The sequence below is a fragment of the Perca fluviatilis genome, chromosome 21 (genome assembly GCF_010015445.1).
Source record: "Perca fluviatilis chromosome 21, GENO_Pfluv_1.0, whole genome shotgun sequence".
Classification (NCBI taxonomy): domain Eukaryota; kingdom Metazoa; phylum Chordata; class Actinopteri; order Perciformes; family Percidae; genus Perca; species Perca fluviatilis.
Genome location: NC_053132.1, coordinates 26,391,172 through 26,535,350, shown reverse-complemented (window position 1 = coordinate 26,535,350; position 144,179 = coordinate 26,391,172). Strand labels below are relative to the sequence as shown.

The 144,179-nt window shown below is 41.8% G+C and overlaps 1 protein-coding gene and 1 long non-coding RNA gene across 2 annotated transcripts; both read right to left on the bottom strand.

The window, feature by feature from the left end:
- Positions 1–23,760: 23,760 nt before the first annotated feature.
- Positions 23,761–102,150, bottom strand: LOC120551734 (glucagon-like peptide 2 receptor). The gene is made up of 13 exons (XM_039789275.1): positions 101,616–102,150; positions 86,747–86,843; positions 83,564–83,668; positions 45,973–46,094; positions 43,743–43,849; positions 42,323–42,479; positions 29,830–29,989; positions 29,631–29,691; positions 29,473–29,539; positions 29,143–29,231; positions 28,682–28,820; positions 28,551–28,592; positions 23,761–26,151 (listed from the first exon to the last, which is right to left on the bottom strand). The coding sequence occupies exons 1-13, from the start codon at positions 101,709–101,711 to the stop codon at positions 25,783–25,785; spliced, it is 1,611 nt and encodes a 536-aa protein (XP_039645209.1). The 5' UTR covers positions 101,712–102,150; the 3' UTR covers positions 23,761–25,782.
- On the bottom strand, positions 75,093–75,620 carry LOC120551737. Its single transcript, XR_005637912.1, has 2 exons — positions 75,500–75,620; positions 75,093–75,302 (listed from the first exon to the last, which is right to left on the bottom strand). It is a non-coding gene; the product is annotated as an uncharacterized LOC120551737 (long non-coding RNA).
- Positions 102,151–144,179: the final 42,029 nt, after the last annotated feature.

Below are 144,179 nucleotides of genomic sequence, written 5' to 3'. Positions count from 1 at the left end.
GTGTTAGAATGGCCAAGTCAAAGTCCAGACCTGAATCCAATCGAGAATCTGTGGAAAGAACTGAAAACTGCTGTTCACAAACGCTCTCCATCCAACCTCACTGAGCTCGAGCTGTTTTGCAAGGAGGAATGGGCAAAAATGTCAGTCTCTCGATGTGCAAAACTGATAGAGACATACCCCAAGCAACTTACAGCTGTAATCGCAGCAAAAGGTGGCGCTACAAAGTATTAACTTAAGGGGGCTGAATAATTTTGCACGCCCAATATTTCAGTTTTTTATTTGTTTAAAAGGTTTGAAATATCCAATAAATTTCGTTCCACTTCATGATTGTGTCCCACTTGTTGTTGATTCTTCACAAAAAATTACAGTTTTATATCTTTATGTTTGAGGCCTGAAATGTGGCAAAAGGTCGAAAAGTTCAAGGGGGCCGAATACTTTCGCAAGGCACTGTATACACTAGCAGAGTGCATCAATGCTGGAAAGCTCTGTAAGGGGTTGAAGAGTGAGAGACTAAGGTGTGAATGGGGGGGCAATACAAAATAAAATGAAAAATGTTGGTGTTTGTCAAAATTATGCTGCATTTACTCACAGGTTTCTGGAAGAAGATGCAGAAGAAGGGGGGAAAAAAAGGACAACGAAATCCTCCTTGCATGGACCAGGTCAGTGTTGGTTTCTAACGTGGCAGACTTTACATTGGTTTGCAAGGTTCCAAATTACTAATGTCATTATCTTTCATAGGTCTGTTGTAAACCATTTGTGGTTTGCCTGTGCAACCAGTAAGGGGGACGTTGAGGTAAAACATTTGTTTGTAATTTGATTCTTTTTAGGAAAAGTAATTTTGGTAGACTTATTGATTCAATTTCAATTCAATTCAATTCAATTTTATTTATAGTATCAAAGATAATAATCGTATTTTCATACAGGCGCTGAAAGGCCGGTGGAAGTCCATTCAACACCATGTGTGTAATGAGCATGAGTGGACAGGTGATGACGGAGAACGCCATCGGTGTGACCATGCTCCTCTAACACCCCAGGAGCAAAAGATGCGCATGTGGATGAACAAGGACTTAGTGGCATTTCAAGACCTGTCATCGCTGGTCCTTGACAAAAGGCTTCTGAGAGACATGGAGAAGATGGCCCTGTTCAAACATACTGGTGAGATTAGTTTCCCTTGTACACTTGATTATTTTCACGAATACTAATGATCATGTTTTAATTTGTTATATCCCTTCTCCCTTTCTCTTTATATAATTGCACACAGGGCCGCTGGAAGTCTATCACAGCGCACTTTTGAAATACCTCCCCAAACACCAGGCATTCTCATTCCAGGGAATGAGGGAGAGGTGTCACCTAGCCATCCTGGAGCACAACGAGAGCATTGTGAAGAGGAAGCAGGCCAAAACCAACACAGGTGTGTTATCATGTGTTGTCAGAGTAGTATAATGTCCAAATTCAGAATGTTCAAAGCTAAGGGAACGATCATACAGAACAGTGAGCAGTGCAGTGCAACTTTTTGTTGTTTTGTATTGGCAGGAAGTGTTTTGTGTGCTGCTTATGAGCACATAATGGAATAAAGTCTTGCAAAGTGAATTCATAGTTCAGATATTTAATTATATTAAACATAATATTATATTACTACTCTTATATTACCATACTGCACATAGCTGTACATGTCTGTCTATATGGTTCATACTGAATATCCATATTTATTGTTTTTGTTAAAATATATTCTGTTAATACACTGCATACATCTACATCTATATTATTCTTACTACTATTATGTTATTACTGCTACTACATCACACATATCTGTACATGTTGTTCATACATGGTTCATATTACATAGGCATATTTATTATGCTTTTGCAAGGTAAATGCTAATACACTGCACATATTTCTGTTACTCTAAAACACCTTCTCTAAACCAACAGTATACTACTGTCTACACTGCACTACATTTTTTGCACTTCTGGTTGGACACAAACTGCATTTTGTTTTTTTTTGTACTTGTACTCTGCACAATGACTATGAAGTTGAATCTAATCCATCTAATTTCTTGTCCTTTACAGGACAAGCACGGTTCAAGCAAGTGTTCTGCAAGCGATCAAAGCAGTGGGTCTTGAAGAAAATCTTCACACCACACACCACCCAGTTTATTGACACACTCATCCTGAAGGTCATGGACAGAAGACGCAACCCAAACATTGTGTTCAAGGTGCCAACCTCCTCACTTGCCCTGCCACAGCCTGTGCTGCCACCAAACATTGCACCAGTGCCTAAACCAGCAAAAGCAGCTGCCACGACTTCCTTCAAAAGCCGCTTCTGAGACCGACACTTTCCGATGGCACCTTCTAACAGCACCTCTTCCTTGAGCCCTATAGCAGTCTAATCAGATTCTGCCACCACTATGTATGTATGTATGTGTGTGTGTATATAGAGATAGATAGATAGATAGATAGATAGATAGAGAGATAGAGAGATAGATAGATAGAGAGAGAGAGAGAGAGAGAGAGAGAGAGGGATTTTGCTTGCTTTGTTTTTATATTGTGCACATATTATGTTTATATTAGACGCATCTCCTTGTTTATTATTCCTTTGTGAATAATAAAAAAATACATGTCTTCATCTTCACCTGTACTCTTTTGTACACCAAAGTTATACCTTATACACTTTGTGGAAGAGGCTGAATGGTTATTGTCACTGTGATTTAGCTGTCATTACTTATTGTACACGCTCTACCTGGATTATTTGCCTTGTTGGAATTCATTTGGGTTTAAAGGAAAGCCAAATGTTATGTATATTACACAATTTAGACTTGAACTTTAAAAAGAAAATGCAAGGCATGACCATGTCATAAGAGTAGCTTAGTAGCTATTTCGCTAGGCGAAAGAATACTATAATGGAGCAACACTAACGTTTTAAACTTTTAATTAAAAAACATAATATGATCAATTTCACACTCATAGCTCATCCAGAGCTTCAATAGTTTCTTTATAGCCACAGTATTGTCCGTCAGGAGCTGGATATCTCCGTCTGATGTCCTGAACAACACAGGCAGGCAAAACAAGACAATAGCCTTTTCCCAATCTCTCGCCTTGCAGGACCCATTCCACGAAGTGACGGTAGGCTGTTAGGCGATATTGTTCAAAACAGTAAGCCACACAACGTTAGCAATGCAAGCTACTTGCACATATAGTAGACTAGCATAGATGTAAATATAACAGCAATAGCTCAGCTGACTGACGTGAAAAACAAACAAAATACTCACTTTATACTCAGGCGTCCGTTTCTCCCTGCGGGCTTTGGTTGGCGTTTCCAATTCACTTTCGGGATCTTGAAATAAGTTTCCAGGACTCCCCTGTCCATGTGTGGACCAAAGCTAGGGTGCTCTGTTACACATGCTGGCGGTGCCGTTTCATCAGCAGATTCAGCTATTTCTTCAAGAAGAAAATGGCATCGCTGAAATTCGCGATAGCAACAGGACTCTCTGTCTGTGTCCATTGGCGCACAGCGAGAACACTGACACCACCAATCCGCCCCAGCTCGAGTCTGCCCGGGATCTTCCTCAATACGGCCAGGCAAGTCTCGCTCCTCTGCTACAGCAGCTGCTCCCGCAGCCTCTTGTTCCTCTATCATCCGCAACTGTTCCTCGCTGTAATTCGACTCGTACAGGTAGCCACGAGCAAGAGATTCGCATCTACTACTCTGCTTTCTCCACAAGAGCAAGAGCGGGGTAGCTTAGCTACAGGATGGCTGACACTGTTTACAATCTGGGAGGGAGGTCCCCATACTGGATATGGGTCCCACCCATTGGTCCCACCCCCTATGGGCGGGCTGGAAAAAATGCGGAAGTAGTTCCTACTACTGCTGTAGTCTATAGCCTCTGGGCAAAAAAGCCTCAGATGACGCAAAAATCGTCATTTTGCGTCATCTGAGGCTTTTTTCCAATACAGATATCTCCCCTCTCAGGGGGACATGAGGGAGGGAAGCATGGTCATTCAAAAATACTACCAGGTTTCTACTGATACAAAGCTTAATGCTAATCGGTGAAGTTTCCCTTTAACCCCTTAACGTTCCAACGGCCCGTGGGCGGGCCATCGGCGTCTTTTTAACACGTGATGCTATGTATACAACTCCTATTTTTAAGTAGTTACTCATGCAACACATCTTTGGAAAGCTACAACTCTTGTGATTTCACTGATACAAACTATTTCAAGACACGATAACAACAGCAGGTACAATCATCGCCTATGTCTGAGTAACAAACAACTACAAAATTGAGGTAACTCACCTTTGAAGCCTCATTGTAATCCACAGATCCATAATATTCTAACAAAAATGGTCTTGTTACATTGACAAAGGTCCAGACGATCAAATCCAGTAAACAATTTAGTCCAAATATATTATGACATTAAAATATATCCACGGACAGCTGTTTTTAAATTTCAAATTTTGCGGCAGTTATTTAATATTTTACTGTATTTCCTGGAGTAAATCTTGTTTGCATATATTTTTTTGCCGGTATCTACTATCAAAATGGCCCCTGCACTCTGACCTTTCGATTGACACCTCACTTGAACCAATAGGACCTTCCTGGTCTCGTCTACAGCCTAGAATAGCCAACGAGTGCCTGCGGTGAAAGAAGGTGCACGCCCTTTTATTTTGTGCCAATCGCAACCGGTTGTGCCGATGACTGACGTTTTGTATAGCCAATGAACTTTTTAATATGGAAAACTGATGCTTTCGCGGGTAGTACAGTTTTATATATGTCAATGAGTACAATCCTAAACATTATCTGTGTAGTGCAAACACCGGCAAAAACACGCCACCTCACCACTTTCTGCATCCTAAACCAAAACAAACGAGAAGTTGAGAATGGCGAAAATTAGCAAGTCAAGAAGATATGGGATATACCCTCCAAGAAGCAGTGGAGGAATGTACTCGGCAACGTGAAAGCGACAAGTCAGAGGAGGAAATGTCTGAGAAAGACAGTGAAATGTCTTGCATCGACTCCGTGGCAGAGGACATGTTCCTAGAGGGAGGAGACATTACTCTCGACAAGTGAGTATTTTACGTATATAACGTTACTGTATATTTAGACAGGCTGTGACCTGGAGCTCACCGTCTGCTTCAGTTTGACTGTTGAAGAGTGTTTAGATGATTTCAATGTTTACTAATTTAGAGAATGGATAGTTCGCTAAGCTAACCTTAGCTTGCTAATTTCACCAAGCTATCATGCTAACGTTACACTAAATGAGCCAGACAAAGTTGTCTCTCATCTAAAGGCAACCCTGCTCTCTACTCTGCTCGCTGAGAGCTCCACAGCTAATGTTACACATTTATGTTGCACCACATTTACTGCAAGAAGTGTTGCAAAAGAAAACGTTTGAGTAAATACTGCATTACAAGTTTGCAGCTGTTATTGTATTTATGTAAATATCTATGGTAATATCTACACATTTGTTAATATTTTTCGGTGGCTTCGCATTCAGAACATTAGTTGTAATTACTGTTATTTCTTTATTTTCACATTATAGGAAATGTGATGTAGATATGGATTGGGAGCCAGCTACATCTGCACCAGTGAGCAAGTGGCCACATGGAGTGGAGCAGCAGGACAGTTCCAGACATCACACCACCACAGCCCACCTTCAGACCCAGAAATGTCCCAGGACCCCCAGCTCATGCATTACTACGCTACGTAGCCCTACAGTTGTTTCAACTCTTTTTTTACCAACTCTGTTTTGAAGACAATACTTCAAAAACACCAACAACTGTGGCTCAACACACCATTCAACACTCTATCCCATGGATTGATCTGACATTGCAGGACATGTTTGCATTCATGTCTAATTGTTTACATGGGTGTAGTCAAATGCTTTTCTTTCACTGATTACTGGCGTGGGGGTCATCTTTATAGCTTTCCGTTCCCGAGACTGTTAATGACTGGTAAAAAGTTCCTCAGGATCTCCCAGGATCTCCCAGTCCCTTCACCTCAGCAGCTCTGTGATGCTGCTAATGATGAAAGGAGAGGCACAGGAGCCACCGACCGTCTTGGTAAGATAAAGCCGCTCTACGAGGAGATGAGGGACTCCTGCAGAAGAAACTATCACCCTGGCCAGGAAATCGCCATTGATGAGCGAATGGTTGCCTCAAAAGCCTGCACTGGTCTGAAACAGTATATGAAAAACAAGCCTGTTCGCTGGGGTTATAAACTCTTTGTTCTGGCAGACTCCAGGAACAGTTATACATGGGACGTTTTTGTTTATGAGCGCAGAGAGAGGGAGAGATGGTGTTGTCTCATGTCATGTCTCATGTCATGTTAACAAATTTAACACATCAGCAGAGGTGCTCATTTTCCATACAGGTTTATTTAGTGGCTTGACGGTTAACAGTGAAATATGGATTTGATTTGCTGGGTTCCTGCAATTTATAGATATATATGTGTATGTAGATATGTAAAAAGTTATATAGTAGTACCCGGAATACTTTTTCAGCATAGCACTTGTTTTACTTTGTTGACCATTTTTACCAACGGTTCCTTTATGGGTCTTCAAATGTCCTTTGTGCTTTGTCACTTGCGATTTTTACAATCTCTGGCATGTTGCCAATAACCTGTAAATATATGTGGATTTAGATGTGTAAATAGTTATATAGTAATGCTTTTTTGCACTACTTTTTCACCATAGCACTTATTTGACATTTTTTACCAAAAGGTCATTTTTGTTTCTTCAAACGTTCTTTGTGCTTTGTCTCATGTAGCAGATAACCTGTACATACATAATTGTAAATATGTGTATTTAGATATGTTAATAGCTGTAAATATTTTGTTTATACACTTTTATACACTACTTTTGCACCTTACCACTTGTTTTGACTTTTTTTACACACAAAGTTACAAAACTGCAATTTATTGTGTTTATGCTTCTGTTACTCTTTGTCAGAAATACTGACAGTGATTCTGGATATGAGAAAGGATAGCTCTTAATGTAACCTTTCAATAGAGCCCTGAATGATAACTGTAATGTCAAATGTTCATGGGTAGCAGTCTTTTTAGTCTAGGTATGTGACCATCATTACCAAGGGTCCTTTTAGGGTCACCAAAATGGCCGTTTTCGTAAACGCCTATCTCATTTTATGAGATATTGATATGAAATTTCAACTGGGACTATGTAAGCCTTCTTGCTATAGCCCCATTGTGTTTTCAGACTAATAGATCCCAGCAAAAGTCATCTACAGGCATTTTTCTATAAAAAATAATGCAGACGGACATAAAAAAAATATTTTCCAGTATATTCAAACTTCTATTACTCAAAGCCAATAGCACTTACAGTAATTCTAACTGTTGGGAAAGAAGCCTCAGATTGTTACCTTTCAAATGAAACCATAAACATGCATGTAGAACAAATGGTTAAAGAACAGCTTCCAATTTACTATGGGTATGCCTTGGATAGGCGTTTTTGGCTAATTTTACAGGAGTGTTAATTAAACAACTACAGACCAATCTCCAAACTGTGTGTCCTGGTCAAGGTTCTAGAATCCCTTGTCAGTGATCAGTTAAAGAATTTTTTTAATAGTCAGAATATTTTATCTGACTTCCAATCTGGTTTTAGAAAAGGGCATAGTACAACATCAGCAGCTCTTAAGGTTTTAAACGATTTTATTGAAGCTACGGACAACAAGCAGCATTGTGCAGCCCTTTTTATTGACCTTTCGAAGGCATTTGATACAGTGGACCACACAGTACTTAAACAGAGACTGTATAGGGCTGGGCTTTGTGAACAAACTGTTGGCTGGTTTGTTAACTACCTTACAGACAGAACTCAGTGTGTGCAGGAGGTGGGTAGCACTTCTCGCTACCTAAAAATAACAAAAGGTGTGCCTCAGGGGTCAGTCCTGGGGCCACTGTTATTCATCCTCTACATCAATAATATTGATCATAATGTGTCTAACGTAAAATTTCATTTTTATGCTGATGACACTAATGTATTGCTCAGCACACACCGCAGACCAGGGCCTCTCTCAGCTACAACTTGCTTTCAACACGCTTCAACATAATCTCTATGATTTAAAACTTGTTTTAAATGCAGATAAAACTAAAGTCGTGCTTTTGTCAAATTCAAAATTTAAATCAAATCTGCCTTCAATCCTCACTTCTCATGGTACAAAAATTGAATGTGTATCTAAGTACAGATATCTTGGTATTTTAATTGATGAATCTAATTCTTTTACCCTTCATATTGAGCAGCTAGCTAAAAGATTAAAACTTAAATTAGGGTTTTATTTCAGAATCAAATCCTGCCTCTCGTTCGAATCTAGAAAGAGACTGGTCAATGCCACTTTTATGTCTGTACTTGACTTTGGTGATGTTTTATACATGCATGCTTCGTCTAAAAGTTTACATGCACTGGACACTGTACGCCATGGAGCTCTGAGGTTCATCACTGGTATGAAAGCCCTCACTCGCCACTGTGAATTATATGAACGTGTTGGATGGCCTTCTTTATCAACACGGAGACTTCAACACTGGCATACTCTCATATACAAGGCTATTTTAGGTCTCCTTCCATCCTACCTTCTGACCTATATCAATGTAAACAGTACCGGGACTTACAATCTTCGTTCTCAGGATCTTTTCATCTGTTCCAAAGGTTAGAACTGAGCTGGGGAAAAAGGCCTTTAAGTTTGCTGCTCCCTCTACATGGAACAAGTTACAGAAATCCATGAAACTTACTGAACTAGTCTCATTGGTCGCTTTTAAGAGGATGTTGTTTGACTTGGAGGCAGCCACATCTGGCTGTAGATTTTTTACCTGATATGTTTAGGATTCTGGTTGACTTTGAGGGATTTGCTGTTTCAGTTGTTTTATGTTCTTAGTGGTTTTGTGTATTTTGTATTTGCATGTACTGTATGTGTGGTTGTACTGCTGCCTGCCTTGGCCAGGTCACTCTTGAAAAAGAGATTTTTAATCTCAACGAGTTTCTTCCTGGTTAAATAAAGGTTAATAAAAATAAATAAATAAATATTGATTTTCACAACTAAGAAAATTCACTTCTTTCATTTCACTTTTAACAAGTGGCTTAGTTCAGTGTTTAAATCCAACCGTTACACCCCCACGCCAGTAGGGGAAGACCGTGCCTCTGCTCTCAGGTGACCGATTCAAGTCATGTCCTCCTGACTTCCGTTTGATACACAGACCAAGAAGATTGCTTCGCCAAACGATCTCACGAAAAAGTAAGTGAAATACGTTACAGTTTCATGATGTTATGGTTGTAATGCAATGGTTTGGGGTTTAACCGTAAGCCCTTTCCCTCGTAGTGCTTTGTTATATTCCGATTTTGATCAGGTTGACCAAAAAAGGTTTTGAACAACTCACTTTAGCAGTTGTTTTTCCCCTCGTCGCCATCTTGCCAGTCAAGCAGTGAGTTCTTCAAAACGTTTTCTTTTCGGTAAACTCTTTGTGCACAAACCATGTTCTCAATGCTCGAGTTCATGTGTAAATCCCCTGGTGAGACTTTGTGCAAAGTTTCATGTTGTGTCGAGCCTTCTTAGTGTTTTACATATAGTGATTTTGATGCGATAAAAGTAGCCCCTAGTTCTCCCATTCAAAAGGCCATTTGACCCGAAGGCGTAATTACGCGACGTCACTAGTAACGTGAACATCATCGAAAAGCAGGGTGTTGGGGGAATCACTTTGTAGGATACACGTAGGGTACAGATTTGACCATTGGCAAATTATCAAAGATGTTTATCAATATTAATAAAGTTATGAATATGGTTATTAATAACTTTATCAAATCGACAAACAATCCAAACGGGGCACCACACTGCAAGTCAGGGACCAATAATCAAACTCTGGAACAGTCTCATTTCTGTGAAAATCCTTTAAAAGGAAACAAAGGAAGGGGTGATTTCGAGCACGGAGGGGTGATTTCGAGCACGGACCTGTTCGACCAGCAATTATTACAATAAGTACACAAATAATCACAAGCAACTGCTATTTAAAGGGATACTTCACCGATTTAGCATTCAGCTTTGTATCAGTAGAAACCCGATAGTATTTCTGAATGACCGTGCCTCCCTCCCTCATGTCCCCCTGAGACGAGAGATTTCTGCATTTGGGGCCTGGAAAAAATCTTCCGATGACGTAAAATGACGATTTTTGCGTCATTGGAAGATTTTTGGGCCAGAGGCAAAGGACTACAGCCAGTAGTAGGATCTACTTCCGTATGTTTTCAACAGCGCCCACAGGGGTTGGACTGCCGAAGTCTGGCCGAGGTATTCCGAATGAAAACAACTGTCAGCCATCTTGAATCTTCGCTAAACAGGCTTTCGGTTTTCAGCAGAAAACATTTACAACAATTATCTGCATTCAAACTACCGGACGTGTGTACCACCGGGATACATCGGTACAGATCGGAGAATATGGAGGAAACGTTATTACAGACGCAATACTCGGCACACTACGTGAGCTTCGCCTGCACGGAGACCAGCGGTGTCGCTCAAATCCTCATCGGCTAGATGGAAAGCTAACGCTAGCTGTCCACCTGTCCCAGCCATCCTGCTTGCAAGTGTCTGCTCATTAAACAACAAGCTGGACTACATCCTCCTTCAACGAAACTCCTGCTGTGTTTTTGTTGTTGTGGAAACATGCCTGAACAACAGTGTACCGGAACCGGGACTATCCAGCTACCAGGCTGCTCTCGCTGGCCCGTGGAGGTGGGCTGTGTTAAACGGACTGGTGTAGAAATAAAATCCAACTAGCTCCTGCTAACTGTTGGTGGAGCTTGTGACTGTTAAATGCCGACCATTCGACATTCCACGCTAATTCATGGCTGTGTTTATGCTCGGTGTTTACAGCCCACCAAGCGCTAATGCTAGTATGCGTTAGCTGAACTTTACGGAGCCTATAAAGTGTGTACTAAATGTAGCCTGTTTCGTATGTCGTTTTTATATAATGCCGTTTTTATATATGTTAAATGTGTAACACCACTTGAGTCACGATGAAACGTTGTTTCGTGTATATGGTTGAAATGACAATAAAACACGCTTGAGTTGAGTTGAATGCCTCTGTCAGTCTGTCAAGCGGTAGGCATGGCTTGGGAGTGGACTCAAAGCAACGAAGCAGGTGCATTCTGGGATTTGGTGTTTTTCATCCATATAAGACCAAAACACATTTTCTGGCTTTTCTCGGCCTAGAAGGCACCAATTTCAATTTTTTTTCACATTTCTACTACATAAGTGACCCAATTTAAAGATATATTCAGCTTTCCAGCGGTGAAATATTCCTTTAAGTATAATAAGATTTATTGACGTCACAATTATCAGTAGCTAATCAATTATCCTTCAATAATAAACTTATATACCTTTTTCAGTATCACAACCCAAAACAAAGCAAAAACAAAACAGCATGTGTCATGGACACGTGTGTGTGTGTGTGTGTGTGTGTGTGTGTGTGTGTGTGTGTGTGTGTGTGTGTGTGTGTGTGTGTGAGAGTGAGTGAGTGAAAGAGGAGGGGCGGTGTCGAAATGTAGTCTAACACAAAAACTACCAAAAATGGCTACTCCTGTGAGCTGTACAAAACTATTTAGCCTCAAGTGGGCAGTAGTGGTGCTGGGTGCACGAGGGGGGGTTGAACAGGTCGAGGGGGTTGCTAGGCAACGTGCACGCTTAACCCAGCCCTGGTCATGTGTTTTAGCTCTGTACAAACGTGAGCCGACCCCACGTGGTTAAGCTAGCAGCGTTAGCTCGGGAGCTACGTGGCTAGCTTGTGTCCGTGTGTGTGTGTGTGTGTGTGTGTGTGTGTGTGTGTTATGTGTGTGTGTTGGTAAAAGGAAAAAGAGTAAAGGAGGAAAACACTCTGATCTTAGTTATCGATAATGGCCAGCTCAGTGGCTAACAGCTGATTTCCGCGATTATCTCGCAGACAGTAACTAAACTCCGTGAATGGAGTGATTTAGCAGGTAGCGCTTACGGTTTTACCCAGCTACTTAACACAACATAATCAACAGTATCGTGATCAATTATACATTCACAGAAACAGATTAATAACTACGTATAGGCCAGTACATAATTAAAATCACAGATCACATTAATGGCAACAAGTGGTAGCGAACCCTTTGCTCATTAATAAACAAACCAAACACACTAGTTCTAACGTCTGCCCAGAACTGTGTAAGCCTCTTACTGTATATGTGTTGTTTGTAGTTAATCTCTCACCAGAGTTTAACGATCCGTTTCGTCCAGAGCAGTGGACGATCAAGGTCGATGATCCAGGTCGACGATGCAAGAAGAACGGAACGTAGTCCTTTTCTTGAATCCGGGCTGATTAAACCCGCTGCAGATTTTGAGGAGATATTGGGTCAGTATCCCCTCGGATCTCTTGTATATCAGAAAGATATAAAATGTCCCAGCTCAATCTCGACCAGCGAGGTGACGCTGGTTAAGCTAGTCCGGACTACTGCGCCTCCTGTCAGTAAACTGAGTTACCGTGGAAAAGCGAAGAGACACAAACGCCGACAGCTTTTATCCTTCCTCCACCTCCTAGTGGCGGGGTGGTGCATTCAAAGGCCAATGGGAAAAGCGCAACCTTGTCACAGGTGTGAAGCAGTTCTTTGTCTCACCACCAGTCTGCCTTGTCCCTCGTGTTGAATGTAGAATCTCCATTTTGGCGACTCTGCTTCCAAGTGGCAGCTTGTAGGAGTTTGGTGAAACTGGCTTTGGGATTCACATGTAGGCCAAGATCCTTTGTCTTGCCTTCCCTGTGTCCTTTGTCTCTGCAGTCAGCTCAATCTGAGCCATTTTTTGTTAAAAATCAATGTTTAACCCCCTGCCTGGTCCCAACTACTTTTTTTTCTCTTTTTCATGAAACCGCAGTTTTTGCAAGTTCCCGCAAAATTTTTGCAAGCTCCCGCAATTTCATCACAAAAAACAAATTTTTCTGGAAGGACTGTTTAGCACACAGCTGTTAGCCTTCTGGTATCGACATATATGGAAAGCCGGTATCGACATATACTGTGGCTGTGGTATTTCTCTGCCTTTAGAAGATGGGCATGAGTTGTGTTTGGGGAAAATATTCAACACTCAATATTGCCCGGGGAAAACCTTCAAACGTGTATATTAAAATATAATAAAATAATTAAAAAATAATTAAAAACGGCATGTACTGTTGCTGTTTTTTTTAAAGGGAGCAAACAGATCCTTCTTTTTCAGAGGGGCCCCTGTCGAAAATGTGTTACAAGGCTTAAAACTGGGTCAGTGGGGGCAGTGTTCGGGGTCCTGGCAGATTCCCTTCCTCCCTCTATCTTTAGGCTTCAAAAAGCAGCCTCCCAGTTGCAGCGGCTGTCTCCCTCTCCAGCTTATTGCTTGCAGTCGTTTGCTGACGCGCTTCATGGGGCTCCTGTTGAGCACAGACGTCATGTCGGCTAACAGCCAGAAGAGACACCTTTGACAGCCCTCCCCCTCTATTTCTCTCTGAGCTCAGTGAGACCTATTGTGGGGGGGTAACCAGGGACCTCCGACAGATCTCTTGTCCTGCCAGCGGCCTCTGCTCTGGTGACCGCCGCTGTGCACAGGAGATTTTTGCACGGTGGCCTTTCCAGGTGTGTCAGGGGCTGTAAAGGGTTGTGGATATCTGAACCTTGGCCAACACTCAAGGTTGTGGCATGAGACCAGGAGGCCTCAGGCCCTGACTTAAAGCTGTGCAAGGGCGCTGTAAGCTGCGCAGTAAAGCGTAGTGACCCGCACATTAGGCGTGTAAGCAGCACAATAAATCTGCGCAATAAGCTGCATAATGACTTGTGCAATAGCCTAGTATTATGCTGCGCAACGAGCCACATTATAAGCCGCGTGATGAATGATCTCCTGTGATGAGGTCTCTCACCTTTTCATAAACCTGGTGATGACCCTCATTCTGTACAGGTTATGTGGACAGGGATGTCCACCTCCTTGGCTAAGAGCAGCCATACTGGGGGTGGAGTCTGCAGGCTGGGCTATTTCTTGGTCCCTGAGTGGACCAGCGAATGTAGTCCTATTCTGGATCTCAAGGGGCTCAAGCAAGTACCTTCACCCCCTGGGACGCAAGATGTTGACGGCAATCCATCACGACAGGTGTTTGGTGTGCCGCCATCTGGATGTTGAGTCTCAGGTTCTGCCTTTCACTGGCTCCCTGGACCTCACCGCTGTATGGAGGCAGTTATTGCACTCATAGGCAGCGAGGGCTCAGGATCCTTGGTCATCTCAATAGTTGGCTGATTGAGGGCCTCGAAGGGATGATGCCGCTTTGCCAGTTACAGCCGCATTCTCAGGTTTTCTGGTGGCTAACCGGACTATGGTTGGTCTCGTAGAGGCATGGAGCCTTCTGCTGGTGGCTGACTTTGAAGCTTAGCAAAGAAGTGCGCTGCGACCAGTGGTTTACCACCAGCTGGTCTCCACAGATGTGCCCCGGCAGGTCAGGGTGCTGTCCACAAAGGCCGCGGGGTCAGCGGCTGTTGGTACAGCTTCTAGGTGACTCAGCATATCTCTGCCCTGGAGCTGGATCTGTTCACCTAGCACTCTGCCAGATCTTGCCCTGGTCATTGTCCATTGTCTTTGTCAGGATCAACAGCACAGTGGTGGTAGCCAATGTGCAAACTGGCAACCAGGCTGTAGCTGTGGGCACATCCCCTCTTCTGCTCGCTCATAGCGGTGCATATGCCGGACTGATAACTCAGCAGCAGACATCGTGTTGTGAGCAAGGTTATAATCGTTAATGAAAACGAACGAAATAACGAAAACTTGGTGGGAAAAAACATTGTCATTAACTGAATTAAAAATAAAAACGAGGCATTACAAAAAAACGATAACTAAACTAAAACTGTAAAGTCTGTTTGCAAAACTAAAATAAAATAAAATTATCAAGTAAATGTCTTTAGTTTTCATCTTTGTCAATGTCTTTCATAGAGAAAATAACTTTATATCTTTCCGAACATGACATTTCTCGTAGACATGTATAGTTTCCGACTGGGAACCCAGAAATTCCAACATTCCACGTAAAATTGAACACAACATATCTGTGCCCCTCGCCTGGCATCGTGGCGGTACTGAAAGTCGGAAGAAAGCGTCAGTGTCCTATTTGATTATGACTGTGTCAGATAAAAGCAAGTGCCTTGCAGTGGAAGGTGGTAAAATATGTGGACAATTTATTAAAGGGAAAACCCCCACGAATTTGAAAGTACATTTGAGAAGCGCACACAAGGAGGCTAACCTAGCTTACCTTAACAAGGTAAAGGAGAACGCAAAGCCCCCCTTTCCCCGATAACCGCAGGACAGAGAACACTACAGGCGTGCTTTCACCGGCGACCCGATAGTTGCTGGTTAGTAAATACGCACGAACACCAAAAGCGGGAGGAAGCGTGGGTTAATATGTGTATTGATACTGGGATGTCTACACAACTGTGAGTTGATTGACTTCAAAAAGTTTGCACCTGTTCATGTAGGCTTATGTCTTCTTTAGTCTGTTGGCTATTTAGTTTTTTTCCTGGCACACGTCACTTACACATTTTGCACTTACTGCGGCGTCTTGTGTAGACTGTTTATATATTTATGACCATATGTAGGCTACATTTTATGTACTGGTGTTATTGTTGAATACATTGTGATACATATTTCTAAAATTGTATGATGTTTTTGTTGAGTTACACAATTACACAAACCTTTTCTGACCTTTCTGAATCCCCCGACAAATAACCCATATTACAAAAAAAAGACTAAAACTAACACTAAAACTAATAAAAACTAAACTAAAACTAAGCATTTTCAAAAAATAAAAACTGAACTAAACTAGCAAACCCGCTTTAAAAACTAATTAAATCTAAACTGAATTTGAATAATGAAAAATGCAAAACTATAATAACCTTGGTTGTGAGGGGGACTGCACCCATGGGAGTTGAGTGGGACACCCTTGGGTGTCCCTTCAGATAGGGACAAGAGGACAGACGGTGTCTACTCTTCTTCTCCCTAGGAATGTCAGTCCGCCCCTGGGTTAGGACGCTCTGGCATGCAAGTAAAGTAAGGTGCCCTGGTGACTCACCTGGTTGAGCGTGCACCCTGTGTACTCAGTAACTGCCCCAGTGGCCCAGCTTCGATTCTTGTTCAGGTTTCTATGCTTCCACTTATGGCCCCAGGGTCTGCTTTACACCTCTCCTCCTTCCACCTGTCCTTCTTCCGCTCTCCTCCAGCGTCTTGTGTAAGTTCACCAGGGGGTTCCCTACTCAACAGCGTGGCCTCCTGTTGTTTCTGCTGACCCAGCTGGAGGCAGAAAAGTTGGTTGCAATCCTGCAAGGAATTTTGGCAGTGGTCTAGGCAGTGTGTGTTTGTGCTTCCACACTGCATGAGCATGACTGCTCCCTGATTTCCTGGTTTCTAAGAGGCTTCCTAAGGCTAAGATCTGGTTAATGGTTCATAGTGTTCTTTTAGAACAGTTCATTATAACTTGTTTTTCCACTATCTGGGCTCGGGCAGCACTGTCTCCTCACGGGGTGTCTTAACGAGTTCCCCGTACATATGGAATATGTAACCGTGGAGAGATAGTCTCGATACGATAGAGGCCGCTTAGTTACATTGTAACCTTGGTTCTCTGAGTGAAGAGACTATCTGTCCAGCTGTAGGCCACTCGGAGACGGTTCCGATCAAACTATCAGTGATTCCATAGGTCTATCCCACCAATAATAGCGTGGGAGTTTTCTACTCAAAGAACCATGTAATATTGTACTTTAAAAGAAAAACTATAATTTTGGTGATATACATTATTGATAACATAACACAGTGATAACATTGTCATATTCTTTTCGAAAAATATTCACATCCTTATCCTGAACAATGTCTACATAACTATAAAGATATAAATGGACTTGTTTCTGGACAATACATGCTGGTTGTTCCATATTATGCAGTGTGGAGAAAAATTACAATGGTAAGCACTCATCCAAGTTTCAAGAGCTTCTTTATGAAACTTGGCAAGCTTGAGAGACACTTTATTATACTTATTATTACAAGATAACACCACCAAATTGATCAAATAATAAATTAAGGATATAAATGTTGGGGACCAAGAAGCTGGTTAAACAGTGATTTGGCTCCGATTGAGTTGACTGCAGAGACACAGAAGAGGCAGGACAAAGGATCTTGGCCTACATGTGAATTCCAAAGCCAGTTTCACGAAACTCCTATAGGCTGCTACTTGGAAGCACTTCGCAAGATGGAGAAAGTGCATTTAACACGTGTGGGACAAGGCAGACTGGTGGTGAGACAAAGAACTGCTTCACACCTGTGACCAGGTTGGAGTTTTCCCATTGGCTGTCGGGTCTTTGAATGCACCACCCCGCCACTAGGAGGCGGGGGAACGATAAAAGCGTTCGGCGTTTGTGCTTTCTTCGCTTTTCCACCGTGACTCACGTCGCAATAGGAAGCACTCTAGTCCGGACTAGTAAGCTAGAAAACCAGCATCATCTCGCTGGTCGAGTTTCGAGCTGGGACAAACTTTATATCGGCCTGATATACAAAGGGGATCCGAGGGAATACTTTGTCGAAGTATTCCTTCATCTGCAGCAGGCTTAATCAGCCTGGATTGAAGAAAAGGACTACGTTCTTTTTCTTGTGTGGTCGACCTGGAGTACGTTCGTCCTTTGCTCCGGACGAAACGGACCGTTAAACCCTGGCAAGCGGTTTAACTGACAAACAACGCATATACAGTAAGGCTTACACAGTTCTGGGCAGATAATAGAACTAGTGCGTTTTGTTTTGTTACTAATGAGCAAAAGGGTTCGCTACCACTTGTTGCCATTAATGTGATCTGATTTAATCATGTACTGGTCCATATGTGATTATTAATCTGTCTGTGAATATATAACTGATCATTATATCGTTTGATTCTGGTTGTGTTAAGTAGCTGGGTATAACTGTAATCGCTACCTGCTAATTCATTCCTTTCATGGAATTTAGTTACTGTCTGCGATAGAATCGCGAAAATCAGCTGCTAGCTACTGGAGTGGTTATAGTGAAGTTTCCCTCAGCAAAACCAAAAGTCTCAGTCTGTAGGACAGTGGCTTAGGGGAACTAGGTCATTATCAATATCTTAAGATCAGAAGTGCCTCTTTTCTTTACTCTCCTTCTCTTTCGCATCACTTACAAACACAACCGACACACAACCACACAACACAGGCTAGCAGCGCAATTACCAAGCTAACGCTGTAGCTTCACACGTGGGATCTCCCTACGTTCGTACAGAGCTAAAACAGGGACTAGCTACCAGATCGGCTAAGCGTGCCCGTTGCCTAGCAACCCCCCCGGCTTCTTCAGCCCTCTCCGCGCATGCAGCACCACTACCGCCCTCTTGGGGCTAAATAGTTTTGTGCAGCTCACAGGAGTAGCCATCTTTGGAGTTGTTTTGGTGTTTAGAACTACACTCCGACACCGCCCCCTCCTTTGTCACTCACCCTCTCTCACACACACTCACACACACACAGACACAGACGTGTCCATGACACATGCTGCTTTGTTTTTGCTTTGTTTTTGGTTGTGATATTATAAAAAGGTATATGAGTTTATTATTGAAGGATTATTGTTTAGCTACTGATAATTGTGAAGTTAATAAATCTTATTATACTTAATTAGCAGTTGCTTGTGATTATTTGTGTACTTGTTGTAATAATTGCTGGTCGATCAGGTCCGTTGCTTGGATTCACCCCTTCCTTTATTTCCTTTTTAAAGGATTACCACAGAAATGAGACTGTTCCACAGTTTGATTATTGGTCCCTGACTAGCAGGGTGGTGCCCCGTTTTGATTGTTTGTCGATTTGATAAAGTTATTAATAACCATATTCATAACTTTATTAATATTGATAAAACATCTTTGATAATTTGCCAATGATCAAATCTGTACCCTACGAGAATCCTACATAAAACTATTGACAATTATTTTTAGACAACTACTGCTTAATACAGTTAAGGGATGCACTGATATGAACATTTTGGCCAATACCGATATTTACAGATGTTGTTATGATCTATATCAGTGTTTCTCAACGGGGGCGGTACAGCCCCCCCAGGGGGCGTTCAGAAGATGATGGGGGGCGTTGGAAGCAATATTTTGGAAAGGGGGGCGTTGAGGTGCCCTTTGGGGGTGTTTGTTTGAAAGCTAGTTTAAACCAAAGATTCACAATAACAATACATGTTTACACTTTAAACTACTAAAAAATCAGTGGTCTGCAACATTAAAACCTGCCAGTTTACAGCACTACGACTGGACGAGACGGGTATCGTAACTCTTCTTCTCTTCTGTGCTTCGGTCAGCTTTGTTTGGCGCAGCTCCGTGCTGCCTTCATGGAAACGGGATGTCAGAGCATCATCTTAAATGAGCTCTGTACTACGTGAAGCTACGTTCTGTTGTATTCTTTCATATATATCTATGGTATTCTTTAACCCCCCCAATGTAGCACAAGTAGACTTTATATTTCACAGTAACAGTTTTTTGTCAGATCATTTATAGAACACGTTTCCTACTGCACCTGAAGGCAGCTTCATTTCACGGAGAAAGAGAGAAAGAAAAGAGACGAGCGAGAGGTATCGACTGTGCTTTGTTGTTTGGAAAACATTTAGCTGTTCCATACACTCCCGGGCAGTTCAGGGCTTGTGCTTGGTGTTTTAAAACTTTCTTGTGGAAGCGATAGAGGCAGTGATGTTACTGTTTACTGTACAGGATTCTCACACCTCCACAAAACGCAGCGCGATGTGGGGTTGCGTTTCTCCAAACGTTTTCTTCTGCTATTTACTCACAAGACAGGCGATAGCAAACCTATACTCTTCTAAGCATCAAAAAATGTCTCTCACTAACTTTCAAAGATTGTAAACTTATTTCCATTCGGCAGTAGGTGTTGTTCTTCAAGTCGTTTGTCATCACCAAAATACTTTTCTGTGTGTGTAAGAACGTGTGGCGCGAGAAATCCAGAACCTGGCAGACTGAAATAACACTCAAGGCTTTTACGATGCCATAAAAGCATTGTACGGCCCCAGGAAGCGGGCCATTGCCCCAGTCTGATCAGCTGACGGGTCCATGCACTTCAAGGCCAGCCACAAGATTCTTGCCCGTTGGGCAAATTATTTTGAGAGTCTCTTCAACCACATTAACCCTGTCGACCCACATATTCTGGATAATCTCCCAGACCTACCACCAATCACGCACTTGGACACCCCACCACTTTACTCAGAACTCCGGCAAGCTATTGCCGGGATGAAGAGCAACAAAAGAGCTGGACCCGATGGAATCCCTGCAGAGGTTTTCAAACATGGAGGATACACCCTCACACATCGCCTGCACCTCCTGATTCAAAACATCTGGGAACATGGGACCCTCCCACAGGACTGGAAGGATGCTAACATCGTGGTCATTTACAAACAGAAAGGAGACAGAGCAGTCTGCTGCAACAGCCCTGGGATATCTCTCCTCTCCGTCGCAGGGAAAGTCCTGGCCAAGATCATGCTCAGCAGACTGGTTGAGCACATCTCGGTAGCTGTGCTTCCGGAAGACCAGATCCACGACAGACATGGTTTTTGTCTTGAGGCACCTGCAGGAGAAGAGCCGAGAACATCACAAAGACCTTTACGTAGCCTTCATCGACCTCAGCAAAGCTTTTGACACCATCAACCGTGAGCTGCTCTGGAAACACCTCTCCAAACTTGGGGTACCACCCAAGTTTCTCCGCATCCTACAGCAGTTGCATGACGGGATGCAAGCCAGAGTGCTCACGGGAGAACTCCAGTCAGAGATTTTCGAAGTAAACGTTGGGGTGAAGCAAGGCTATGTCTTGGCTCCAGTGTTCTTTAACATCCTCCTCTCTGCCATCACCTGCCTATCCACTGTGTCATAGGACATGAAGACGGTGTCCTAGTGGAATACCGACTTGACGGAAGCCTTTTCAACATCTGTCGGCTCCAGGCCCACACAAAGACAAAGACCCGCCAAATCTGTGAGCTTCAGTATGCTGATGACTGTGCTGTCTTAGCTCACAGCCCGGACTCTATGCAGCACGCCCATAACACAATATCCAGTCTGTACCAATCCTTAGGCCTACAGGTCAACATTCAAAAATCCGAGGTCATGTCCCATCTCACTATCCCCGCCCCCACACCGCCCAGTTTTCACATAAATGGTGTTCCACTTAAAACAGTGGACCACTTCACTTACCTCGGCTCCACTTTGTCCTCATGCTGCTCCCTTGACACAGAAATACACACTCTGATAAATAAAGCCTCATCATCTTTTGGACGCCTACGCAGCAGGGTTTTTGAAAAACGTAACCTGGAGATCAGGTGGCTGTTTACAACGCGGTATGTCTCTCCACTCTGCTTTATGGGGCAGAGTCTTGGACCCCATACCGCCAGCACATCACCAACCTAGAGGCCTTCCATATCCGCTGCCTACAGAAGATCCTCAGCTTGTCCTGGGAAGATCGAATCCCCCATACAGACATCCTCAGCAACACTAACTCAATCTGTATGGAAGCAGCGGTGGCCAAAAAACATCTGCGCTGGATAGGGCACACCATACGCATGCCTGAACACCGCCTGCCCCGTCAATTCCTCTACAGTCAACTAATGGGTGCTAATGCTAAGCGCTCCGCTGGAGGGCAAAAGCGGCACTTTAAGGACTACACCAGGGACCTCCTAAAGCGAGCGAACATCCCTCTCATGCAGCTTGAATTTCTGGCACTCGACAGATCAGCCTGGCAGGTCACCTGTGCCACTGCAGTCTCTCAAATGCACCAAACCAGCCAAGACCGACGATCCGAGAGGCGCATCAAGAGACACCAGTGGGCGGCTGGTACCCCCCTGGCATCCATCTGCCCATGCTCCATCTGCGGACGAGTGTGTGGCTCAAGGATTGGACTCTACGCCCACGAGAAGTGGCACCAGCGGCAATGTCGCTGAACCTAATACCTAATTATAGTTTGAATGTTACATATCTAGTCATTCTGATTGGCTGCTGTTATTTAATTTGAATGTCAAATGGTTGCATTTGCATTAAAAATCTGTAAATATATATAATTTCTATTCACATGGCTTTTGTGATACCGGAGAAACTAATACATGTGTTGTTTGTCATTCAATGATTTGACTTTTTGATTATTTTTTATAACAATAGTAACAACAATAATAGGCCTATATTAGGGCATAATCATTAATATTCGGAGCAATTAGCCTACATAATATTTGATGGGGGGCGTTAGGGACCTGGATAATGGATAGGGGGGCGCTGGCACAAAAAAGGTTGAGAACCACTGATCTATATAAAAAGTTTCTATGATAGTTTTTTGTACATACTGAAAAACACAAGCAATGTAAATTTGGAAAATTAATGTCTTTGTTTATTTAAAACAATATATCCTGTTTAGGTTTTATGACTAATAAGGGTTTTCTAATAACTAGATAATTAGAAGAATTTCTAATAACTGATAACTAAAGCAAAACTTGAAGGACCAGCTTGTCAATAAAATGAGAACTAAAATGTAATTAATCATATGTTCATGTGTTGTAACTCTAGAGCATGCAATAATGGTTGCAGATGAGTGGCCTGGATTTTTGAAAGAAAAAATAATCGTGTGCATGTGTGTCCATTGGCCCAATCCCAAAGTCCGGACTCACAGACTCACGGACTTTGGTGCGCGTTCTCGCGAAATTCGTAAGGGCTTAGGGTTGTCCCAATGTGGAATTTCAAAGGGCGTGAGGGTTTGAGTACACACTTACCGAGCCCTTTCCGTGAGTCTGCATCGATGCAGACTTCAACAAAGGGAATTACCCACAGTTCAAAGCGTTGTGACGTTTACCGCGGAGACGATAGGGAAATCCGGAAATTACGAAGGTAAACAATAGCACGACACACGACCACGGAACGGACCAACCTGTTGTCCAGCTTGTAAAACAAGAGTTTGGAATCAGGTAGCCGTCTCCTGTGCCTTGGCCGTGTGGAAAGCAACAAACTTAAAATGAGAATTCCCAAACCGGCATGTGTCAGCAACATCTTTGTTATTAAACGTCGCCAAGGTAACATGTGATCTCGTGAAGTGCTGTCCCGATCCCATTTCTACCTATCTGAACCCATGTGGCCTCACACACTTACTCACTTAGTACCTGAGATCAATTAAGTCTGTGAGTCTTTAGTCCTTAGTCCTCAGGGCTCACTTTGGGATTGGGCCAATGTCTTTCTAATATCTCCAGAACCATTCATCCTATCTCCAAACAGGTTAGTTTTGAACTGGCACTGCACTAGTTTAAACAAATTATCAATGCTGTCATTTTTCTGAGAAACAGATGTGTCCCTTTCAACCAGAGAGGGCAGAGGAACACTGCTTTTCAGCCTGCTGTTAAGTTACTTTAATTTGAAAGCAAATCTAGTAAGACTTAATAAGGCTTTTTTAGAAACATTATTAGCATTCAGACTCCAGAGAATGCAATTTGATTTCACCCAGGTGGAAAATCTAGGGCTATTCGCATTAGTAAATTTAGCATATTTATCTAAATAAATATGTAGATGGTAATGGAATATATCTGTTACAAGAGATCTCATTACATTGGGGAGTAGCCAAAATAGGTTTTCAAGTAATTTCATCTGGCCAGTGGTTATTGTAAACCTATATAGAGAAGAGAAGTTTAGCTGCTGTTAATCTGTCAGGTCCATATAAAATAGGATGAGAATAAAAACACAACACTAACAGTTTAACTGTTGTTTAATTTGTGCACATACATTGTTGTGAAGTCTCACATGTACAAATGGTTTCATGGTTTTACCTGGACAACAATACCATTGATCCATTTTAAGCCTCATAAGAATAGAAAACTGTAAAACTTTCTGCACATAGAGCCTTTGCATTATTTATAGTCAGACAAGAAATACATTGTATTTAATGCACATTTCAATGTAAATGTACCATATGGATATTTCTAACTTGTTACATGTTAAATAAAACACAAATACGTGAAAAACGCTTTACACTGCTGTTGCATTTGTATGAGGTTCACTGTAAGGTGTGCTGTGCGTTTGAATAAAAACATGCTTACAATTGTATGTAATTCATTGTATGTTTATGCTGTAACTATAGAGCACTCATAATAAATAACTGCTACAGATAAGTGGCCTGGACGTTTAAAAGAAGAAAAAAAAACATTAAAACATTCATAGCGGTGTCCGGTTAGCTCAGTTGGTAGAGCTTATGCAGAGGTTTATTCCTTGACACAGAAGGTCCAGGGTTTAAGTCCGACCTGTGAAGGGTTTCATGCATGTCTTCCCCCTCTCTCTCAGCTTTCCTCTCTAACAAAGGTAGAAATGCCCCCCAAAAAAAGTCAGATTCTTTGTACAGTACAGTAACAATGCATTTATTCCTTCGTCTCAATAGTCTGGTTTCTGTTCAAATGTAATTCATGTACTACATGTTGTAAAATACATTAAATAAATTTTGTTTTATTCAAGTGACCCAGTGGCCAGTGTTCTAGAGAAACACAGGAGCCGATTGACTTCTGGATACATAAAGGTTCGGGAGACTTTGATGACTTATACACAAGCATTTATTGATCTCGATCGAGTAGAAATTAAGGAAGAAGAAGGAAGGTGCATTTCAATGGCCCAAGCATGGTATCGTATATCTAGGTATCTTATTGACTCCCCAGTTAAAGACCTAGTTAAGGTTAATTTGGATCCATTATTGAATTGGTTTGTGCTCCCAAGCTGAATTACCTTATCCAACCCCCCTCCTCTCCATATTTTATGACAGGGGAATGATGATGACAGGATACCAAAGACATTTCTATGGGGAAAACATTTCTATGGGGAAAAAAAACAGACTACATTTTAATAAATTACAAAGACCAATTTATAGAGGTTTGGGTTTACCAAAGCTGTTGTATTACTACTATGCTTTTAACTTAAGGCATCTGGCCCACTGGTCACTTCCTCCTGAGAGAACCCCACCCTGGTATTGTATTGAGCAATCTGTTCTTGCACCATTATTGCCCTTACAAAGTCTGTCTGTCAAACTGTATTGTGAGACAGCTTGCTAAAACTAGTTCTTTAAGTTGTATGTGTGTAAACTACAAGGAGCAGCTTTGTTCTTATAATCTAATAATATGCCCTCATATTCCCTAAAAAATTTGCTATCAAAGCTTTAGTGCAGCAACTATTCTATATTAATGAATGTCCGTTACATTCAAGTCATTGCCAAATAAGATGATACAAAGCTAATTAAGCTCCACAAAAGTATGGCTATGTTAACAAAATGCAGCATGCTCGAGTGATGCATTTTTCGTCACCGATGAGAAAGGACAACAGCAGCTTTGAGCTTTGGAGACAAATAGGACACAAAATTACAAGATAATAACATCGTCTGAAGAGTTCATCATGTTTTTTTAATCCTCCGTGTCCTTGATTTGACGGGATAAACGCTACTAATAACTGCATGGAGGAGGATTGGGGGTGGTGTGCGATCACCTAAGGCTTTCGTCATGTGGATGCTCCGACAGTGTTTTTGTCATTACTTAGAATTCCTTATGGGGGCGACAGAATTTATGCACTATAGCTTTAATCAAATTTCCACAAACCAACTAACACAAACCTGGGGCTTTTGGGGCAGTTGCCACCTTTGCTGGTAATCCATCTCCGAATTTTTTTTTGTCTTAATTACTATTTAAGTATACCCCAATGTTTGTCAGTAACACTTTCCATGTTAGTTGATAACAGTACCAACAAGCTACAGGAGATCAGAACTCGCTTTCCTCCAGAATCTCCTCCATGGTTTCCCCGAGAGTCATATCTCCATCACTACTGGACAGGCTCTTCCTGGTGAGAAAGTCAAGCCCTGTTGTGTCACAGCCCTTCAACCCCTGACCTTTAACCTCTCCTAGTCCAAGCCCCACGTGTTGTCCATGAACAGCCACCTGAAGCAAGTGCGGATGTGTTGTGGAGGTGCCACCCTCATCGTAGGAGTCACTCTGTGGAGAGCGCTGTGGGCGGTGTCCTCGAGTGCACTTCCACATGCGCTTGAGGGGCACACCCCGAAAACAGCTCCTGACCTGGAAGTGGTTGGTGAACAGGAAAAGCTGCCAGCGCTTCTTCAGTTCAGCTTGAACCTAAATTTCAGTATAAATAAAAGTGTCACCAGTTATACCACTACATAAAAGCCCTATTTGCACGGGACTAGTATTACCTAGGGACCTCTTGTAATTTGTAATAAATGCAGAGGTCATCTGTGATCTTAATCCACTGCGAATTTGCCATGTCTGCGCTGCTACGTTGGAGTTTACCCCAGTGGACGAGAGGGTCGCCTCCCTACGTCTACGGGTTGTGGGGGGGAAAACTCTGACTGTTGTTTGTGCATATGCACCAAACAAGGGCTCGGAGTATTCGGCCTTCTTGGAGACCGTGAATAGAGTCCTGCATGGGGCTCCAGTGGGGGGACTCCATAGTTCTGCTGGGGGACTTCAACACACATGTGGGTAATGATGGAGAGACATGGAGAGGCGTGATTGGGAGGAACAGCCTCCCTGATCTGAACCCGAGTGGTTGTGCGTTGTTGGACTTCTGTGCTAGTCATGGATTGTCCATAACGAACACCATGTTCGAACATAGGGAAGCTCATAAGTGTACTTGGTACCAGAGCAGGCCAAAGGTCAGTGATCGATTTTATAATCGTTTCATCTGATCTGAGGCCGTATGTTTTGGACACTCGGGTGAAGAGAGGGGCAGAGCTGTCAACTGATCACCATCTGGTGGTGAGTTGGGTCAGGGGGTGGGGGAAGACTGGACAGACCTGGTTAGCCCCAACGTCTGGAGGAGGCCCCTGTCTGACGGACTTTCAACTCACACCTCCGGCGGAGCTTTTCGTGCATCCCTGTGGAGGCTGGGGGCATTGAACCCGAGTGGACAATGTTCAAAGTTTCCATTGTTGAAGCTGCGGTGGGGAGTCTTAGGTGCCTCAAGGGGTGGTAACCCTGGTGGACACCGGTGGTCAGGGAAGGAGTCTTTCTGGGATATGTTATCCCAGAGAATTCTGGAGGCAGTTGCAGGGTACCAAAGGGCCCGAAAGGCTGCAGCCTCTGCCGTGAAAGAGGCAAAGCAGCGGGTGTGGGAGAAGTTCGGAGAAGACATGGAGAAGGACTTTCGGTTGGCACCAAGGGCCTCAGGGCCATCCAATTTCTGTATGACCAAAACAAGAGCTGCGTCCGGGTTCTCGGCAGTAAGTCGGATTCGTTTCAGGTGAGGTTTGGCCTCCGCCAATCCTGTTTGTAATATTTATGGACAGAATATCAAGGCGTAGTCGGGGTGGGGAGGGGTTGCAGTTCGGTGGGCTGGGGATCTCATTGCTGCTCTTTGCAGATGATGTGGTCCTGATGGCATCATCGGCCTGTGACTTTCAGCACTCACTGGATCGGTTTGCAGCAGAGTGTGAAGCGGCTGGGATGAGGATCAGAGCTGAGCCATAAGACAAAGCTCTCGATCTACCGGTCAGTTTTCGTTCCTACCCTCACCTAAGGTCTTGAAGGCTGAGTCATGACCGAAAGAATGAGATCCAGGGTACAAGGGGCTGAAATGGGTTTTCTCAGGAGGGTGGCTGGTGTCTCCCTTAGAGATAGGGTGAGAAGCTCAGTCATCTGTGAGGAGCCAGTTGAGGTGGTTCGGGCATCTGGTAAGGATGCCCCCTGGGCGCCTCCCTAGGGAGGTGTTCCAGGCACGTCCAGCTGGGAGGAGGCCTCGGGGAAGACCCAGGACTAGGTTGAGGGATTATATCTCCAACCTGGCTTGGGAACGCCTCGGGATCCCCCAGTCGGAGCTGGTTAATGTGGCTCGGGAAAGGGAAGTTTGGGGTCCCCTGCTGGAGCTGCTGGAGCTGCTGACCCCGCGACCCGACCCCGGATAACCGGACAAAGATGGATGGATGGATGGATGGAGCATTGACATTATATGTTGGGTCAATAAATTTGCACAGGATTAAGATCACATACAACCAGAGTTTACCAGGTAATACTAATCCTGTACAAATAGAGCTTAAGTGTATACTGTAGGCATACGACTGGACAACATGGCCACCTAATGACTTTAGTCCAATATTTACTCTTCAACCCTTGGCTAAAATGTTGCTAAAATAACAAATGCTCACTACTAGCTGAAAACAGCTGCTGGCTGCTTTGGTATCCACCACCTCAGGAGAAAAATATCTCAATATTTAGCTGCTACTGTATATGCTCCACTATGTTCACTAACTTGTCTCTTTCCCATTTGGTGCTGGTCAGGCAGCATACAGTTTGTTTATAGGAACGTTTTTGCCAAAAGCAACTGTTTGCTGCTGCTGGAAGTTAGGTTTATTGAACCATTGTTAATATATAGAATATTAATTAGTGCAGCTTTAAAGTCTTAAACCAACAAATAACAATAAATAATTTATTTACCTTGTTCCTAGGCTTCCAGTTCATTATATCCATTATTATGTTCCTAAAACTTAAAAATCTGAGTATAAACAGAATACATTTACCTCACCATTAGCAAAACAGTACAGCACAGCAACCAAGAATCCCTGAAAAATGTTACACATATATATTATGGTTAATGTTTGTTTAGAACAAAATGACTTGATATGTATGTAATCAACATCACAAGTGTTACCTGAAATGAGCTGAGGGTAAGGTTAATGAAGTTCCTGGCGTAGCGACTGCTGCCCTCCACACATTCATCTATCAGCACAGTGAAGACCACTTCATGGATTCCCAGCAGAGGAATGAGTACCAGTGTTGCTCTGGCCAAGCTGAAGGGCATAAACAAAAACATACAGTGGTGCATAATTATAGACTGTTAGGGATATTCAGGGAAAAGGTTCATACAATTTATACTGGCACATGACTCAAAGAGCAAAGGACAAAATAGAAGACAAAGTAAAGCTTTGTAAATTTATGCATGAGCTTTCCTCTCGTGGTGACATATGGTAAAGAGGACAGAGCTTAAAGGCGTGACATTTGAATGTGTGCTGTATATGAGAGTGATTGACATTTAAGGTTTAACCAGCTGCATAAAGTACAGTTTAAAGACACCACAAGCCGTTAGTGAGTTAAGGTAGGGAAAAATACTACCTGTATCTGTAGTCTGTAAATTTCACTTGATCTGCTTTCAGCTTGGACAGCAGCAGCATCAGAATCTTGATGAATATGAAGAAAATGATCTGCAACACACATCCAGGGTAGATTTCAAGGAAATGCATCCGAAAATACTGCTGACTTAATGGTTGACAAGACTAAATGTGCATGAAGACATGCAAATAAGAACATCGGTCAATTACAAATTTTTACACTAAGAAATTAGCAATCGGTGATGCTTGTGACTACTACACTATACAACAGCTTCTATATCACATGTCCTCCCAAGACAGGAAACATTAAACGCAGTATGACAGCAGAACTTACCAGCACAGCTAAAGTAATCGGGCCCCTTATTATCCACCACAACCATTTGTTTACAATTGACCAGCACCTAAGTAATAAGTTTTAAAAGTCAAGCGGAGAACGGAGAGCATTTTAATTAATTTTGTTAATATGTTGTGAAATATGTATGAAAAACTTACTCTGTGTTTTCATATAAAATCTTTACCACTGTCCATGGTGTTACAAACAAAATAGGTGTTCCTAAAAAGAGAAATGCATATAAGCATAAGATTCAACATTTTACCCCAAACACACACACACACACACACACACACACACACACACACACACACACACACACACACACACACACACACACACACTTTATTCACTGTTTACCCCATCCTAGCAGCATGTATTTCTTCAGCAGACATCCCTTAGTCAGCACAGCTGTGAAGAGCAACGTGTGGAGGAAAATGGCCTCCACCAAGAGCCAGAAGTAGTTACAGGCCACAAAGTATTCCATGCACACTTTGGAGAATTTACACATCAATGCTATCTGTTGAGAAATATGTTGAATTAGTTTTGAAAATTGTTTGGCTGATTTACAGTTTTTTACAATCACTTTGCTACTAATTTCAGAACCTTGATGTCATTTTTCAAAACTCTAGACACAAAACTCAAAACGGTCATCACTTGTAACACAGGCTATCCAATGTTCAAAACATTGCATTGTGCATTCATATCTTTAAAGAAATATTGCACTTGCACAATCACTGGTTCAAAAAACTAATTTATTGTGAAATACCATTGAAACATTACTTTAGATCACCCACACACAAGCTACCCATAGTTTCACTGTGTCATCATTCGTACAATCATTAAATATTGTAGTACAAAATAGGTGATACATGTTCCATTATGGTACTACATATAAATATATCCCTGTAAAAGTACTGCAGTAGTAGAGAGAATACTACAGACCAATGTGGTACGAGTATATATATATATACACACACACACACACACACACACACACACACACACACACACACACACACACACACACACACACGGTCAAAAGTTTTAGAACACCCCAATTCTTTTTGTTTTTATTGAAATTTTAGCAGTTCAAGTCCAATGAATAGCTTGAAATGGTACAAAGGTAGGTGTTGAACTGCCTGATGTTAAAAAAAACAGTAAGGTTACCCAAAACTGAAAAATAATGTACATTTCAGAATTTTACAAAAAGGCCTTTTTCAGGGAAGAAATGGGTAAACAATGTAAAGCTGTTCTGCAGCAATGGAGGTTGATCAAGCTTTGAAAGTTGGTGCTACCAATTCCCACAGGTGTTCCAACTTTCCAACGGATTACTTACAACCCCTTCTGTTTGTATAAAAGTATTGTTGGAACACACTGTGGTACCATACCCTCGTGAGCATTATTTGAACAGTATTGTACTGCAGAAAATAGTGTGTTGCCATAAAAATGGCGAGAAAAAGGCAATTAACAATGGAAGAGAGACAGACCATCATAACACTTAAAAATGTTGGTCTTTCCTACAGAGAAATTGCAAAGAAAATGTGAGTACAGTATTCTTCACCATCAAAAGGCACTTAGAAACTGGGGGAAACTGACAGGAAGAGGTCTGGCAGACCCAAAGCCACAACAGAATCAGAAGACAAGTTTCTGAGAGTCAACAGCTTGCGTGATAGGCGGTCACAGGACAACAGCTTCAAGCACAGTGGTTGTAATAAGCAAGTCTCAGTTTCAACTGTAAAGAGAAGACTTCGAACTGCAGGTTTGATAGGTCGAGTTGCAGCAAGAAAGCCATTGCTAAGACGTCACAATAAGAAAAAGAGGCTTGTCTGGGCCAAGAAACACTGCCAATGGACTGGAAGAAGGTGTTATGGACTGATGAATCAAAATTTGAAATCTTCGGTTCATAGCAGGATTTTTGTACGCCGTCGAGTAGGCGAAAAGATGGTTCCTCAGTGTGTGACATCAACTGTCAAACATGGAGGAGGAAGCATGATGGTCTGGGGCTGTTTTGCTGGATCCAGGGTCGGTGATTTTTACAGAGTGAAAGGCACCCTGAATCAAAACGGCTACCACAGCATTTTGCAGCGCCATGCAGTACCTTCTGGTACTCAGGTCTCAAGATAATGACCCAAAACATAAGTCCAAGCTATGCCAGAACTACCTTAGCAAAAAAGAGCAAGATTGTAAGCTTAAAAACATGGAGTGGCCAGCATAGTCACCAGACTTAAACCCCATTGAGCTGGTTTGGGATGAACTGGACAGAAAGGTGAAAGCAAAGCAACCTACAAGTGCCACACATTTATGGGAACTTCTGCAACAGAGTTGGGAAGAACTTTCTGAAGAATATTTGATTTCCATTGTAGAAAGAATGTCAGCTGTTATATCTGCCAAAGGGGGCTACTTTGATGAGTCAAAAATTTAGAATACATTTTGGTTTATAAATTGATTCCATGATTTCTTTTTTTAACTAAATTTGTTCTATTCTTTCATTTCAGAGTACAATAACACATTGAACTGCATGAATTTCAATAAAAACCTGGAAAAATTGGGGTGTTCTAAAACTTTTGACCGGTAGTGTATATATCATCATCATATTCTTTATTCAGGACATACAAAAAAACGGTCCATAGCACAATACAAAACATAGCAAAAGGCAGAAAAGTGTATGTATGTATGTATGTATGTATGTATGTATGTATGTATGTATGTATGTATGTATGTATGTATATTTATTTATTTATTTATTTACTGTATTTACCCTTTATTTACAGTATCCAGGTAAGTTGATTGAGAACAAATTCTCATTGCATTCACATAGTTCCACATTCATACCTGGAAGCTGCCCATTACAACCCCAGTCTGATCTGCTGGCCACTGAGCAATATATATATATATATATATATATATATATATATATATATATATATATATATACAGGCCAAAAGTTTGGACACACCTTCTCATTCAATGAGTTTCCTTTATTTTCATGACTATTTACATTGTAGATTCTCACTGAAGGCATCAAAACTATGAATGAACACATATGGAATTACTGTATGTACTTAACAAAAAAGTGTGAAATAACTGAAAACATGTCTTATATTTTAGATTTCTCAAAGTAGCCACCCTTTGCTTTTTTGATAGCGCTGCAAACCCTTGGTGTTCTCTCAATGAGCTTCATGAGGTACACTGCATGAAAAGTGGGATTTACGTCCCCGTAAACGCCTGTAAACGGCCGAAAATCCCCCTAATTTTCGGCAGTTATCGACAATTTACAGGCTGCGAATGTCACGTTCGTCTGTGCCACATATTGTCGGAAACGAACCATCTGTGACGTATTGGAGAGCCCCCGAGAAGGGGTGTTAAAGGATCTAATTAGAATATGAATAGGCGCCTGGCCAGAGAACGTCTGGACTGGCTGAAATTTCATCACTCACTATTGGCTGAAACCACTACTTTTAAACAAGAAAAATCTCTCGTGATTGGTTGACAGGTCTGTCACGGGTTAGGTTATTGGTCAACCTGGGCCATTATTATTATAATAAAATTATATATATATATATATATATATATATATATATATATATACGGCTCGGAGCTGTTGGTAACCGGCAGCATTCGGTCTAAATTCTGTCCATTTAGCAGACGTCTGTGGTGCGTTGTCCTGTATGTCTATGTAGCGCACTTCCAAATGTCCACCTCACCCACAGCCAGCACACTCTGTCTCGCTTCCAGCAGCTGTAAAATCAATCAAGAAAGACAATCAGTACTGCGCAATGCACTGCTTACGGACACAACACATCTATGAATGCACCTGAAAAATATTCACATTAACCAAACGGATCTAGTCTTACCCTCTTTTCTTCTCGACCGACTCCGAGCTGAACTCTTCACAGCTTCTGCCCGCGATGCCACATCTGGTTGTTTCTAGCTGAAGTTCCTGCGTGCTGTCTCGTAATATGTCTTACAGGCAGCTGGAAAACAATTAAATGAGAGTGCCATGAATAAAAAAAAAAGTTACAGTAAAATTAAACAAGGAAAGATGAAAAAGTAAAAAATGTAAATCATGTAAGTCATGTAAATCTGGACCTGCAGACAGCTCCGAGCAAATATAGGTCACAGCCTCGTTATGAGGCAAGATTAGTCTGTAAAAAAAACCCGGTGAAGATCGGTATCTATGTCCTTATACAGAAAATTAATGAAGTTCATTCAATGAAAGCATATTCTTTAAATCTTACCCTTGCTCCGGTTAGTAGCGCCTGCTACAGTTTGTCTCCGAGTTGTGAAGACAGCGGACTACTTTCTGTAAATTACAAAATCAAAAAATACACTTTTATAAAACAACTCACCCGCTCAGCTCTGTAATGAATGGCGCTGAAAGCAGCCAGGCTGCCCAGACACACAGCTCTGTGCTGCTCGCGTTTAAACTTGGTGGGGTTTAAAACATTACTGCTAAGTCTAAGTAGCCTGTTTAACATCCAAAGACAGTCATTGTACGATCAAGAGTTAATAAACAGTACAGACTAGCTCGCCGTTTCATTAATAATCATATACATACGTTGACTTTTTCTTTCTGTGAGCGCATCTCTGGAGCCCCGGAGGTGATATGGAGAGAAAAAAACGCTCCAAATGTCTCGAACAACTCCTGTGTGTTTCCAAGTGAAGTTTGACAGAGTGTACAGATAACTCTTTTACCAGTTGTAATGTTTAAGGTCTACAACAATAGTATGATGTTTACGACAGTGACAGTTTGCGGTACAACTGCCGTCATACGTTGTGTATAGAATGTTGGCACTAAGCCCGCGAAGTTAGTTGGTCAGTATCCAACGGCTGTATGTACGTGACCTACCTGAATATGTTATCACAGTAAAGCATACTAACTACTCAACATACGTCTGGTCATTTTCAAACACCATAACGAGAACATCACATTGGCGACGAGGATAAAAAAAATAAAAAATAAAAAATAAAAAAGACGAAGAAAGGAACGTTGCTCACTGAAGCGGGAGGACGACAAGGAGCTAGCTAGTTCGAACGCTAACCTGAGGAGTACAACGAGTTGCCAAAACAGACGGAGAAGGAAAAAATGTCACTTGGGAATACTGTTGCTCTGCCAGCTTTTGATACCGAAACGGATCCGAGCTCAGTAGGACCACACTGGACAAAATGGATACAAAGGTTTGAGAACTATATTACAGCAGTGAACATTACTGGAGATGCTAGGCAGAAAGCATTGCTACTGCATTTGGCAGGAGAGCGTGTGCATGATATCTATGACACGTTAGCAGCAGAGCAAGATAAGTTTGCAGATGCTAAGCAGAAGCTAGGCACGTATTTCGCGCCTAAAAAGAACGTCCAGTATCAAGTATATATGTTCCGAAAAGCAGTGCAACAGCCGGGTGAAAATCTAGACACATACTGTACCAGACTACGCATGCTAGCAAAGAACTGTGAGTTTACAGATGTCAGCCACAAAATTAAAGCACAGTTGATCCAAAGCTGCAGTTCAACCAGGCTGCGCAGAAGAGCGCTCAGAGAGCCCGACGACAGCCTGGATGATTTTCTTGAATACGGGAGAACGTTGGAACTGTCCGAGCAACAAACAGCCGGCATGGAGCAGAGTGTAGCTGCATCAGTGAATGCAGTGCATCAGACCGGGCGAACAACTACCAGCCGACGCGCCGGGAGAGCCAAGCCCAACCTCCAATGCAGGAATTGCGGAGGAAAGTATCCACACGACGGAGACTGCCCAGCAAAAGGAAAAGACTGTAAAGCATGCGGGAAGCTCAACCACTTCGCCAAGCAGTGCAGGTCAAAGCAAAGAACGCCTGGAAAGGACTATGACACAAAACACAGAGACAACAGTAAGCAACACAGAATGCACAAGAAAGTATATAACATCACCAGCACAACACAGAGTACCACACAGGACTCGTCTAGTAGCGATGAGGCTTATGTATTTGCTGCCAGTAGCAACAACAATACTATTCAACCACGCACACATGTTAGGCTCAATGGTGTGAAGATTGCAGCGATGATTGATTCCGGGGCTGCAGTGAACATTATTAGTGAATCGGTCCTCAGTACACTGAAACCATGCCCAAAGCTTAGCCCAGCTGATATTAAGATATTTCCATATGGCAGCACTAAACCACTGCCCATAACCGGTGCATTTACATGTAGCACAGAGACAGACAATAGAAAAACCATGGCTGAATTCTATGTAATGAAAGGTGACAGCTGCTCTCTGCTAGGCTACGACACAGCTAAAGAGCTAGGCCTCATCAAGATCATCAACACTGTATCTGCTCCAACTAGCCAAACAGTAGCAGATGAGCTAGTACAGAAATACCCAGAGCTGTTTGAAGGCATTGGCATGCTGAAAGGCTTTCAAGTAAAGCTTCACATCAACACTGACATCCAGCCAACCTGTCAGCCACATAGGCGGGTACCTTTTCACATCCGACAGAAGGTCGAAGAGGAGCTGAAACAGCTTGAGGATGACAACGTCATCGAGACAGTCACGGGCCCTACGCCATGGGTCTCCCCCATTGTGACGCCACCCAAGCCGAAGGATCCAGACAAGGTTAGAGTCTGTGTCGACATGAGACAGGCCAACACTGCCATTCAACGTGAACGCCACATCACTCCCACCATGGACGATGTAATTCACGAGTTAAATGGAGCTACAGTCTTCTCCAAGCTCGACCTGACTGCCGGCTACCATCAGCTAGAACTCCACCAAGAAAGCAGGTACATCACTACATTCACCACACACCTTGGCCTGAGACGCTACAAGTGCCTGAATTTTGGGATATCTTCAGCGGCGGAGGTGTTCCAAAATGCAATCTGCCAGACTCTGCAAGGCATCAAAGGAGTGAAAAATCTGAGTGACGACATCATCGTGTATGGTAAAACACAGAAAGACCATGACGACAGCCTCAGAGCTGTGTTCCAGAGACTGAAGGACAGAGGGCTCACACTCAACAGAAAGAAATGTGAGTTCAATAAAGCTAAACTCGAATTCTTTGGGTTCATTTTCTCAGCTGGTGGAATCTCACCTGACCCCAAGAAAGTTGCTGCCATTCAGCAGGCTAGTGATCCACAAGACCCAACCGAAGTCAGGAGTCTGCTTGGCATGGCGAACTACTGTGCTCGCTTTATCAAAGACTTCGCTTCCATCTCTGCACCACTACGCGAGCTGACCAGAAAAGACACACCGTGGCACTGGAACCCTGAGCACGCCAGTGCGCTACAGACGATCAAAGACAGCCTGACCAGCAACACGGTAATGTCATACTTTGATCCAGCCAAAGACACAGAGCTTGTGGTAGATGCTAGTCCAGTCGGCCTAGGTGCTATTCTCTACCAAAAGAATGGAAAAGGAGAGAGGCACACCATAGCGTACGCCAGCCGTGCTCTCAGCGACGTAGAAAGACGCTACTCACAAACTGAAAAAGAAGCATTGGCCATTGTGTGGAGTTGTGAACACTTCCACCTGTACCTGTATGGCAACCCTTTCATCCTTGTAACTGACCACAAAGCCCTAGAGGTCATATGGAACAACCCGCGTTCAAAACCACCTGCAAGGATCGAGAGGTGGGGACTGAGACTACAGCCCTACAACTTCAGGGTAGAATACAGGAAAGGCGCAGACAACCCTGCTGACTACATCTCCCGTCACCCCATCCTGATGCAGACAAGTGACAGCACAAGAGCGATGAAAGTAGCAGAGGAGTATGTCAACTTCGTGACTGAGTACGCCACACCCAAAGCTATGACTCTGACTGAGATAAAAGATGAAACCCTAAAAGACCCAATCCTGCAAAAGGTTGGTACCCACATCAGAAACAACACGTGGCACAAAATCATGGGTGACACACCACATGCTGCAACACTGAAAAAGTACAGACAGATCAGTGGGGAGCTCACTGTGTCTCACACCGATGACATCATCCTGCGAGGTACAAGAATCGTCATCCCTACATCCCTTGAGCACAGAGTACTACAGCTAGCCCATGAAGGACACCAGGGCATTGTGAAGACTAAGACATTGCTCAGGTCAAAGGTCTGGTTTCCCAACATAGACCAGAAAGCAGAACTGACTGTTAAGAACTGTTTAGCATGTCAAGCCAACACACCTGTTACACAGTCAGAACCTCTGAAAATGTCTGAGTTGCCAGAAGCCCCCTGGCACAACATCAGTGCAGATTTTTATGGCCCACTTCCAACTGGAGAGTATCTAATGGTCATCATAGATGAATACTCCCGTTACCCAGTTGTTGAAATTGTGAGATCTGTCTCAGCCAACACAGTCATCCCAATCTTTGATAAAGTGTTCTCAATGTTTGGAATTCCCAGAGTCCTAAAAACAGACAACGGACCTCCTTTTAACAGTGAACAATTTTCCAAGTTTGCAGGCCATCTAGGTTTTCACCATCGGAAAATAACACCTCTCTGGCCTCAAGCAAATGCAACAGCAGAACGCTTCATGCGTACACTTGGAAAAGCAATCCGTGTGGCAGAAACACAGAGTACCCCATGGAAACAGAGACTCAATACGTTTCTCCGTGAGTACCGTGCCACACCACACAGCACCACAGAAGCGTCACCTGCAGAACTGTTGTTCCAGCGCAAGATCCACACAAAGATCCCGTTAATCACCACAACCTGCAAAGACAACGCGGATCACACCATCAGAGAGCGGGACACAACTGCAAAAGCAAAGATGAAGTCCAACTCAGATGCGCACCGGCGAGCTAAACCAAGCACATTCACCCCTGGTGACAAAGTGCTTTACAAACAACCCAAGCACAACAAACTCACTACCCCATTCAACAGCAAGCCATACGCGGTGTCAGAGGTCAAAGGCTCCATGATCACAGCGACCAAAGATGGACATTCCATAACAAGGAATTCTTCCTTCTTTAAAAAGGTTGTTTCTGAGACAGAGAATGTGCTCACAGATCCTGATGAGGAGAATGAGGACATCGTTGTGACACCGAGGTATCCCTCTCTAGTCAATCGCCAGCGCCCATCTTACCTTAATGACTATGAGCCTGTTTAGAGAATGTCCACATTTAATCCAGCAATAGATTAATCTAAATGTTTCTAAATTACTGTTCTGCCTATTGGATTAATCTAAATGTTTCTGAAGGACTGTTCCATTTTAAAACCATTTACACCACGATTAGAGGCACTGTTCTTTTTGATACCATTAGTTTTAAGCACACTGATGAGTTACCTGAATGTGAGTGTTTCAACACAGACCTGAATTATATGTCTATACTTTGTACTGCAGGGTTATGAATGACAAGTAAGATTGGTATTGTAGTTAGCAAGTAAATCAGTTACATATGTACAAGGCAATGGATCTGGTTGAAAAAGAAAAAAAAAAAGAGTGTTGTAATGTTTAAGGTCTACAACAATAGTATGATGTTTACGACAGTGACAGTTTGCGGTACAACTGCCGTCATACGTTGTGTATAGAATGTTGGCACTAAGCCCGCGAAGTTAGTTGGTCAGTATCCAACGGCTGTATGTACGTGACCTACCTGAATATGTTATCACAGTAAAGCATACTAACTACTCAACATACGTCTGGTCATTTTCAAACACCATAACGGGAACATCACACCAGTTGGCCTGAAATATTCCCATATTTCGGAAGCTTTTGCTCTAACTCTCGGACTCAATCCGCCGCTATTTTCAAATGGAAGCAGTGAGTGCGGGGGTAGAGGGCGGGGCAGAGTGATACAGAGAGACAAAGAGGAGCAGATTAACCAGCAGGGCGCGAACAGCGCACACACTGGTGTGGAGGTGAATTACAGTGAGATTTAATGGAATACTGGGAAAGTTTAATAACAATAGGACAATTGATGTCTAGATTATGAGGCCATTTGAGCAGAGCCAACAACTTCATATGTCATGGACATGTGAATATGGTGCTGAATTTGCCAGTATTTTAAGAAGACAAATGGTTGGGACCTTGTCATGCAATGACAAAGCTGATATGCTTTATGTGAAGCCCAGTGTTTTGGTGTCAGCAGAAAGACTTCTCTTAGAAAACTGTACAGTAGTGCCTCTGTCTCCATTCCACCAGACAATGTTGGATGAGGAAGACCAAAGAAAGGTCACTGTAGTCATGTCACTATGTGGTTGAGACTGTGAATGAATCATGGATTGCACATTTTACCTTTTGTGGCAAAGCCTGATTAAAACTAATTGTTGAAATAAATTATTTTGTGTATCTTTTTTTACATCTAATTAGTCATTACTAATGACATACACAGTAATTAATCTAGCATACTTTCATCAAATAAATCTACTAAAGAGTCTACAATTAGGCTATACTGAATCTGATCTATTTTAAGAGATTTTCTTAAAATTAGTTAATACCTTTTAGAAAAATGTCACCTGGGGTAAAACTCCCCCTGCTACTCTGATTTGCATTTGTATAGCTCACAGCATTTTAATTTACATGTGAAAGCCTCCCCTAGAATAAGAGGGAGGGGGGGTCATGGGGGGACAACTGCCAAGCAAGGCCCACGTCAATTTCCGACAAAATTGTAAATTGCCGTATACAGCCGTAAACCTGAAGTTCCACGACAATCTACAGTGCCGCATACTGACGTAAATCCCACTTTTCATGCAGTGGTAGTCACCTGAAATGGTTTTCACTTCACAGGTGTGCCTTGTCAGGGTTAATTAGTGGAATTTTTCCCCTTATTAATGGTGTTGGGACCATCAGTTGTGTCAAGTCAAGTTGATACACAGCCGACAGCCCCATTGGACAACTGTTAGAATTCATATTATGGCAAGAACCAATCAGCTAAGTAAAGAGCAACGAGTGGCCGTCATTAATTTAACAAAGAAGGTCAGTCAGTCCGGAAAATTGCGAAAACTTTGAATGTGTCCCCAAGTGCAGTAGCAAAAACCATCAAGCGCTACAATGAAACTGGCTCACATGAGGACCGCCCCAGGAAAGGAAGACCAAGAGTCACCTCTGCTGCTGAGGATAAGTTCATCCGACGAGTCCACCAGACCTAGCTATAACAGCAGTTCAGATTAGAGACCAAAAACCACACAGAGTTCTAGCAGCAGACACATTTCTAGAACAACTGTTAAGAGGAGACTGCGCGAAACAGGCCTTCATGGTCAAGTAGCTGCTAGGAAACCACTGCTAAGGAGAGGCAACAAGCAGAAGAGATTTGTTTGGGCCAAGAAACACAAGGAATGGACATTAGACCAGTGGAAATCTGTGCTTTGGTCTGATGAGTCAAAATTTTAGATTTTTGGTTCCAACCGCTGTGTCTTTGTGCGACGCAGAAAAGGTGAACGGATGGATTCTACATGCCTGGTTCCCACCGTGAAGCATGGAGGAGGAGGTGTGATGGTGTGGGGGTGCTTTGCTGGTGACACTGTTGGGAATTTATTCAAAATTGAAGGCATACTGCAACCAGCATGGCTACCACAGCATCCTGCAGCGACATGCCATCCCATCCGGTTTGCGTTTAGTTGGACCATCATTTATTTTTCAATAGCACAATGACCCCAAACACACCTCCAGGCTGTGTAAGGGCTATTTGACCAAGAAGGAGAGTGATGGAGTGCTGCGCCAGATGACCTGGCCTCCACAGTCACCGGACCTGAACCCAATCGAGATGGTTTGGGGTGAGCTGGACCGCAGAGTGATGGCAAAAGGGCCAACAAGTGCTAAGCATCTCTGGGAACTCCTTCAAGACTATTGGAAAACCATGTCAGGTGACTACCTCTTGAAGCTCATCAAGAGAATGCCAAGAGTGTGCAAAGCAGTAATCAGAGCAAAGGGTGGCTACTTTGAGGAATCTAAAATATAAGACATGTTTTCAGTTATTTCACACTTTTTTGTTAAGTACATAATTCCATATGTGTTCATTGATAGTTGTGATGCCTTCAGTGAGAATCTACAATGTAAATAGTCATGAAAATAAAGGGAATGCATTGAATGAGGTGTGTCCAAACTTTTGGCCTGTACTGTGTATGTGTGTGTGTGTGTGTGTGTGTGTGTGTGTGTGTGTGTGTGTGTGTGTGTGTGTATATATATATATATATATATATATATATATATATATATATAAATATATATATATATATATTTTTTTTTTTATATACAGTACTTTATATATAAAGTATATATAAATTATATATCAATCATCAGTAATGAGTTGGCAGAATTGGACCAGCAATTCCAAGGGCCTGCATCCATACAGTGCAGTACTGTCAATATAGTAAATAGTCTTAAAGGTGGTACATGGGAGCATAGAAAAAGTGTCTGATAAACAGTAGTACATTACAGTAAAGAAGGATGATGAAATATTACATCCATAGATCATGTAGTCTAATTGCTTCATGCTCCACGCTAATGGTGACAATGAATCTCGTTATCTTGAAACTTTCATGATCTAAACATGGAATATTGTTTGTCTGTTTCCATACAACTATGCATTAAGAGTAATGCAACAGTTATGAATAGACAATCATCTGAAATGGAATGTGTGAATTGCTTTTTGAAATAGTAGTACTTTGATGTTAAGTTGTGTCATATTGAACAGATGATCTAATGTTAAATGAACAAATGATCTTAGGTTTATGTGTATTGTATCCAAACAATTGAAAAAAGTGTTAGAGTTTTGAAAAATGTGCATTTTGATCATTGGTTGTGAGTTTTGTGTCTAGAGTTTTGAAAAATTACATCAAGGTTCTGAAATTAGTGCCAAAGTGATTGTAAAAAACTGTAAACTAATTTGGTTATTTCACATATGCTTTGCTGTACACAAATACGTGAATAATAAGGCAGTAATTCTGATACCGCAGAGCTTGAGTAGGAGTTCCAGCCAGGGTCGTCCTTGGGTAGTTTGGAATACATGATGTATAATATGATTTCCTTAGCGATGATAGCCATGGCTCTCAGGATGAATGACACAAACAGATTCATGTGAATGTAGTTCCTGGTACAGTGAAGCTTCCTGTTAAGTATAGATACAGGAGCAATTTGAGGAAGGCATTGATCCATACTTCTTGTACAACTGAAAAAAAGCATTAGATTTCTTTATTTAAAAAGGGACAGTGCACATTAATCAACATGAGTACAATGTCCAACATGTAAATGTGCCAGATTTAGCCGTACCGGCCAATTTTTCATTTGCAGTCCCTAGCATTACTGAGGGCATACTGTATGTCATGACATAAGAGGGAATGAAAAATGATCAAGGTACATGCAACAACATGAAAATGCTTTCTGTTTTTTTTTTATCGTAAGAATTAATCATCCTCACAGTCTTGTAAACATTTCTTAATGCCTCTTCTTTCTAGTGGGATGTCTCCAGTACTGTGGGACACATATGTGTGCATATCATTAGTATAGTTTAAGCAAGTGCATATGTCCCATACCTGATTGTCTATCAGAATGACTTAAAGAAGCTGCACCATGACAAGTGAAGAGAAATAGTGGTTTAATTGTCAGCATTTGCACTCCAGGTCAGTGAGGGCCAAAAACATGATCAGACTACATAACAGAAATGACAAGCTGTGCAAATAAGATCCAACTTGTATTAAAGTAGCAAATTATCCTTAATTTTACAAGGGCTGGTCTACTACCTGTACATCTAAGAGTAGAACAACTTAAGCTGAACCATATGTTTAACATTGTTAATGGTCATGCCCCCAATTATTTATGCTCTAATGTAACCATGGTCCACATTAAGCATAGTCATAATACTAGGGCCAGCATCCGCTCATGCATAGTTCTTAGAGCTACTAATGCAACTAAAAATTCTTTCTTTTACACTGGTATTATGGCATGAAATAGTTTGCCTACTAATACAAAACTCCTATCATCACGAAGGATTTTTAAAACACAGGTAAAGCAGTTTTTATGGAACAAGGTGAATATCTATTGATAAATTGGTGAGTTTGTGTAGCATTTATATTATTTTTGTTTTTCATTTAGTTTGTTTTTTATATGATGTTTATATTTTTTTAACTTTCTCCTCCATATTGTATGTCTTTCCATAATGGTTTGTTTGCTTTTTGTATATTGTTTTACATGTGAAACACCAAGGACCGTGCTGGAAATAAGTATTTTACTTTAGCATGTTATCCTTTGGATTACTGTTTTATTGTCTTTATCCAGAAATAAATCAATCAATCAATTAATCTGTCCTTTATCCACACAAAATGTACTATTTTAATTGCATGCCAGCAGAAACTCATCTGCCCCTGCCACTGACCTCAACATGCCCATCAGGAGAGTAGCCATTGCGAGAGATGACAAGGACAGGGAATAGCCAATGACAGAGATGAGTCTGAGGGCTGTCTGGCGAAGCATTTCATCCTCCTGGACACACACAGGCACGCACGCACGCACGCACACACACACACACACACACACACACACACACACACACACACACACACACACACACACACACCAAGGTTAAAATCGTTAACAAAAACGAACGAAATAACGACAACTAGGTGGGAATAAACATTAACTGAAATAAAAATAAAAACGAGGCATTACAAAAAAAATGATAACTAACTAAAACTGTATTGTCTGTTTGCAAAACTAACTAAAATAAAATAAAATTATAGAGTAAATGTCCTTGGTTTTCGTCTTTGTCAATGTCTTTCATAAAACAAATATATCTTTCAGAGTTGACATTTCCGACCACAGACATATATACAGTTTCCGGGAACCCAGAAATTCTGACATTCCATGGCAAATTGAACACAGCATAGTCCATGGCGTCATGACATCAAAGCGTGTCAGATAAAAGCAAGTGCCTTGCAGTGGAAGGTGGTAAAATATGTGTGAATAAATGGCAATTTATTAAAGTGAAATGCATGCACAAGGAGGCTAACCTCCCCTGAAACAGAAGCTAACCCTGGTAACATTACAGGGCCAGGCAGCATGACAGAAGCAACCATAGGACAGAGAACACTACAGGAGTGCTTTCACCAGCGACCTGATAGCTGCTGGCTAGTACATACGCAGGAACACCACAAGCAGGAGGAAGCATGGGTTAATATTTGATACTGGAACGTCTCCTCAACTGTGTGAGTCGATTGTCTTCAAAACGTTCGCAACTTTACTCAAACCAAAGTTCAAAATATCTGTTCATGTATGTCTTCTTTAATCTATGTTTATTTAGTTTTTTTCCTGGCACACGTCACTTATACGTTTTGCACTTGCGGCGGCGTCTTATGTAGACTGTTTACATATTTATGACCATATGTATATTTTATGTACCGGTGTTATTGTTGAATACATTGTGAATACATATTTCTAAAAATGTATAATGTTTTTGTTGAGTTATTATTACACAATACTTTTCTGACCTTTTTGAATCTTGACCCTGACAAATAATAACCCATATTACAAAAGACGAAAACTAAGCATTTTCTAAAAATAAAAACTAAACTAGCAAACCCGCTTTTAAAACTAAACTGAATTAGAAAATAGGGATGGGCGATACCACACTTTTAGGATTCGATACGATACTGATACTTTTTCTTGCATTTTCATCGATATCGATACCTATACCGTTAATTTCTTATTGGCAATTTTTGTCAGTGAAAATATTACATTTAAGACAAATCACAAGACAAATACAGACCATTTATACAAAATGTATTATGGTCAATACATAATAAAATTAAAATTAAAATAAATAACATAAATATCAATGAAATAAATTAAATATGAACAAAAACATACACATTTTCACTTTTCTTATTTCTCAAAAAAAGAAAAAAGACCAATCTTGGTAGAAAAAGCTAAAAGGAAAACAAAACAAACAAAAAAAACTAATACATCATAACAATGTTATGTTTCGAACCTCTTTGTAGAAGTAAACATGTAACACTTCACTGAAGCAAAAATGAGGTCATAAAGATCATAATAAACTAGGATTTCCTTATCCTATAAACCTGCATAAGAAAGACAGTTGTTCCCTGAGAAAATGAACTTGGCTGTGTTGACGTTACGTCATTCGTTTTTCCTGTCACGCGGACATGGGCCAGCGCAATACGCCGCCAGGTACAGGGGTGTCACGGCACATAGTAATTTAAGTAAGTAATCTAAAACAGCTGAAAGTGATGCATACATCCCCCAATTATTATTTTTTAGTTTATATCGATATTCTTTTAAGGAAATCAATGCCAAATGAGTAGCGTGAGCATATCGATCTATCGATACCACAGGATCGATATGCCCATCCCTATTAGAAAAAAAAAAGTCAAAACGAAATAAAAACAAAAACTAATGAAAAATGCAAAACTATAATAACCTTGACAGACACACACATAAGTACATCCGTGATGCCATAATACATCCATGTCTAATCGATGTAGCCTTCAAACTGATGGAGAAAACACCTCTTCAAATGTTTCTAACAAAGAGAGACATTTTCAGCTCCAACACTTACGGTGAGCAGAACGTATTTATTTTACACCCACCTTATCTTTGAAATAATGGTCCTCCTTACATTCTGAGTCATCCCTCCAGGGCTCAGAGGAATTCTCCCTCTGTCGCCATCTCCCATTTTCTAAGCATTCTTGGTGTGCCCTCCTGGAGGTGTCTGCAGGTAATTTAAAGACACATTGAAATGCATGTTTTTTTCTGTCAAATGCAGTCAGATGAGAGGAGAGAAACAATTTTAACCTGTGCTGGGAAATGTTGTGTTGTTTTTACATTATTATACAACTAAATCCTAAATTGGATGGATATTGTTATGGAGATTTTCTGACCTCTCCAGTGATGCACTTTAGGACTCAATATACAAACACAGAAGCACAGAGAACACGAGATGGTTAAAGTGATATATTGCAAAAGTTTATGTAATTAATTACAGGGAGGTTACAGAGGAAAAGTGTCAAGGTCTCACCAGGTCAGTTTTGCCCAATAACTCCCACCGATGAAGTTTGTGCACATTGATTTTATACTGTCACAGAACAAAAGAAATCCTTTCTGATTGGAATACAGCCAAAACCAAATCTCTCCTTATCATATGGGAAATAGTCTCTCTATAATACTCTATTATCATTGGACAAAAGTCAAGCAACACTCCTCTGTGTCCTATAAGAAAACAGTATTTTTTCCCCCACTGGTGACTTTGATATATCAGTTCACATTCAGTCCACATACATGGTGTTTCCATCCGGTCGACAAAATGCCTAGTTCCTGTCACCGGAGGTAATAAAACGACATGGGCCTCTGACTACATTTCCATATCACAGCTCAGTGAACAGTGTGAGCATTTTTTGACACATGATGCATACATAAAAATGTTCAAATGATTAACAAAACTCAAAGAATCATAATTGTTTTAACAGTATGGTCACTTCTTCTAGTGATTAATGAAAACTAGGGCTGGGCAATATATTGTTATAATATCGACATTGATATACAGGCCCGGATTGGTTACAGTTTTTCCCAATTGTTTCCACACCAAAATTGGAACTTGAAACGCAATCACCGAAACCTTAAACTCATGTACCAAATCCCTAAAACAAGTTTGCACAATTGCAAGCACAATTCCTGCACTCAGTGTCCAATTCTGTATCACACTTTTTGCAAAACACCACACACAGTTGTCTACATTAGGCACAACATTCCAAATTAAAATCTCTGTAGTCCCTTTGGAAAGCAACACCAATCACAATGCCAAGCTCTATACACCAATTGGCAACACCCACTCCTCACAGGTGTAAACATTAGTTGTAGCTTTAGCACTATAAGGCCACAGATAAACATTTGGTGAAGTTGATGTGGGGGGCTCCCCGCTGTTTAGCCAGGGAGAACATCGCTTGTGATGTAGATGAGGTGCTGTGGCCAGACCAAAATCTGTCCTACATTTTGAATGTGTTTTTGTCTTTTTGTGATTAGAGTTTCGAAAGAATAGTCACTTTCATTTGTAATTTTTGGACAGTATCTTTATCTTTATCTTACTGCATGTTTTCCTGGTTTTCACCTCTTGGAAATGCTAATACTGCATTGTGGAAATAAATAGCAATGTTTTTGTTACTGTAGTGCATTTGTGTGTTTGTTCATTTATATTTGAGTAGGTATACATTACTGTAGTCTATATCCTTCGCGTTCCACTTCCTGGATTGCTCCGGTGCTGCAGGAAATTCTGCCGGATGCATATATTTTCCCCTTCCTGTTGCTTTCTTTGTGTTGGAATTTTAAATTTGTTGGATTTATGAGGACTATTGTTGACCTCTCCTCAGATCTCTGCATGGTAAATTGAGACAGCTAGCTAGACTATCTGTCCAATCTGAGTTTTCTCTTGCACGACTATTTTGCAGCTGCTCTTTGCGGAGTTTAGCACCGCCCATGACAATTCTGATAAAAAATAAAGAAATGCCATTAAACCAGAGGACGTTTTCTCCCATCCCCGAATGTTATGTGGAGTAGCCAGACCTTCAGCGCGCTTTGGAGGAGGGTCTGTACCTGGCCATCTGGGCGTGGCTTACAGAAGGCATAAAGGACTGCCCCCCTGCTGGGAGTCTCAAGGCCATTTTACAGTAGCCACAGCCAAGTTGGCGCGCGCCATCGCGACGTCAAAATGACATAGATCTTGCCGGCGCACCCGTATTTATAGCTCGCGAGCAGAGGTCGCGCACCACTCTGTTTTTTTCACCGCGTGTGACAAAGCGGAAACAGGAAGCATGAATGAGCTCCTGGGCAACCGGATGCCAGGACTCTCAGAGTCATGGCAAGTCTCTCTTGTAAACTTACTGGGTTAAGATGAGTTCTTTTATGGTGAATGAAAGGCTTGATCCGACGAAGTAGGTCATCAATTCAAATCGAAGCATTGACGTCAATGCTGCTGCCAGTTCTGCCGTGGTTTATCTTTTTCTTCTTCTTCTAGTCCGTAGAAAGAGCAAAGTCGTTAGCCTTTCCTCATTAGCGCCACCTCTGTTCAGGAGAAGACTGCAACTAGTGTCGCGACCACCAGTGCGGGTATAAATAGTTACGGTGATTCCATGACGTCAGATTTACGCGCACCAGCTGGGCTGTGGCTGCTGTATAACGGCCTTCACTCTCTCTCAGCTGGTCCTACTGCATTCATCCACCATTTTGTTCTTTGTTTGGTTTGCTGCACCTTACAACACACATCACACCATTCATTCACTCATCCACACATGGCAAACACGACTGATATCTTCTACACTTACACACCCCACCATTACACTTAGGTTGAGTTAAGTTGTGTTATTAGTCTACTTAGTTAAATAAACTACTTTTTGACTAATCTATCTGTGTGTGACCTCCCTTTTGTTGCCGGCCTTGAGCCAGACGGTAACAGTGTTAAAATACATTGTGTTCATGTGAAACCGTGATATATTTGCTCCGTCAGCTGTTTTTTTTGGTCGCAATTGCTGGCAGTGTTCAGTCATGGTACTGGGTTGAAAATAGTTTAAATATTTATTGGATGCTGTCCCAAGGCTGCCTGCACTCACAGCCCACTCTTTTTATTTATTTTTTTATTTTTTCTTGCAGCCCACCATTCTCTACATCCATGCAGCCCACTTGCAGAGTGCAGTCTGGTTATTATAACGTAATTATGTTTTTACTCCTCTGATGGCCAAGTGAACAAACAAATCGTCACCTCTTACAATTTAGTCAGTGGTGTATATTAGAGAATGCGACTGAAAGCAAAAAGATATGATGATGATGATAATAATAATAATAATAATAATAATAATAATAATAATAATAATAATAATAATAACTAGAACTGCAAGCAGTTATGACGGGGCCCAAGCCTCCGATGTCATTCGCCTCCGATGCCAGTCGCTCCCAATGCCCCGGGGAGCTGCGCCAGTCGCCCCTGATGCGCCAATGCGGGACCTGAAGCATTACGTGGGGTGGGGGCAAACGTTGGTGAATATCGATAGGTTTGATGCACAAGGTCTGCGATACTCTGCCATTGCAAATGTAGTGGTTAACAGTTCATCTCCATGCATATAAAGACTACCTTTAACAATTCTCTACAATAAACAAACGTCTTAATCCCCCTGACCACAGTGGACAGCAGAGAGAAATGAGAGAGTGACTGAGAGGGTGTAGGGGGGTAGGCAGGGTAATTTCTAGTTATAAGATATTAGAAAAGTAAAGACACCTTTCTACTGACTCTGAAATACACCAAAAGAAACACGCCCAGGGTTCCTGCTAATCTGCATGAACATGCCTTAGCCATGGTGCAATGGGGACAACAGATGTGGCTAATACAGCTCTACAGGGACACAGGAAGCATAGCTCATCATCCTTGCAGTGGCAGACCACGTGTAACAACACCTGCATAGGATCAATACATCTGAATCTCACACCTGCAGGACAGGTACAGGATGGCAACAACAACCGCAAAAACTGACCAGTCTGGTGCTGTACATAAGAAGGAGATGCACTGCAGTACTCAATGGAACTAGTGGCCACACCAGATACTGAAGACAACTTTTGATTTTGATGCCCCCTTTATTCAAGGACACATTATTCCATTACTGTTAGTCATATGTCTGTGAAAATTGTTCAGTTTATGTCTTCTGTCGCCTTTTAATATTCATACAAATATCTGCATATGTTAAGTTTGCTTAAAAAAAAAAAAGCAGTTGAAAGTAACGGGACGGTTCTTTTTTTGTGACTGTATATATATATATATATATATATATATATATATATGTACAGTACAGGCCAAAAGTTTGAACACACCTTCTCATTCAATGCGTTTTCTTTATTTTCATGACTATTTACATTGTAGATTCTCACTGAATGCATCAAAACTATGAATGAACACATATGGAATTATGTACTTAACAAAAAAGTGTGAAATAACTGAAAACATGTCTTATATTTTAGATTCCTCAAAGTAGCCACCCTTTGCTTTTTTGATAGCGCTGCAAACCCTTGGTGTTCTCTCAGTGAGCTTCATGAGGTAGTCACCTGAAATGGTTTTCACTTCACAGGTGTGCCTTGTCAGGGTTAATTAGTGGAATTTTTTTCCCTTATTAATGGGGTTGGGACCATCAGTTGTGTCATGTAGAAGTCAGGTTGATACACAGCCGACAGCCCTATTGGACAACTGTTAGAATTCATATTATGGCAAGAACCAATCAGCTAAGTAAAGAGAAACGAGTGGCCATCATTACTTTAACAAATGAAGGTCAGTCAGTCCGGAAAATTGCTAAAACTTTGAATGTGTCCCCAAGTGCAGTCGCAAAAACCATCAAGCGCTACAACGAAACTGGCTCACATGAGGACCGCCACAGGAAAGGAAGACCAAGAGTCACCTCTGCTGCTGAGGATAAATTCATCCGAGTCACCAGCCTCAGAAATCGCAAGTTAACAGCAGCTCAGATTAGAGACCAGATGAATGCCACACAGAGTTCTAGCAGCAGACACATTTGTAGAACAACTGTTAAGAGGAGACTGCGCAAATCAGGCCTTCATGGTCAAGTAGCTGCTAGGAAATCACTGCTAAGGAGAGGCAACAAGCAGAAGAGATTTGTTTGGGCAAAGAAAAACAAGGAATGGACATTAGACCAGTGGAAATCTCTGCTTTGGTCTGATGAGTCCAAATTTGACATCTTTGGTTGCAACCGCCGTGTCTTTGTGCGACGCAGAAAAGGTGAACGGATGGATTCTACATGCCTGGTTCCCACCGTGAAGTATAGAGGAGGAGGTGTGATGGTGCTTTGCTGGTGACACTGTTGGGGATTGATTCAAAATTGAAGGCATACTGAACCAGCATGGCTACGGTTTGCATTTAGTTGGACCATCATTTATTTTTCAACAGGACAATGACCCCAAACACACCTAGTGGCGCTATATTGTGGTCCATGGTCCATTGTCCATCTACCCTGTAAATTTAAAGTTGTTCACATCAGTGTAAGTGGTAAATTTAGACATGGGTCCCATAGGCCACGCCCACTTTGACTCCTCAGTACCCCACTCTAGGGTTGGCCTCAGGATTGGCCCTAGATGGTACCCATCAAATTTTGTATAAATCGGATGAGCCGTTCATGAGATATAAACTTTTTGTACTTTTAGCGCCCCCTAGTCACCAATTTTCGTAAAACACGTGGGGGACCTTCAGAGGCTCATGCTTAACAAGAATCTAAAGTTTGGCGTTGATAGCTTTCATTTTGGCCGAGATATGGTAAATTTGGTGTTTTCATAGTTAGCTACACAAATTAGTTTGTGTGTTATATGCACAATTTTTATTGTATAAAAATTCCTTTTATAACTTTTTGTCAGGTCAGTCTGGAGATGCTACGGTCCAAGTTTCGTGCAGATCAGTTGCACAGAGTTCGAAAAAGTAGGTTTTTGATAAATCACGATTTTTCACACATAAAAGTCTAGGCGGAAATGGCCTATATCACGTGATTTAGTTGGATCCAGGGAACGCGTAGATGTATGGATTTTGAATGTCGGGTTTACGGTGTGGGAGTTATAGGGCCAAACGCATTTTTTCTGCTATAGCGCCACCTAGTGGTGGAATAGAGTCCATTTTTGCACCTGAGGTCCTTGCCGAGTTTTGGACCAGTACTGAAAATGGCAACCCCCCACCATGTACGGTTTAGGCTGTAGTCGGAGTTTTAGGCGGAGAAGAATAAGTAAGAAGATTAATCCTTAGAAAAACAATAGGGTTCCACAGCTCCGCTGGAGATGTGAACCGCGTTGCCTTGCATGACGCGGTTCCCATGCCCCCTCAGACTTGGACCCCTAATAATAATAAAAATAAGTGCAAAAACCACGCTGAAAAGGCGACAATTAAGCTCTAGAAAGTGACGTAACCAGATGTGCTGAAATGAGCAACTATTTCATTAAAACCAGCTCACAGTTTGAGAATGAAACACCAAACGAAGACAATGACACGGGTAAGTTAAGTTACGAGCAGTGCATGCAGCGGCCGTTCAAAACACAATACAACGTTGCCTGCCAAACACTGCTTATGAATGAAACTTTTCCTTGTAGCTCTTCAGCAGCAGACACTGGTCCAGTTTGCTGCTAACAGTGACAATGAAGAGCCAGTACCAAGCACCAGCCATGAGCCCATAACTCCAGGTGGACAGGTAGGATTGCTCAATGTGTGAATAAGAACTAGAATTAACATTAATGAAGAGTATGGTGAAGATCAGAAAGCTTTGTAAAAAGGGGAGATTTGTGCTGTGTATTATGACGATTTATAAAATTTGATTTAGTGTCGGTCGGCACCATATACCAAGGTGCTACTGGAAAACCGTTCGCCACCTCAGGAGGGGGAAGCGGAAAACCATCCAAGCTGTGTACAGTAAGGATGGGACACTGTTGACCTCAACTGAGGAGGTAATAGGGCGGTGGAAGGAGCACTTTGAGGAACTCCTGAATCCGACTAATACGCCCTCTATGTTAGAGGCAGAGCTGGAGGATGATGGGGGATTGTTGTCAATTTCCCAGGCGGAAGTCACTGATGAAAACAGGGGCATCACACTTCTCAGCCTCCCTGGTAAAGTCTACTCCAAGGTGCTGGAAAGGAGGGTTCGGCCGATAGTCGAACCTCAGATTGAAGAGGAACAATGTGGATTCCGTCCTGGTCGTGGAACAATGGACCAGATCTTCACTCTCGCAAGGATCCTGGAGGGAGCCTGGGAGTATGCCCATCCGGTCTACGTGTGTTTCGTGGATTTGGAGAAGGCGTATGACCGGGTCCCCCGGGAGATACTGTGGGAGGTGCTGCGGGAGTATGGGGTGAGGCCCCACTAACACAGAACGTTTAGGGAACGTTAGTTTTTGGTTCTCTAAAGGTTAGTTCGAACCAAACCAAAAACTAACGTTTAGGGAACGTTCCCTCAGGGTTATAACGTTCCCTAAACGTTAGGGGCACCAACCAACTGAAACGTTCTCCTGTGGTTGCACTGTTACCTCCACACAACGTTCCCGTTTGGTAGTTTTTGGTTGTTTTTGGTTGCTCTGAGTGCGGTTTTGAAATGTTTAAACCAGCTCCATTTAAGTTTTTGAAGTAGCATATAAAAGGTTTGCAGTCACTTGACTTTTTTTGCGGAACCAAGAGCTGTTGGCCATCTTCTACACTGCTGCCATCCTCTTGCCTCCTCCCCTCTGGCTGGCGCTACGGATCCTTGCACACAAAAACAACCAGACACAACAACAGCTTCTTTCCCTCTGCCATCACTCTCTGCTGATAAGTGGGGTCATCCCCACTTTGGCCATTCACCTACACATTACATACATTATCATTCCAATATGCATCTTGCACAATACATTTGCACTATTACTTTGCACTCTACATCCTTATCTATTTTGTATTTTGTTTATTCTTCTTTGTATATTGTAAATTAAAGTTTTAAATCCCATCAAGTTTGCCTGTTCATTCATTCCTGCTATTATATAATAATTCATTCCTACTCATGCAGACGGTTTAAAGTAATTATAAAATTAGTATCATTGTTGTTAAAGTTTGTTAAAGGTTAGGGGAATGTAAAAAAGAACGTTAGGGGAACGTTCCATAAAGGTTACAACGTTAGAGGAACGTTAGGGGAATGTTCCATAAAGGTTACAACGTTAGAGGAACGTTAGGGGAACGTTCCATAAAAGGTTACAACGTAAGGGGAACGTTCTCTAAAGGTTGCAACGTTTGGAGAACGTTCGATGTAACCAAAACAACGTTCCCAGAATGTTCAACCAACTTTCCATAATAACCAAAACACAACCAAACCTAACCTTCAGGGAACGTTTGCACAACCAAAAACGAACGTTCCTATAACGTTCTAGGAACCAAAATTTGTTAGCTGGTGGGGGTCTCTTCTCAGGGCCATCCAATCTTTGTACGACCAAAGCGAGAGCTGTGTCCGGGTTCTCGGCAGTAAGTCGGACTCGTTTCAGGTGAGGGTTGGCCTCCGCCAGGGCTGCGCTTTGTCACCAATCCTGTTTGTAATATTTATGGACAGGATATCAAGGTGTAGTCGGGGTGGGGAGGGGTTGCAGTTCGGTGTGCTGGGGATCTCATCGCTGCTCTTTGCAGATGATGTGGTCCTGATGGCATCATCGGCCTGTGACCTTCAGCACTCACTGGATCGGTTCGCCGCCGAGTGTGAAGCGGCTGGGATGAAGATCAGCACCTCTAAATCTGAGGCCATGGTTCTCAGCAGGAAACCGATGGAGTGCCTACTCCATGTAGGGAATGAGTCCTTACCCCAAGTGAAGGAGTTCAAATACCTTGGGGTCTTGTTTGCGAGTGAGGGGACAATGGAGCAGGAGATTGGTCGGAGAATCGGCGCAGAGGGTGCGGTATTACATTCAATTTATCGCACCGTTGTGACAAAAAGAGAGCTGACCCAGAAGGCAAAGCTCTCGATCTACCGGTCAGTTTTCGTTCCTACCCTCACCTATGGTCATGACCGAAAGAACGAGATCCAGGGTACAAGCGGCCGAAATGGGTTTCCTCAGGAGTGTGGCTGGCGTCTCCCTTAGAGATAGGGTGAGAAGCTCAGTCATCCGTGAGGAGCTCGGAGTAGAGCCGCTGCTCGTTTGCGTTGAAAGGAGCCAGTTGAGGTGGTTCGGGCATCTGGTAAGGATGCCCCCTGGGCGCCTCCCTAGGGAGGTGTTCCAGGCATGTCCAGCTGGGAGGAGGCCTCGGGGAAGACCCAGGACTAGGTGGAGGGATTATATCTCCAACCTGGCCTGGGAACGCCTCGGGATCCCCCAGTCAGAGTGGTTAATGTGGCTCGGGAAAGGGAAGTTTGGGGTCCCCTGCTGGAGCTGCTCCCCCCGCGACCCGACACCGGATAAGCGGACGAAGATGGATGGATTTAGTGTCAGAAGCAGAGCCAGTAGTGTGCAAAATCTGCTGCTAGTGTGGAAGGCACATCTAAGCTGTTGTACCACAGTGTGTGAACAAGCAAACATGATCAGATTAGTTACAATATAACCACTTTCTAAATCTACATTGTGAAGCAACACTTACTTTTTACAGAAACACACTGAATTACACGGCTGGGCTCCAGGCTGGAATTTTAACTGAAAAGTCCCAAATCTTTTACGTTTTTCATAATACCATCAACGTTGTATCATTTCCACTCAGTCTCTCTGATTGGACCGACAAATAAATGCAGCAAAATTCTGTTGAAGAAATGAGAATAATCATCATCTATAGGTCGGTACTAACATTGCGACGAGGGTTGCTGTCTTGTGTGTCTAGTGTTTCATTAGATTAGCAAGAAGAAGAAGTTTCATTCAGTTGTAACCTTGTGGCTTGTGTCATCTCTGTCAGTGTGCAAGCTTGCTAGCTAGCTAGGGGGTTAAGTAGGCTACATAGCTTACTTTCACATATACTAATCTCTCATCTTACTACCTCTGCCATTCTCTGCTTTGATTTTGCATTACGGCCATTTTCTCGACTGGGTCTGGTTTTACACCCTGTAAATTTAAGCAACATATAGAAATAATGAGTGTATGTAACATGATGTGAGTAGTATTTGAATCACAATAAAAATTTTCTCAGACTGTATTGACTAGACTGCGAACACCGACTGCCATTTTGTAGAAATGCTTAATCCCTGTCTTCTTTATGCAACGTAATGCAACAACATGTAAAAACAGCGCACTCTGTATGTTGGCTGTAGCCAGTATCAGTACACAGACTTCCCAAAGTTCTGGGATTTTGAGCTGGGCTTTGAGCTACACAGTTGTTGCACAGCACTGATCCAGCCAGGTGCAGCTTTGATGCAGCTTAGAAGGGGTCCTTCAGGCTGACCCTGTTACAGTAGGTATGTGTACGTTAGTTACATACGCTAATTACGTAAATCCCCGAGATCGCGTTGTGTTTCTTTTCATTACGGTCGCCCGTTCAGAAGTCAGAGACGATGGAAGTTTGTACTCTATTTAGCCAGTGTTGCAGCAGAGTAATCTATTTCTGAGTTGTTTCAGTCTGCAGTGAGTACTGAATGTTAACTGTTTGACCCTGTGATGTGAAGCTGCTAGTTTATCTGTATGTTGCTAGCTTGCTAACTTTGCTGTACATCAGCGCCAGGATTCCAGTTTTGGATGGGCCAGACCAATTGTGGGTGGGCCTTAAATAAAAAATGTTATCAAATCTCTTTTTAACCTAATACAAATGACTGACTAATATACTGTTATATTACATATATTATATGTGCTTACATAATAAAGATTGTAATAGCTTGATGCTCTTTCAATATGTTGTTGCATTGTAAAAAGTTTCGGTGCAAATGAGGGACCTATCCGCAATCGCTCTCCTTGGTTCTGACCAACTGAAGAGTGCTTTGGAATCTCCATTACGCACCATACCTGGCTGTGCAATAGCGCATATCTCCTAACCTAAGGCATATAGACTGTAAAAGTGGTCAGGAATCTAATATTTCCCCAAAACATAGTTTAGTTCTGCTCATATAACATGAGGCCGAATATTTCACAATTCTATTTAATTGTTTTAAGTTTTCAACAATACAGATCAACAACACTGCCCGACAGTTTCAATCAATGCTCGGGCCACAGAACTTGTTCATTGACAACGTCATCTGTCATGTAAAACACGACTCAAGTTATTTCCTACCGAGACAAACTGTTACTTTAGTGTGATGATTCATGTTATAAACATGTTTTATAAAAATGAATAAATCACATTAACAAGCCCTAAAGCATCATTGGCCATAACAAGAGAAAACCATGAGGGAAAAACAACTTCACAACAGTAACAAGCTGTTATAGAAATAGAATTGTGCCTGCAGCTCTGTAGCGAGTTATGAATCGATTATTTTAAACCAAGCCTAGCATACCGACAAGCTACATCCATCCCGAACCTCACTGTCTGCTGAACTTGCGCAGAAACATAAAAATAGACATGACCAGCTTTTTAAAATTGTTTTTGAAAACTAAACATTTAGACTATTTTAGCACAAATTATGAGATTATTTGCCGATTTTTAATAATTCTTCACCAAATTATAATATTAAATGTTTTTTGTTTTTTTTTAAGAAAAGTTTTGGGTGGGCCTGTTGAAAAGTGGGTGGGCCTAGGCCCGTCAGGCCCACCCATAACGCCGTGCCTGCTGTACATAGTGTGTGATATGTTTTTTGGGGCTTTAATCTTTACTGTGCTGGAGAGGATGTTCATTTTACTTGCACAGTGTGATAATTGTACATTTTATTTCAGTATTTGTTAATATTTGTTATTTTTAATATATTTAATATTTGTTAAGTCCTTTGGCTACAGTCTTAGCTAAACATTTGACATGATATAAACAATATGATATTCAAACTTTTAACTGCTTTCTTTATTAACTAAATAACACAATACTTGAGTCGTACATTTTAAAATAAACTACTTGCAATACTTAAGTACAAAAAATGTTGAACACTTTAGTACTTCTACTCAAGTCACTTTTTTTACTCAAGTATGGGTCTCTAGTACTTTATACACCTCTGTATAGGTTGACCCAGTTCTTCTGCCTCCTCGGGTTCAAGAAGAAGCAGGTTTAGTTCTTTTAGGAACTTCTGGCACTGTGTCAGATCTGGGTTGCAGGAGGACTCATACAACTTTGAATAGAAGGATTGAAAAGTGGGGCTGATATCTTTAGGATTTGTTGAGATACCTCAGTCTGTGTGGATGCTATTGATAGTAGCTCTGGATTTGCTTTGTTTAAATCAATTTGCTTGGTTTACAGCCATTAAAATAATAATTTTGCCTCACTCTGTGCATTATGAACTCAGCTCTCCTTCTTAGCAGATCATTCAGCTCTGTTCGACTTGTGACTAGAAGAGTATGTGTAGATTTAGAAAAACAAGTCTTAAGAGACTGCTCTAAAGATTTTACAGCGTTTTTCCAACTACACAATCCTTGCCTCTCTTTTCCTCTTCAAGTTGACTGTGAAGGAAGATGTGAAATCTCTAATAAATCCTTTAGTTGCGTACCCGATAAATGCAGGGTCAGAAACTGAGTCGGTATTGATTGATATAAACTCAGCCAGTTTGGCTCTAAATTCTGAATCAAAAGCTGTGTTCTGGAGAAGGGAATTATTAAATTGCCATATCTAGATCTTTCTTTGCCATCTCTCTATGGTTATCAGCGCATTGTGATCACACAGAATTGCTGGTTCTATTGCTATCGTGTGGAACATTGCCTTAAGCTCACTGGACCCCAAAATATAATTAATGCGGAAGTGGGTGAGGTGACGTGGAAAAGAAGGTGTAATCCTTGCTAGTAGGATTGTGCATCATCCATATATCTGTAAAATGGTGGGATTCCACAACTGCTTTAAACATGTCTAATATATGTTTTTGGGCTTTTGTGTGATTGACCCCTGATCTATCTTGATTTAAATCTAGTACTGCATTCATGTCTCCCCCTATAATTAGTGAATATTCATTGAGAGAAAGCAGTTCATTGGTTAGGGAAAAAACATTCATCATAATGTAGACGGTGCATATACTGAAACAAAGGCTATTTTCCTACTCCTTATCGTGGTACATATATAAAATATCCTGCCTGATAGGTCTTTACTACTTTTGTCTACAGTGAGTGCACATTTCCGCGACAGAAACACAATGGAGCCCTTGGTTTTGGTAGATGAGGCAACAACCTTGAAGTATTTATTTTGTAGACAGTTTACATCTCTTTTACGTAAATGTGACTCTTGTATAAGCGCCACATCCATGTTCTTTCTTCTTAAATAGTCCAGGAATTTAGCTCGTTTGATGTTAACTAAACTCAGCCATCTTCAAAATGTACACGCATACATGTCTCGAGTACCCTACCGGAATTCACTGATAAATTTGTAGCAATGGGTGAACTGTTAGCTCTGAGCAAAGCGTGGTAAAAACATAAAAAATAAAATAAATCCCCTAACCCTCTGAGACCGCAGACCCCATCCCCTATCTGCAAGATACTTGGCTACATCAAATGCAGCTCGCACAAACTCCAGCCCACAATTATCCCCCTTGTCTAAAGTCACAGGTACGTTGAAACAGGTCTAGTGAACTTCTCATGCTAAACATGAACGGTGTTACAAAAGCCCTAGAACTAGGTCTCAACCAGCTATAAAATTCTGAAATAAGCTATGTAAAAAACACACCAACCTGGGTGGAGTAATAAACATAGATTATAAACTGGACGGTCAGCATCCATCATGTTTTTTGGTTGGTCTGGTTAAATGTTTCTTTAAAGCTTGGCTCCAAAACTTACATACAGGGTCCGCCAGCCTCGGCCCCTCCGCCGGTGTTATAGCCCTACTGGTTTCTACCCTAACTGGTTTCCGTATGTTGTGTTTACCTAACAGCTGCCGATGTGGTCCGCCTGTGTCACCAGATTCGTCACATAATCACAAACATATTACTGGTGATTTTCAAATAGTTTCCCAGATCTACTGTCGCAAAAATGTTTGTCTAAGTAATCGCCACATCACAGCCACCTACAACAACAAAAAAGATCTAAAAACAATATAATCATTCAAGTTCGGGTCGAGCTGGTTTCGATCTTGTGGCATAAATATAATAGTTAACACCTAAGTCGGCAGCTCTACACAGTGAGCTATCAAAGCTCTGAATGAAGCTGCTTCCAATCACCTATCTATTAGCTACGTCATCACCCAGGTAACAATTTGATTTGAGCTGATCTAAAACAACTGGTTACCTGGGCTTAGTTGAGGAAATACCCGATGGTAGTTTTCACGTTTCTTTCCTCACATCTACGGCCATATGGACTACTACTACTTCATCACAGCCACCTACTAAGCTACACATTGGGACTGATACATATGTTTTAACAGTAACGATAACTCGTGGTCTAATATTGTCGATATAGGCTACACAATTGTTACCACCGAGTCACAGAAAAGTGGTAGTAGGCTGCATGACTCAGTTTGAATGCATGGTCTTCATGATTTACAGTCATCGTCTCTCCTTCTGTGTAACCTATATGGTATGGCATATAGTAGCCTAATATATACCTCAGAATTTGCAAAATAACGGCTTGTAGTAATACAGTGTTAACCTACTTGAGTTTGGCCGCGAATTAACCAAGCATGTTAATGTGTCTCTAATCAAATCATTCCATCCAAACTGATGTAAAGTTGTTCTGAAATCTAACTCCGACACAGCAAAGTAGCTATTAGTATTTTTTAATGAGCTTATTCATCTTTAGTGATAGGAGTTTCTCTCTGGGTTTAACCCAGTGCGCCCCTTGTGGACAAAATAAAACACCAGCATATTACAACATGAGAAACATCACATTCATAGCCTTAACCCTTGTGTTGCCCTTCGGGTCCCAGTGACCCGAAGGACAACACAAGGATTATGTACTTCCGTTTACTTTGTTGAGAATTGCTCTCTAAACAAGGGTTAATACAGCACCTTAGTTCTTGTTTGTACAGCATTTTGGTCAGCTTAAACTGTGTTTAAATGTGTTCTAGAAATAAACTTTACTTACTTACTTTACAAGAAACAGGGTTTAGAGAGCAATTCTCAACAAAGTAAACGGAAGTACATAATCCTTGTGTTGTCCTTCGGGTCACTGGGACCCGAAGGACAACACAAGGGTTAATTATTACAAGCCACTTCCAAAAACGCATTCATAACGAATCAGTACAATTGCAAGAAAGGCGAAAAAGAAAGTTGATCTGTATATATACCTTAATCGCCTCCCAGTGATTGCTAACATCAAAGGAACATTTTGTTTTGGGTTGATCTGAAACAATAATAGGCCTATAATTTCCTCATTGTAATATTGTAGCCTCCCTTCGGCGTAGGCTATACCCGACTCTGTTGCGATTCCTCTATCAACACTTTTTAAATGTAGGCTATAGCGTAATGTCCACAATCACATTATGTAGCCTATATTAGTTTTTGGAAGTGGCTTGTAATAATTAAGGCTATGAATGTGATGTTTCTCATGTTGTAATATGCTGGTGTTTTATTTTGTCCACCAAGAGGCGCCGGGTTAAACCCACAGAGAAACTCCTATCACTAAAGATGAATAAGCTCATTAAAAATACTAATAGCTACTTTGCTCTGTCGGAGTTAGATTTCAGAACAACTTTACATCAGTTTGGATGGAATGATTTGATTAGAGACACATTAACATGCTTGGTTAATTCGGCCAAACTCAAGTAGGTTAACACTGTATTACTACAAGCCGTTATTTTGCAAATTCTGAGGTATATATTAGGCTACTATATGCCATACCATATAGGTTACACAGAAGGAGAGACGATGACTGTAAATCATGAAGACCGCATTCAAACTGAGTCATGCAGCCTACTACCACTTTTCTCTGACTCGGTGGTAACAATTGTGTAGCCTATATCGACAATATTAGACCACGAAGTTATCGTTACTGTTAAAACATATGTATCAGTCCCAATGTGTAGCTTAGTAGGTGGCTGTGATGAAGTAGTAGTAGTCCATATGGCCGTAGATGTGAGGAAAGAAACGTGAAAACTACCATCGGGTATTTCCTCAACTAAGCCCAGGTAACCAGTTGTTTTAGATCAGCTCAAATCAAATTGTTACCTGGGTGATGACGTAGCTAATAGATAGGTGATTGGAAGCAGCTTCATTCAGAGCTTTGATAGCTCACTGTGTAGAGCTGCCGACTTAGGTGTTAACTATTATATTTATGCCACAAGATCGAAACCAGCGGCCCGACCACGCTTGAATGATTATATTGTTTTTAGATCTTTTTTTTTTGTTGTAGGTGGCTGTGATGTGGCGATTACTTAGACAAACATTTTTGCGACAGTAGATCTGGGAAACGATTTGAAAATCACCAGTAATATGTTTGTGATTATGTGACGAATCTGGTGACACAGGCGGACCACATCGGCAGCTGTTAGGTAAACACAACATACGGAAACCAGTTAGGGTAGAAACCAGTAGGGCTATAACACCGGCTCCAGCACCAGACGCGTCCCCCTGCCGTCCTCTGGCTTAGCCGTCGGCAAGGGAGCGGTCTGTGTTGATGTTGCGTCGTCCTCCATATCCAGCTCCTGACAGAAAATGTTTGCATCTGTGGCGGCAGTGAAGGCGAACTCCCTCCCTCCGTGGGTCACTCCCCGGGTGTCCGGGTGGATGAGCAGGGTGCTCATAGCATGTATCTCGTGTTGTGCTTCTTCAGACTCCCGATGCATCATATCACACACTGTAGTTCCCTCTGTCTCAAGCTCTGCTCTGGTGTGTTGCAGCAAGGCATTCATTTCCATTAGCGCTCCCTTTACTGCATTGTAAATCACTGATTCAAGCACACTTATTTGCTTTTCAAAGACCTGAGCGATCAAGTCCTCCATGTTCGGAAATGCACTTACATCGGTCGCTTTATTAGCCGCTGCTCTGTTAGTCGTCGCCATGTTTGCAGCTTTTGTGTCTGAGTATGTAGCTTAGACGACAACGGGACCTGTTTTCTCGCACTTGCTGGCAGTTCACTGAATCACTGTGATAGCAGATAAAACGATTTGGCGTCGAAGAAAAAGGAATAGACCTGTTTATTCAATGAAATGCGGAGGTGGGTACAAGAGCTCTAGTTTTCTGCGACAATTGCGGTAGCTGGTCACATGATCTCTACCTACAACTTTTATACTGACTGACTGTTTCCATTCTATATGAATGATGAACAATAACACATGAACAACAGAACAGGAATACAACACACAACAGTGAATGCTATGCATGCAAAAAGAAGCACAAACAAGCCATGAAAAAAAGGTGGGTCATTAAAAGTGCCATGTCATCTGTCTTTCAATCTAGCTAAAGTCTATGAAGAAAAACAACATTAATTTCGTCATTTAATGAGGGTCTGGTTTCTGGTAAATAGACAGACCAACAACGGGACAATTACTTACACATTTTGACATGTAATTCATCACTAAATTCCCTTCTAAGAACTTTTTTTAGGTGGGAAGTCAGCCAGTCATGCTCAAAGACCCCACTGTGAACTGGAGACCGGTCTGGTAAAAAAAGAGGCTTTTAATTCCCCGTTGATGGATTGTTTGTTTAAATATCACAACTAGGGTTGGATACCTTTCGCATCTGAACCAATACCAGTACAGATACTGGTAACTGAAATTCGATTCCTGGTACCCAAACGCTCTTTTTTCGGTACTAGAAATTTCAGTTGTAAAAATAATTCCAAACCTATTTATCCTATTTACTTAGAACATTATGTTATTTATTTAAAATATCTTACACTGACAGAAATTAAATAAAAATAAAACCCCTCCCTCTCTCCTCCCAAACCCTTCCCTACAACCTATTAAATTGAATAATTATTTAACTTTTATTCTTGTATTTGTATATTATTCTTTTTTAGCCTGCTTTATTTTCATCATGACTGTTTTTAATTGCTCTTTAATGTTTCATGTAAACCATTGGAATTGCCTTGTTGCTGAAAGGTGCTATAGAAATAAAGTTGCCTTGCCTTACAACCTCAGCCAGCCTCAGTCAGTACCAGGGACGTCACAAGGATTTAAAGACAGGGGGTGCTTAGCCCCCAGGGTATTTCTAACTTGCATTTGCAAAATCTTTGCACTCACATCTTTTGTTACTGTATTAGAGCTACACTTATGTCAACACCCAGTCAAGAAACCAAGATGTTAACAAGTAAAAAGTGACAGACATATCCTCTTCTTTCATTTCTACTCTGTTAAACAAAAGTTACAGACACATCAAAGCTGCATGGGGGAACATACTTAGGCCAGACTTTGCTCCTGATGAGTTCTTCTGTAAGCAATGACTTAAATGCTATGTCTGCTCATGTAAATGTGTGATAGAGTGATTGTGAATGTGTGAATATGTGTGAATAGCATACTATATATACTTACTCTCTCTATAAGATAAGTTGTCCAAAGAATGCTATTTAATTACACTAATTACTGTAACTGCACTGAGGATTGGTTCAAGCAGAGTGTCATTTCGCTGTGTAGTTTAACTTGCATACAGTATAACCCAAGAACCAGAATTGTAAGGCCTACATTTAGGCAACATCTACATAGTTATTTAATTTATCACAGCCAATGAATGCAAAAAGTTAAGTTGGTCAGAATATGGCTAGCATATATAATAAATATAATGAAATCATTTAGTTTAGGCTATGTCTTAGTGCCTAGACCTGCCAACAAATGCTTATTGTTAGAAGAAAACAAAATACCCCACATTTCCTTAGACCTATAGACCACTACTGACCTCAATCAGAATCAACTGCCCTGCCAATCTCCTGCTTCTCTTTCTCTCTGCTAAAATATCTTCCAATATCCATCTGCTTAATGAATTGAAGGATACACTGGTACAATAGCATTAACAGGGACCCTATGACATTTAGTTTTCACTGACAACATTCTATGAGGAATGATATTGTTTTAGAATACTATAGAGATAGGCTATATTATCTCATTATCATTGGCATATTATTGTTTTCCATAGTAAACCAAAAATATCCCCTTTCCTTCACCTCAAGAAAACATAGGTAAAGGTAAGCAGGTCATTAAAAACAACTTACAATTTCACTCTGTATCACTCACTACGTGTAAACAATCTTCCTTCACCATTCATCTGCGTGTGTATCGGTGTGTGTGTGTGGGGAGGTGCATGCAGTAGCGAGTTCAGACCAAAGAGTAGCGACAAGAAGAGATGAATCCTCCAGTTACTTGCAACGCTCCGGTCTGCAACGCTCTGAAAGCTGCCAGTTCGCAGTGCATCATCTTGATAGCACAACTACTCTTTGTACTTCTGTCTATGACTTTTCGGCTATTTTGTAGCTGGATATATATCATTTGTGAATGGCGATATGCTTAGTGATATTGAGATTTTTGATACAGTTGAATCTTCTCTACTTTGTTTTAATGCCGCTTGGCTCTCTTCAGTAGCTAACTCTCGCTCGTCCACATACCGTTACCGAGTACTGCAGGCCACCTCTGTGCTGGGGGTCTCAAACTCTACAGCGTTTTGTGTGCTTGTGAACTTGAGAGTTCATTCTTCCAATAACAACCAGCAAGGACGTTCTCTGCAAGAACACAAGTCTTTGCATTCTTGAGATTGAATAACAGCCAATAAGTTTACAGAGATCCCCCTCACACAGTAAATTCAGCAGTGTTGATTTAACACTTAAAGAGTAAATTTTAACACTGAGTCGGATAACATATGGTCCCTATCTACACAGAGTTAAAGTAACACTTACACTGGTGTTGAATTTTCAGAGTTAATTTAACTCCGGTAAGAGTTAATATTTAACACTATACCAAAATATTTAACACTGAAAATAGTTAATTAAGTTTTACACTAAGATGGAAACAACACCCATAGTGTTATTTACATTTTACACTAACAGTTTTTAAGTGTCAATCAGAATTAACTCTTCAACTTTACTCTCCAAAAGTGTTAAACCTATTTAACTCTAAATGTTAATTAAGCGTTTACTCCAGACAGTGTTGGTGCTAGTGTTAAAAGCTGTTTACTCTTCACTTATTATGAAGTGTTATTTTTACCTAACTCCTGGACTTTCAAAATAAAACCAATTTAGTGTTTTGTAATTTTCTAGATTACTGTCTTGCTGACACTTACAAGTAAAACCTAAAATGTTTGTAGAGGTTTATAAAAAAAAAAAAAAAAAAAAGACCATTATATCCATGTCTTAACAATTATTTATTAAACATAAAAACAGTTTGTAACAGACAAGGACAGACAGACATTGTTAACAATTTGCCCTTAAAAATCCAGGTCCATATGAAAAAGTCTCAAACACTGGTCAAGGGTGCATTAGATGGCAATATGAAACCATAAAAAGGGAGGAATCTGTTGGTCCATATGCCATTTGAATATCGAGTGGTTTAAAGTAGAGCAAATCTTGAACATTGAACACCTTAATTGCCTGCATGGCCTTCAACATAATTCTGAATGCATTGTAATGTTCATCAAAACAAATGGTTTCTATACTAGAACCAGCAAGTATAACTTGCTCATCTTTTACAATAATAGTCCTGATCTTACAAAATACTGGCATCTCTTCAGCTACCTCAACACATACTATTAAGCCAGGACGATATTCAGTGCCATAGTGTTTTACCCACTTCACAGTCAGAACATTGGTGGCTATTGCAGTGTTTAATTTGGCAGCAATCTCAGGACCCTGTTTCAATTCCTGAAGTTGTGACATCTTTCCTGGACCAACAGTTAATCTGCACTGACTAAAAGCTTCCCAATACAAGGCCATGTATCTTTGGTGCTTTTTGGCCAATGTCTTTGTGATATTTTGAAACTTTTCAGTTGGGTCTTAAAAAAGTTGTGCTTTGCTTTGTAGCGCATAGACCACATGTGCAGAATTGGTCCAATATTCCTTATACATTTAGGATAATGTATCATGAAATGATGCTTAGGCAAGAGATTTCTAGCAGGAAACAAACGCTTGAAAAGCTGATGATGCTCAATGATAATGTGTTTCAGAAATATAGTCATACCATCAGTTATAACTGGGGAAAACACAATATTAACTATCTGCAGAAGCAACAACAAAAGATGCCAGTACTCATCTCTCTGAACTAGATCACCAAATATCAATGGCATGTTGCGCAACAAACACCAGGACTGTATAGCATTCAGGCCCAAATCATTACTTCCATCAAATAACTTAACTGCAGGAGGACGATTTCGCCTCTCAGTGTGGCCATAGTTAAATGACACTATTCTACCAGCCAGTTCTTTAGCAGTTAAAAAGTTCTGCTGCACATACTCCAACAGAAGTTTGACCTCCAACTGTGCATCTCCTTCTAAAATGTCATGCATGATATCAACTGAGAAATTATTAGCTGTGTTGAAAAACAGCAGTGTGTTCAACAGACATGAATGCTTCACACCATATACATGAGGTAGTTGTGGATTTATCTGTATAGTAGAGCAATGTTCTGCATGCATATCTTTTGTTCGTAATATCACACTGTCTTCATCTTCACAGAACACAGTTTGAAAATCACCTCAAAACAACAGCAGTTCCGAGCACTGAATGACTCCACAAACCCAAACAGTCCGTGTATACCAAGATTATCACCTGTGACTTGCACAATGCTACCACGAACAGGATTTTTGAACATGGGAGCTGTAATCCCATCAGTTTCAAGCACCTTCAGGTCACTGACGATTGGCTCAAGTATGGTGTCAAACCCATAGGTTTTAATGTCCTGTGCATGAAAAAGTGCACACAAATGTATATTGACTAAAGACAAATTTAATTTTGGTGGGAAATTTCTTAATGTAAAATATACAGCCCCTAATTTATGTACACCTTTTTTGGATCCCAGTGGATTCGCAGTCTCAAAATCATAAAATAATTGAATTTGCAGTGCACAATTTTCATTAGAAAAAAGGGGATGTCTCTTCATATACAACCCATCTTCTAAATCAAAATATACACCATCTTTGGGAATGTGGCTAGATGTTAACATATCTGCAAAGTCTGGATTTCTGAGAATAGACTGCAGTGTTTCTAGAATTGGGACATAGGCAAATTTGTCAGTTACAACAATTTGATCATATGTTCCAGTACATTGGTTTCTTCCATTTTCAAAGTACTTTTTCGACAGGTTCAACAGTTTTCCATTTTTGTTGAAAATACTTGTTTCGTTTTGTTTCAGAATTCAATGAGGTGAAAGGGTTTTCAAGTTTTTTAAAACTTTGTTCAATTTTAGCTTTCATACTAGTATCCTGTAATGATAAACATTTTAAAGCTGCAGTTTTAGCTTGACTCTGTACCTCCAGTACCACGTCTTCCATGGATGATACAAAACCATTTAAAGTAGACTGGCTTACACCAGCTACCTGAAGCTGTGCAATAGCAGATGCACACAAATCATGAGTACTTGTGTTGGATACGGGCAGAACTTGAGACGTACTGGCAGCTTCTTCACTAATTGGTAACTGAGCATCATCTGCAACAGCACTGTCTACAATGTCAGTTTCAACTTCAAGTTCAATTTGGTCAGCATGCTTTGTATTTAGATGCTTTCTAAAGCCTGAGAATGTGCCAAAAACCTGGCAGCATCGTGCCTGAGCACATTTTAAGCGAAGTGATTTGCCCTGATATAAACCATGCATTAATCGCATATGCCTCACAAGACTGTTGGTGCTCACAAAATGAATCTGGCAAACAAAACAAATAACCCCCATGATATCAATTAAGATGTTAAAGTGTGATATAAAAATGGGTGAAATGGGTCAAAGAAAATCTCACAATATCCAAAACTCAAGACAACATCATTGATAAATTAACAGAAAATATGTTGCCTGTTCCATATGTCAGTGTATGCATGAACTAGCCTGTAGAATGCAGTAGTCTAGCGTTAATCTCAGCAACACGTGGGCTCTCCTGGACTTGGCCCAAATCAATGTTGTAGACAGTTGTCTGTATGAAGGTGTACATGTTGTGGAGCATCTGATTGTAAAGAGTCCCAAATACAAAGTGTGCCTTCACAAGTTCATCAAAAGCTCCAAGTGAAGTGGTTGAGTTGCTCGGTATGACCTGCTTGTCCAGAACGATGAACTCATGGATTGCGCTCCTCTTCCTGCCAACAGCAAGTAGATAGGGTTGAGTGGTGCTGTTGATGGCATCAATGTGTTCCTGGATGCTTGTTCCACTCTTTAAAAAAACAAACAATAAAACATTTAGTTAATTTTCTTACACTATACTATACACAGGAAGGGGATCAATAATGTTTTTTTAAATCAAGTTTTTACATTCATAGGCACCACACACACACACACACACACACACACACACACACACACACACACACACACACACACACACACACACACACACACACCAGTTAGGGGGTTCGCTACCGTCAGTACCTCGGCAGTGAACTGGCACCTCTCCATCTACCACTCCACCTTCCATACTTTGGTCCATGCTGGACTTGAACCAGCCACCCTGTGGTTCCCAAGCCAACTCCCTACAGACTGAACTACTGCCCCAGACATGAGGGAAAAATATTGTGTTTTCTTCCCTGGGCTGTTGGAGGAATCAGGTGGAGGAGGAGAATGATTGAAGACAGATCACTGTCCCATCCTGTACACAGAAACAAAAGAGCTAAATGTTATGATTGTACAATAATTTTACAATTTAAAAAACACCATTCCTTTAAAGCTAACTAAAGAAAAAGCTGGTCAAAGTCAAAACCCTAGAAGAAAATTAGGAAAATAATGTACCAGAGGCAATAATGTCATTATCCATTTCCTCTTCGTTTGATGTAGCTTCTGCACAATAGATCAGATCTTCAAGGTCGCCTGAGGAAGGGAGAGCCTTACTCTGCTGGATGACCCTTTTCTTGAATGTTGTAGGCCACCTAGATAGAGAAATATTTTATTAATACAACATGGAAAATTCATACACCACCAGCTGACATAAGAAAAAAAAACAGATAAAATGTATCAAAGATCAGATTAAGAAAACCCAATGCTTCCATCAGGTAACCATGTTATTTACATGCTAACAAGGCCCCAACTTGTAGACAAATTCTAAAAACAGCTACATCCTCAAGTATTCCAATTAGAGTTAAATGTGTAGATGTTATACAGACAATGAGAGTAAAACAAGGGCCTTACAAATGAACACCTCATAAATCTATAACAGGGTTTTTGGGTGAAGACAAAAAGTTAGGACTAACCTCTCCAAAAACTTGGCAGCTACATCTTCTCCAAACTGCAAGATGAAGTCTTGCTCAATCTGCAAAAGATAAATGACATACCACAAGTTAAGACATAACTACTGCATTCTTTTTTTTACATTTGTTTGGCCTAACGGACATTTCTCTGTAAAATATTCAATTACCAGGCCTTTGACATCTTTGAAGCGTGGAAATTCAGTCAAGACATCTGAGGATTTCTCTTTGTCGTAGACCATACATCGACGATATTCAAATGTCATCTTCATTTTTTGCTTGATAGTGTCCTCATCAGATGAAAACTTCATGAAGGATATGGCCTCCTTGCATTGCTCTTCACTCAGGGTGATCTCAGGCTTAAATGAAGCATCTCTCCTAGCTGACAGCCCTCCACCAGTCAGCTGATGTGATGGCCTTTTGCTATGTGATGAAGCACTATTCCTCTGTATGGTTTTGAGCCTCCATGCCAAGTAACCACTGCCACTTTCACCATCATAGAAATGCTCCTTTAAATAATAATAATAATAATAATAATAATAATAATAATAATAATAATAAGATATTTAATTATTAAAACAGCATGAGTTGGTTAAAATGATGAATTCTGGAAACAGCATTTTACCATTCCTACTATAGGTACTTCCTACCTATAGTAGGAATAATAGCCTAATAACTAGAACAAGTGAAGACTTACATATCCATTTTTTGAATATGGAGCCATCAGGTAAGGGAACATCTCAACTATGCCTCGAGCATACATCTCTCTCACGTCCCGTGGTGGTGATGTCCTGAGAGTGAAGTAAAGAAAGTGAATACAATTTATTTCAATGCTTATAATAAATGTCAAGAATTAAATAATGACAGTTGTTTTCCCCAATATTAAACATGGAAGAAATGTTCTGCTTGAAACAAAAATATCCATATTACCCATAAGTTTCAGTCATATCTGCTGCGAGGATGTTAACCATCTGTCGCCGCGAGGGATCAGTAAGGCCTTTCGTCTGGTTGTATTCCTTAGTAATACGGTCTCCACCTGGTTTCTTGGTCAATGCTGATTCAACCACCTGTGAAAGGACAGAATAAAAGACAAGCCATTATTCACTAAAATTAAATAATCTTGAACAATTGACAGTCAATACATCTACAAATAACAAAAAAAGTATGCAATGCACAAATTGAAGCTTGCACAAAATATGTTCCACATTGACTTACTTATTTAGCATCTTGATTTGCCTTCTGCCGTTTTCTGGAAGGACCGCAGTCCTCATCCAGGATGATTGTATCATCAGAGCTGGTTGATGATGAAAGGGCCAATGCTGAGTTGGTTTGGACTGGTGGACTGGCAGATGAAGCGTTCCCCTTCGAACCTAAGTGAGAAGAAGGAAGGACAGATAAAAGATAAACACGTACCATTTGTCAGTTTTTCACAACCAAAGTGTAATTGACTCTTAAGTCCATGCATTTTGCTGAAAGAAATTGAGAGAACAAGTTTACCATTGTCAAACTGAATAGTAATACACCAGCATTGGGCAGCTGTGCCACTTCTGCAAAGACATCTGCATCCACCTCAGTTCCTGTTTCATCATAAACTCTGATGCCTTCACTGATGGGTGGGATGGAGAACTTCACGAAAGCTGTATAATATAAAAAATAAACATGCATTACGTAAAAAAAAAAAAGAAAATCACGAGGCATCCCACACCCAAAAAAAGTAAAAAAAAAAAAAAAAGTTCAATTTCTCTTTATGCACAAATAACCCTGAACAATTTGTAAAAGTCATAAACTGACAATTACTTTAATTTTGTTTTTATAGTGGTGTGTGACTGATGGCTTACCGGAAGTCAAGAATTCATCCAGACTTGGTTCACTGATCTTGACATATTTCTGTTCATTATTGATTTGTTTTAATCAACATGATGGAATCTGTAAATACAGCAAAACTTAATGAGAATTATGATCTACAACCCCAACCTAATCTGAAAGTAGCATCAGTGTCTGTTAACATACTATTTTAAATAGGGAAATCACTGATCAATTTGAGCATAAAAAAATTAATAAAAAAAAACACTATCACAATTTGTAAGCAAAACCCATTTTGTCATGTGTTTAAACAAAGACTGTACATATTAACATATATGAAATATTACCTACCATCTCTGGACCGCAGCACAAAATGGACAAATCTGAGAAACAAAGCAGACAAATAAATAAATTCCAAACACTATGCATCGCCATCACTTCACAGCAATTTGACATTCAATCTGTTCAACAGTTTGTAATTTAGACTTTTATCCAAAGGACACATCAATAAATTCACAATCCAACCATTCCTAGCAAGATGCTAACTCACAGCAGGAATTTACTGATCCGAAGTATTTTTGTGTCGGCTTCACAGTAAGAAATCAGTGTTTTTATTTGCTTTGCCTGATGTGTCCAATGCTCCATGTCTGAAAAGGCACCAATGTTTGCCACATGTGTGCGTGCGTGAGTGAGTGCGCGCATGGAGGAGTACAGATAAAACAAACGATAACGCCTGTGCAACAGTAACGAGACAAAAATAAACCAAATACACAGTGACAAATTCACTAATAAGACAACATGACATTAGCATTACAGTTTTTATTTAGGGGTGACTTTAATCCATGCAGAACTGCCCGCTCAAACGAACTTCACGTTAGCCACACACAGCTAGTCACCAACATTAGCTAGCTAGTAAAGTCAACTCTCCACACGTGTATAATCTGCACTATTTGACTGAAATCTATGGACATTAAAAAGGAACACCTCATCAAAGTTTACCCCAACACTGTATGGTTTGACATTAAATAATGTCGTTATTTAGCCTAAAATTGCTTGCACATTTAAGCTAGCTTTCAACTAGGTAATGTTAGGCCTTTGTAATTCTGTATTTTAAGGCACAAAAACAGCTAGGGTGTATGGTAAACAGCAATTTAAAGTTATTCTTAAATGCGAAAATTGGTTAATATGGAGCAAAAACTTACCGTTTACGGAGTTTTTTGATGACATAAAATGGTGTCTGGTCGTCTTCTGCTCGGCTTGATTTGCAACAGAGAGGGTGGGGCTTTCCACCTGACGTCACCAGCACTAGCAGACTTTTTAACTCTCATAGGTGTTGTTGTTATAGTGATGGGCATTCCAGCTCTTTTTCGTGAGCCGGCTCGTTTGACTCAGCTCACTGAAAAGAGCCGGCTCTATTGGCTCACAAACGGCTCTTTAAAAAAGTAATGTTTTGACTATGATAGGTGTGAAAAACAATTCTAGTCTCACAATTTCTTTGAAAATGCATTGATTTGTTATGAAAAAAGAATACTATTAAACATTTGCATTTAAATTACAACTTTTTAATGTATAGAAACAACATTCAAAACAAATACAATCTGAATCTGAACAACATAATAGAACCCATATTAAAGAAAAATAAATAACTGAAAGGATTAAACTGGTCCCTATTTTTCTCTCTGTTTTGTTTTCAGAACTGTTTTTCCTCTCCTCTGTCCTCTCCTCCGAGTTTGACAGTGTGTGTGTGTGTGTGTGTGTGATTGCTCGGCCACTCCCTCATGCCGTATAATTGGTTGACACCTTGTGTATGATTGACAGGAACAGAATGTGAGGCTGATCAGACAGTCGAAACTAATGTGTGCCTATATAAGTATTTTGTTGTTCTTTGAATTAGTCAATTATTTTAAATAAAATAAAATTCACTCATTATTTATTATATATTACATAATGATTTAATTTCTATAGGCTATATTTTAAAAAATAGAGTCGGCTCTTCGGATATGCGAGCCAGCTCCTGTCGTTCACCTACAAGAGCCGGCTCTTAGATCCGACTCATTCGCGAACGACCCATCACTATTGTAGTAACTCAAGATGAGTACTTGTACTTTGACACTGCACACCAGTGTCAAACACAGAGTCGTTTTTACACTATGTATTTTAACTCTGAAAATTGACACCAACACTGGGCAAAATGGGGCGGCTTCTTACACTTGCTGTTGTTGTAATAACTCTGAAAGAGTCCACCAACTTTGACACAGCATATTTAACACTGGAGAATTTACTGTGCATCCTCAAGGCTCCCCCCACACACAGATGTGGGGACATTGGACATGTTTGCTGCGTTTTCTCCTCCTTTCTCCAGCAGAGTTACAGTAACTCCGGTGGCGGCGACGCACATAGAGCTCAGGCTCGTACACGGGAGAGGTAGAGTACACGTAGCACGGCAAAGAGGCATTTCATTGGTTCTTTTCAAACAGACCATAAGGTAGTGATCAGTGGGCATTTTTACAGGATTACAGCAGCTACAGATGATTAACTTTTTCACAATTTTTTATTTAATTTTTTTAGAGCCCATAGTTATTTATAGCTGTCCTTCTGAGGAGCATGTTCATCATCGACACCTCTGTGCAGAGGGGGGGAGTGCCAAAGATGCCAGGATGCGTCAAGCTTACAGGAGTACAGTCACCCAGCTGTTACGTGAGGCACGTGATAGCAAACAGTCATTGAAACTATGTTAAATCAACATTCCGTTGTCAACATTAAGTCATTGAAACAACATCAAATTCTGATGTTGATTCAACATCATTTTGCACCCTGTTTTAATATTGAAACAACGTTGAAATCCTGTCCATAGATCAACGGAATTTCAATGGTATTTCAATTATCAGGAATATTGAAACAATGTTGAAATTTCAACTGAACTAAGGATCAACGTGATTTCAATGGAATTTCAATCATTATTAAGCCATAGAAAAGCATTGCTAGGCATACGAAAATGCCCTAAATTAAATAGCCTATAATGATTATCCTGCTTTATCTACAGCCAGGATGTTAAAAAGTGATGGAACATTTGAAAGCTTGTATGCCTATAGCCTAGCCTAAAACACTGACCACACCACACTGTTTAAGGTAAAAACAAATTCATTTTATTAGCCTCTTATTTCATTATTTGTCCTCTTTAGCATAGTTACAGTTCATGGACCTCTGACGTCTGACTGCTTTGTCGTCCAGTCCATCCTGCCCGGTCTGACGCATAGTGCAGCAACTGTTGCACAGCCTGGGCAAAAGTAAATTGGGTGACGGCGGCTGTCCCCATCTGCTGTGTAAGAGCATCTAAAACAGAAAATACAAGCACAATGCAAAAAATGTGCCTTTAAGTTAAACAGAACACCCACATATACACACTTGGAAACAAATTCACTAGGCCGAGTATTTTTCAATGATCGGATATAAGGCAATTTGTCCAGTTTTGTAGGCTAGCCTATCATGTTTTCCCTAAATTCAAATCACTTTTCAAAATTGAAGGTTACCTTTTTACTTGCTTCAGTCCCTCCAGCAGGTGATCTCTTTTCTTCCCTCTCCGCCTGGCATTTTCCTTTCTACAAACACATTACAACACACTTAGAGCAACAAATACTGTGTCACATCCGATCCTTGCCAAACATCAGTTCAAAATGGATTTTTAGGCTAAGACTAGCGCTAGCTAACGTTAGCTAGCATTAGCTAACATGACCGAAATCAAAAAGTTGTCCTCAGCAAAATCCAAAAGCTATAATGCAACTACAAATGGAAATTCAGTCATATCCAATAATTTCCTTGCCAAAACATTTCCAACTTCATCTGTACCATATTCTAAGACTGTTACTGCTAGCTAACGCTATGCTAGCGAATGTTTGCTAACGCTAGCTAACGTTAGCTAACGCTAGCTAACATTAGCTAGCTATTTTTAAAAGTTGTCTGATGCAGAATCCAAAAGCATGATGGACACTAACCATCATGTTAACGAGTAACAGTATTTGATTTAGTACAATTTATTCATATCGAACATTACATATTAAACAAGCTTACCTGATCATATTCGCCCCAAGAGTCCAGAAATGAGATGTGTCCGGTGCAGTACGTTGGTCTACCACCCGATGATCTCCCGGTCAACCAAAAATCAATGGCTTTTCAATCATATTTCCCGGTCAACCAAAAATCAATGGCTTTTCAATCATATTTCCCGGTCAACTATATATCAATGGCTTTTCAATCATATTTCCCGGTCAACTATATATCAATGCTTTTTCAATCATATTTCCCGGTCAACTATATATCAATGCTTTTTCAATCATATTTCCCGGTCAACTATATATCAATGCATTTTCAATCATATTTCCCGGTCAACTATATATCAATTCATTTTCAATCATATTTCCCGGTCAACTATATTTCGATGGCTTTTCAACAACAGGTCGTTTCCCGGTCAACTCTAAATCAATGACTTTTCAACACATTGGCAATATCGCCCGGTAAACCAAATATCAATGCTTAATCAATCATAAAGATAACTACAGATCAATGTTGTTCCAATGTTGTTGCCATCAACATTAATAACGTCAGGTTTCATCGATATTGTAATGTTGATTCAACATTTATTTTGCATTGAAATTTCAATATCAACCATAATGATGATTCCGATGGAAAATCAATATTTATTCAATGTTGGGTTGCTGTCTGGGGGGGATCTGGCAGTCGTATGGCTCAATCTCGCCAATGCCTACGGGTCAATCCCGCATAGGCTGGTAGAAACCTCACTTTTTTATGTATGATTTATTTGTAGGATTTTGACCATAACCAGACGTGTATAGTCCAGGTGCCAGAAAGTAAAAATCCTGCCATGTTTTTGGATCTGCCTCTACATCTGGTGTTAGTGTTTTCACTAACGAGCTCATCTACCTGGTAGAGGAGCTGGTTTAGTGATGGTTGGGACAGCTGCTGGACAGGATTTCTACTTTCTGGCACCTGAGGCCTGTACTACGAAGCAAGATCAACATGTCCTGGATTTCTTTCAGTAATCCGGCTTCACCAAACCTAACAACCGCGGTCCCGCATAACCTGTACTACGACGCTGGTTATCAACTAGTTCAGTCAACTCAGGGTTTCCCAATCCAGCGGCGCGCGCGTTCACATAAAAGAGGCGGTGTTTGCGCACCACAACCAATCGCAAACATCTACCAGAGCCGCTATTTTCCTATATATAAGAAGAGCAAATTATAATTCTACATAAATATGAAGAACACAGACTCGATTTTACAGGGAAAACGCAATACAGTCGCTGCTTCCTAAAACAGGAGGACAGCTGGCAAAAAAAAAATAGCCGACGCTGTAGATTTAAATCACAACTCCAATATCACTTCCCCATCAGTCAGGACCAAGATCTGACAATAATTACACTTGTGCTTTCCATAAACTGTAGTTTCTTTAGCCTATTATTTCAGTTGCAACCCTGGCAGTGGGAAGCGATCGTGAGAGCAAATAAAAAATATAAAAACATAATTCAAACTGATGTGCGCATTGGCGACACACGGCTCAAGAAGCCGATATGTAATTCCCTCCCATTAAAATATATATATATATATATATTTCATAAAAATACCAATCAGGGAATGTTAACGGGGTTGTCTCTAAATGTTTTAACTTTTATGAACGCATCTCTTCTCTCTCTCTCTCTCTCTCTCTCTCTCTCTCTCTCTCTGCACCGAGCTCCGCCTGATCTTCTTTAAGAACGGTGACGCCGTTATCAATCGACCTATTGATTGGTCAGTAGGCGGTGCTTTTACACCGGTTGATCTCTGATCTCCAACTTAACCTGCTCCCGACCAGGTTAGGTGTTCAGCATGAGTTACCACGGTGATTGAACCCGATAACAACTGATCCACCTTCGTAGTACAGAAAATCCTGGGTTGAGCCTGAAGTTAGCTCGTTAACGCGAAATCCTGCTTCGTAGTACAGGCCTCAGGTTAGGTGTTCAGCATGAGTTACCACGGCGATTGAATCCGATAACAAATGATCCACCTTCGTAGTACAGAAAATCCTGGGTTGAACCTGAAGTTAGCTCGTTAAAGCCAAATCCTGCTTCGTAGTACAGGCCTCTGGACTATTACACCTCTGACCATAACAGATACATATTACACCTCATCCATGAAGTGAAACTAATACAAAGAGTCATTCTGTGAACCAAGGTACTAACAAAGAGACGAAGTTAACAGAGGTTAGAGCATATGCCTGACTCACCAAGTCAGGCATATTGTGATGGTTGGGGTCGGCTGGCTGTGAGTCTTTGTTTATTTTTCTCTGGCTGTTAGTATTTTTTCTGTTTGCTCTCTCTCTCTCTCTCTCTCTCTCTCTCCCTCTCTCCCTGTGTCTTTTTCTGCTTTCCCTCCTCCCCTCCTGCCTACTGCCTGCCAGCTGACTACACACACACCTGCTGCCAATCAACCATCACTGCTCTCCCGCCACACACACCTGCCAGCCATCTACAATCAAGCACAGTACTTCAACCCCGGCCCAACAGATCATCTCCGCTGAATTGTTGCCTCAGCTCCACTGGTGACACTCGCTATTTTCGATCACACTACCTTATCTGGTCTCGCCTATCCTTGTGTATTCTCTTGTCTTACCCCTCTTTGTGTTTTTCTCTGCAGTATCCATCTCCACGTCTTCCATACCCAGTCAGCTGGCCTCACCATCCAGTTCTCCTACCACGGCACCCTGCTTCATCCTGCCTCCGTCTCCCCATCCAGCTAGCCCCTCCTCGGCTCCTCGGTTCCCCCACTCCGGTGTCTCCTCCTCGGGTCTTCAGCCCCAGTTTCCCCGCGTTTCCTCAAGCTCCCCGGCCATCCTAGGTTTTCCCCTTGTGTCCCTCGCCCTCCTAGTTTCTGCCTCGAGTACCTCACCATCCTAGGCTTTCCCCTTGTGTCCCTCGCTCTCCCAGTTTCCACCCCTGAGTTCCCCGCTAACCTTTGTTTGAGTTTGTCAATAAACTTGTTACGTTTTTTGGAGCCTTTGCAATTGAGTCCGTTCTGTCCATCACAACACATATGGCAGCCCCCCCAACGGAGCATTTATGGATGATTTGACGGTGACCACAACATCGGTTCCGGGGTGCAGATAGATCCTCCAAGGACTTGAGCATCTCATCAACTTGGCCCTGATGAACTTCAAGGCAGCCAAGTCCAGGTCCCTGGTGGTGAAGAAAGGGAAGGTTACAGACCAGTTCCACTTCTCACCAGGAGACATCCAGATACCATATGTTGGAGAAAAGCCAGTCAAGAGACTGGGCAAGATCTACTGAACTGCACCCTGAAGGACACCGCAGCACTCCAGACAACCACCAAACAGTTGGGAACCTGGCTGACGGCTGTGGACAAGTCAAGACTGCCAGGTAAATATAAAGCCTGGATGTACCAGCACAGCATCCTGCCCCGACTGCTCTGGCCACTGCTGGTCTATGACGTGCCAATTACCACTGTTGAATGCTTCGAGAGGAAAGGCAGTAGACCAGGCTGAGTCACGGCTGCAACACAGTGAGCTGGTGGGGGCAATGGCATCTGGACGGGCAGGACGGAGCAATCCAAGACCTCGCTTCAACAAGGCCCAGGGAAAGAAACATCGCAGTGTCCACACTCAGTACAGACCATTTTAAACAATTATAAAAAAAATTATATTGGAAATACTTACCAACCCTGGCTTTAAGTAACATTATTCACGTTCATAATTGTGGACGTAACTTCATATGAATATTATGAAACTTTCTCCCATTTGCTGGTTGTTGCAGATTAAAGTGCGTCAACAATTCTGTGGAAATTGATAGTTATCCGTGGTGAATCTTGCAGGCTTAGCGAACAATATTCCATTTTCCAAACTGCGCAACCAGAAACTGGCATACATACACTGGCACAAACCGGAAGTCAGTGGTCTACGTACAGAGCCATGTGCAAAAATTTTTAGTATCCCCTAGAAACAGTTTCCATTGTGTTGTGAGCTCCTTGCAGCACTTTTTCTAAAAAAATTTTTAAGTTGATTTTTTTTGTGTCTTTAAGTTTATGTTTTAGTCTTTTGTCAAGTTTTAGTACTTTTCATCTTCAACTTGTTGTTTTAGTGTGTTGCCAAGTTAATATTTTGTAATAATCTTCAACTTGTTGTAGTGTGTTGCCAAGTTGATGTTTTAGTGCAGGGATCTTCAACAGGGGTTCTGGGACCCCTAGATGGTCCTCAGAATCAATGCAAGGGGACCTCCAAATTATTGTTAATTTTACTTTTTTTCAATGAATCCAACATATTATTAGAAAATATTAATCCCCACGATAGGCTTACTGGCCTATAAGATCACTAAGGTAGCCATCCACAGATAAAGTTACTGTGCCACATGTATGTTCTAAAATGAAAAAATTCATAAGGCTCAATTTTTGTCAAACAATTATTAGGCTATTTTAAACGCTTAGTATTCCATGCAAAAAAGGTACGTATAAAGGCTTTAGGCTGCCCACATTGTAGGCTCAGTTTAATATGCAACTTAATTTTTAGACTGATCTCATAAAGTGGCGTATGTACGACACGCCAATTCGTATGCATGTATGATGCATAATCGCTTTTTAGCGTGTTTATCAATGCCGTTTGGTCGCCATTGACCTACATTACGTGTGAATTTTCGCCATAGCGAGTAGTATGAAAGGACGTAAGTCTGCAGAAGGGGGTTGGTTGGGGTGGTGGATGGGTAAAACACAGGACTTTCACCCAACCAGCGACGCCACGTGGTGTGTATGTTTACATCCACTGTATACAGCGTAGACATACACATGGAAAGCTCAACATGCATACAGATAACATGCCATTTGGCTTTAGGAAAGTGGCGTGTATGTTTACGCAAAGTCATGATGCCATGTTGTCATTTTATACAATATATATAGTAGGGGCTCCCTGATCCATCTCTCTTTCAGTTAGGGGGTCCTTGGCTTTAAAAATGTTGAAGACCCCTGTTTTAGTGTGTTGTTAGGTTTGTTGTTTGTGTGTCATTAAGTTGATGTATGTCTTAATTTATATTAATTAATAATAAATAATAATTGTAGATGTAATCTTAGCCCCCTGCCCCTCAAATACTTACAGTATCTCACAAAAGTGAGTACACCCCTCACATTTTAGTAAATATTTCATTATTACTTTTAATGGGACAACACTGAAGAAATTACACTTTGCTACAATGTAAAGTATTAAGTGTACAGCTTGTATAACAGTGTAAATGTGCTGTCCCCTCAAAATAACTCAACACACAGCCATTAATGTCTAAACCGCTGGCAACAAAAGTGAGTACACTCCTATGTTAAATTCCCATAGAGGCAGGCAGACTTTTTGTGAGATACTGTAGCTACATCCCTGCATCAAACGTGCCAAGCGCAAAGACTGGAGTGACTGAGCTGCCCCTGAGCCTCTGAAGATGAAGTCAGTTTTCCCCAGGTTTAAACACATTTAATTTAAAGTTAAATTTGTAATAAATGTAATGTATGCTAAAGGCGACTCAGCATCAACAACAGCGTGTCTATTACGTTAGCCAAAAGTCAAATCGCTCCCTTGTGACTTGTAAGAGCATTCTGCCCTTTGATTAGTTTTGATTTTTAGTAAAGACAAGAACAGCATAATACAAAATATTACAATTTGTTTGTATTAATAATGTTTACAGAGGGTCGCCGTTTCAGTGGCGTTACATTACAACACACTATACAGTGCTTGCTGAGACCGATCATCTGTATGTGATTAGTTAAGGAGTACTATAAAATCCACTTCTCTCACAAAGCACGGCAGTAAGGCTGCACAAATTAAACCAGGTGACATCCTTTACTGTCAAACAAATACAATGGGATTAAGAAGGCTAGTCTAAACATAACTGTTGTGTGCATGTAATAAATTTCTTCTGATTTTATGTTTGTTAGGCTACTTATTAGCTACAGGGCCAGGGCCCTACAGTGTAATGTAATACAAGGATAACCAGAGCTTTTAACATCTTGATTGTTGCAGGCCAGTAGCTGGAGATATTAGCTGAAGTGTAAAAGTGGGGATATTGCTGCGAGAAACAGAAGAAAGAGAAGGAGGGAAATGAAGGAGTAGACAGTAAACTGTAGAGACCAGGTGGGTCAGAGCAGAGTAGGTCTAGACCACACGTTATAATTTACAAAGACCCAACAATTCCCCCAAGAACAAGCATTTGGTTCAACAGTGGCGAGGAAAAATTTCCTTTTGGGCAGAAACCTCAGTCACTTGACTTGGTGGGCAGCCATCTGCCATTGCCAGTTGGGACACAGAGACGGATACTGATATACAGATATAGAGAATTATCATTCATAATAATTATAGCAGTTGGTATGATGAACGGTGGCAATTATAGTAACAATAAAGATAATGTAACTATGACTAGAAATAATAGTTGTAGCAGTTCAGGGCGTAGCAGGGTGTTGCGGGGCATAGTAGGGCATAGCAGTGTGTTTACATATGGGGGTTACCATGTACCGTCTTCCCCTGCCACCCTGCCAAAATCTCTCGCTACCCCTTTGCCACCCCATGTAAAATTTTCTAGATCCGCCACTGCAGAGACCCAACAATTGCCCTTACAAGCAAGCATTTGGTGCGACAACGGAAAACTTCATCACCACAAGATAAAGAATTATTAGGTTTCACGGAAATCCATCCGATAGTTGTTAAGATATTAAATTTAAGATATCAAATTTAAGATATTGAATTCTGTACCAAAGCAGTGGACAAATGACCAATTTAAACGGATGTTGATTGCTGATTGAGCACACCTGTGTTCCTTGTGTTCCTTCCCTGGATAAAGAAGGGAGGAGACTCAGCGACTTGGCCGCTCCACTGCTCTCTATTTCTTTGTTGTGCTGGCTGGCAGCAGACAGTGCTGTCCAGAGCATGTGTGAGTAGGTTTTACTAATTTTTCCTCAAAAAGAGGGTGTTTATTTTGTGCTGTGGGTTTGTTTGGAATTTAATCTTGGCTTTGACATTAACTAACGCTGTTGTTTTGTTTTATTGTAGATAGGCCTCTGCTTGACCATGGTAAGCTCACTTTTGTTTGCGGTTTTCATCTTCCTTGGAGCAGTGTCTCACATTTTCTCTTTGTATTGTTAATAAATTGTAGAGATAATTTTGTTACAAGCACCTCCCATCCTTCCTTTGGTTACTCTCTGATTTCTAGGGATGTAACACACTTGATCCTGTGACAAGCTTATACAGCAATCAGAGTTAATCACAAGACATATTCACTTAGTGATTTATTTAATTCAAAATAATGTGGTGAAACAAAACATTTAGGGGTGGGGAAACAACTCGATAGAGCATAGTATCGTGATATTTTCCTTGGTACTGTATCGATACACAGACGCCAAGTATCAATCTATTATTATATATGTGTGGGTTAGTTTGTCTGCTCGACAATTCCATTTAGCAGCAATAAAAACGAAATGAGATGGACAATAATATTGTATCGTGACATAAGTATCGCGATTATGTTGTATCATGAGGCCTCTGGTGATTCCCACCACTAGTTTCCTTACCTTTGCCGATCCATGGTAAGTAAGAAGGACAGGGGACCGTCACATTCCCAGGAGATGAATGGGGCCAACACACAAACATGTCAAACGTTCCTTTACAGTAGATTTCTGTGAAAAAAGAAAAATTAAGATGTTTACAACGATCAAGAAAATTAACATTAGAACACTTGACAGGACGGTCACAAGTTGTGTCTATTACCACATGCATCTTTGGCAGGCAGTAATGGGCCACAGCTGCACTGGACTGCCCACTTTACCTACTGGCCCGTCCAGCCAAGTTTGATCATTTTGTTATGAGAAATATTCAAATGTAATGTATGTATGTATGTATGCACGCACAAGGGATATGTTACATGTGCGATTTCTGTCCGATGTATGCTATGTCATGCAGTATGTTAACGCATTCTCTGTTGTTTGGGTTTATTTTCAGTTGCCACTTTGTGCAATAAAATGGTTAATTATTAACATTGCTGTGCACTGTAGGGCCGATGCTGCTGGTTCTGCCAGTGCAAACATATTTTAGCCTGAATAGGAATAGACAGGTATTGTCTATACTGTGCCCAAGCCACTGTCACATGGTGGTACCAAATACCTGCGCAAGCGAGTGCCCCTGCTCATGAGGTGAAGTTATTGATGTTAACATTAGCAGCCATAGCAAGGAGCAATCATTATTTTACTTCAAAAGGGCCAACAGACATGGTTCTCTTTATATGGTAGATGCAACAAGACTACAAAGCTGATTCTAAATTTGCTGCATAGTCATGATCGATCACTCTGACAGCAAAGCAACTTTTAAGCTGAAATAATGAGTGGATTGGCCATGCTTTTTCAATCAGCAATAGAGGAATAACAGAAAATCAGATTTTCACAACTTTGTCTTTTTGGGTTGGGGTATGAATTTCTGGAACCTAAAAGGAGTGATAGAATGATTATATAGGGTATTTTACACTGTTCCTTAAGGTCTCCTAATAGGGTATGTAACATTGGTTGGGCTGAAAATTGCCCGAATGCTATTTTATTAGGCCCTTAACTACCCTGTGAATATGGCTCTATTTGGAACAAGAGCTTTTCTTCCAAATATGGTATGCTAATGAATATTCAGAATGAGCTACGCGCTGATTGGTTTGAGCAAACTACATAGAAACATATGGGAGACTCTCATATTTCAGACACTGCAAAGTTATAAATTGTTTATCGGGCTATTCCGTTACAAAATTCACTTCTGAAACTTTTTTATGCGAGAAATCAACTATGTAAAGCTCAAATATGGGACGCTTTACGAAAATGGATGGCTAATTGCAACTTTTGTCCGACTGTGTGTCGGAGTTCAGCGCCGGTGCTGCCTGTGTTGCTGCCTCGCCGCCCGGCCTGCCTTCCTTCATAGACCCCGGCCTGCTATGAGGTACTTGGAGCTGGCAGGCCACTGCACTCTATACCCGCGCAAAGTCACCGTCTCTTGAGCTAATGACAACCAAATGCCCCTGCCCTGACAGAGCTCCAGGGCTTGCAACTCCCCTCTTCCTGCTAGCTAAATGCCCGGTGTATGTGAGTGAGAGCGCGGTCAGTGAGCTTGTTACGCCAGCAATCTGTTACCACAGGTTTCAGTTAATCTTTTAATGTGTATAATGATAATGTGTTGAGTTATTTAAACAAACGATTGGGGAAATAAACGCCGCTTGTCCGCGAGTCCCATTGATAGAGCCTGCGGCTGGATGTAGATTTGTAGCTACAAATCACGGATAGTTAGCTTCATTTTCGGCGTCATTCCGAGTATATTTACAGTTTGAATTTCGTCAAGCCACGTATACAACATCTAGCTACATGTCTTATAAAGTTAACAACGGTGTCAGATTTCAAATTAATGAATATTTGTGAAGAGTAGGGCTTCCTTTAGCTGCAACTGTCCCTTCAATCCTAGCTACAAATCACGGATAGTTAGCTTCATTTTCGGCGTCATTCCGAGTATATTTACAGTTTGAATTTCGTCACGCCACGTATAGAACATCTAACTATGTCTAATAAAGTTAACAACTGTGTCAGATTTTTAAATTAATGCATATTTGTGAAGAGTAGGGCTTCCGTTAGCTGCAACTGTCCCTTCAATCCTAGCTACCTGTGTAGCTACAAATCACAGATAGTTAGCTTCATTTTTGGTCGTAATTCGAGTATATTTACAGTTTGAATTTCGTCACGCCACGTATACGACATCTAGCTAAATATCTCATAAAGCTAACAACGGTGTCCGATTTCAAGTTAATGAATATTTGTGAATTTCAGAGCAATTCTAAGAGGAGGCTAGCTAGCTCTCATTGATAGAGCTACATCCAGCAGCAGGCTCTATCAATGAGACTCGCGGACAAGCGGCGTTTATTTCGCCAATCGTTTGTTTAAATAACTCAACACATTATAATTACACACATTAAAAGATTAACTGAAACCTGTGGTAAAAGATTGCTGGCTTAACAAGATCGCTGACCGCGCTCTCACTCACATACACCGGCATTTAGCTAGCAGGAAGAGGAGACTTGCAGGCCCTGGAGCTCTGTCAGGGCAGGGGCATTTGGTTGTCATTAGCCCAAGAGATGGTGACTTTGCGTCTTTGGGTATGGAGTGCTGTGGGCTGCCAGTCGTGACGCAGCTCCAAGTACCTCACAGCAGGCCGGGGTCTGTGAAGGAAGGCAGGCCGGGCGGCGAGGCAGCTACACAGGCAGCACTGGCGCTGAACTCCGACACGCAGTCGGACAAAATTTTCAATTAGCCATCCATTTTCGTAAAGCGGCCCATATTTGAGCTTTACATAGTTGATTTCTCGCATAAAAAAGTTTCAGAAGTGAATTTTGTAATGGAATAGCAGAGATCTGCGTGACCTAGCTAGATTCAGAAGACTACCTGATCTCAGGTCAGTTGTGTAGCCTATGTAAATGTTGGGGTGTGACCGTTCTCTTAATACACCCATGGGCTGACAAAGGTTCCGGTTTTTGGGAGGTTGACGTCAACTTCCAGCTTTGTTGAGATTCGCCAGTTTTCAGCGGCAGTTTCAAAATATGAGATTTTCATAGTAAAGGGGTGCCAATGGGATTTTGAGCTTCTATGTATGTCCTATTTACCCACCGAACTGTCGTTATTCAACTATGACAGGGTAAAATCGGTTTTGCATTCTATCACCCCTTAAAGACCTCTACTCACCAGTTTCTGAGAGTGCGCCTGTTGCCAGAGTTCTGTTGCAGTTCTCCCAGTATTCGGTCCGTTTTGCTATAAGACTTTCAAGCACTGAGCCTTTTGCCTGCATGTTGATATAAAAAGTGAGAGTAAAGTTTAATTTCATTATCAAATGCTTCTATGACGGTGTCAGAATAATATCCTTGACCTCCTTGAAAGTGGAACTATTTGGACTTGTTATTAAGATGTCTTTAAAAGTTATAAGACCAGTTTGACGATAGTAAATGCAGTACTGAGGTGATTTATTGAGTTTATATAATAAAGTAATATACTCTAGACTTGAAAATCTAATAAGAAGCAATGTTGATGCATGATCTGAAATAAGGATGCTATTGTACCAGCATTTTGAAATTTTGAAATTGGCATCAGATTAACTGAGAACAAAAAAATAATAATTCTAGAAAAGCTCTGTTAAGTGCTGGAGTAGAAGGAAAATGTTAGCTGGTTAGAGTGTTTACTTCTCCATGCATCTACCAGATTAAAATCTTGTGTGCACTGGAGTAGTTCTTTTCTAGCCAGGGAGTGAGAGGTGTCAACCCCAGATCTATCTAATTTTTGGTCGGAGTTTACAATTGAAGTCCCCACCTATTATAAATTGACCAGGCAAAGCAGCTAGCACCAAAAAAGTGAGTTTGAGGTAAAAGAGGCTTGGAACACCCAAACGGGCCATCTTCTCCTCACCCTAATCACATCCTCTGAAGTCAAATGAAAAAGTCTCCTGTAGAAAAGTTATTTTGGCTTTTAGCTGCCTGAGCCTATTTATAAACTGTTTTAGCTTAACAATCTTATTTAGTCCTCTCACGTTCCAGGACGTAAACTGGAGATCAGAAGCCATAGATAAAACATTTCACCTCATTAATGCCCTGATGGATAAATAAGAAATGGCTGTAAACGTAAAAAACCCCACATAGGATTAAACCAAAAGAGTAAGCAAAACCACACACAATGCTAAAGAAACACCGAAAAATAGTGTACTTCCCCAACTGAAATACACCCAACCATCCTGAGTACATACATCCAAAAGGGCTCAGAACTAAGCCCAATTATGGAACTGCGCTGCTCCACCTGAACAGTCATCTTGGGATGAACAGCATGCCTGACAGTCCACGTGGAGCACGTTCGTCTGCCTCCTTAGGGCAGTTTTGTAGGCAGTAACAGCCAAGCAAAGTCAAGTAACCTGACCAATAATAACATGAATGAATAAAAAACATAGATGATAAAATAAAGTTATAAACTAACAGAGTACTTTCGAACAAATTCACCGGAGGGCCTCCAACACCATTGCTCAGCACTGGGCCATAACCGGAAGTCCCTCATTTTAAAGCATTTAAATTTTACTTCTATTAGTCTGTTGTTGTGTATTGCTTTGCATTTCTGCTTGGTGTGTTTATTGTTGTGAATTTATCTGTAAATGGAAGGTCAGGGGCCCGTTTCAGGAAGGAGTAGGGCTTTGACTTTTGCCCAAAAATCATATTCGAAGTTTGTTTGTTTATTAATATTAATATTCGAATATATTCAAATATTTATTAATAATATTTTGACCATTAAATGCCTTCAGTAAGACCTAGATGTTCTGTCCACCAGAGGACAGTGTATCCGTCAATGGCAAGCAATGATGTTTTCATGCTTTCGACAGTAAGTTCGGAGCTTTCACCGTAGCCTACATAAATGGTCTGATGTTTATACTTGTGTGCGTCGAGCCGGCGTGTGTGTGTGGGGAATGTGTGTTAGAGTGAGAGAGTGACGGCTTCTGAGTGAGTAGCGACGATAGATAGATAGATAGATAGATACTTTATTCATCCCGAAGGAAATTTTAGGCATCCATTAGCTTAGACAACCATAACACAACACCTATAAGCACATATCACACATCCATAAAAAGTAACTAGAACTGCAAGCAGTTATGACGGGGCCCATGCCACCCATGCCAGTCGCCCCCAACACCCTGGGGAGCGCGCGAAAGCGGAACCCGAAGCTTGGGGGTGGGGAGGCAAACGTCAGTAAATATCGAGAGGTGTGAGCCGCAACGTCCGTGGTACGTTGCCGTTGCAAATGTAGTGGTTAACAGTTCATCTCCATGCATATACAGACTACCTTTAACAATTCTCTACAATAAACAAACTTCTTAACCCCCTTGACCACAGGGGACAGCAGAGAGAAATGAGAGAGTGACTGAGAGGGTGGAGGGGGGGAGGCAGGTGTGGTGGTTGAAGGAGCAGGGGAGGTGGTCAAGTTGTTGGTGTCAAATGTTGTATGCATTTCAGAACCTTAGGAAATGGACAGTGGCCTACACGAACACACATGCCTATTAACTCGATAACAAAGCCGTAAAGTAGGCTTTCAACTCAGGACAGCGCCACTTCTCACAAATACGGATAGGATTGGAGATGAGAAGTTTAACTGACACAAAACCGCGATCAGCTTTGTGGGAAATTAATAATCAATGCCACCAACATAACCAATCACACTGACAGACTCTCCACTTAACACCAACTGCAATGTTTACTTGTAAATTAATGTAGCCTACTGGCAGTCTGGCACATGTGGGTGCTCAGTATTGGTGTCTATAAATGGTGTTGATTTTGGATTGAAAAAGTGAAAGAGTTGCATTTGTCCACTCTGAAGGTTGTAGAAACTTTGTCAGGTGGGTTAAGAAGTTTATTTATTATAGAAAACCAGGAGGGCACGCGAAAGTAAAAACCAAAACATCACGGTAGGAAGTAAATATCCGTAAATATTGAGAAGTGTGAGCTGCTAGGTCTGTGGTACATTGCCATTGCAAATATGCCGTTAACAGTGATTGAGTTAAAGTGCCAAAACACGTCTACGTTGATTATAGCGCCCCGTAATGGCCGATCTTTACCAAAGTTGGTACAGAGCCTCGGAGCGGCATGCCAAACGAGCATCACAAGTTTCATGTTGATTGATTTTACTGTGGCAGAGATATTGCAATTGTAAATTTCCCATTTAAATGCATTGAGTTATTGGCCAAAACAAATAAACGTTACTTATAGCGCCCCCTAAAGGCCAATCTTCGCCACATTTGGTACAGAGCATTGTAGTGGGATGTTGAACAAGGATCTCAAGTTCATTGCTGATAACATTTAATTTGGCCGAGATATGATATGTGTGTGGTAGCTAGCTAGGAAAATTTGTTTGGTCATCAAAATTCTTTTAATAATTTTTGGTCAGGTAAATCTGGAGATGCTACCTACCAGGTTTCATGCTGATCGGTCGCACGGCCTAGGACGAGTTCGAAAAAGTTGGTTTTGTGCATTGCGCGATATTGCAGAAAAGATTTTAAGCAGAAATGGGCGTGGCCTATATCATGTGATTCAGCTTGATTCAAGGAACACGTGGATGTACAGTTTTCTAATGTGCGATGTGTAATGTGGGAGTTAAAGGCATAAAAAATCATTATAGCGCCACCTAGTGGTCCATATATATAATTTTTGGTAGGTGTGGTACATGAACCATTGTCCATCTACCCTGTAAATTTAAAGTTGTTTACATTAATGTAAGTGGTGAATCTAGACTTGGGTCCCATAGGCCACGCCCACTTTGTCCCCTCAGTACCCTACTCCAGAGTTGGCCTCAGTAGTGTCCCTAGATGGTACCCTTCAAATTTTGTAAAAATCGTCGGTGTTTTCATAGTTAGCTACACAAATTTGTTCATGCGTAATATGCGCAATTTTTATCCTATAAAAATTATTTGTATTAACTTTTTGTCTGGTTGGTCTGGAGATGCTACGGTCCAAGTTTCGTGTAGATTGGTTGCACGGTATAGGAGGAGATAGAAAAAGTAGTTTTTTGATAAATCACAAATTTTCATGCATAAAAGTCTAGGTGGAAATGGGCGTGGCCTATATCACGTGATTCAGTTGGATCCAGGGGACGCGTGGATGTATGGTTTTTGAATGTCGGGTGTATGGTGTGAGTTATAGGGCCAAATTTTTTTTTCTGCTCTAGCGCCACCTAGTGGTGGAAGTGGATAACATTTTGCACCTGAGGTCCTTGCGGAGTTTTGGACCAGTCCTGAAAATAGCAACCCCCCACCATGTACGGTTTAGGCTGTAGTCAGAGTTTTAGTCGGAGAAGAAAAATAAAAACTAGAACTGCAAGCAGTTATGACGGCGCCCAAGCCTCCGATGCCAGTCGCCCCCGATGACCCGGGTATCTGCGCCAATGCGGGACCTGAAGCATTATGTGGGGGGGGGAAACATTGGTGAATATCGAGAGGTTTGATGCACAAGGTCTGCGGTACTCTGCCATTGCAAATGTAGTGGTTAACAGTTCATCTCCATGCATATACAGACTACCTTTAAAACATTGTCTACAATAAGAGAGTGACTGAGAGGGTGGAGGGGGGTAGGCAGGTGTGTTGGTTGAAAGAGCAGGGGAGGTGGTCAGGTTGTTGTAAATGGTGTCATAGGCACAGATACATTTTTTTCATCCGTGGGTGCTCACAGGCGCAAGCCATTTAAAAAAAAAAAATAAAATAAAAAGTAGTCAAAAATTGTTTGCATTTCAGAACCTTAGGAAATGGACAGCGTCAGATGTGAACACACACGCCTATTAACTCGATAATTTAACCGTAAAGTAGGCTTTCAACTCAGGACAGCGCCACTTCTCACAAATACAGATAGGATTGGAGATGAAAAGATTAACTGCCACGTAACCGCGAGCAGCTTCGTGGGAACGGTCCACTCAGCACCAACTGCAATGTTTAAATGCACGGTATCAGCGCCGATAAATGGTGTTGATTTTGGATTGAAAAAATGGGAGAAAAGATTTACATTTGTCCACTCTGAAGGTTGTAGAAACTTTGTCAGTTGGGTTATAGAACACCAGGGGAGCACGCGAAAGCGAAAACCAACACGTAACAGTAGGAGGTAAACATCAGTAAATATTGAGAAGTGTGAGCTGCAAGGTCTGTGATACATTCCCATTGCAGATATTCCATTAAAGGAAGACGCCGACTTATTGGGAATTTAGCTTATTCACCGTAACCCCCAGAGTAAGACAAGTCGATACATACCCTTCTCATCTCCGTGCATGCTGTAACGCTGTCTGACGGCTCCAGCATTAGCTTAGCTTAGCCTAGCACAGATCCTGCAGGTAACTGGTTCCAACTAGCCTACTGCTCCGAATTGTGACAAAAGTGACAAAATAACGCCAACATGTTCTCATGTTACGTTGTTTTTTGTACATGCTGTGACTCTACAAATCACAACATGTGAATAGGAACATGTTGGCGTTATTTTGTCACTTATTTGGAGCAGTAGGATTACTGGAACCATTCACCTGCCTGTTCTGTGATGGGCTGATGCCGCTGGAGCCATCAGACAGCTTTACAGCACGCACGGAGATGAGAAGGGTATGTATCGAATTGTCTAACTCTGGGGGTTACGGTGAATAAGCTAAATTCCCAATAAGTCGGCGTCTTCCTTTAACATTGATTAATAGGGCCAAAACACTTATACGTTGATTATAGTGCCCCCTAATGGCCCGATCTTCGCCAAATTTGGTACAGATTCTCAGAGCGGCATGCTGAACGAGCATCACAGTTTCGTGTGGATTGTATTTACTGTGGCAGAGATATTGCAATTGCAAATTTCCCATTGAAATGCATTGAGTTATTGGCCAAAACAAATAAACGTTGCTTATAGCGCCCCCTAAAGGCTGATATACGACAAATTTGGTCCAGAGCATCATAGTGGAATGTTGAACAAGTATCTCAAGTCCTTTGCTGATAACATTTAATTTGGCAGAGATATGATAAAGTTAGTGTTTATTAGCTAGCTAGGAAAATTTGTTTGGTCGTCAAATGCGCATACTTTAACATAGCAAAATTCCTTGAGTAACTTTTGGTCAGGTCAATCTGGAGATGCTACTTACCAGGTTTTGTGCTGATCCGTTCCACGGCCTAGGACGAGTTCGAAAAAGTTGGTTTTGCGCATTGCGCGATATTGCGAAAACTGTTTTCAGCCGAAATGGGCGTGGCGTATATCATGTGATTCAGCTTGATTCAAGGAACACGTGAATGTAAGGTTTTTTTTTTATGTTCGATGTATAATGTGGAAGTTAAAGGCAAAAAAACATAGCGCCACCTAGTGGTCCTCATGTGTAATTTTTGGTAGGTGTGGTCCATGATCCATTGTCCATCTACCCTGTAAATTTAAAGTTGTTCACATTAGTGTAAGTGGTGAATCTAGACTTGGGTCCCATAGGCCACGCCCACTTTGACCCCTCAGTACCCCACTCTAGAGTTGGCCTCAGGAGTGCCCCTAGATGGTAACCATCACATTTTGTAAAAATCGGATGAGCCGTTATAAAAGTCTAGGCGGAAATGAGCATGGCCTATATCACGTGATTCAGTTGGATCAAAGGAACGCATGGATATATGGTTTTTGAATGTCGGGTGTACGGTGTGGGAGTTATAGGGCATTTTTCCTGCTATAGCGCCACCTAGTGGTGGATCAATTGTTGCGCCTGAGGTCCTTACGGAGTTTCGGACTAGTCCTGAAAATGGCAACCCCCCACCATGTACGGTTTAGGCTGTAGTCTGAGTTTTAGGCGGAGAAGAATAATATGATGATTAATAATCAGTAGAAAAACAATAGGGTTCCACAGCTCCGCTGAAGATGTGAACCGCGTTGCCTTGCATTACGCGGTTCCCATGCCCCCTCGGGCTTTGACCCCTAATGATGATTAATCCTTACAAAAACAATAGGGTTCCACAGCCCTGCTCTGCGAATGGCGTAGCTTATGCTACCGCCGGTTCTTCTAGACTCAGGCTTGGACCCCTACAAATAAAAATCACTCACAGAAATGCAATGACCATGTTAAGGTGCTATGGTAGACTGTGTACAATGGTGATAGTGCAAAAGTAAACAGTGCAGTAGAGTTTTATTACATATTAACTATGACTATGAAATATTAACATAATAACATATTAACTGACTGATTTAATAAGAATAATATATAACAGGGAATAAGTTAAAAGTGTAGCATGGCTAATATAGTCTATAAGACAGTTGTACAGCAGACATAGTGATTTAATGGTAGGGACTGAGAGAGACAGGCTCATACTGAAAAGTCCATTTCTCCTCTCCCCCTTTTGTGTGGTTTTGAAGAGCTGGATGGCCCTGGGAACAAAGGACCTGTGGAGCATGACAGTGACAGAAGTCTGCCACTGAACATGCTCCTCTATTTGATGAACGTGCTGTGTAGTGGGTGGCGGTCATTGTCCATGATCGCCAGCATCCTACTCATGGTCCATTTCCTGCAGTTGCTGTGAGTGACTCCAGCTCAATGCCAACAACAGAGCCAGCTTTCTTTACCAGCCTATTCAGTCACCCAGCGTCTCTCTTCTTAATGCTGCCTCCCCAGCACACCACAGCATAAAACAGTACGTTGGCAATGACTGACTGGTAAAACATCCAGAGGAGCTTACTGCAAACATTGAATGACCGCAGCCTCCTCAGGAAGTAGAGCCGACTCTGCCCTTTCCGATACAGCGCATCTGTGTTGGCTGACCAGTCCAGTTTATTGTCAATGTGTACCCCTCCACATTGACCCCTGCAATGGAGACTGGTAGCATGTGTGGCTTAGATCTCCTGAAATCCAACACCAACTCCTTGGTCGTTGTTGTGTTCCACTGCAGATGGTTGAGCCTGCACCATTGCACAAAGTCATCCACCAGGTTCCTGTACTCGTACTCCTGTCCATTCCTGATACACCCCACAATTGCAGTGTTGTCCGAAAACCTCTGCATGTGGCATGACTCAGAGTTGTAACTGAAGTCCATCCATGCTATGCTGGGCCACGCTACATCCTGTAACGCCCTGCAGCGCCCTGATATGACATGAACTACTATGACTACCATTTTAAGTCACTGTTCCATTATTAATGTGACTATTACTGCCACTGTTCATCATAACCCCAACCGGCACCGTCAGACACCGCCTACCAAGAGCCTGGGTCTGTCCGAGGTTTCTTCCCAAGAGGGAGTTTTTCCTCGCCATTGTCGCACTACTTGCTCTTGAGGGAATTACTGGAATTGTTGGAATTGTTGGGGCTTTGTAAATTATAGTGTGGTCTAGACCTACTCTATCTGTAAAGTGTCTCGAGATTACTCGTGTTATGATTTGATACTATAAATAAAATTGAATTGAAAGTCAGAAGTGTACAGGGTGAACAGGAACGGTGAAAGCACAAAAGTCATTCAGCCTCTTAATTAACAGATGTGGCTGCAGCGTATTAAAAGCTGAGCTAAAATCAACGAATAGGAGGCGTGCGTATGAGGTAGAATCATCTAAATGTCTGTTAATACTGTGTCACAGCAATGATGGCGTCATCTGTGCTTCTGTTACTCTTATATGCAAACTGAAAGGGATCTAAAAGACAACTGACCTCTGTTTTCAAGAACTGTATGATAATTTTCTCAAAACACTTCATCACCAGTGACGCAAGTGCTTTACAGCTTGCTTTTTTTAGGTACATGAATAATAGTAGAGTTTTTCCAGATAGGGGGAACAGAGTGAATGTCTGTCTAAAGACTTCTGGAAGATGGGGCACCATGCCTCTGCCAGCTCTTTGCTGCAAGATTTCAATAGGCGCCCAGAAATGCCATCCGGTCCAGAGGCCTTCCTGGGGCAGATGCATGAAAAAAGTCTTTCCACACAACATGCTGGTCAATGGAAATTTCCAGAGAGTTCAATGAAGATACACCATCCAGAGCTGCTTTTTGCTCTTGAGAGAAGTCTCTTGTTTCGAATCTACAGAAAGATTATTCAACTCAATTGCCTTATCCCTCTCATTTATCACATTAATACACCTCTTAATTGGTGCCATGTTTGTCATGGCTTTTACGGAATCCCAGAGTTTCTTATTGTTCATAGTCAAGCAGTGGGATTCAATTTTTTCTCTCTCCTTACATCTAGCTATCCTTAATTTGTGATTAATTTCTTTCTGCATAATTTTCTCTCTCTTGAATGCTATTTTTAAGATTTGTTATTTGGGTACTAGTGATTACGTTTTGGGGTAACACGTTATCTTTACAAAAGTTAATGTTATCAGTTATAGTATGTGTGGTTTCCTCTAACTCAAGGCTATGAAAAAGTTCCCAGTTGGTACAGGAGAAACAGCCTTTTAAAGTTTCAATGCCATCATTATCATATATATATATATATATATATATATATATATATATATATATATATATATATATATATATATATATATATATATATATATTTTTACAGTGCCTTGCAAAAGTATTCGGCCCCTTGAACTTTTCGACCTTTTGCCACATTTCAGGCCTCAAACATAAAGATATAAAACTGTAATGTTTTGTGAAGAATCAACAACAAGTGGGACACAATCATGAAGTGGAACGGAATTTATTGGATGTTTCAAACCTTTTAAACAAATAAAAAACTGAAATATTGGCGTGCAAAATTATTCAGCCCCCTTAAGTTAATACTTTGTAGCGCCACCTTTTGCTGCGATTACAGCTGTAAGATTCGCTGGGGTATGTCTCTATCAGTTTTGCACATCGAGAGACTGACATTTTTGCCCATTCCTCCTTGCAAAACAGCTCGAGCTCAGTGAGGTTGGATGGAGAGCGTTTGTGAACAGCAGTTTTCAGTTCTTTCCACAGATTCTCGATTGGATTCAGGTCTGGACTTTGACTTGGCCATTCTAACACCTGGATATGTTTATTTGTGAACCATTCCATTGTAGATTTTGCTTTATGTTTTGGATCATTGTCTTGTTGGAAGACAAATCTCCGTCCCAGTCTCAGGTCTTTTGCAGACTCCATCAGGTTTTCTTCCAGAATGGTCCTGTATTTGGCTCCATCCATCTTCCCATCAATTTTAACCATCTTCCCTGTCCCTGCTGAAGAAAAGCAGGCCCAAATGCTGCCACCACCATGTTTGACAGTGGGGATGGTGTGTTCAGGGTGATGAGCTGTGTTGCTTTTACGCCAAACATAACGTTTTGCATTGTTGCCAAAATGTTCGATTTTGGTTTCATCTGACCAGAGCACCTTCTTCCACATGTTTGGTGTGTCTCCCAGGTGGCTTTTGGCAAACTTTAAACGACACTTTTTATGGATATCTTTAAGAAATGGCTTTCTTCTTGCCACTCTTCCATAAAGGCCAGATTTGTGCAGTATACGACTGATTGTTGTCCTATGGACAGAGTCTCCCGCCTCAGCTGTAGATCTCTGCAGTTCATCCAGAGTGATCATGGGCCTCTTGGCTGCATCTCTGATCAGTCTTCTCATTGTATGAGCTGAAAGTTTAGAGGGACGGCCGGGTCTTCGTAGATTTGTAGTGGTCTGATACTCCTTCCATTTCAATATTATCGCTTGCACAGTGCTCCTTGGGATGTTTAAAGCTTGGGAAATCTTTTTGTATCCAAATCCGGCTTTAAACTTCTCCACAACAGTATCTCGGACCTGCCTGGTGTGTTCCTTGTTCTTCATGATGCTCTCTGCGCTTTACACGGACCTCTGAGACTATCACAGAGCAGGTGCATTTATACGGAGACTTGATTACACACAGCTGGATTCTATTTATCATCATTAGTCATTTAGGTCAACATTGGATCATTCAGAGATCCTCACTGAACTTCTGGAGAGATGTTTGTTTGTGCACTGAAAGTAAAGGGGCTGATTAATTTTGCACGCCCACTTTTCAGTTTTTTATTTGTTAAAAAAGTTTGAAATAGCCAATGAATTTCGTTCCACTTCATAATTGGGACCCACTTGTTGTTGATTCTTCACAAAAATTACAGTTTTATATCTTTATGTTTGAGGCCTGAAATGTGGCAAAAGGTCGAAACGTTCAAAAAGGCCGAATACTTTCGCGAAGGCACTGTATGTATATATATATATATATATATATATATATATATATATATATATATATATATATATATATATACACACACACACACACACACACACACAGGTTTAACAAGCAGGGACTTGTACATGGGGATTAAGTGGATGGCATTGTGATCAGAAGATCCTAGAGGGGGTTTTAACCTTAGCGGTGTACGCATTCTTAACATTACCATAGCATTTGTCAAGAATATTTTTACCTCTGGTATTACAATCCACATATTGATTAAACCCTGGTAAAGCAGGCTCAAGTTTACAATGATTAAAATCACCTAAGATAAAGCAGGGGCCTTCAGGAGTATGCTTTAGTTGCCTGTGAACACAGTCTGCTATGGCTGTAGCTGCATTTGCAGCAGAAAACCCAGAGTTTCCCTCATCTCAGGGTTAACAAAGTCAGAGTTTTCACTAAACCTGCTTTCTGAAATGGGCCCCTGGTGTCTCCTTCAATGTTGTTAAAAGGCTTTCTTTGTGTTGGGATTTTTAATTGAGGACTGCTCCTCAGATCACTGCATGGTTAATTGAGACAGCTAGCTAGATGCTATCTATTTGTCCTATTCACAAAGAGACCATGGTCTTCTTTTGTATTTGTCACGGTTGTGGGTTTCTGTTGTAGTTTTTTTTCTTTTCTTTTGTTTATTTATTCTGTTTTCTTGTCATTTTACGTTATATTTCATGTTTCTGTCTCATGTGTTTTACCTTGTGTCTATGTTTCATGCTTAGTTTCCTGTTTTATTTTGAAGTCTCTCTTTTTCTCCCATGTCATGTCTTGTTTTGCTTCTTGTCTTGTGTTTTCCCGCCTGTGTGATTGTCTACCTTGCCCTGATGTCTTTCACCTGTTCCTCAGCCCTTGTGTCACCTGTCCCTTGTTTCACCCTTGTTTACTTGTGTATTTAGTCTGTGTGCTTTCTGTGTCTGTTGCTGGTTTGTCGTCTCTGTGTGTTGCTGTGTTTTTGTGCTAATGGATTTTTCCCCGTTTCCTTCCGTGTTCCTTTTTCTTTTGGATTATTTTCTTGACTGCACCAAGGAGAGGAAAATAGTTTAATAATTTGTTTATTTTGCAAATGGCAATAAATCATTTTAATTGTTTTTGTTATTAGAATGAAAAACACCAGTCTTCACACTAAACTGAAAAGGGCTGTTGCTGCAAAAAAATACTGATACTGCAAAAAACAATAAAAAAACACTAAGGGAGGGCTTTCTGTATCATGTAAAGATCTACCAGCATTCACCATCTTAATGGATAGAATGGATAGTTATTAAATGAGGAGCCTATGATCAAAATTATGAAGTTACTGTTTAAGGCAGGACACTTTTTCTCTTTTTTATGGTTGTCGCTGTAAATTTTGAGATGGACTATTTTGCTTCCATGCTTTCTTTTACTTTAATGGAAAGAAAACTTTCAAAATACACATTTAGATGGTGATTTTTTAGGCCTACAACCCGTCGTTTGTTTGAATCTGTAGATTTCTTCTAAATTAACCAAACAAGCTAATCTGCATATTGAAACATTTCAACATTTCAGGGGAAAAGTCTCTTAATGTAAGTCATTACCTGGGTAAGTTCTGTGGTGATGTATTTATTTTCTCTATCCTATTCACCTGCAGTGTCTTGTCAAAAGTATGCAAATTAGTGCATTTTAATTAGTAAATGCCTAATTTGCATATCAATGTGGTGATTTTGATTTTTTTCATTCAATTAATATATTTGTTTGACAGGAAAGCTGTGCGCAAACAGGAATATATATTCATTTATAAAAAAATAATTGAAAACACCCCAGCACCTTCTCTTGAGGAAGACAAAGGGCAGATGCTCAAGCCCCCATTGATTTGTCTGTGTACACGTGCCTTGTTACAATAAACATTTTCATTTAACTTACAAGACCGAACTCATAACTTTATTCATAACAACACAATTTATGGCATTAAGGCAATGTCTTATCTATCATAATAATAATTATTATTATTACATACTGGATGTTTAGGGGGAGATAGCAGGTCAACAGTAGATGCCACATATTATTAGTATATGCATCTGAAGGCTAAACCTGAAGATTAATTTGGAATGCAGCTCAGCACTGTGTCAAGTTTTTCTAGTCATAAATCATCTTTGTCTAATAAGTTTCAGCAATCTTTGGGTTGATACCACTTGTTACACAGATTTGTTGTACAATTTAACAATTTTTTGATATTTGTCAAAAGCCGCTCAAATATTCCACATTTAGACACTTAGACATTGAGGAACACCATATATATCATAGTGTGATTTGGTATCAGAAACCTTTGCCATTTGGAGATTTTAAGAAGAATTGCATTTTTCAGCAATTAGATAGCGAGCACTTCTGTGAAATCTATAAAACACATTTTTATTCAGATATCTTAAAGTAAGAAGTCAAGGGACAGACTTTGAATGACAAAAAGTTGGTCGGACCTGCCGGCAGGCTGTGGGAGTGTTGGGTTAATGATGTACAAAAAGTGGATTTAATCAAATAATTATAGGATTTTACAGTACAACCTATTTCACTGCATTTTCAGCCTCTGAATTGATGATGTGTAGTGGATGTTGCAATAATTGTATTTATCCATGTGGTGGGAGCATTTAATAAGAAGCACCTTTATTTATAGAGAGGACATTTTTTTCCTGTGTGCATACAGTAATTAATATAGTTAATCATCCTGGCTTTTTGCGTTAGTGTCATGCCTACAGCAATGCAAACACACCTTTTTCATTAATCTTGAGAACAGTCTGTGGGTGCGTCCTTGACTAAAGGTTGTTGTAATTGGCAGCTATTATTAATTTAAGATCAGTCATGAATTATGATTCTTACTTAATTTGCTGTCATAAGTAAGGCAAATCTGTCTGTCAGCTGCCATCTTTGTCATTTATAATTCAGTGTCAGGGCAAAGGACAATAGCTTTCCTATTTTGGACATATACTCCCAATATTCACAACCCTCTGGTTGGAATCTGATGAAGATGTAACTTTACATCGAAACGTTAGTCACTGTTATGCACCTTAAGAAATAAAACCATCAAGTAAGAAGACATCTGTGTTGCACCGGCAATTTGTTTTCTCTGTGTGTCCGTTTGGCTGCCTGGTGGCTCATCGGCCACCTGTGTCACAAAGACTTCTTATGGGAGCCAGCTGACGAGGGACGCTTTAGCGCTGAGGTTTATCTTGTCAAGACTGTCCAGAGTTGTACTACCAATGAAGGAATGACAGGAGGTGCTGTCTCCCTGTCTTATCTGTTGTCTCCCATGAGACTAAATTTGCTTCAAATGCAGACGCAGATTCTTAATTTACTTGTTAATTCACTATATTAAGTTGAAAATGAAAGAGAATTTGCACAAAACTAATAAGTACTCTGGGATTTTTTTATTTTTTTTTTGTATTTCTTTCATTCCTTGAGAAAAACTCCCTCCCATTGGATTTCCAAAACAGATTCCAAGTTATTTTTTATGCATGTCACTAAACTGCAACTTTCAGGCAATGATCTTAGAAGTAGATACTCTAGAATATGCAAATGAGCAGTAGGACCTCCTGTAGCCCAAACTTCATATAAAAAAAGACTAATTTAAGATATTAAAAAAGAAGAATCCACCAAATGCTGTTTTTTTATGTTGATTTCCCCATAGCCATCTGTCATCAGAGTCTTTGCTGTGTTTTATGAGAAATACGATGTGTTATATTGCCACATACAGTAAATCAGATGGAGAATGCTTTTGTGAAGCCAAGTGCTGTTGAAAAAATATTTATTTAAAATCTAAGTTTGAAGAGTTAGACTTTAGACCATGTGGCATAAGTCTGTTTGTGTCAGACAGCACCAGTTAGTCTGTGAAGTCCAAACTTAAATAAGACATGAATGCATAATTAAAAATTTTGAATTTGTGTGTGCATACATGTGTACCTTAAGTAATAATTTACCTTATGGTTGAGGATAACAAAGAAGAATGCAAGCATGAATGTGTATCCTGCTGTGGTCCAGGTCCTCTTGTGCCAGGTTGGCAGCAGGGTTGGCATGGTGCTGGGTTTACATTGAAAGCAGCAGGTTTCTGGTTTCCTCAGCTGGTTTGCCACTTCATACCTCACCACTGCACTTGGTAGGCCTCTCACTCATCCTTATTTAATCACGCTTAATCCACTCAGCACAGCTCTCCTTGCTTCGCCACACGAGATAGCTCCAGAATAATCAGAAAATGCATGAATTTGGAGAATGGTTTGCAAGAAAAGAAATTGTTCTTCTACAGTTATCCCACAGTATCCCTAATTCCTCAACCTCTTCTAGATCTTTTCCAACTATTTTAGAATCCAGGCTCTTACGTTTAGGTTCTTTCAATAAACTGATCCTTGACTTGTCAAAAATTACTTGTTAATGAAAGATTTCGTGTAGTAGGTTGTTATGGTAAAGAAGTCCTTGGCTGCAGTTCCAGTCGTACTGTCCATGAAGACTCTGAATGAGGTGGATCTATCTGTACTCTCTAGACAAACTATACAACTGAGCGCGCCTGCAGATCCTCACTGAGAGATCGCCCCTCCAGCCCTGTCCTCCCACAACAAATCAAGATAAGGACTGAGGAGAGCCAGCTACAAAATTGGATTTAAAGACATAAATAAATAAATACAAGCACATACATTAAAAAGCCTAATATATATATATATATATATATATATATATATATATACACACACACACACACACACACACACACACACACACACACACACACACACACACACACACACACACACACACACACCCACCCACCAGCAAGTATCACATGTACTGTAGACAGAAAACGCTGACCCCTCCCTACTGTTTAGCTCTCTCACACAGTAACTGAGCATCACCCAGCAGTTTTGAGACTAATGGGGACCTAGTGTAAACTAACAGCAAGCAAACACAGCCAAGCAAATGGGAAAGCACAGAGCAAAAGTTGCCTGCACAAGCCTATTGTGACCTGCATGATGCTGTCTAACTACATACTGTATTTCAGGCAAAACTATTTCATTTAATAGCTTGGATGCAAGGAATGGAAGTGTGAATAATAACATTATTAGTTGATTGTTGAATCTATTTGTTTTTTAAAGCAGCATAATTGTTTTGGCCACCTGTGGTGCAAAAAAAGCTTGTCTGATACTAATAGTAGGATTGTCATTACAAGCAACATTACACAGTCTATGTACATTACACATAGTGATTCAATGTTAAAAAAAACTGGGCTTGATGCAGCTCTAAGCCACAAGGCATTTACAGTAGAATTTTGTATAAGTAAAACACATTTAAAAAAAGAATCATGGTCGAACAGTGAAAAGCAAATAGCAGCCAATATTTACACACATTTACACATCATTAAATCCTTATGATTGCCAAGGAAATTAGGGAAACAGGTTAAACACTTTCAAGATCATAGCAGCTCGCAGTATAAAGAGGCAGGTAAAATGAAAAGACATACTTTTGAACTGAAGGCGCAAACCTCAGCGATGCATCATGTGGAATTGTAATTGTTTTTTTGTTATTAAATGGTGATATAGCTTTCAAATGTCCTTGTGGTATGGATGTGACAGAATCCATTGCTGAGAAAATATATAGTTTTATTATTGTTTCAGGACCACATAGTTGAGAATATACAGCTGTGACAGGGTCATACGTCCATATTCTGTGCCTAACTAACAGAGGCTAAAGATAAGGTTTAAAGCAGAGAGAAAATACATACAGTATATAACAAAATTTAATTTTACTTTGAAAAGACTTAAATGGCACTAAATCATTTGAAGCAGACGCGGCCTTAGGGTTTTTGTAGGATTCACGTTTATAGCTGGCTGTTGAGGAGGTAATGGGAGAGTTCAAATGTGCCCATTTGAAACCCACATGATGGTTTTGATAGTCGAAACCTCACCCATGGTTCATGTTTTGTTATGAAAGGTTATATTCATCAGACCCTAATTGGATGGAAACAATCATAGCAGATTGGAAGTCCAAGCATTTGAACGGTTATCTTTAAAACTGAGCTTATCAATATTTTTATATTAACAAATTACTGTGTAAATGAATGTATCCTGTAAAAGGGTAGACTGGGTAAACCCAGCCCTATCTGCCGGCGATTTGATTTCGCCCTGCAGTCACAGTTTCCTGAAAAGACAATATATATGGAAGCAGGACTCCATTTTCTCTGAAAAATAGGACCTGGGCTGGCACATGTTAACGTTAAAAAGCGTGTGTGTGCACAAGCACTACGGTCACGCGCAAAGTGTCCCGGTTTTAGTTCCGGGAAATCTGGTCACCCTACCCCAGACTAATGTTCAATTGTAAAAGATTGAGCTTTGTCTGGAGTAAAAGAAGTAAGTCGTGAGAAACCCACAGAGAAGTAGCACCTGAATCTGCAGTTGCCTTTAACTCTACAGTGTTTTAGCATATTTCAGGTCATTGTTTTGGTTTCTCACCATTCTCATTAACCTTGTTTCCAGCCGCAGCAGGTAGCTGTTTTCAGCAGATACAGATGTTACTAGTTCCATTTGACACCCTTGCAGCCACTTAAAGGCATTACCACAGCGACAGTAGGCGGGTGAGTAAATGTTTAGTGACAGCCTCACTGACCCCCGGCTGACGTGCAGCCTCACTGAGTCCTGGCTGGCGTGCAGCCCCCCTGAGCCCGAGCTGGCCTGCAGCCTCACTGATCCACGGCTGACGTGCAGTCTCCATGATCCCCGGCTGGTTAGCAGCCCCCCAGAGTCCCGGCTGGTTAGCAGCCCCCCAGAGCCCTGGCTGGTGTGCAGCCCCCCTGAGCCCAAGCTGGCGTCTCAGTCTCAGCGGCGGTCTCCGGCGCTCCTGAGACCGCCCCTGAGACCGCCCCAGTGACTTTGCCGGTCTCCGGCACCCTTGAGACCACCCCTGAGACCGTCCCAGTGTCTTTGCCGGTCTCCGGCGCCCTTGAGACCGCCCCTGTAACTTTGCCGGTCTCCGACACCCCTGAGACCGCCCCTTGACTTTGCCGGTCTCTGGCACCCTTGAGACTGCCCCAGAGGTTTCGCCAGTCTCTCGTTCCCCAGAGATTGCCCCAGTGACTTTGCCGGCCTACTGCGCCCCAGAGACCGCCCCTGAGAATGCCCCAGTTCCCGAGTTCCCACAGTCCCTCGATCCCCAAGCCCCACTGCCCTCAGTTCCCTGAGTTCCACGGTCCTCAGTTTTTCAGCTCCATTGACTCTCTGCCTCCCCTGGACCCTCTCCGCCCTCCTTGGGCCGCTTTGCCTTCTGGGACTATTTTAGTTTTTTTACCTTTTTGGAGTCTCCCTCCTCCGTTTTTTGGGACGTCTGGGATTCGTCCCTTAAGGAGGGGGTACTGTTGTGGTTGTGGACATTTCTGTTGGGGTTGTTTATATTTCTGTTGCCTGTTTATATATTTCTGTTTCTGTTTCCTGTATTTTCCATTGCTCGTCTATGCTCAGGTTTCTGTGAGGATTTTAGGTTTTTGTTTTCCTGTTTTGATTGTGTATTCTGTGGATTGTGTATATTTCTGTTTCCTGTTTTATTTTGGTAGTCTGGTTTTTTGTCTTGTTTTGTCTAGTTTTACTTCCTGTGTTTTCCCGCCTGTCTGTGCTATACTTGTGCTATTAACTACAGCTGTTAGCTACTAGCTGATAGCCAGCAGTTTGGCTACAGAGACGTAAATAATGTTACATCCACGTTACAGGCTTTACAGCATACAGCCCTAGGATGTATTATAATAAAATACAAATTATAAATTACAGCCATTTTATTCATTATTCCAGTTACAGGATCTCAGGAGAACTGTCATATGAGCCTGCAGTGCAGGGCGACTCATCCAGGCGCAGTTCCGTGGGTCTGCTTGCGTTCATTATGTCGTGCTACTAGCTACCGCTAATGTTAGCTACTAGCCAATAGCCAGCAGTCTGGGAACAGAGACGTTAATAACATTACATGCATGTTACAGGCTTTACAGTTTTGAGTTAAATTCCCAGTGTATGTTATTCCGAGTGAATGGATGTTGATTTGTGTGTTATTTTAACACTTGCAGTGCTGAAAAAGCTCTGTGTGGGCGTCATTTCAAGGAGTCAGGAGCATACACTCATTTTGAGTTACATTCCACATCCAGTTTTTTCGCGCTCATTGACGAGCAGGATATTTGTCTTCACTTACCGTGGCAATGAACTTAGCTAAGTGCCCAGAAGAAAACTGTGTGGGATTGGGATATTCGCTTTAAAAGGTAAGAACCACATTTATCAATTTATAAAGGCTGTTAGTCGTTATTTAAACCATGTTTTAACGTTAAGTGGGGTGTGATGCAGTCGATGTGCCAACGTGTGGATTAATGAAACTTACTTACTAGCTTATAGTTAATGTTAGCTAGCAAGTTAGCGTTTGTTAGCCTACATTTCTTCCTTAAGTTTATCAACTGTACGTTAAGCAAAAGCAGAAAGGTGGGAATATTTTGTTTCACCGAGACATGGCTGGATGACTCCATTACGGACGCTGAAATTGAATTGGAGAAATATTAGGAGAGATCGAAACTGCAAAGGTGGAGGGGTGTGTATATATGTAAGAGCGGACATTGGTTTTAATCATAGAATGGACTTAAATAGTGAGCAGGTTGAAGCGGTTTGGTTAGATATTTGCTACCGAAGAGTAAGCCCTTACTAATTTGCGCATGTTCATAAAACACAGTTTTATGAACTTTTAGAGGATGTTTGCTCAAATTGCATGGACTTGGTTAAATCTGAAGTTATCATGTTGGGGGATTTCAACACTGATTTTCAGAAAAGTGATGTTTCTGGGTATAAAGCACCTACATGTGTGTGCTCTACCACCCAAACCACAACTGACCCTGTCCTAGTGTCAGACAAATCTATGATAACAGAAAGCGGGGTTATAAAATATGGGTTGAGTGACCATTCTATTATTTTCTGCACTAGAAAGGTCAAGCAAGCAGTGCTCAACTGCCATACGTCTATAAAAACCCGGTCACTGAAAAAGTATAGTAAAGAAGCTGTTTAAAAAATAAAATGAACTGGTCTACGGTTTTGCAATGTAATGATGTGGACAGAGCATGGTGCTCATTTAAAATTAACAAAAATTGGCAACAACATTACATCAGAGAAGGAGATAGTGGCAGATAGCTTGAATAAGTATTTCTCATCTGTTGCCAGGAAGCTTGTGGAAAAGTTACCTGGCCAGACTGGTCAATATGGTGAGAGTCATGTGCAGGACTTTTACTCTCAGTTAGGTGTCCAGGCGGGGAGCTTCTTTTTTAAAAAGGTGAGGGAGGCACTTGTTCTTGAGAAGCTGAAAAGGCTTGATGGCTCAGGATTAGATTCTATTCCATCTAGATTTGTGAGGCGCCCCTTAGACCTCCCCAGTGACCTTGTCGGTCTCCGGCACCCCTGAGACCGCCCCTGGGGCCACCCCAGTGACTCTGCCGGTCTCTGGTGCCCCTGAGACCGCCTCTGAGACCGCCTCTGAGACCGCCTCTGAGACCGCCCATGAGACCTTGCCAATCTCTGGCTCCCCTGAGAGCGCCCCTGAGGCTTTGCCGGTCTCCGGCGCCCCTGAGACCGCCCTTGAGTCCTTCCCTCCCCTGAGACTGCCCTTGAGACCGCCCCAGAGACTTTGCCCCTGCCCTGCCCCCCAGAGACTTTGCCCTTGTCGGTCCGACCTACTCCTGCCCCTCGTGTCCTGTCGGCGGTCAGACCAACTCCTGCCCCCTGTGTCCTGTCGGCGGTCAGACCGACTTGTGCCCTGTCGGCGGTCAGACCGACTTGTGCCCTGTCGGCGGTCAGACCTACTCCTTGTTTGCTCATCACCTCTAGTATTTAGCCTATGTGTTCCCTTTGTCTCTTGTCAGATCGTTTTGTGTCTGTTTTTGTACGTGCCCTGCCAGTCTGCGTGTGTTCATGTACTTGTTTGGTTAGTTTGTGTGTCTTTGTCAGCTCTCGTCTGTTTGTTTGTACCTGGTTTTTTACTCCCTTGCTTTTTTGGATGCCTTTTGTCTTCATTTTTTGAATTGGTTTTTGCCTGCCATTATTCCCAGGACTCCCTTGGTTGATTTTTGTGTTTTTCAAGTAAATCCTCAACGCCAACTTTCTTCTGCCTGCCTGCCTTTCTTTGTATTTGGGTCCTTTAATCCCCTACATGTAACAGTTACTGTTTTTCAGAAGGGTAAAGAATGATTAGATACTGTTTTTCAGAAGGGTAGTTACCGTTTTTCAGAAGGGTAACGACTGATTAGTTATTGTTTTTCAGAAGAGTAGTTACTGTTTTTCAGAAGGGTAGTTACTGTTTTTCAGAAGGGTAACGAATCATTAGTTACAGTTTTTCAGAAGGGTAGTTATTGTTTTTCAGAGGGTAACAAATGATTAGTTACTGTTTTTCAGAAGAGTAGTTACTGTTTTTCAGAAGGGTAGTTGCTGCTCCAGAGGGGCCTTGCCTTTGCCAACCTGCTCGGCCTCCAGAGGGTCTCCGCCCTGGCCGACCAGCTCGGCCTCCGGAGGTGCTTTGCCATGGCCGACCTGCTCGGCCTCCAGAGGGGCACTGCCCTCGCTGTCCTGTTCGGCTGCCAGAAGGGTTTTGCCTTCGCCGACGGCCGCCCAAGAGTCCTCGACGTCCTGCCTGGTGGCCAGAAGGATTTCGCCTTTGCAGCTGGCGGCCTGAGAGTCCTCAACGGCCTGTTCGGCCGCCGGAGGGGTTTCGCCTTTGCCGCCGGCCGCCTGGGAGTCCTCGACGGCCTGTTCGGCCACCGGAGGGGTTCCCCCTTCACTGCTGCCAGCAGTCCTGCTGGCCTAAGCAGTTCAGTCCCCTGTTCCCGAGTGCCCACTGTTCCCAGTTCCCTAGTGCCCACGGTCCCCAGTGTCCACTGTTCCCAGTGCACTCACCATGGACAAAAGTAGTAAAGACCTATCAGGCAGGATATCTTATATATGTACCATGATAAGGAGTAGGAAAATAGCCTTTGTTTCTGTATATGCACCATCTACATATGTTCAAAGTTTTTTCCCGCCTAACCAATGAATTGCTTTCTCTCAATGAATATTCACTAATTATAGGGGGAGACATAAATGCAGTACTAGATTTAAATCAGGATAGATCAGGGGTCAATCGTGTTTAGAGCAGTTGAGGAATCCCACCATCTTACAGATATATGGAGGATGCACACCTCACCCACTCCCCGCAACAATAGAACCAGCAATTCTGTCTGATCACAATGTGCTGATAACCACATTTCATTGTGATATGTTAGGAGAAAGATCTAGGACAGTGGTTCCCAACCTGGGGTACCCCTCAGGTGGGCAGCAAAGATCACAGGGTCTCACAGGGCAAGTCTTTATCTGGTTTGAGGTTGAGGTAAAAAAAAAATATTTGCACGTTAAACAAATTATGATAATACACTAGAATACAGTGCCTTGCGAAAGTATTCGGCCCCCTTGAACGTTTCGACCTTTTGCCACATTTCAGGCCTCAAACATAAAGATATAAAACTGTAATTTTTTGTGAAGAATCAACAACAAGTGGGTCCCAATTATGAAGTGGAACGAAATTCATTGGCTATTTCAAACTTTTTTTAACAAATAAAAACTGAAAAGTGGGCGTGCAAAATTATTCAGCCCCTTTACTTTCAGTGCAGCAAACTCTCTCCAGAAGTTCAGTGAGGATCTCTGAATGATCCAATGTTGACCTAAATGACTAATGATGATAAATAGAATCCAGCTGTGTGTAATCAAGTCTCCGTATAAATGCACCTGCTCTGTGATAGTCTCAGAGGTCCGTGTAAAGCGCAGAGAGCATCATGAAGAACAAGGAACACACCAGGCAGGTCCGAGATACTGTTGTGGAGAAGTTTAAAGCCGGATTTGGATACAAAAAGATTTCCCAAGCTTTAAACATCCCAAGGAGCACTGTGCAAGCGATAATATTGAAATGGAAGGAGTATCAGACCACTACAAATCTACGAAGACCCGGCCGTCCCTCTAAACTTTCAGCTCATACAATGAGAAGACTGATCAGAGATGCAGCCAAGAGGCCCATGATCACTCTGGATGAACTGCAGAGATCTACAGCTGAGGTGGGAGACTCTGTCCATAGGACAACAATCAGTCGTATACTGCACAAATCTGGCCTTTATGGAAGAGTGGCAAGAAGAAAGCCATTTCTTAAAGATATCCATAAAAAGTGTCGTTTAAAGTTTGCCAAAAGCCACCTGGGAGACACACCAAACATGTGGAAGAAGGTGCTGTGGTCAGATGAAACCAAAATCGAACTTTTTGGCAAGAATGCAAAACGTTATGTTTGGCGTAAAAGCAACACAGCTCATCACCCTTAACACACCATCCCCACTGTCAAACATGGTGGTGGCAGCATCATGGTTTGGGCCTGCTTTTCTTCAGCAGGGACAGGGAAGATGGTTAAAATTGATGGGAAGATGGATGGAGCCAAATACAGGACCATTCTGGAAGAAAACCTGATGGAGTCTGCAAAAGACCTGAGACTGGGACGGAGATTTGTCTTCCAACAAGACAATGATCCAAAACATAAAGCAAAATCTACAATGGAATGGTTCACAAATAAACATATCCAGGTGTTAGAATGGCCAAGTCAAAGTCCAGACCTGAATCCAATTGAGAATCTTTGGAAAGAACTGAAAACTGCTGTTCACAAACGCTCTCCATCCAACCTCACTGAGCTCGAGCTGTTTTGCAAGGAGGAATGGGCAAAAATGTCAGTCTCTCGATGTGCAAAACTGATAGAGACATACCCCCCCAAGCGACTTACAGCTGTAATCGCGCAAAAGGTGGCGCTACAAAGTATTAACTTAAGGGGGCTGAATAATTTTGCACGCCCAATATTTCAGTTTTTTATTTGTTTAAAAGGTTTGAAATATCCAATAAATTTCGTTCCACTTCATGATTGTGTCCCACTTGTTGTTGATTCTTCACAAAAAATTACAGTTTTATATCTTTATGTTTGAGGCCTGAAATGTGGCAAAAGGTCGAAAAGTTCAAGGGGGCCGAATACTTTCGCAAGGCACTGTATATAATGTGTACAAAAGTCTGTATAAAAACTATATATTTTTGTTCTTGCTTAAAATTGTAGGCAGGCTACTTAGTAGGCCAAACCTCCGGGACCTCTTAACCTGGGACCCTTGCTGTCATCAGGTCAGCTGGTAGCTGCTATCATCCTCGTTTTTCTTCCTGCCAAGGCATCACTATTTTATGAATGAAACATGGCAGAGAAACGTCAAAGTGCTGATAACTCCTCTGTATCAAAAAAGAAAGTAAGGCTCTATCTCAAGAGTTACCTCAACTTCAGTTTCGGGGCTCAGCTTTTCTTAGACATGAGTAGGGGGGGCGCCAAGGAAAAAAAGTTGGGAACCAATGATCTAGGAGATAGCAATTTAATAATTCCCTTCTCCAGAACACAGCTTTTAATGCAGAATTTAGAGCCAAACTGGCTGAGTTTATATCAATCAATACCGACTCAGTTTCTGACCCTGCATTTATCTTGCAGGCAACTGAAGGATTTATTAGAGATTTCACATCTTCCTTCACGGTCAAGTTGAAGTGGAAAAGGGAGGCAAGGATTGCATAGTTGGAAGAACTCTGTAAATCTTTAGAGCTGTCTCTTAAGACTTGTTTTTCTAAATCTACACATACTCTTCTAGTCACAAGCCGAACAGAGCTAAATGATCTGCTCAGAAGGAGAACTGAATTCACAATGCGTGAGGCAAAATTATTATTTTAATGGCTGTAAACCAAGCAAATTGCTTGCTCTGAGTCCAGAGCTACTATCAACGGCATCCGCACAGACCGAGGTATCTCAACAAATCCTAAGGATATCAGCGCCACTTTTCAATCCTATTCAAAGTTGTATGAGTCCTCCTGCAACCCAGATCCAACACAATGCCAGAAGTTCCTAAAAGAACTAAACCTGCATCAACCCGAGGAACTTAAATCAGCATTAAAAACCGTTAAAAAAAGGGAAAACGCCAGGGTTGGATGGAATTCCATCCGAACTTCTTCTACAGTATTTTGGCATATTAGGACCTACCATTTTACAAGGTTTAACTTCAACCATAGAGAAGGGTACTTTCCACCATCAAACCAACACTGCGCTAATTTCCGCTATAGCCAACAAGGGCAAAGATCTTATGGATAGCTCAAATTTCAGGCCCATCAACCTCATCGGGACTGATATTAATCTTTATTCCAAAGTCTTGGCTCTCCACCTATAGAGCGCTTTATCGAGAAGCTAGTCCACCCCGACCAATCAGGTTTTATACCAAAGCGTCATGCTGCAGACAAAGTATGTAGACTATTTCATGTAATAGAAGAAGCCAAAAACCTTTCAACAATGGCAGACAGGCTTGCTGCGGGGCAAATCACTCTACCCAAGTACTATATTCTTCCGCCTGAGAATATAGTTCTCGGTTTGTTTAGTGTTAGAAGATGGCTGTGTCTCATGTTACATTGTTTTTTTGTACACGCTGTGACTCTACAAATCACAATATGTAAATAGGAACATGTTGGCATTTTTTTGTCACTTATTCGGCTCAGTAGGATTACTGGAACCATTCACCTGCATGTTCTGTGCTGGCCTGATGCCACTGGAACCTTCAGACAGCCTTACAACACGCACGGAGATGAGAAGGGTATGTATCGACTTGTCTAACTCTGGGGGTTATGGTAAATAAGCTAAATTCCCAATAAGTTGGCGTGTTCCTTTAAGACACGTTGAGAAAAAAGATCTGTATTTTGCAGTAATCCAATGACATGAAAAAAAAGTAATCCACAAATAGTCACAGTGTATCCAGCAAGGCCTATACGAGCGTCGCATTCACCAGCCAGCTCCAAACAGGTGAACGAGGCCTCTCCACTTAGCCGTTTAAACAAAGTGGAATAAAACTTCTAAAAAAGTCCAAATCTACACAAAACCCACAATCAATTAGTAAGCTGACATCAAACATGGCATTTAGGAAACCTTTATTGCAAGGTTGGCACGGCAATCTGTCCAGACTAGTGCAACAGTAGGCCTAATTTTCGTTTTTTGCATCCTGCTGCTCCCATCGTCAGCCAGGTAATATTTTTTGTTTTTAAATCTAATTATAGATAAATAGATATTTACCATTTAATGTTAAATCCAATGATAGGTAGGTAGGTAGGTAGGTAGGTAGGTATGTATGTATTCCTGAACTAGAAGGTAAACCATTTGAGAAAGACACTTGGGAAAATTCACTCTCCCATTAAAAACACACTAAAGGTCCAGGAATGGACGCACGTAACACTGTCCTTCCCTTACTTCAAAATAACACATTTGTCCTGTTATTAATAGGAGAATAAGCTCTTTCCAACTGGAGGTGTACATTAGTAGCAACTATAATCGATATAGATGCAGTTTAACCTATAACTCAATGAATGCAAATGAGAAATATGCGATGGGAATTTACAAAAAAAAATATAGCTCACACATTGTGACACTTCCTATTGCCTAACAGCCAAACTACTTCGCATTTCGATTCCACTTTCACATTAATGTAGGTCTGCAGGTGAAACTCACTGTTCTGAAGAAAGACTACAGAAAGGCATCTTGATACATATTACTTAATTAACATTTAATTTCCCTTCCCTATGTTTTCTCTATCATGATATATCATAACATGTTAATATCATTGTAAATTATAGTTTTTAGTTGTGCTGTTTAAATATCCTTCAATATCAGGTGCAGCAGCATAACTGCGTGGTTGGAAACAATTACAGTTACTGATATTCGTGTCTATTTTATATTTAATGTACACATTACAATATATTTTTGTTTTCTAATTCATAACTTTGACAAACATGTATGTATGTAAACAATACACTACTTAAAGTGATGGTTCGGAGTAATTCACCCTAGGGTCCTTTGCACCATGACCTCGAGCCAAACACCCCCCCCAGAAGCTTTTTTCACCTGGGTCGAACATTGGGAGAGTTAGCTAGAGTAGCATTATCAGCTGAATAGCTTAGCGCAGGGGCTAATGGACCCACGTTTGTATCTTGTAAGTTACCCCACTAATAATGCCCGAAATGATACCAAACATCTACAAGTAGTACAAATAGGTTATGCTCTCATAAAACGATGGATTGGAAAGTTTGTAAGTACACCAGAAGTTTATGTAAATAACACTTGCCTGCTGGCTTCTGCTCTCTGCTGTTGTTGTTGCTGCTGTAAGACGAGTGCTTAGGGCCGTCTACAAATTACAACACCGAAAAGAGAAGCAACAAAAAAAAGTCAGTGCTGTAGTATAACTAGCAGGAGACAAGTTATAATTGAGGTAAGTTTGGAGACATTACCTTATTTAATCATTAAATTAATAAATATTTTTGTTGCATCTCTTTTCGGTGTTGTAATTTGTAGATGTCCCTAAGCACTCTTACTGCCTGGTAGTAACAGCAGCAGCAGCAGCAGAGAGCAGAAGCCAGCAGGCAAGTGTTATTTACATAAACTTCTGGTGTACTTACAAATTTTACAATCCATCGTTTTATGAGTACATAACCTATTTGTACTACTTGTAGACGTTTGGTATCATTTCAGGCATTATTAGTGGGGTAACTTACAAGATACAATCGTGGGTCCATTAGCCCCTGCGCTAAGCTATTCAGCTGATAACGCTACTCTAGCTAACTCTCCCAATGTTCGACCCAGGTGAAAAAAAGCTTCTGGGGGGGTGTTTGGCTCGAGGTCATGGTGCAAAGGACCCTAGGGTGAGTTACTCCGAACCATCACTTTAACCACTTAATTTAAAACCGCTAAGTAAATAATGACATATTAAAAAAACATCAGGTTATCATATTTATCAGGTTCTCTCAGCAACCCAGTCCAAACTTATAGTCACCCACATAGAGCCAGGTTTTGTTTAAGGTTTCTGTATGATTAAAGAAGATTTTCATCAACACCGTTGCACCAAATGCCCACTATATCCACTATAGTATATATAGTATACTACATTCATTATACATACTGTATATCTGACTCTTTTAGCAGAGACACTGTATATATTTCAAGGTGAAAAGATAGAGCACTTAGTTTCTGTGGTAAATACTTCTTAACACACAATAAAATGTTAACTTCAAACAAAAAATCATCTCTTATACTTAACAAATTATTCCCTACACCTGTCTGTATTTAACTCACACAACATACTAAATGACAAATATACACATATTCTGTCAAGATAAACCCCCGCAAAAACCCCAGTGAAAACATTTATTAAAAGAACTATTACAAACTGTACACTACTAATATAAATAACAAACCATAAAAATATTACAAAATATTTTTCAAGTCCGGGGCAACCTCTAGCTCACCCAGTAACAACATTTGCTACATGTTGATTGAGTCTTTTGCAGCAGCCCAGGTCCGCTTAATTTATGTGTTAGTTTATTGTCTATTTGTTTTAGTGGTTAGTGGAATTAATTTGACAGCTTTAGTTACAACTTACTTTGCAGGTTGAGGTTATTATTAGTCATCAAATAACTTTTGATGTATTATTATTCTACTAGTTATAATTATAAAGTTATTAAGTTATGAATCAGAAGTGACGTTTGGCGTCGTGTATGACCTATATGCTCGACCTCAGAAGGGGTAAAAGGGCCCAAACTGGTCTACGTTGACTATAGCACCCCCTAATGGCCGAGCTTTACCAAATTTGGTACAGAGCCTCAGAGCGGCATGCATCACAAGTTTCGTGTTGCTGGCATTTACTCTGGCAGAGATATTGCAATTGCAAATCTCCCATTTAAATGCATTGAGTTATTGGCCAAAACAAATAAACGTTGATTATAGCGCCCCCTAATGGCCGATCTTTGGCAGATTGGTACAGAGCATTGTAGTGGGATGTTGAACAATGCTCCCAAGTTCTTTGCTGATAACATTTAATTTGGCCGAGATATGATCTGATATGTGTGTGGTAGCTACCTAGGAAAATTTGTTTGTTTGTCGTCAAATGTGCATACTTTAACGTAGCAAAATTCTTTTATAACTTTTGGTCAGGTCCATCTGGACATGCTATGTACCAGGTTTCATGCAGATCGGTCGCATGGCCTAGGACGAGTTCGAAAAAGTTGGTTTTGCCCATTGTGCGATATTGCGAAAAAACATCTTAGCTGAAATGAGCGGGGCCCTTATAATGTGATTCAGTTTAATTCAAGGAACACATGGTTATAAGGCTTTCTAATGTGTGATGTGGAGATATAGGCAAAAACACGTTTGACATCATTATAGCACCTCCTAGTGGTCCACATGTGTAGTTTTTGGTAGGTGAGGTCCAAGACCCATTTTACATCTACCCTGTAAATTTACAGTTGTTCCCATTAGTGTAAGTGTTGAATCCAAATGTACGGGTCCCATAGGCCATGCGCACTTTGATCAATCAGTATCCCACTGTAGGGGTGGCCTCAAGAGTCGCCCTAGATGGTACCCATCAAATCTTGTAAAAGTCCAAGTGCATCTCGCTGCAGCCTGCGGGAAGGCGGGGCTTGACATCAAGCCCCACCCACATCCAAGTCAGCCATTTTTCTTTGCTTACGTCAATCCCCATACACTTGAACGGACCAAGACAAGCTGGTAGCATTTTTTACTATGAAGGAAAAATTGGGGTCATTTTAAACCTTGTTAATATTGACGACAATGTGTTCAAACGGAAAACGTGCCATATTTAATTTAATTTAGGCCTCAAAAGTAGAATGGTGTGTTGTTTCGTTATGGACTTTCATATTAACTGCAAGAATTCAGTCTCCATTACAACCAAATTTACAAAGGGGCAATTTTGCTTTAACAATTAACAGGTGAACCAGAAGCATACAGGTGAAATTCGAAAAATTTGAATATTGTGCAAAAGTTGTAAAAACTTTTTTTTTGTAAACAAAAAAAAAGGTAAAACTAATTTATTATATAGACTTATTATATGTAAATCGAGATATTTCAAGCCTGTATTTGTTAACATTTTGATGATTATGGCTTACAGTTTATGAAAACCCTTAGAAAATTTGAATATTGTGAAAAGGTTCAATATTGTAGGTTCAAAGTGTCCCAGCTAATTAATCCAAAACACCTGCAAAGGGTTGCTGAGCCTTTAAATGTCTGGTTTAAGTAGAATTCACAATCATGCAAGATGCTCCTCGGATATTATCTGCACAAGTATTTCAAAAGGTCGAACACACATACAGATGTCTATATAGTAAAAAACGCTATATATCCGAGGGTTGAAGTTGCATTTTAACGGGGCAGTGCAAGTTGCTGCTGTGATTTAGCTGAAGCTAACGCAGCCTGAGCTTTCACGTTACAATATAAAAGGTGTTGACCGTTGACTTAGCTAGCAAGCAAACAATTAATTTACATGTCTACGAGCATGTTAGCAAACTACACCAAGTGACAAATACCGAGGAATACTGATAGAAAGCAGGGTAAACTAATACTTCCATACTTTTTAGCATTGGCTAATTAGCAACTTGCCTGCCATTTGATGTTAGCTTCCGAACTAGTTAGGAGCTAGCCCCAGAAGCTCATGAAAACAAGGCTTTCACCGGAGCAGTCTTACGTTATTTACGAACCATTCTTTTCGTTGCAAAATTGAAAATCAAATGAACGACAGGCCCAATTACAGTTCACAGTTGCATGAAATGTTGTTTGTGTTTAGCCTACATCCGTTTCTGTCATCTAATGTCAAATAAGAGGCCATATATCAGCTTCGCTACCGTCTTGGTGCTTGATGTCAAGCCCCGCCTTCCAGTAGGCTGTGGTGAGATGCTCCTCTAAAAATTGGATGAGCCGTTCATGAGATATAAACTTTATGTACTTGTAGCGCCCCCTAGTGGCCAATTTTCGTAAAATGTGTGGGGCACCTCCAGAGGGTCATGGCAAACAAGAATCTTAAGTTTTGCATTGAAAGCATTTATTTTGGTCGAGATATGGCAAAGTTGGTGTTTTCATACTTAGCTACACAAATTTGTTTGTGCGTAATATGCACAATTTTTATCCTATAAAAATTCTTTGGATAACTTTTAGTCAGGTCAGTCTGGAGATGCTACCTGCCAAGTTTCGTGCAGATCGGTGAAATGGTCTAGGAGGAGTTTGCCAAAGTAGGTTTTTGACAAATCGCTCGGGCCCTAATAATTCCTTCAGTTCCAGTAGGGCCTTCACCGCTGTCAGCGCTCGGGCCCTAATAATTCCTTCAGTTTCAATAGGGCCTTCGCCGCTGCCGGCGCTCTGGCCCTAAATATATGTGTGGCAGGAGAAGACATATTTAGCTGGTAGCCATGCCCTGCTTTTAGCTTCCCCTAATGAAATAGGAATATTGTTGTCCTCTGTGTAGGTAGTGAAGCCTGGAATAGGTATTTCAAATTTTTTGAAATATTTGGTTCTTAAGTTTTCATATTTGGGACATGAGAAATGCAATTCTGTTTCGATGTCCTGGTGGCAACGTGTATGGACACATTCCTCTCTTGGTCTCCACAATTTTAAATGACGACCTCTTTCAATTTCCAGCTCATGGTCATTGACTCTGTATTTTGTTAAAATTTGTTTTTCTTTCGGATTTTTTGTTTTGAGATATTCGGCCAATTGGATATCTCTGTTCAGGGATTGATAACAGAGGAGTTTTTGTCGTATTTTATTTTCATTTTGCCATTGTTTTGTATATTCCTCTTTTAATTTTGTTTCAAATCTTTTAATTGATGACTGAGGCCTACTGGCTGTGGTGTTTAGCTCAGTGTACTTCAGAGCCAGCTGGTCCAGGGGGTGGACATCTGAACATTGCTGATTGCTCAGGAGAGCTTTGTATGCAATGGAATTTTTATCAGCTTGATTTAAATGCTGCCAAAATTGAATTGATCTGTTTTGGATTTGAATTTGCAGAGGGAATATACCGTGTCCTGCTCTGCATGCATTGTTTGGGGTGTTTGGGAAAACATTTAAAATAATTTTACAAAATTATAATTGTAATTTTTCAGATTTTTCAGAGTTTTATCCCAGTTTTCAAATTTTGATTTCGAAATCGGGCCCAGACTTCCATAAAGCATTATTTGTGTTATCAAATTTTTTTTAGATTTTTTAGCCAAATTCTGGGGAGATTTTTATTTTACCAAAGTTGCATTTGAATGCATACAAAGTTCTCCAAGCTTTATTACATAGTGTGTTTATGGCCAGGTTAAAACTTTCTGATGCCTTAATTTCAACCCCTAGAACCCTTTGTTCTAGCATGCTGTTGCCCAGAGTGAAGTTGTAACTCTGGCTATTTCCATGAGATCTGGCTGTCAGACGACTGTCAATGCCCATTTCTGACAGTACTGCTCTGTTGTAAACCCTATGGACCTTTTTCACAGCAGACATTTTGACTTGTCATAGTAGGAAAAGCACAGCTGAAAAAGGTCTAGTCTGTTGGGGACAACAGAACTAGATCATCGGCATAGAGCAGTAACTTGATGTTAGTATCATGAAGTGTGAGACCTGGGGCTGCAGATTGTTCCAATATTGCTACAAGTTCATTAATGTAAATTGTAAACAGTGTTGGACTCAAACTGCATCCCTGTCTCTCTCCATGCCCCTGTTTAAAGAATTATGTGCTTTTGGAGCCAATTTTCACTGCACATTTATTTTCCAGCTAGTGATTTATTATTGTCATGAACTTTACCCCCTACACCGCTTTCAATAAGTTTTTAATAAAAGCCCATCATGCCAAATTGAATCAAAAGATTTTTTAAAGTCTATAAAACATGCAAATATTTGCCCATTTTTAATTTTGGTGTAATTTTTAATAAGGGTGTGTAGAGTGTAAATGTGGTCTGACATATTTTTCAGTAAAAAGACAATTTGATTCCTGCTTAAGACATTGTGCTTGTGTGACAGGATGAGGTTTTTTCCCTCCCTCTTATGCTACGTTTACACGTGGCCGACTATTTTCATAAACGGACATTTCAACCTCTCGGTTTTCAGAAAAGTGTTCGTTTATATGTACTCGTGTATATATGCCGTCAATGCAGTCAAGAGCACACCAGACCTGTAGGTGGCAGTGTAACGAGAAGCTCAAGAGCAACAACAGCAACCAATCACGTCCTCTTTCTCTCTCTCAGCTGCCTAAACCTCTGTTTGTCTCAGTTTACATGCAAATGTGCAAACGAAGTTTTCCAAAATCTCCACTTTTGCCAGAGTTTTTAGAAATAATCGTTTTCTGTGATAAAAACAGGGTTTTCGTGTAAATGAGAGGCCAAACCGCAGGAAAATATCTGCGTCTTCCCTTCGTGTAAACGTGGCCTTACCTGCACACGGGAGCGTGGATCAGCATACCTGGGGCTCATCCCGCTTGATTGGGAGAGGTGGGGGCATTATTTAAGCCTGTGGGTGGACTCGTTCGGTTTCTCTTTCTTGTCCTGCTGAGTGTGTGTGGAGACGTGGCGTGCTGCACGTTTTTGCCGCTGCCCTAGGTAGTCAGTTTGTGTGGTAAGGGCACTTTTTCATCTTTTGTGCCTTTCATCGTTTTGTGTCACCATGCGTGTGGCAATAACGTGCGTTCTTTCATAGAGCCGAGCCTGTCTTGGCTGTGGATGTCCCCGTGTGGGTAGATGTACACCTGGGCTGCTGGCGTTGGGTGTCTCGGTAAGCTGCATGCTTCCCTGTTTCGACCCATTTGGCGTTACCAAGATCTGACATTCATTTATTATAGTGTGTGCGTGCGCAGAGTGCGTGCCTCCGCCGGGGTCTGAGGGCAGCGTGTCCTGTAAATTGGTAAGTTGCTGTGTCTGCCTGCTTGCTTTAAATTTATTGCGGTCCTGTTTTAATGGTGCATTTCACACCATAGCTGGACCGGGCTGCAGCCTCATACATGCTGCTGCGGGTGTTATGGATTGACTGGTGTTGGAGTGATATAGGGACTGATAGGCTAAGGATTTGGAAATTCAGATAACTGTACAAAAGGATTGTTTTATATTCAATGCTGTAACTAATTAACTAATTAGGGCCCGAGCGCCAACAGCGGCGAAGGCCCTATTGAAACTGAAGGAATTATTAGGGCCCGAGCGCAGACAGTGGCGAAGGCCCTATTGAAACTGAAGGAATTAATCTTTCTTTCTATTCTTTCTTTCTTCCGTCAAATGAATTGGCTTTTGAGGGCCTTAACATATTCAAAAACTCACCAAATTTGGCGGTCGCATCAAGTCTGGTGAAAATGTATGTATTTTAAGGGTTTCGGGAATAGGCGCACAAAAATGGCTCGCTAGCGCCCCCTAGAATGTTAAGAAAATTGAGCCCCTGCAGTGCGTTTAACGTAGACTCACGAAACTTGGTAAACATATGTAACATGTCGAGATGTACAGAAAACGTCATTAGAGCCATACCCTAAACCCAACAGGAAGTCCGCCATTTTGATTTCAAAGTTCGAAATTAGTGCGATTTCGGCCATTTCCACATGTCGTACTTTAACGAACTCCTCCTAGAGATTTCATCCGATCAACTTCAAACTCGGTCTGTACCATCTTAAGATGTTAAAGATGAAAAGTTGTCAAAAGAAAAACTTTTCGTCATAGGGCGTGACCGTGGCGGGGCGGCCATTTTGTGCGTTTCGCCGCCGAAACAGGAAGTGGGTGTAACTCGAGTGTACGTTGTCCGATTACCTCGAAACTTTTCAGGATTCATAAGAGTCCAACCCTGAGGACAAATAAAGGCCGTTATTTCCTTAAAGTCATAGCGCCCCCTAGTGGCAACAGGAAGTAGGCCTAAAAGTCGAGGTGCTATACTTTAACGAACTCCTCCTAGAGATTTCATCCGATGGACTTCAAACTTGGTCTGTACCATCCCAACACCTTAACGATGAAAAGTTATTAAAAGAAAAACTTCTCATCTCCGTGCGTGCTGTAAGGCTGTCTGACGGCTCCAGCATTAGCTTAGCTTAGCCTAGCACAGATCCTGCAGGTAACTGGTTCCAACTAGCCTACTGCTCCGAATTGTGAAAAAAGTGACAAAATAACGCCAACATATTCCTATTTACATGTTGTGATTTGTAGAGTCACAGCGTGTACAAAAAACAACATAACATGAGACACAGCCGTCTTCTAACCGTAAACAAACCGGGAACTATATTCTCAGACAGGCTTGCTGCGAGCATATCACTCCCCCTGAGAATATAGTTTTGTTTTGTTTACGGTTAGAAGATGGCTGTGTCTCATGTTACATTGTTTTTTGTACACACTGTGAATCTACAAATCACAACATGTAAATAGGAACATGTTGGCGTTATTTTGTCACTTATTCGGAGGATTACTGGAACCATTCACCTGCCTGTTCTGTAATGGGCTGGAGCCGTCGGACAGCTTTACAGCACGCATAGAGATGAGAAGGGTATGTATCGACTTGTCTAACTCTGGGGGTTACGGTGAATAAGCTTAATTCCCAATAAGTCGGCATGTTCCTTTTAAAAGAAAAACTTTTCGTCATAGGGCGTGGCCGTGGCGGGGCGGCCATTTTGTGCGTTTCGCGTGCCAAAACAGGAAGTGGGTGTAACTCGAGTGTACGTTGCCCAACTGGCTCGAAACTTTTCAGGATTCATAAGAGTCCAACCCTGAGGACAATTAAAGGCCGATATTTACTTAAAGTCATAGCGCCCCCTAGTGGCAACAGGAAGTAGGCCTAAAAGTCAAGGTGCTATACTTTAACAAACTCCTCCTAGAGATTTCATCCGATGGACTTCAAACTTGGTCTGAAACATCCCAACACCTTAACGATGAAAAGTTATTAAAAGAAAAACTTTTCGTCAGACAGTGTGGGCGTGGCGGCCATTTTGAGTGTTTAGCGATGAACAAAGAAGTTGTTGTAACTTGAGTATACGTTGTCGTATCTGCCCGAAATTTGTCACGATTGACAAGGGTCCAGGACTGAGGACATCTACCGGCCAAAATTGACTTTTGGTCATAGCTCCCCCCGCTTAATCAGGCCACGCCCCCTTTCATAACATTTGAACCGTTTAAGGTAGAGTCTTGTGTGAGGTATCAATGAACTCAGCAGAGACTTCATTCTTCATTGGTGATGTTTTGGCCCGCCCCCTAAGATTTAGCCACGCTCCCTTTTATAACTAATGACCTGATTGATGTAAACCCTTGTGTGAGGTATCATTAAACTCAGCAGATACTTCCTTCTTCATGTGGTGATGAAGAAGGAAGTATTTTTAGCCACGCCCCTTTTCACAGCTAATGAACCGTATGACGTAGAGTCTTGTGTGAGGTATTGTTGAACTCAGATGGGAGTTCCCTTTTCATTGTTGACGATTTGCGGTGTCTAAGTGCCACGCAAATGCACGGTCGCAAGGAGTGGCATCTGCCGGTAACACCGACGTGCGCAGAGGCGCGAGGGCCCGTCCATCACTGCTCGCAGCTTTAATTTGAATTGGGTTTTTATTATTTTTCTAATATCATCACTTACCTTCTTAACAGAAAAGATAGCTATTTTAAAACATATCTAACTAAATAAAATTGTATATTTTTATAATTACTTTATTGTCTCTCACCCCTGATTTTGAGAACAAACCTGTGTGCTTTTAAAGGCCTATCCCAAGTGGCATTGTCGGAAATCTTAAATTACCTGAGTGTCATCTTTGTCACTTATTGCCACACTTGGTAAGAAGGACAGTATTCGTACTCCACAAGTCTTTCCATCTTTCAGAGGCTGCAGTTGGCTCTGTATTTCTATTAGTGTTATTTCTGTATCTAGGGGTTTTTGGTAGTCTTTCACCCTTTCCTCTAACTGCTGAAGTTTTTCAACTACTGAGTGTTGCTGGGGGGGGTGATGGCACTATAATCAATATTATTTTACAGAAATTCAAAGTGATTTTTCCAGATAAAACCATTTTGTATTGTTAATTTATCTTTAGTTTGTCTGTCTTTAATTACAAATTCCAGAAGATGTTTTGGTCTTCTATTTTGTTCTATTTTCTCTCTCTCTCTCTTCTTCCGTAAAGTTGTAGACTACTCTGGCTCAAATAAATGGTCATCGAACTATAACAACCTCATCCACATTGTCAAAATCATTTAAACATTGATTCATGGGACCAGAGTTGTATAGTAACGAAGTAGAACTACTTCACTACTATACTTAAGTATTAAAAGGCTGTATCTGTACTATACTGAAGTATTATTTTTTTCTCCTACTTCCACTTTTACTTGAGTACATATTTTCGATGAATGAAATACTTTTACTCCGATACATTTTTTATGTGCTGCATCGTTACTTGTTACTGTTGTGAATTCCTCACGCTACGTAGACTGTGTAGGTTAGTGTGTGTACGTAATTTACGTAAGAAATCCCCAAGATCGCGTCATGTTTCTTTTCATTACGGTCGCCCGTTCAGAAGTCAGAGACGATGTTAAGTTTGTACTCTTTCTATTTAGTTATTGTTGCAGCAGATTAATCTATTCCTGAGTTGTTTTGAGTCTGCAGTGAGTACTGAATGTTAACCGTTTGACCCTGTGATGTGAAGCTGCTAGTTTATCTGTATTTTGCTAGCTTGCTAACTTTCCTGTAGTTACATCACACATGTTACTAGTGTGTGATACATTTTTTGGGGCTTTAATTGTTACTGTGCTGGAGAGGATGTTCATTTTACTTGCACAGTGTGATAATTGTACATTTTATTTCAGTATTTGTTAATATTTTATTTTTAATATAATTATTATTTGTTAATATAAATTTTTGTGCTGCCTTAGGCTAAACATTTGAAATAATATAAACAATATGATATTGAAACTTTTGACTGCTTTCTTGAATAACTAAATAACACAATACTTTTACTTTCAGTCCTTGTAGTACATTTTAAAATAAACTACTTGCAATACTTAAGTACAAAACATTTTGAATACTTTAGTACTTCTACTTAAGTGTTGTGATTAAAGAGCACTTCTACTCAAGTCACTTTTTTGATAGAGCACTTGTACTTTTACTCAAGTATGGTTCTCTAGTACTTTATACACCTCTGCATGGGACTGACAAACTTTTAGATAACAGGAGCCTGTTATTTCTGTAGCCTACTCCCAAACAACAGACACCAGAATGCCTTTTTCTCGACTGGTGTTCCACTCTCCACACCGCTGTCTTCGAAGACCGATAATGTTGTCAGACAATATTCAGATGTCACCACCAATGTAATCATGAACATTTTCTTAGGTAACTGTAATTTAGTTACACATTTCTTCCCAGTAACCGCAAAGGATTACAGTTATTTATTTTGTAATTTAATAATGTAACACTGTTACATGTAACTAGTTACTCCCCAACACTGCAGGTCAAATAGTGGTCTATTGGGGGTTACTGTTAGTGGAGAAATTGGTATCTGTGCATCTTCCACCTGTGTATTTTTTGACTGCCAGTGCAAAAAAAGATAAGAGATAAGATATATGGCAGTTGTTATTAATGTGTGACATACATTTCACCTCAGCCCACACAAATAGCCACATATTTAGGGAGTGAATTTCAGGTGAAATTGAAAGAGGTCAGCCACTTTAACATGCTTGTGTGTATCTCCTTGCAACACCCCACCTCAGTGCAGGTTCTTCCTTTAGCTAACATAGGGGGGTGGTGTTATTATATGCATTAGGTAAACACAGTGCTGCAAATGTTATGATCTTCTGCATATTAGTTAAAAAGTGTTTAACGGACAGGACATGTGCTATGTGGAAGGTTAAACAGGTTGCCGTGCTGGTGTATAAACTGTTTGTGTCTCTGCTGTGGTTTCGAGTTGGAGCTTTGACCATTTTAAGGTGAGAGTACAAACATTTGGTGAAGAGGCGATCTAATGGAAAGCTTTAAAGGCATTAGCTGGCTGTGGCTAAGTGACAAAAAAACGTGTGAAAACAGGGCAATTAAATGTATAATATGCAGGATTTTCCTAAAAAACAATGTATAGACTCATACAAAAGTTATCCCTCGCAATCATCAGTTATGAACCACTAGGAGTGTGTGGTGGTGTTTCTATCTTCTGTATTCTGCCTGTATTTAGTCTTTTCTTCATATATTGCTGTATGCAGGACATTTATGGGTGTCAGCAAAGACTCTTTGGGCCCCACATGGGTGTATAATCCCCAGCCAATAACAGTGCACAGCCCGTTCTCATTCCCAATACATGCTCTGTGACGTCTAATACTGAGGCACAAGGCACCTAGAGGAGTTTATCGGCCAGTGTGTTTTTGTTTAGCCGACACATACACATGCAGTGACAGAATGAAGCTCTTCATTTACACAAAATCCAGCAATGCAAATGCTCAAAACTCACCAACCTACACATTTTCAAAGTTCAAGCCCCTTCCTTTAGACTTGTCAGGAAGTCAGCCATTTTATATTTACTGTCCAGATTTAGTGTACTTTTCACTGTTTTCAGACACTACTTAAACGAACTCCTTAGAGGGATTGAATCTGATCAACTTTTTGCAGTTTGTGGGAAAACAAATTGATACATACTTTGAGTTCAACATAACCCAGACAGCAGCCACAATTAGATGGGAAGCCTTATTAGAGGTCAAATTATAAGCTACACAAGCAGGAAAACAAAAGCACAGGAAATATTTAGAGATCAGGGGGCTGTTTCACAAAAGCAGAATTTATAAATCCAGGATAATTTATCAAGTGAGGCTTGATCTAGTCTAATCTGTGCAGCCTGGCTTGGTATGTTTCTCAACGGTCAAGCCAGGCTGAGGAGGAGCGACTAGGTCGAGCCAGGCTGAAGTAATTCGGATAAATGCGTGTTCATGGCTTTCCTTAACAGCCTGCTTGGTCGGGCGCCCTCTAGCTCACCCATTAAGAGCGTTCACCCCATGTTGGCTGAGTCCTGCAGCGGCGAGGGTTCAAATCCGACCTGCTGCCCTTTGCTGCGTGTCGTCCCCCATCTGTCTCCACCTTTCATGTCTATCCACTGTCACTGTATAAATAAAGGGAAAAGCCCCAACAAATTATCTTAAAAAAAAAACAGACCGCTTGGTCGATCACAGATTTCCTGATATTAAAATGGAGAATACACATTGTACATGTAGCCCTCTTTTGCCTCAAAACGGTGTTAGTGTAACCTGGGTCCTAGGGTATGGTTCTCACCTGTTAAGCCTGCTGTATAACCAGTGTAGCTTAAACACCCCTAGGGTATAAAGGTTATACTAAGCAGTGAGTGTAACCGGAGTCAGTATTACAAAACACAGCTGTATTATATTATAGTATTGTAATATTGTATTATAACTGTATTGTATAACACAATCAACATTAATTAGCATTGACATTGAGAGTAGTGCCGATTATTTCTCTAATACTTGCAAACTGATATCACTACCCTGAGATAACTGGTAACTCAACATACAGTAACAATATAAAGATAGAACATACAAAAGCTGGCAAAATAAAATAAAACCCCCGTGCAGGACTGTTAAAGTTTGTGTTGACAGTTGAAGTGTCGTACTCACGGTCCCTGTAGCAATAAACCACGAGCCAAAGAGTGTCTCTCCCTGCGTTCCCAGGGCAATAGGGCCGCACTGACCAACGGTGGTTGGTCACCCACTGTTCTCCCGCGTAGCCGGACCCCTACATACGTAGTGATGTCAACCATCATTTTCGGCCAGTAGAAACGCTCTTGCGCCAGTGCCAGGGTGCGCTCAATGCCTAAATGACCGGACTCATTGTGCAGGGATTTCAGGACTCTCCCTCTGAATTTCTCAGGTAGGATCAACTGAAAAATGGCTTTACTTTCTGGCTTGCTAATCTTCCTGTATAGCAGCCCATCCACAAACTCCAGCCTTTTCTCTTCTCTCCGTAGCAGAACAAAGTCAGGATCAACACCTGCTTGGCTAGGAGGCCATACTCTGTTTAACATGGCCCGCCTGACCTTACTGATGACTGGGTCCTGTTCCTGTGCAACTCGCAGTTCGTCAGCACTCACTTGCTCCAGAGGTCCTGTAGCAACCCTTGTGGGGTATGCATAAGCCACATTTTGGGACAATATGTCCGCATCCACCTTCTCTCTTCCAGGCCTGTACTGGAGCCCGAACTCGTAGGTGGGCATGGCTGCTCACCATCTATGTCCCGTGGCATTCAACTTGGCCGTCGTCAGGACATAAGTGAGGGGGTTGTTATCGGTTCTTACGGTGAATTTGGCTCCATATAAGTAATCATGGAACTTATCCACAACAGCTCACTTCAATGCCAAAAACTCAAATTGGTGGACAGGGTAGTTTCGCACTGGATTACTCCGTTTCCTACTAGCATAAGCAACTGGACGTAAACCCTCTAGATACTGCTGGTTTAACACGGCGCCTAATTCCTCAAAGCTGGCGTCGTGGACGACATGGAGTATATGGCTTGTTGGGGTCAGCAAAGGCCAATACAGGAGCATGAGTGAGACAGTACTTGATCTTTTTTAAGGCCTCTGTGCACTCTGGTGTCCACCGGTCATTGAAAGGCTCAGATTTCCGAAACAGGGGTCTACTGTCTTTCTTGGGTGCTTTCCCTTTCTGTGTGGTAGGGTAGCCCCTCGTCAAGTCAGTCAATGGGAGAGTAGTTGGCGATGAATCGCCTGTAGTACCCGCAAAATCCTAAGAAAGACTGCGGGGTCTGAAGTTCAGTCGGTTGCGGCTACTGGGCCACCGACTTGATCTTCTCCGGATCGGTGGCGACAAATGCTTCAGAAACAATGTGCCTTGACTTGACTCTGGCAGAACTGGCACTTATCGATGGAAACCTTGAGTCCATACTCCTCCAATCGATCCAGAACTTTGAACAGCCTTTCTTCGTGCTCTTCTCTTGTCCGACCAAAGACGATGATGTCATCTAAATAAACCAGGCACTGCAGCAGGTTCATGTGTCCCACCACATGCTCCATTAGAGTTTTTTACAATTTCTTACACACTAAAATTAAAACTTTCACACAATTAGCAAAACCTTACACTCAAGGAGCAAAACACTGGCCTAGATTTGCACAACTGTAAGCACATTGTCAGCTTCACACTTTTTGCAAAACATCACACACAGTGATTTGCAAAACACTAAACACACTTGTATGCATTTGACACAGAAATTACCATGATGTAATTTCCTTGCAATTTCAAAGCAAAGGCTTTCAAATGAACACACCCATGAACCAATTGGTTAAACACAACCACCAGGTATGCAAACACATGATTGCTTAATTGTAGACACACAATTAGGTTTAAGCACTATATAAAATGCAGCAGGTAAGTTCACCTGCCTTCAACCAAAATGGAAGGAGTCAGAAGAAGAAGACTGAGAGTGAGAGGGAGAATCCACAGAGGAGGAGAAGGAGGTAGAGGAAGAGGCCCAGCCAGAGGTAGAGGCCGAGGTGGTGGTAGAGGAAGAGGGAGAGGGCGAGGGAGAGGAAGACCTGAAGCCGAAGAATATGCTCAAAGAAGAAGAGGACCAAATTTATCAACTGAAAGTCGCGCAACACTAGTGGACCATGTTGTGAACCACGGATTGACTGGACTAAGAGTTAAGCCAAATCTTAGCAGATATACCGTGGCATCTGTCATAAGGATATTTCGACAAGGAAACAGGTAAAAGAAAATCTGTCTACAGTTACAGTAATCAGCTGCTCATTGTATGCACCATATCAGCACTTTTGATACACCTCCCTGTGACATTTGAGGATTGAGGGTCGAGAACAACAAGGAGGTTAGGGGGGCCCATATTCACGCAGGGGTTTACAATCTCCGGCCCCAGGCTCAGGTACCCCTCATTCAGGCCATGGAGGCCTTGGATTGACCAAGTCGACGCCGCAGCTGTGCAAGGATGGATTTGACATTCAAGACGGTTGTCTTGCCAGTGAGGATATTACCTGTGATGTTGATGAAATTCTCTGGCCAGATCCTGCTAGGCGAAGAGATAATGTCTAGTATTTTCTGTACTTTTCAGATAATTTTTTGTTGTTGTTTTTTCTGTGACTGTAACCTGTACTGGATACCGTATTTTATGTTTGTCTGTTGTTTGCGGAGCTAACAGTGTTATGCACACTACTGTAGTAGCATGAAAACTGGGACTTGTTTTGTTGTGATTCTCCATGTTGACATGTTGACTGATTTGGGTATATGGAGAGAAATAAATGATATTTTCCTCAGTCTGCAGCATTGGTCTTATGTAGTGTTTGGTGAACTTTCTTGTAAATTTGCACTTTCTCTGTGTAATTCATTTACAGTACTCTAATCACTGAGAAGTAGAATTGCTAAAAGTGTTTTAGGTTAGCAACAGCAGTGTGTATCTGGTTTAAACATAATTAAGTCAAATGAAACGTGTGTGTTTTATATGGTAACAAAATGTTTTTTATAAATTAGTGTATAGTTTTTGCAAGAGTGTTTCATTTTGCAAAGGGTCTGAGCTGTTCTGCTAATTGGGTGTGTGGTTGTGCTAATTGTGTGTAGTGTTTTGAAAAAGACAGTCCCTGTTTTCAAAATTGTGCTTAAGCAATTGAAAAAAACTGTAATCTTTGAAATGTAGCGGGAGTGCCGGAGATTCCCTGAGGCATGCGCTCAAACTGATAGAACCCTAACGGGCATATGAATGCTGTCTTCTCTTTATCTTGTTCGGCCATGGCTATCTGGTAATAGCCGCTCCTAGGTCCAGAACGGAAAACCATTGGCTGCCAGACAAGCAGTCCAGAGCATCATCCACCCTCGGGATGGTGTACTGGTCGGGAATGGCACTGCATGAAAAGTGGGATTTTCGTCAGTATGCGGCACTGTAGATTGTCGTGGAACTTTAGGTTTACGACTGCACACGGCAATTTACAGGCAAAATCCGAAAATTGCCGTGAATTGTCGGAAATTTACGTGGGCCTTGCTTGGCAGTTGTCCCCCCATGACCCCCCCCTCCCTCTAATTCTAGGGGAGGCTTTAACATGTAAATGAAAATGCTGTGAGCTATACAAATGCAAATCAGGGTAGCAGCAGCGGGAGTTTTACCCCAGGTGACATTTTTCTAAAAGGTATTAACTTAATTTTAAGAAAATCTCTTAAAATAGATCAGACTCAGTATAGCCTAATTGTAGACTCTTCAATTTTAGCTTGAATTGATTTATTTAATGAAAGTATGCTAGATTAATTACTGTGTATGTCATTAGCAATGACCAATGTTATGTCAAAAAGATACACAAAATAATTTATTTCAACAATTAGTTTTAATCAGGCTTTGCCACAAAGGTAAAATGTGCATTCCATGATTCATTCAGTCTCCTAGAGCTCAACCACTGGTGGAATGGAAACAGAGGCACCACTTTACAGTTTTCTAAGAGAAGTCTTTCTGCTGACACCAAAACACTGTGCTTCACATAAAGCATATCAGCTTTGTCATTGCATGACATGGTCCCAACCATTTGTCTTCTTAAAATACTGGCAAATTCAGCACCATATTCACATGTCCATGGCATATGAAGCTGTTGGCTCTGCTGAAATGGCCTCATAATCCAGACTTCAATTGTCCTATTATTAAGCTTTCCCAGTAATCCATTAAAACTCACTGTAATTCACCTCCACACCAGTGTGTGCGCTGTGCGCGCCCTGCTGGTTAATCTGCCCCTCTTTGTTTCTCTATCACTCTGCCCCGGCCCCTACCCCCACCTTACTGCTTCGATTTGAAAAATAGCGGCGTGACTCGGGCGATGACTCCGAGAGTTAGAGCGAAATATGGCCAAATGGTAAAACAGTTGTCTATACACTCTGTCAAACTTCACTTGGAAACACACAGGAGTTGTTCAAGATGTTTGGAGCGGTTTTTTTCTCTCCTCCATATCACCTCTGGGGCTCCAAAGATGCGCTCACAGAAAAGAAGAAGACAACGTAAGCACCCGGCATTTTAGGTCCAGGCCCGCCCATTTTGACCCAGGCCTATAGTGAGTAGTGAGTGATTTTCATTCTAGCAGTTCATCCAATAAGCAGCCCGAGGGAAGCTTTGAGTGAAAGCTTCTCAGCCAATCAGCGGCTTCTACCCCACGTGTAGACTATTAAGCCTGCCCACAGGCTGCATCGTCACCAGCAAGTGATCCAATGAAATGAATGATGTTGCGCGCAAGCTTTTCAAGCAAGCTCAATGAGACAGACACAGACAGTAGCTAATATGAAACGCAAAGCAAAGCAGCTTGTTTTCATTTAAATTCAGCAAGAAACGCTCAGAGGAGCAGGAGGAGGAAACTCCTGCCATTTTAAGTAACGCGGTTACAAGTGAGGAGTTACCATCCTGCTCGGCCGCCCTCTCCCCATCAAGTCCTCCCATAGCCACCCCCTCACACCAGCAAGGCAAGTAGGCTAACAGTTAGGCTAACGTTAACGTTAGTGTCTGGCTGTCTGTATGCAGGGGGAACCCATTTTTTTGGCTTATTTTAACTGGCCCATCCAGTTTTCTGGAGGCCCACCTACAATCAAAATCCTGGCGCCACTAGTGAACGTAAGTATATGATTATTAATGAAACGGCGAGCTAGTCTGTATTGTTTATTCTTGAGAAGTACAATGACTGTATTTGGATGTTAAACAGGCTACTTAGACTTGGCCGTAATGTTTTAAACCCCACCAAGTTTAAACACGTGCAGCACAGAGCTGTGTCTGGCTGCTTTCAGCGCCATTCATTACAGAGCTGAGCGGGTGAGTTGCTTTATGAAAGTGTTTTTTTCTTGTCTCGTAATTTACAGGAATTCAGTACGCCGTCTTCACAACTCGGAGACAAATTGTAGCAGGCGCTACTAACCGGAGCAGGGGTAAGATTTAAAGAATATGCTTTCATTGAATGAATTGCATTAATTCTTCTGTATAAGGACATATATATGTTAATAGTATTTTAATTTTTTTTTACAGACTAAACTCGCCTCATAACGAGGCCGTGACCTATATTTGCTTGGAGCTGTCTGCAGGTCCAGATTTACATTACGCTGATAATGACGCCATTGTGTGTAAGTAATTTTTACTTTTTCATCTGTCCTTGTTTACAGTTTTTTTCGATTGCTAAACAACACTGGGCACAACTGGAGTCACATGTGCAAAACTCTAACTCCAGTCTGCACAGCAGCAGTTCATGTGGACCAAACTCTAGTTCGTTTTTCATTGCTTGAACACAGTTTTCAAAACTCTACACACTTATCCCATGACTTTAACCACAACGTGCACAACACTGTAGATTTACAGCACTTTGTTCAAATGCTAACACACTGCTGTCAAAACCACACATTCAAAACAGAATAGATTTCAGTCTGGTGCCTATCAAACACTGCTGATTGCAATTTTAGCTGAAAGCCTAAGCAGGTGTCTAGTTATAGACTAGTTAGTGAACATATATGGTATTTATACAGAGAAAGCTCAGAAAGCCTTTTTTTGTATACAAACACCAAATAAGAATGAAACAATTATACACTGTACTGCTTGAGAGAAACAGGTAAAAGAGCAAAGATACCAATATGTCCAGGTAAAATGTCTGAGGTTATATACACAGCTATAAAAATAAGTGAAAAATACTATATCTTTACAATAGTAAAACTGCGTTCTTAGTGTTTTTCAGAAAGTAATGGAGGTGAAAGCAATAGAAACACCTCATTCATTAGTATTTAGAGCTGATGCAGACATCCAGTGTGATGAAGAAAACTTACCACATGATGCTGGAGAGAGGCAGGATTAGTCGCACTATTCTTTGGTACTGTTACGTATGTACCTTTAGTTTTTTTTCCCCAGTAATTCCATAAATTACTAGAGACAAAATACTTTATTGAAGAAAACTGCTGATTTTCATTCCTTCTTGTTTACCTTATGTAAAAACTGGTATGCTATACACTCTATATTTTTTCCTTAAATAAACTGTTGTTCAAACTGTAATGATGAGAAAGTTTGTAATTTCTGTATTAGTGTTTGATGCTAGTGTGTTCTTTCTGTATTGGTGTTTGACGCTAGTGTTTTTACCCTCAGTGTGTTCTGAGTGACTGTGTGTGTTATCTCAGTGAGGACTGTGCATAGTTTTTGGCTGCACTGAGCCTGTTTTGAGACGTGTGTTAAGAGTTGTGTTGCTTTGAATGAGTTTTGCAGGTGATGTGAACTGTTTAGCTCAGGTGACTGTTGGTAATGCAGACTGTAGTTTGAGTTTTGCACACATGACTCCAGTTGTGCCCACTGTTGTTTAGCAATCGGAAAAAACTGTAATTTTACTGTGACTTATTTTTTATTTTATTTTTTTTATTCATACCACTCTCATTTAATTGTTTTCCAGCTGCCTGTGAGACATCTTACGAGACAGCACGCAGGAACTTCAGCTAGAAACAATCAGATGTGGCATCGCGGGCAGAAGCTGTGAAGCGTTCAGCTCGGAGTCGGTCGAGAAGAAAAGCGGGTAAGATTAGATCCGTTTTTGGTCAGTGTGAATATTTTTCAGGTGCATTCATAGATGTGTTGTGTCCGTAAGCAGTATATCACGCAGTACTGATTGTCTTTATTGATTGATTTTACAGCTGCTGGAAGTGAGACAGAGTGTGCTGGCTGCGGGTGAGGTGGGCATTTGGAAGTGCGCCACCGTCGACCTGATGATCCAAAATACAGGACAACGCACCACAGACGTCTGCTAAATGGACCGAATTCAGACCGAAAGCTGCCGGTTACCTACAGCTCCGAGCCGGCCGCGGGTTAGGTGTGGACGGTGCTGCTTCTCGTGAGCGTGGGATATTTGTTGTGTGTTTGCTGTGTGTCTCCGATGCTTTGTACACAGTTTTTTTCTGATTGCGTTTGTGTTTTGTGTCAATAAAGCTCTATCTTTGAATAAACAGCACGTTCCTGGCAAATCATTTTTCTTAGGATAACCATGACATGAATATACAACATATATATACATGTACACATACATATACATATATATATATATATATATATATATATAAATAAATAATTTTATATATATAATTTTATTATTATAATAATGGCCCAGGGTGACCATTAGCCTAACCCATGACAGACCTGCCAACCAATCACAAGAGATTTTTCTGATTTAAAAGTAGTGGTTTCATCCAATCCTGAGTGAGGAAATTCCAGCCAGGCCAGACGTTCTCTGGCCAGGCGCCTATTCATGTTCTAATTAGATCCATTAGCACCTCCGCGGGGGCTCTCCACATACGTCATGGTTCGTTTACGACAATATTTGGCACAGACGAACGTGACGTTCACAGCCTGTAAATTGTCGATAACTGCCGAAAATTCGGGGGATTTCCGGGCGTTTACAGGCATTTACGGGGACGGAAATCCCACTTTTCATGCAGTGTGGTTCGAGCATTCACAGTACCATAATCTATGCACATTCTAACTTTTCCATTTTTCTTTCTGGCCACGACGATGGCTGAAGCATAGGGACTCCGGGACTCTTTAATGATTCCAGCAGCCAGCAGCTCTTGCAGGTGCCTTCGGATATCAGCAACGTCAGCAAGGGCAAGTTGTCGAGACCTCTCTCGAAAGGGGCGGTAATCACTTACTCGTATCTCATGCTCCACTCCGCTTGCAAGGCCCATGTCCCACTCGTTAACTGAAAACACTGCTGTTCTCTTGACCAGCTGCTGTGACAGCCTATCTTTCCAAGCAGTAGGAATAGGTGAGTCTTCAAAACAGAAAAGCTCTGGATCAAGCTGGCCTCTATCACTAGTGTCTGCCTTGACTTCTGTAACTACATCCACTTGGTAAATATGCGCGATAACAGAGCCCTTGGGGATGGCTCCTCATTCTTTATCCATAGAGAAACATCACCCTGCTGTATGTGTGAGGGGAGAAGCACACACGGCAGTTTGGTAACTCCAGCGGACAGCAGGTTTAGCGCATCTATGACCAGGATGCTGGGTTTCTCTGTGGTAACAGCGGCTTTGCAGACTGCACGGCGAGATCTGCCAGCGGGAATGGTGAGTGTACCCTGGACCTGTCCACTTCACATGTCCGGCACACTCGTGCCCTGGGGAAAACACCCTCTCCTTGCTCACTGGTAGGGTGTTTACTCTCTGAATGATCTGGCGTTGGTGCCTATGATCACAGGCACTTGGTCTGGGCCTGGAGGGTCAGGGCACACAAGAGCTAATATGGGCTTTGACTGTCAACCAGCCCCATCTTCAAGGAACTGTACTGACACGTAACCTCTGTAAGTATAGCTTGTGTCTCCTAACCCCCAAATGGCAAGACTGGAAATGGGGTGGAGAGGGATATGGCTCAGATACTTCTGATACCACGGCTCAAAAATGATGGTCACTGTGGAACCACTGTCCATCAAAGCCTTACAGCTCCGGCCTTCTATAATCACTCGACTCAAGGAGGGGTTTCCCACAAGACTGTCAGGGAGGCTTGGAATTCTAGGGGTACTCACTGCATTCGTCTTGGCCTGGCCGTGTCTCTGTATGGGTTCTTCTGTTCTGGATGGCGGTTCTCGTTTGGCTTTTTTCAAAGCGCTGATCAACTTGGAGATGACTTTGCTAGAGTCTTCTGCAGCAGTACACCTATTTGATACATGGCCATCTTCACCGCACCTGTAGCAAAAGAATGCTTCTTGGTGCTGACGTGGTTCAGCAGACCATTTCTGGGTGGCCCCTCTGGTGGAAACATAATGTCTTGTGGGTATCTCGGGCCCTGGTCCTTCCCTGTCTTTAAAATGAACCGCCATGGTCTGGAGTTGGTATTGTAAGTCACTCACCTGCTTCTGAATGTCTGGGGTGGCACTCTTCTTGGCTCTTGCCCCTCTAGTGGACTGTATAAGCTCACCCTCCACAACGGCTGGTGGGTCGTGCCAGTTCTGAGGGTATAAGTTGGAAAGCTTTGCCTTTAATTCATCAACCTCTTCTCTCAGACGGGCTGTTTCAGATATAACGGGTGTGGTATTCTCTGTAGCATTAAACTGTTGCACTGACACTTTACGTGCACTGGGAGTGGGCTTGCAGCGCACTAGCTGTCGGTCTTCCTCTTCTCAAATCTCATGTAAGAGTGTAAGAAAGGTGGGAGGGGGCGGTGTTTTCTCTCTCTCAGGTGTAACTGCACCAACATCAAGTCTGACTCAACTGCTCCTCGCAGTAACTGCTCTACTCGGGCCTGGTCTCTTTGGGATCTGTTGCTGCATGGATCTGAAAGCTATATAAACATCTTCTCCAGATTCTGTGGACCCAAAGGCCTTTTCCAATGCTGTTAGGTAGTCATCAGGGGTGGCGTCAGGATTGTTACTGCGAACAGCCTGAGCTATATCCGATGCTGGACCTCTCAGACATTCGATAATTTTTTTCTTTTCTCTCGACGGGGAAGTTCACTTTCGTCGATCATCAGGCGTGCTTGGTCTAGCCAGGTGTCAAGGCTCTCTCATGCGTGGCCCTCGTAGGGTCTTGTGGTCTTCTCAAGGAGGTTTACCACCACTTTGAAAAAAGTGTCCACGGAAATGGAGGCTGGCACATCAGGGGCAGGGGGCTGTGGTTGGGCGTTGCCTCTTGGGTGGTGTGGCGACGGCCCTGGGGGTGTGGGGTTGGTGCCCTTGGTCTCAAACACTACAGTAGTGACTGCGTCATCTGGCCCACTAAGTATCTATGGGCTACCCCCAGCTGCTGAGTACACTTCACTAGGTAGAACCTCTTTGCTAACCACCTCTTTGCAATCGCAAAGTACTACAAGTCTCTGAGTATGTGGGTCACACAGGCGACCACGCACACGCACCCTCCCCAAAACCTTTATATTCTGAAGGGCGTTTTCTATTTCACCTACCTCTGTGTCATCAGGAACATCACTGACCACTATAGCCTGACTAGGATCTACCCCTTCCCCTTTACACCAACTCCAAAGTAGCGACATCTTAACGACTGCCAACTGTCCAAGCCTATTTTAATGTACAGACTAAACCTTAAAAGACTAAACAACTTCCACTCACTGGATATCTAAAATGATATGCTAAAGAATCCCAGCGGTGCCTCCATTTATGTAGCCCTCTTTTGCCTCAAAAGGGTGTTAGTGTAACCTGGGTCCTAGGGTATGGTTCTCACCTGTTAAGCCTGCTGTATAAAGCACCGGGGGGCGGTGACAAAAGTCCGCTCTCAAGTTGGACAGTTTTCCAGCTGATTCCAGCAGCCATCAGGCTGAAAAGGAAGTGACAGAAACACTGGTGGTCTGATTCCGATTTAATAAAATGTTATCAGACCTATATATCAGCTCCTACACAGTCTCCAGTTGTTTTTATTATGACAGAGTAGCTGTCAAAATTCTCTACATGCGATCTGTTGCTGATTTTAATTAACACACTGTAGATGATCCGTAATCTGAACAGATTTAGTCTCTCTGACTTTTAAACACAACTATCAGCCACACAACATGTGTTCTGTACAGAATAAGCTTTTAAATCAGACAAATCACAGTTAAAATCCCTGATTGAAATTAAATAAAAAGTTTATATAAAACGTCATCATGTTGAGTCGATTCTGAACCAATCAGCTGTTCGATTAGCTGAGATGCCGGCGTTTCCCAGCATGCAGTGGGTCCGCCTGCATCCGCCTGGCTCTTGCAGTTGGTGAAAAGCAACTGCGCTGCCTGCGTCTCAGAACTGCGGTCGCCTTGGTCTCGTTAGATTATTGTTGCCCACGTGTGCATGACGTCAGAGCAAGTCAGGATCAAGTCGGACACAAATCTAACCGGCATGCATTGGGCGGCGATCGCCGGTGATTGATTCTGCGCAGATCTGGCTCATCTCGAACGAGCCTTGTGTGTCTCGTTGACCCCACCAGATCCCACCCCCTGAGCAATCTGATAGGCAGGGAGTGATAACTGACAGTGAACCTATCCAATGCGTTTGTTGTCTCCACTATTAAGCTAGGTTTCCCCACCATGTAAACAACAGTACATCTCACACAACCCACAAAAGTAACCGAAGTAGCAGACTGCCAACGGTCTGTTTGGGGGAATAACTAACTAGTTTGCTAATAGTTATACGTGTAGGTTAGACAATTATGCATAGTGTACAAAAGCCGCTAGCTAGTAGCTAGATGGTTGTGAACTGACCCTGGGTTACATACATATACACGGATTGAGCAGCAGCTTCTTGTGGAAGTACAACACATTCTCACACCCAACTCGTAAAATAAGGACGTTCGGTCAGGAGCCTTTCTCGTTCTTATTTGACGTTAAAAGTCTCCTTTAGCGTCTCATGTAAACGTGCTTTGTCGTCACTATTGCCGTCCCTTTTCGGAGAAAAACAACGGGGAAAGGACGCCTCAAAAGCCGGGAAACACACCGCGGGTGAAGCGCGACAATAACGGAATCGCGGAGGTTAGGTTTAGGAGAAAAACAACGGGGAAAGGACGCCTCAAAAGCCGGGAAACACACCGCGGGTGAAGCGCGACAATAACGGAATCGCGGAGGTTAGGTTTAAGAGAAAAACAACGGGGAAAGGACGCCTCAAAAGCCGGGAAACACACCGCGGGTGAAGCGCGACAATAACTGAATCGCGGAGGTTAGGTTTAGGAGAAAAACAACGGGGAAAGGACGCCTCAAAAGCCGGGAAACACACCGCGGGTGAAGCGCGACAATAACGGAATCGCGGAGGTTGGGTTTAGGAGAAAAACAACGGGGAAAGGACGCCTCAAAAGCCGGGAAACGCATGCCGTAGACGGGGGAAACAAAAGAAAAATAACGGGGAAAGGACGCATCAAAAGCCGGGAAACACGCCGGAGACGGGGAAACAAAACGCCATTGTTATGGTTTTGGTGTCTTGTCTTATTTTGGTGGTCTGTTTTGTGCTCTGTTTCCTGTTTTATTTTGAAGTCTCTGGTTTTCTGTCTTGTCTTGTCCACTTTACTTCCTGTCTTGTGTTTCCCTCCTTTTGTTGATTGCTCTGCCCTGCCTAATGTGTTTCACCTGTTTCCCAGCCCTTGTGTCACCTGTCTTGTGTTATCTCATTAGTCTGTGTATTTAGTCTTGGTGTTCCCCTTGTCCAGGGTCAGATCATTGTTTTTTGTTTGTGTGTTCCTGTCGCGTCTCCCGGTGTCCGGTTTTTTGCTCTTGTTTTTTATGGACTATTAAACCCTCCACCTCTACATTCTCCGGCCTGCCTCTGCATTTTGGGTCCACTATTCCCTATTCCTCCCTGCTACACCTAACAGCCATAGACCGGGGAAACAAAAGAAAAACAACGGGGAAAGGACGCCTCAAAAGCCGGGAAACAAAACGCCACACGCGGGGCGCGAACCCGAGTCTCCTGAGTGAAAGTCCGGTGTTTTACCCATCCACCACCCAAACCACCGTCCTTACCCAGCAATTTCCCCTTACATACCACTCGCTAAGTCTCATCCAACTGCGGCTCTCCCCAGTACGTTACACAAATACGCCGAAGGGTGCCTTTTTCGTCGCATCAGACGCTTAAGGACACTGACCAAACGTACTTATTTTACGAGTTCAGAATGAGAACGGGTTGGGAAGTATGATAACGTTGAAACACATTATTTGTAAAAAAGGAAGAAAAAAAAGAAACACGGCCGCTGTAATGAAACAGCGAGAGAAAGCGTGACAGACAATTGCAAACCAACTGAAAGTGTAAGTACCCTAAATATATACATTAACTGACCACTGCTCTGAATTAAAACCGTCATAATCATACCATTCAAGGATTAGGCGACTAATCATTTGCACAAATTAACAGTTGTACTCTTTGCCTTAAAAGTAAGCAGAAGATAATGTTACTCAGGAAATTTACCATGAAGATCAATTTTCTACAATGCTAGAATATGAAGAATAAACATCTCTTTCGCTCTGTTTCTCCCTCTCTCTCTCATGGGCTAAAATATAAATTACCCAACTCCACTGCCACGCTTTTTCCTCTTTTTTTTTTTTTTCTTTCTTTTTTTACAGAGGCTGGGTTTCCTTCTTTACTATGATATACTTTGCTCCCTCATATATATGTTTGTGAATGTGTGTGAGAGAGTGTGAGGTGGGGGTTGTGTGACGAAACCCGGGGGTTGCTAGGCTACGCCCCAGATTAGCCGTTAGCTGGTTTGAGCTGGGCTATGTGTTAGCTGCCAAAGAGGGACACACTAGCTACTTCACTATGTGCTAGCTGTTTAGCTATTCACGCACGTGCATGCGTGTGTGTGCGCGTGTGTTTATGTGTGTGTGGAGAGAGAGAGAGAAATGGAGGGAAAACACACTTGAAAGAAAGAAAACACCATCTCTGTGGGGTTGAAAATAATCACTGTCTTCGTTTAGTCAAGATTCTAACTTAATTCAACGTTACAGCAGAATCTGAGGTTTTGTTCAACGAGAGAGTGTTATTTTCTGCTCCTCTCTGCGAGCAAACAGCTGACTGCGCGGTAACGATAATCAGGCCCTCAGCCATTCCACGGATCTATGATATAATGTCTTTATATCACAGCACTGTAGTTGACTGACGGAAGGCAGGATTATGGCTCCACTTTTCCAGTAATTAAACTTCTCCAGGGCGGGAAGTAAAAGCGAGCGCAAATCAAAGCGTGCAGAAATAGCACCGTATTAATCAGATCACATTAATGGTAACACAAATAGCAACAATAGCAAATTACTAATTAATAAAACACACCCTGTTCTAATCTGCCCAGAACACTATGACTTACTTTTGGATGTGTAGTTCACTTAGTTTGTTCGGCGGATTCTCCGCGATGAACAGAAAGCGAGTTAAAACACGGGCCCGTGATTTAACAAACAGAAAAGTTCCTCCTGGCAGATGGGGGGGGGGGGGGGGTTTCCCTGGGGGTGAGAAAAACCCCCTTCTTTTTTGCAAAAAAAAAAACACAACCCCTTTTGTATATTTTTTAAAAAAAAAAAACCCTTTTTCGACCCCCCCTTTTTTGTATAACCCAAGATGCCCACTCCACTCAGCTCAACTCGACCGGCAAGGTGAGGCTGTAGATTTCTCGGCAGCGCTGCGAAGTGTCATCCTATCAGTAACGAATCACTAATGGAAAAGGTTTTTGTGTGTCAGAAAGTTTTATAGTCTCAGGCCCCCTGCTGTGTTTGGAGTCCACTGGTCCAATGGGAATCCAGGACCTCCTGGCGTTTCGGCCATTTTGTGCGGTGACACCTAGGTGCGACTTGCAGTTTCCTGCTGTAAAATGGGGACTTCACCCTCTTGACTGAGGAGACGTGCTTTCTTTTGTCTCAGAGGTAGATCAGGATTGGAATTTTCCATGTAGGCCCAGATCTCTTTGTCTCTCAGAGGTTGATTTAATCTAGGGCCTTATTGTTTAATATCCAGTTTAATTCTTCCTTACTGTGGTCCAAACAGTATATTGGTTTTAATTGATCGAAGGATTATTGATTGGCCATTGATAATTTTGAAGTTAATAAATTCTACTATATTTTAAATAGCAGTTGTCTGTGATTGTTTTGTGTCTTTTGCTGTAATAATTGCTGGTTGAAACAGGTAGTGCTCAAATTCATGATTCCTTTTGTTCCTTTAAAGAATACCAAATAGATTAACCAAGTAAAGATCTGTATTTTAGAGGGAAAACCACCTAAATGAGACTGGTTTCACAGTTTGATTATTGGTCCCTGATTGCAGGGTGGTGCCCCGTTTTGATTGTTTTGTCATTTTGGTGGAGTTATTAATAACCATATTCATAACTTTATTCCATCCATCCATCCATCTTCGTCCGCTTATCCGGTGTCGGGTCGCGGGGGGAGCAGCTCCAGCAGGGGACCCCAAACTTTCCTTTCCCGAGCAACATTAACCAGCTCTGACTGGGGGATCCCCAGGCGTTCCCAGGCCAGGTTGGAGATATAATCCCTCCACCTAGTCCTGGGTCTTCCCCGAGGCCTCCTCCCAGCTGGACGTGCCTGGAACACCTCCCTAGGGAGAAGCGCCAGGGGCATCCTTACCAGATGCCCGAACCACCTCAACTGGCTCCTTTCGACGCAGAAGAGCAGCGGCTCTACCGAGCTCCTCACGGATGACTGAGCTTCTCACCCTATCTCTAAGGGAGACGCCAGCCACCCTCCTGAGGAAACCCATTTCGGCGCTTGTACCTTGGATCTCGTTCTTTCGGTCATGACCCAGCCTTCATGACCATAGGTGAGGGTAGGAACGAAACTGACCGGTAGATTGAGAGCTTTGCCTTCTGGCTCAGCTCTCTTTTCGTCTAACGGTGCGATAGATGGAATGTAATACCGCCCCGCTCGCCGATTCTCCGACCAATCTCCGGCTCCATTGTCCCCTCACTGGGAAACAAAACCCCAAGGTACTTGAACTCCTTCACTTGGGGTAAAGACTCATTCCCTACCCGGAGAAGGCATTCCATCGGTTTCCTGCTGAGAACCATGGCCTCCGATTTAGAGGTGCTGATCCTCATCCCAACCGCTTCACACTCGGCTGCGAACCCGATCCAGTGAGTGCTGAAGGTCGCAGGCCGATGATGCCATCAGGACCACATCATCTGCAAAAGCAGCGATGAGATCCCCAGCCCACCGAACTGCAACCCCTCCCCACCCCGCTACGCCTCGATATCCTGTCCATAAATATTACAAACAGGATTGGTGACAAAGCGCAGCCCTGGCGGAGGCCAACCCTCACCTGAAACGAAGTCCGACTTACTGCCGAGAACCCGGACACAGCTCTCACTTTGGTCATACAGAGATTGGATGGCCCTGAGTAGAGAACCCCCTCACCCCATACTCCCGCAGCACCTCCCACAGTATCTCCGGGGACCCGGTCACTTCATCTCTCCAAATCCACAAAACACATGTAGACCGGTTGAGCATACTCCCAGGCCCCCTCCAGGATCCTTGCGAGAGTGAAGAGCTGGTCCGTTGTTCCACGACCAGGACGGAATCCGCATTGTTCCTCCTCAACCTGAGGTTCGACTATCGGCCGAACCCTCCTTTCCAGCACCTTGGAGTAGACTTTACCAGGGAGGCTGAGAAGTGTGATACCCGTAATTGGCACACACCCTCTGGTCCCCTTTTTTTAAAGGGGAACCACCACCCCAGTCTGCCACCCTTTTGGCACTGTTCCAGACTTCCACGCAATGTTGAAGAGACGTGTCAACCAGGACAGCCCCCTCCACACCCAGAGCCTTGAGCATTTCTGGACGGATCTCATCAATCCCCGGGGCTTTGCCACTGTGGAGTTGTTTGACTACATCAGTGACTTCCCCCGGCCGAAATCACGCGACAACTCCCCGTCATCCTCCAGCTCTGCCTCTAACACAGTGGGTGTATTAGTCGGATTCAGGAGTTCCTCAAAATGCTCCTTCCACCGCCCTATTACCTCCTCAGTTGAGGTCAACAGTGTCCCATCCTTACTGTACACAGCTTGGTGGTTCCCCCCCCCCCTCCTGAGGTGGCGAACAGTTTTCCAGAAGCACTTTGGTGCCGACGGAAAGTCCTTCTCCATGTCTTCTTCAAACTTCTCCCACACCCGCTGCTTTGCCTCTTTCACGGCAGAGGCTGCAGCCCTTCGCGGCCCCTTCGGGCGACTCTGCAACTGCCTCCGGAGTCCTCTGGGA

Coding starts and splice junctions, on each gene's coding strand:
- LOC120551734 (XM_039789275.1), bottom strand. CDS start 101,711: ATGCCAACCCTGCTGCCAACCTGGCACAAGAGGACCTGGACCACAGCA. Junction 86,844..101,615: donor TTGTTATCCTCAACCATAAG/GTAAATTATTAC, acceptor ATCAACATGCAG/GCAAAAGGCTCAGTGCTTGA. Junction 83,669..86,746: donor AGGCGCACTCTCAGAAACTG/GTGAGTAGAGGT, acceptor CTTTTTTCACAG/AAATCTACTGTAAAGGAACG.